Genomic DNA, 144,179 nt, shown 5'->3' with positions numbered 1-144,179 from the left:
CATGTGCCAGACATGAGACTCCCAAAGCGTGCCAGACATGAGACTCTACTCGGAACTCCTTCATGGCAAACGAGCCAAAGGTGGACAGAGGAAACGTTACAAGGACACCCTCAAAGCCTCCCTGATAAAGTGCAACATCCCCACTGACACCTGGGAGTCCCTGGCCAAAGCCCTAAGTGGATGAAGTGCATCCGGGAGGGCATTGAGCGCCTCGAGTCCCATCGCCGACAGCATGCAGAAATCAAGCGCAGGCAGCGGAAAGGATGTGCGGCAAACCTGTCCCACCCACCCTTTCCCTCAACGACTATCTGTCCCACCTGTGACAGGGACTGTGGTTCGCGTATTGGACTGTTCAGCCACCTAAGCACTCATTCTAAGAGTGGAAGCAAGTCTTCCTCGATTCCGAGGGACTGCCTATGATGAAATATTGGCCAGCGCACATGAGCGTAATCAAACAAGATTATACACCGAGCCACATAAGGAGATATTAGGATAGGTGACCAAAAGCTTGGTGAAAAATGTAGGTTTTAACAAGTATCTTGAAGGATGAGAGAGGGTCGGGGAGGTTTAGGGAGGGAATTCCAGAGCTTAGACAAAAGGCTCGGCCGCCAATGAGCGATAGTAGATATCCTGCACGTTATATACCTCGCCCAATGTTTGGTTCCACTGAGGTCAATTAAATTAAAATAGGGACGGGATTCTATTGTAAGGGGAATAAATAGATGTTTCTGCGTCCGCAATCGAGACTCCAGGATGGTGCAACGGTCAAGGATGTCTTGGAGCGGCTTAAGGACATTTTGGAGGGGTATGGTGAACAGCCAGTTGTCGTGGTGCATATAGGTACCAACAATATAGGTAAAAAATGGGATGAGGTTTAGGGAGCTAGGAGTGAAATTAAAAAGTAGGACCTCAAAGGTAGTAATCTCAGGATTGCTACCAGTGCCAAGTGCTAGTCAGAGTAGGAATCACAGGATAGCTAAGATGAATACGTGGCTTGAGGAGTGGTGCAGAAGGGAGGGATGCAAATTCCTGGGGCATTGGAACCGGTTCTGGGGGAGGTGGGACCAGTACAAACCGGACGGTCTGCACCTGGGCAGGACCGGAACCAATGTCCTGGGGGAGTGTTTGCCAGTGCTGTTGGGGAAGGGATAAACTAATATAGCAGGGGGAATGGGAACCTATGCAGGGAGACAGAGGGAAGTAGAATGGGGGCAGAAGCAAAAGATAGAAAGAAGAAAAGTAAAAGTGGAGGGCAGAGAAACACAAGGCACAAATCAAAAAGGGCCACATTACAGCAAAATTCTAAAGGGACAAAGTATGTTAAAAAGACAAACCTGAAGGTTCTGTGCCTCACTGTGAGGAGTATTCGTAATAAGGTGGACGAATTAACTGCGCAGGCAGCAATTAACGAATATGATATAATTGGCATCACGGAGACATGGCTCCAGGGTGACCAAGGCTGGGAACTCAACATCCAGGGCTATTCAACATTCAGGAAGGATAGACAGAAAGGAAAAGGAGATGGAGTAGCGTTGCTGGTTAAAGAGAAAATTAATGCAATAGTAAGGAAGGACATTAGCTTGGATGATGTGGAATCTATATGGGTGGAGCTGCGGAATACCAAAGGGCAGAAAACGCAAGTGGGAATTGTGTACAGACCACCAAACAGTAGTAGTGAGGTTGGGGACAGCATCAAACAAGAAATTAGGGATGCGTGCAATAAAGGTACAGCAGTTATCATGGGCGACTTTAATTGGCCAGAGGAAGTGCATCAGGGAGGGCGCTGAGCACCTCGTGTCTCATCGCCGAGAGCATGCAGAAATCAAGCACAGGCAACAGAAAGAGTGTGCGGCAAACCAGTCCCACCCACCCTTTCCCTCAATGACTATCTGTCCCACCTGTGACAAGGACTGTGTTTCTGATATTGGACTGTTCAGCCACCTAAGAACGCACTTTTAGAGCGGAAGCAAGTCTCTCTCGATTCCGAGGGACTGCCTATGATGATGATGACACAATGTTACAGAATGTAGCCAAAATAAATGTAACTAAATAAGTAACAATTGTTATTTATTTTCTTTCTTTTAAAGTTATTGCTGTGCAATGTTGCACATAATGCACACAGTTTATTATTTTGCTTAGTTCCTACATTACTACAGTGACTTCAAAAGTAGTTAATTGGCTGTAAAGCCCTTGAGTATGTCCTGAGTTTAGTCACCATGTTGTAAGTTAGGATCTCAAATTACAAAAGCCAACTAGGTCAACTGTGGCTCAGTGGGTAGCACTCTCAGCTCTGAGGCAGAAGGTTATGGGTTCAAGTCCTACTTAAGTACATAAATCTTGGCTGATGTTCTAGTGCAGTGCTGAGGGAGTGCTGCACTGTTTGAGGTTTGGATAAGATGTTAAACTGAGGCTTTGTCTGCTCTCTCAGGTGGATGAAAAAATTCCCATGGCATTATTTCAAAGAAGAGCAGGGGCATTTTCTCCAATGTCCTTGCTGATATTTATTCCTCAATCAACATATTACCACATTGCTATCTGTGGGAGCTTGCTGTGCACAAATTGGCTGCTGTGTTTCCTACATTACAACAGCGACTGCACTTCAAAAAGTACTTCATTGGCTGTGAAGTGCTTTGGGATGTCCTGAGGTTGTGAAAGGTGCTATATAAATGCAAGTCTTTCCTTTCTTTTAAAGCACTGAGCAGATATGTGGAAACTTTTATATTTCAGCTTCACCAGCGATTCCAACAGCTTGAAATGATTATGGTGTGGAAGGGCTGTACATTTTTAACAATTCCAAACTTCCCCTAACTGATGCCGCATACTGTTCCTCGCATTAAATTCAGATTTGATTCTGAAGGAGCATACCGTGGGTTAATATCAGTTTTGTTTTGCTGATACGGCGATATGTCACGTATAGAAACATTGCCACCACCGTTAAACCCACTGATATACTGTTATATATCGAGTGCGTTTATTTGCGATGCATTTCTCCGGAAAAACTTAGGCCAGTCGCGCTAAATTATTTCTAGATGTTGTTAATCATTTTTACTGGAATGCATTCCTGACGTCACGGTTTATCTCCCAGGCATTAAGGATGAGGCTGCAGGGGAACATTTCAGGATGAGCAGTTTTTTCTTGTTTCTCGGTTTTTTAGGGCTGTATTCAGTGCGAACATTAAAGGGGATATATCAATGTAAGTTGTTGTTGCAGCACTGGACTAGGCAACAGCAAGAAAGGGACTGCTCATGATATTAAGTGGCGTACCATCAAGTCCTGCAGCTTGACTAAATACGGAGTCTCCTGTGTCAGGATCAGCTACCTGGTAATGACAGTAGAGATGTGCCTAAGGCAGCTGAAGGCACGGCTGCCAATGGTGGAGCGATGGAAATCGGGGATGCGTAAGAGGCCAGAATTAGAGGAGCCAGATATCTCGGAGGGCTCTAAGCCTGGAGGAGGCCCTACTAAACTTCTGCCTCCTTAGGCACATCTCTACTGCAATACCAGCCAGTTTACTGCCCAAGGGATTTATCAAGAGATCACAGGCACATTATTCCGCAGGGCCAAAGATTGTGCGGCTGTACTGCTCAGGCTAGGACAACAACAACAACTTGTATTTATATAGCGCCTTTAACGTAGTGAAACGTCCCAAGGTGCTTCACAGGAGCATTATGGGATAAAAATTTTGACACCGTGCCCATAATTAGAAATTAGGGCAGGTGACCAAAAGCTTGGTCAAAGAGGTAGGTTTTAAGGAGAGTCTTGAAAAAGGAATGAGAGGTAGAGAGGCAGAGAGGTTTAGGCAGGGAGTTCCAGAGCTTGGGGCCTAGGCAACAGAAGGCACAGCCTCCGAACGCTGAGCGATTATAATCAGGAATGCTCAAGAGGGCAGAATTAAAGGAGCGCAGACATCTCAGGGGGTTGTGGGGCTGGAGGAGATTACAGAGATAGGGAGGGACGAGGCCATGGAGGGATTTGAAAATAAGGATGAGAATTTTGAAATCGAGGTGTTGCTTAACTGGGAGCCAATGTCGGTCAGCGAGCACAGAGGTGATGGGTGAGTGGGACATGGTGTGCTTTAGGACATGGGCAGCCGAGCTTTGGATCACCTCTAGTTTACGTAGGGTAGAATGTAGGAGGCCAGCCAGGAGTGCGTTAGAATAGTCAAGTCTAGAGGTAACAAAAGCATGGATGAGGGTTTCAGCAGCAGATGAGCTGAGGCAAGGGCGGAGACGGGCGATGTTACTGAGGTGTAAATAGCCGGTCTTAGTTATGCTGTGGATATGTGGTCGGAAGCTCATTTCAGGGTCAAATATGACACCAAGGTTGAGAACAGTCTGGTTCAGCCTCAGACAGAAGTTGGGGAAAGGGATGGAGTCAGTGGCTAGGGAACGGAGTTTGTGGCGGGGACCGAAAACTTTGACTTCGGTCTTCCCAATAATCAGGTAAAGTCCAGCTAGTCAATCAAACCAGTCCCATAGTGTTATGGGACATCATGACCCCCTATCGGCCCCCACCCACCAGCAGCCACAAGATCACCTGGGAGAGGCAAAAAAACTCATAAAAACCCCAAAGGCAATCCAGGGAAAACAATCCAGGAAATTCCTCTCCGACCCCCAGAAGGTGATCAAAACAAATTCCAGGAGAACCAGCGACCATGACATACACCAGCCAATGTCCCACCTACCTTTTGTAAGCTGTAATATCGGCCATACTTAGGGTATATTACAATTCCTTTTTAAACTCTCGCAACAAATCTATACTCACTGCACTATCTTTATAGAAAAACTTAGAAAATAGGTGCAGGAGTAGGCCATTCGGCCCTTCAAGCCTGCACCACCATTCAATAAGATCATGGCTGATCATGCAACTTCAGTACCCCATTCCTGCTTTCTCTCCATATCCCTTGATCCCTTTAGCCATAAGGGCCACATCCATCTCCCTTTTGAATATATCTAATGAACTGGCATCAACAACTCTCTGCGGTAGGGAATTCCACAGGTTAACAACTCTCTGAGTGAAGAAGTTTCTCCTCATCTCAGTCCTAAATGGCTTACCCCTTATCATAGAAACATAGAAACATAGAAAATAGGTGCAGGAGTAGGCCATTCGGCCCTTCTAGCCTGCACCGCCATTCAATGAGTTCATGGCTGAACATTCAACTTCAGTACCCCATTCCTGCTTTCTCGCCATACCCCTTGATCCCCCTAGTAGTAAGGACCTCATCTAACTCCTTTTTGAATATATTTAGTGAATTGGCCTCAACAACTTTCTGTGGTAGAGAATTCCACAGGTTCACCACTCTCTGGGTGAAGAAGTTCCTCCGCATCTCGGTCCTAAATGGCTTACCCCTTATCCTTAGACTGTGACCTCTGGTTCTGGACTTCCCCAACATTGGGAACATTCTTCCTGCATCTAACCTGTCTAACCCCGTCAGAATTTTAAATGTTTCTATGCGGTCCCCTCTCATTCTTCTGAACTCCAGTGAATACAAGCCCAGTTGATCCAGTCTTTCTTGATAGGTCAGTCCCGCCATCCCGGGAATCAGTCTGGTGAACCTTCGCTGCACTCCCTCAATAGCAAGAATGTCCTTAGACTATGTCCCCTGGTTCTGGACTTCCCCAACATAGGGAACATTCTTCCTGCATCTAACCTGTTCAGTCCCGTAAGAATTTTATATGTTTCTGTGAGATCCCCTCTGGGACTGTGTATGATGTCAAGCAGGTTTCCTATGTCCATCAACTTAGTAACTTCCGCAAAAATTCCACCAGGTTCGTAAGACATTACCTTTGTTTTCAAAAGCCGCGGTGTGAATCTCTAATAACACCTTCTCTGTACAGGTGGTCGTACAGAGTATCAGAGTATCACTAATGAACCCTTCTAAAGAAAGAAAAACTTGCATTTATATAGCACCTTTCATGACCATCAGACTTCTCAAAGCGCTTTACAGCCAATGAAGTACTTTTGGAGTGTAGTCACTGTTGTAATGTGGGAAACGCGGCAGCCAATACATGCACAGCAAGTTCCCAAAAACAGCAATGTGATAATGTCCAGATAATCTGTTTTTTTGATTGAGGTATAAGCACTGGCCAGGGCACCAGGGATAACTTCCTTGCTCTTCTTTGAAATGGTGCCATGATATTTTTAATATCTGCCTGAGAGAACCATGGTTTAACGTCTCATTTGAAAGATGGCACCTCCGACAGTGCAGCACTCCCTCAGTACTGCACTGGAGTGTCAGCCTAGATTTTTGTGCTAAAATTCCTAGAGCGGTACTTGAACCCACAACCTTCTCACTCAGAGACAAGAGTGCTACCCACTGAGCCATGGCTGATAAGTTCCCTATAACCAACATCAAGCTAGTGGGCCTGTAATTTCCTGCTGTTTTGCCATTTTGAATATTGAATATTGACAGCATATAGTCCTCGATCCCAGACTCCAACTATAATAAAAATAGCAAATGACAGAAATACTCAGCAGGTCAGGCAGCATCTGTGGAGAGAGAAACAGAGTTAATGTTTCAGGTCGGTGACGCTTCGTCAGAACTGTGCTAAGAATTTCTCCAGACTAACTGTTGAGTGTATGAGCAAAGCTCGCATATCTTTGGATACCCTCAGACAGGAACGGATTAACCACGGGGCAGATTAACCACGGGGCAGATGGGGCTGCAGCCCCAGGCGCACCAAATAAATGTAGGAAAAAAATATAAGGCCACCCAAATAGGCTGAATAGAATAGATAATAAGAGAGGAAAAACAAGACCTAGGAAAATAGATTCACTTGTTTATACCTATATACAGATGTACCTGTATACAAAAATGAACCTATATACAGAACAGAATATGTACTAGCTTGTTTTATTTCACATGTTATTGCGGGAAATTCGCATATATGTATAAGAATCTAGTATTGCAATGTTACCAGAACCAGAATATATACCTACTTGATATAGAATATATGAACATAAGAACATAAGAAATAGGAGCAGGAGTAGGCCATACGGCCTCTCGAGCCAGCTCCGCCATTTAGTACGATCATGGCTGATCCAATCATGGACTCAGGTCCACTTCCCTGCCCGTTCCCCTTAAGCCCTTATTCCCTTCTTGGTTAAGAAGCTGTCTATTTCTGTTTTAAATTTATTCAATGTCCCAGCTTCCACAGCTCTCTGAGGCAGCAAATTCCACAGATTTACAACCCTCTGAGAGAAGAAATTTCTCCTCATCTCAGTTTTAAATGGGCGGCCCCTTATTATAAGATTATGCCCCCTAGTTCTAGTCTCCCCTATCAGTGGAAACATCCTCTCTGCTTCCACCTTGTCAAGCCTCCTCATAATCTTATACGTTTCAATAAGATCATCTCTCATTCTTCTGAATTCCAATGAGTAGAGGCCCAACCTACTCAACCTTTCCTCATAAGTCAACCCCCTCATCTCCGCAATCAACCTAGTCATCTCTGGAATCAACTCCGGAATATACCGGCCAATGTTTTCATACTCAGAATCAGAATCATACACGTAATGTAATGAACATGAACAAAGCTAACTATTGACCCATTGGGATCAGTTTGCCCCCGGCCCATCAGGCCCTTAATCCCGCCCTGCCCTTAGATGCATGTCATCAGGATCAGCATCATCCCGACCCCCCTCTCCTGCCCTCCAGCCACCTGCTGCTTTCCATCTTGTTCATGTGTGCAGGCAGCGGACTGGCAGCATGTAAATGAGACCCCGTGGTTAGAATCACCAACGATCTCCTGCTGATAGCCGGTGGGAAATTAATTCCCACCAGAAACCCGCTCCAAGTTAAATTCCCACCGGGCGGAAGGGACAAGTACAGCTGGAGAAATCCTTAGCTCACCATCCCCCTCCCTGGTTCAATGAGATGGCAGGGGAGCGGAATACAGAGTTGTGCCTCTGGTTATTCCTATAGAATATCTCAATAATCTTCCAGTACAATAATTACAATTTCTGTCAGTCTTTATCACTCCCATTACTTCATTGCTCTGGCCTTTAATACATTACTGACAAATCCAATTAAACACTCTTATTCACAGATTATCAGGCTAATTGGTTTTTCAAATCTCTTCCTACCAGGCATTTTTGTACCTCACTTTATTTTTACATGTTCCAATCTTTCTATCTTTCTGTAAGGTTTTTAATATTTATTGTCCACACAATTATCTTTCAATAAATAGCACTTTTATTTGATTGGGGAAAAGAAGCAAATATAATTTTTATTAGTTATTCATGCCATGAGCTACAGACTGCGAGGGAAAAGTCCCATCAAAAATAAAGGTCACCTTCAAACTGTGCACAACAGAATAACAATGTTCAGAGACGGTTCACGCGGTTGATTCCTGAGATGAAGGGGTTGTCTTATAAAGAAAGGTTGAGCAAGTTGGGCCTATACTCATTGGAGTTTAGAAGAATGAGAGGTAATCTTATTGAAATGTATAAGATTCTGAGGAGGCTGGACAGGGTAGATGCAGAGAGGATGTTTCCCCCCGTGAGGGAATCTAGAACTAGGAGGCATAGTTTCAGAATAAGGGGTTGCCCATTTAAAACGGAAATAAGGAGGAATTTCTTCTCTCAGAGGGTCGTGAATCTTTGGAATTCGCTACCCCAGAGAGCTATGGAGGCTGGGTCATTGAATATATTTCAGGTGGAGATAGACAGATTTTTGAACGATAAGAGAGTCAGGGGTTTTGGGGAGTGGGCAGGGAAGTGGAGTTGAGGCCAAGATCAAATCAGCCATGAACTTATTGAATGGCGGAGCAGGCTCGAGGGGTCAAATGGCCTACTCCTGCTCCTAATTCTTATGTTCTTATGTAAGATGACACCCGTCAAACAATTGAGACAAGATTGAGACAATGAACAGTAATATCACTAGATTATTACATAGAATCACACAGAATTTATAACACAGGAACAGGCCATTCGGCTCAACAAGTCCATGCCGGTGTTTATGCTCCTCACGAGTCCCCTCCCACCTACTTCATCCCATCAACATATACTTCTATTCCTTTCCCCCTCATGTCCCCCAATGGCAGTAGAAAAATGTGACGCAACTATCAGCAAGACAAAAATAGAATCCATATGGATAGAGATAAAAGATAATAAATGATCAATCACACTAACAGGTGTAGTCTACAGACCACGTAATAGTGGAAGGGAGGTGGAGGAAGAAATATGCAGAGTAAAAAACATAGAATAATAATCATGAGGGATTCCAACTTCTCTGATATTAATTGGACAGAAGAGATAGGTAAAGGGAATAAGGGAATGGAGTTCATACAATGTGTACAGGACTCCTTTCTAACTTGTAAAAATTGCAACAAGGGAGGATTCACTATTGGATCTAGTAATGGGGAATGAACCAGAGCAGATAAGAAAAGTAAAAGTAGGGGAACATCTAGGCAATAGTGACCATAATATAATATGCTTTAAGATGATTATTGACAAGGACATAGGTATGACGAAAACCAGGGTAAGAGATTGGAGAAAAACTGATTTTGAGGGGCTGAGAATAGAACTTGGGAAAATAAAATGGGCAACAATATTGGCAAAAACCAATGTAGAACAGCAAAGGTAAACATTTAAAATGGTGTTCAACAGAGTGCAGGAATAATATATTCCACTAAAAGTAAAGAGCAACCTAAACACTAATGAGGTTCTATGGATGAATAAAGCCATAAGGGAATAATTGAGGGTAAAGAAAGAGGCATACATTAAGTACATAGACAGCAGGGGAGTACATGATAAGGGAGAATACAAAAAGATTAGGAGAGAAGTCAAAAAATAATTAGGAAGGCAAAGAGTATCTATGAAATTAAATTATCAAGGAACATAAAACAAATAGTCAAATAGTTTACATGCACCTCAATAAAAAAAGGAAGATTAGGATGGGAATAGGGCCATTAAGGGATAGACGGGATAATACCACAGGTAGCGACAGAGATGGCAGAAATATTTTTTAAATTATTTTGCTTCAGTGATTACCAGGGAGACAGAACAGGTGAACATGACACTGAATGATGAGATTAGTAATGAGATAAGTACATTTAAAATTAAAATAAACTAATCAAACTCAAAGACGATAAAACCCCTGGATGGATTATGTGAATCTAGGGAAGAGATAGCAGAGGCCTTACTGCACATATTTAATAATTCATTAGAAAAAGTAGTGCCAGAGGACTGGCGGATAGTTAATATAATACTTAGATTTACGAAGGTGGATAGAACATATCCAGGAAATTATAGACCAGTTAGCTTAACATCAGTGGTAGGAAAATAATGAAATCCTTAATAAAGGAGAAAATAGAAGAACATCTAGAAACCAAAAATAAAATTATGCATAGTCAGCATGGAATTCAAAAGGGAAAATCTTGCTTGACCAACCTAATTGACTTTTTTGAAAAGTTAACAGAGAGAGTAGACAATGGTAATACAGTAGATGTAATTTATCCAGATTTTCGAAAGACCTTCATAAGGTACCCCATCATCATCATCATAGGCAGTCCCTCGGAATCGAGGAAGACTTGCTTCCACTGTAAAAATGAGTCCTTAGGTGACTGAACAGTCCAATACGAGAACCACAGTCCTTGTCACAGGTGGGACAGATAGTCGTTGAGGGAAGGGGTGGGTGGGACAGATTTGCCACATGCTCTTTCTGTTGCCTGCACTTGATTTCTGCATGCTCTTAGCATTGAGACTCGAGGTGCTCAGCGCCCTCCCGGATGCACTTCTTCCATGGTGTCAGTGGGGATGTTGCACTTTGTCAGGGAGGCTTTGAGGGTGACCTTGTAACTTTTTCTCTGCCCACCTTAGGCTCGTTTGCTGTGAAGGAGTTCCGAGTAGAGCGCTTGCTTTGGGAGTCTCATGTCAGGCATGCGAATAATGTGGCCTGCCCAGCGGAGCTGATCAAGTGTGGTCAGTCCTTCAATGCTGGGGATGTTGGCCTGGTCGAGGACGCTAACATTGGTGCGTCTGTCCTCCCAGGGGATCTGCAGGATCTTGCGGAGACATCGTTGGTGGTATGTCTCCAGCGACTTGAGGTGTCTACTGTACATGCTCCATATCTCTGAGCCGTACAGGAGGGCAGATATTGCTACAGCCCTGTAGACCATGAGCTTGGTGGCAGATTTGAGGGCCTGGTCTTTGAACACTCTTTTCCTCAGGTAGCCGAAGGCTGCACTGATGCACTGGAGGCGGTGTTGAATCTCATTGTCAATGTCTGCTCTTTTTGATAAGAGGCTCCCGAGGCAAGGGAAATGGTCCACGTTGTCCAGGGCAGCGCCGTGGATCTTGATGACTGGGGGCAGTGCTGTGTGGCGGGGATAGGCTGGTGGAGGACCTTTGTCTTACGGATGTTTAGTGTAAGGCCTATGCTTTCGTACGCCTCAGTGAATACGTTGACTATGACCCCATAATAGACTGATGAACAAGGTCAGAGAATGCGGAGTCAGGGGAAAAGTAGCAGAATGGATAGCTAGCTGGCTTCAAGACAGAAAGCAGAGAATAGGGGAAAAAGGTAGCTAATCACAATGGCAGAAGGTGAGTAGTGGTGTTCCACAAGGATCAGCTAGGATCACTGTTGTTCACAATTTATATTAACGATTTAGACTTTGGAATCAAAAACACAATTTCTAAATTTGCGGATGACACCAAATTGATGGGGGAAGGGGGGTGGTGGGGGTGCGTAGTCAGTACTGAGGAGGACTATAACAAATTGCAGGAGAACATTAATAAAGTTGCAGAATGGGCATATCATTGTCAAATGAACACCTATAAATGTGAGATAGTACATTTTGGTAGGAAGAATAGGGAGGTCACTTATTACTTGGAGGGTGCGAGTCTGGGTGAGGTAGAGGAACAAAGGAGAGTACAAATACACAAATCACTAAAAGTTACGACACAAGTTAGCAAGACTGTAAAAAAAAAAGCAAACCGAGCACTAGGGTTTATTTCTAAAAGTACAGAATTGTAAAGTAGGAAAGTTATGCTAAACCTGTATCGTACTGCGTGCCGTTCTGGTCGCCATATTATAAAAAGGATAGAGAGGCACAAGAGAGGTTGCAGAGAAGATTTACAAAGCTCATACCAGAAAGGTGAGGGTATACATATCAGGAAAGGATGAACAGGCTGGGTCTCTTTTCTCTTGAAAAAAGGCAGCTGAGGAGTGACCGAATTGAGGTCTTTAAAATTATGAGAGGTTTTGATAGAGAGGATACAGAGAGAATGTTTCCACTTGTGGGGAAGCGCACAACTAGAGGCCAACAATATAGGATAGTCACCAAGAAATCAAATAGGGAATTCAGAAGAAACTTCTCTATCTAAAGAGTGGTGAGAATGTGGACCTCACTACCATAGGGAGTGGGAGGAAAGTGGAAAACAGAAACAAGGCATCCAGAGCTGGTAATGTTGAAGAAGATTGAGTTTGGTGCACTTGTGTTTGAAGAGTAATGATTTACTTCACTGCATGCAACAAGAATGTTAACAATACCAGAATGCAAAATCAAAATGACATCCTGAAGGCATTCTTGTCCCATGAATACAAAATACCTACCAAGATAAACCGCATTTCAATAAAAGTGATTTACTTCTGTGTACTGATTGCTGTTGCAATTTTGTGAAGGTTATTTTGCATTGTCCTTTTTAGAGAGTGCATTCAACTGATTAAAGTTCAGGAATGTGGAAAAGTTACCCACAAGAGATATTACAAACTATAGGTTGCAGTGCTTTAATCTCTAAACAACTATTCACAGGGGACTAAATGGTTTGATTGGTGAAGCTGCTGCCCAGTGTAGAATGGAGGAAGATTCCTTGGTTTGATCCTGGACCTTGCTGATCTGAGCTGGTTGATGATAGCTTGACCTCAGTTGACCTCGGACCCAAGCAAAGGCAGAGGGAAGCAGTAATAACCAGGGTTCCCATTGCTGATCTATGTCCAATTACTCCCTTCTGGAAACCATCTATGTGGACATTGGGGAAGGACAGGACAAGGCTAGGCCCTCATGCCCATCCCCCCACCCCCACTGTTTGACAGTCTGTTCAACAGGCAACCAAGCCACCAATGCTGGTTTACCGACCAGCAGTGAAAGTTAAAACCTATCTAGTTGTCTAGGCTTACAGATTAAAAAAAGGGCCACTTAGGCAAGGTAACAGAGGGCAACTGTGAACCATACAACAGCACAAAAAGAGGAATGGAAAATATATAGCAGTCAGAGCACTTTTGCAGTGATAACTGTCATGTACGTACTTTTGGAATCACTAGCCACTAGCTGGCGTCACTGTTGGAGGCCATTGGCTGTACGCACATGTGTGCAGCCCAAGTATAAAAGGCTAGCCATTTTGTATATTAGTCACTTTGGGCCTTAATAAAGCAGAGCAAAGATTATACCTCTTGGAGTTAAACAGTACTCAGTCTAACAGTTATTGCATACACAACAATAACAATGTGGAGTTCCTCATTACTCAGCGAGCCAAGTGTTCACCATGTGATTACTATGCACAGGTTATTATCTGCAAGGGTATGAACTCTCATTTCTCAACAGAAGCAATCAAATGTCAAAGCCAAAATTAGTCGTTAGACCAGTTACAAATCTGGATTGACAAGAAAATTAGTCAAGCTAATTACAACTGTGCTGTACAAATGTTTAAACATTTTAATTTTGGACTTTTAACCAGACTCTTGCACTTCATTTTTTAATGCTGCACTAATAAATATTACAGGATAACCAGACTCAACCTTGCAACCTATTGGTTTAAATAATACAGGGTGTATCTAATACTAAGGCATTCATGGAACCTGCCTTGTTCTGAGTTGCTGATACATGCACCATGGTCCTTCGTTGCATGTATCAGTGACCCCCACCCAGTCTGGATCCATGAACAACTTATTGTCCACCTTTAAAACATAAGATTTGTGGTGGGATTTTTATTTTTATTCAATGTAATGTTCCACCTTTATTAGAGATCACTGCTGCTTCACCAAGAGCCTGGAGTGTCTTGCACTGTGTGTGCAGACCTTCGGCCTGGGCTAGCAGCAGGCTGTGTGGGTGGAGGACCTTCGGCCTGGGCTAGCAGCTGCATTAGATGTTGAGGAGAATGAGAAGGCTGCATTGGATGCCAGAAGATGACTTCGATTGGTATGCTGATGTTTCATTATTGGATGCTTCAAAAAGGTCTGTGTTCTCACTGTCCTAAATAGTGCATCGATTGGAAATAGGTAAAGATTTTGTTTTTTGCCAGCATTCATTTTTCATTGTAGGAGCATCAGTATGGGTAAGTTTATTTATTTTTAATTTTATACCTGCATATAGTTAGTATTTGGTTTTTGAATTACCTTAAAGTTTATATAAGAGAGAGTCCCTTCGGCCAGGGATAGAAGCGGGCCAGTACAGATTCTCCAACTGCAGGCAAGGGTTTTTCCCTATAGTGCTTCTAGGGTCTGTGCGCTGATTGAAAAAATTTTGTTGATGGCAAAAGTTGGGCTTATGCCCAGAAATGACATGCAACCTTCTTTTACAAGTTCACCAGCACCCGAATGTATGGCACCAAACATTCTGGCACTAGTAGTAGACGCTGGCACCCCAGCACTAGGGAATCTTTGGACTTCACTTCGGTGCCAAAAATACACCCAGCGATGGGCAAAATTGGGGCTGTGAAAACACGATTTATTTTGTAAGTAACTTGCATCTAAAATTCCACAATCTTTTGCGCTGGTTCGGCCAAATTTCAGACGGTGTGTGAAATGGTGCAATCGGTGTGGGTAACCGGGTCTGGTTAATGATGGGTTAAGAGACTGACTTGCTGTCACGTGTGGTGGTGGTGTGGTGGTAGGTTAGTGCACTGTCTCAAGTATTCAATTAACTAGGGGTATGGCGAGAAAGCAGGAATGGGGTACTGAAGTTGAATGTTCAGCCATGAACTCATTGAATGGCGGTGCAGGCTAGAAGGGCCGAATGGCCTACTCCTGCACCTATTTTCTATGTTTCTATTTTCTAACTAGTGGGGCAGAAATTACTCAAACAAATTGACAAGCCACATCAGAAACATTACACATCTATTATTTGCAATTAGTCACATGCACATTAATTTTAAATGAATGTAACTGAAGTGCAATGGCAAAATTAAAGACCAATACAGGTTTTAGTAATCAATGTTGGGGAGTGATGAGAGCAATTTCACATCTTAACTGTAGGACAGAACTATGTGTGAATAAATTCTGTGTGGAAACTAAAACAGACATTGGGCATGCAACTTCCAACCACAAAGCAAATCCTGAAATGCCTTGGAACCAATGTTTTTTTTTTGGGGTGCGCAGGCCCTTTAACTGGCTGCGCAGCCCACACATCTTCACGCATGTGGTTATGCCCATTGAAAAGTCTGAGATAGGCCTGCACGGCACCTCCAGACCACTGCGCAGCCACAGCCTACTGCATTAAAGGCGCTATAATTTTTTTTTTTTTTAAATATTAGTTCACAGGATATGGGTATTGCTGGCATTTGTTGCCCATCCCTAATTGTCCGAGAAGGTGGTGGTGGGGAGCTGCTTTCTTGAATAAAGTGGCTTGCTAGGCCATTTCAGAGGGCAGTTAAGAGTCAACCACCCATCTGCCCCATGTTGCCTACCATCCTGCTGCATTGCAGACCCCAGACTTCAAAAGATATATATTGTGTGACTGGTGGTCTCAATTTATGTGGGAAAGCTGCACAGATTGGGAGACGAGAGGAGAGTGCAAAGACAAAGTTGGAGATGCTAACACAGGATGAATTAGAGAATGAAGAAGAAGAAGACCAATATTTCCAGGGTGGAAGATTTATTTTTCTCTGGGAGCAACATTACAAAGGATTAACTAGTATATATACTAGATCTAAGGAATAACCAACTTCTGACATGTGCAATACAATATGAACAAGATCATAGGTAACAAACTTGCAGAATGAAACTAGAGTGGTTAACAATATCACTCAAAACAGGTTTCAACTTTTATATAGTGTTCTCAAACATAATGTTATATATGATAATTAGTTTTTGCTTGCCTTTTGAAATATTTCCTGCTAATGTTTTACTCAGTTTACATCTCCCATTACCATTGTTAATCCCACTACAACAACTTCCAAATTGGTCCATCATGACATTCTGCATTGTGACAAGAGGGTGTCCAACTTTGTGACCAGGGCTCAGTTGACAAAAGGTACAACACTCCTGTATACAGTATAATAAATATTTCAAGTTGGTTATTGTGCATGCAAAAATAAAGTCTACTTTTGTATGTTTCTCTAAAAAGTGTACAGATTATGGAATGAGACCCCCCTCCCGATGTAATTAATGCACTGGGCAGGAAACCCACGAGATCAGGTGGAATGCCAATTTTAGACTGCGCCTGTTGGAGGTCAATGGGCAGTAAAGCTGGGTGGGTGTAAAACCAGTGATGTACCTAATCCCTGTCAATGTGTTTCCTGGCAGGTGGGTTAGGTCAAAATTGCCTCCTTCCATCTCTAGAAAGCTGCAGACAATTCAGAGATTGAGGTCCCTTGACATTCCACACATATTGGGCAATGAAATTGCTTCACATGGGCAGTCTCTTTGGGGGAAATCTATAATAGAATCCTTTTTTTTTAAATAAATGTTAGGGCTTGGGCTTTCCTGAAGGGTCGTCTTCATAGTTTGGAAGATTAAGAAAATAAAACTCCTCCACAACATCAGTTTTGAGTTTTTAGATATTTGGAAAACAAGGCAGCTAGAACATTGTGGAAGCCAAGGGAGCACACAGAGAAAAGGTTTCGAACCTCAGCAGAATTTGTTTTGCACTTTGATCGCACCACCTACAACTCTCGTCTATATTTAAAATAGGCAATAGGTGAATAACTAATTCAATCTTAAGGGCACTGTGTCAAAAGGTTAATTATACCAGTTAGTTCAGGCAATATGAATTACAAAGCAAAATTCTACCAAAACAAATAATGGTATCATGAGGGTGGAGATTATCTGAACTTTAACGAACAAATATGGTTTGATTAAGCGTTTTCTAAAATTTAGCACAAATGTATGAGTGCATCCTCAATATTGAGTGTACTGTAGTTGAGTCACTGTCAATCCATTTATTGCAAATTTCTAAAGCATTATAGTAACAGAACAGGATTGTATGACTGCCAGTATTTAAGCTATATAGAAAGATGTGAACATAACATTGGATATTCAAAACACATCATGGTCCATTCCCAGGTCTGTGAGGAAACCCTCAATCATCACCAGCACAAATCTTCACTAGAGCATCTTTATAATCTCCACCTGTATCTCCCTGTAGGTAGAAATAATCAATTGTTAAGAATGTACTTGAGCAAGTTCACCTTCCACACTACCTTTGTTTTCTATTCCATTCAGTTGGATTCCCTTACTTTTGCATCAAGAAGAGTGGAGTCCACACATGATCTACACTCATAGGAGAGATTGATCATTTCTCCTGTGACTTAGTTGAATTCAATAAATCACACTTCAAGAGCTCATTTTGCACACATTATCTGTAGTGTATGAACATTGAAACTACCAGCAGTTATGCACAATAAAATTACAACACAGATTTGGAGGGGGCTGGACAAGGTAGATGCAGAGGATTTTCCCCTCCTGGGGGAAATCTAGAACTAGGTATAGTGTCAGAACAATGGAAGTGGAGGAATTTCTTCACGGTTGTGAATCTTTGGAATTCTCTACCCTAGAGCGCTGTGGAGGTTGGGTCATTAAATATATTTAAAAAAGGTGTAGACAGATTTTTGAACGATGAAAGAGGCGACACGATAGGTCCAAGTCAGCATAGATTTGTGAAAGGGAAATCATGCTTGACAAATCTTCTGGAATTATTTGAGGATATTTCCAGTAGAGTGGACAAGGGAGAACCAGTTGATGTGATGTATTTGGACTTTCAGAAAGCTTTCGACAAGGTCCCATACAAGAGATTAATGTGCAAAGTTAAAGCACATGGGATTGGGGGAGTAGTGTGCTGACATGAATTGAGAACTGGTTGGCAGACAGGAAGCAAAGAGTAGGAGTAAATGGGTACTTTTCAGAATGGCAGGCGGTGACTAGTGGGGTACTGCAAGGTTCTGTGCTGGGACCCCAGCTGTTTACATTGCACATTAATGATTTAGACGAGGGGATTAAATATAGGATCGCCAAATTTGCAGATGACACTAAGTTGGGTGGCAGTGTGAGCTGCGAGGAGGATGCTATGAGGCTGCAGAGTGACTTGGATAGGTTAGGAGTGGGCAAATGCATGGCAGATGCAGTATAATGTGGATAAATGTGAGGTTATCCACTTGTGGTAAAAACAGAGACAGACTATTATCTGAATGGTGACAGATTAGGAAAAGGGGAGGTGCAACGAGACCTGGGTGTCACAGTACATCAGTCATTGAAGGTTAGCATGCAGGTACAGCAGGCAGTTAAGAAAGCAAATGGCATGTTGGCTTTCATAGCAAGAGGATTGGAGTACAGGGGCAGGGAGGTGTTACTACAGTTGTACAGGGCCTTGGTGAGGCCACACCTGGAGTATCGTGTACAGTTTTGGTCTCCTAACTTGAGGAAGGACATTCTTGCTATTGAGGGAGTGCAGCGAAACTTCACCAGACTGATTCCTGGGATGGCGGGACTGACATATCAAGACAGACTGGATCAACTGGGCTTGTATTCACTGGAGTGAAGAATGAGGAGATCTCAAACATTTAAAATTCTGATGGTTTAGATAGGTTGGATGCAGGAAGAATGTTCCCAATGTTGGGAAAGTCCAGAACCAGGGATCACAGTCCAAGGATAAGGGGCAAGCCATTTAGGACTGAGATAAGGAGAAACTTCTTCACCGAGAGTGGTAAACCTGTGGAATTCTCTACCACAAAGTTGTAGAGGCCAATTCACTAAATATATTCAAAAAAGGAGTTAGATATAATCCTTACTACTAGGGGGATCAAGGGGTATGGTGAGAAAGCAGGAATGGGGTACTGAAGTTGCATGTTCAGCCATGAACTCATTGAATGGCGGTGCAGGCTCGAATGGCCTATTCCTGCACCTATTTTCTATGTTTCTAAGGGTTAGGTGGAGCAGGGAGGGAAGTGGAGTTGAGGCCAAGATCAGATCAGCCATGATCTTATTGAGTGGCAGAGCAGATGCAAGGGACCAAATGTCCTACTCCCATTTCTTATGTTAGTGTCCTTAACACAATAACTGGTACACTACTGGAAACAGAACAATTAAAAACATTTGTCAATGCAAAGGGTTCTGGCTTTGCATCAATGCAGATGGCAGAGTATAAAAAGGAGTGCCATCAGTCACAGGATTCTGGTAGGGGTGTGAAGCCATTGCTGGGAGGCCACCTTCATATCAGCGAATCAAACTTTAAAATCTCAGGGCCAATAAGTTGGAACTTTTTTTTTTTAATATTGTAATTTTTAAAGTTGTTTCAAGCTAGAAAAAAAGCTAGAGTTGTATTAAAGCTACATCAACCTTCAAGATTTGTGCTATGTCTACAACAGACAACATTAGTAGGTGCTAAAATCCAGTGTTTGTCCAAAATTTCCTCAGTTCAATCCAAGTGAACAAACTTGTGGAAATGAAGTAATTTCTTAATTGACAATTATAACAAACTACAACTGTACAAGACACAGCAGCCAAGGAGCACAATTGGATTGGTGACTGATCAGACTCTGCATTGATGCAAATTAACAAAATCCAAAGAAATGGTCACGGGAAATATAAATTTCCCATTTTTTAAAACATTTTTGAAAGGTGCCATCTTTGATCAGAGATTTTAGCTAAAGTCTCAAGTTATACTGGACCACATCGTCCCAACATTTTACACAATCACAGATGAAAAGAAATCACATTTCTGATCTTTGCCTCACAAATGAAAAATAAAGTCAGGCAAGTCAAGAACATTTTCAAAAAGGCAGTGCTCCTTTAGGTTTTGGTATTTTAATGTATTATCGATCAAGGTGATCGATGTCTGTGCTAGGAAACATGACCTTTCCACTTTGCACACCAAGTCATAGCATTGAGACTCAGGTCAGACAGACAGATGCAGAACAAAGCACCCTCTACCGTAATGCAACAATGTGCTTTAACCCTGCACCCCTTTCCTGAATCCCTCTGCGCGCGCGCGCACCCCCCCCCCCCCATTTCAGAGGAGTACCCCCACTGCACCTTCCAAGCTTCCCCACACTAGTCATTGCATACTGCTCAAAATATCTGTTCTACAAATATTGCAAGGGGCAGCTTTCTTCTAGAAGTTACATTTGTTCAGAAAGTGAAGACGACTTAATTGAAGCAACATAACCTTCCCCTCCCCCCCCCCCTCCCCCCCAAAAAATCAGAAGCAAGAGAAAATGTTAATCAATGACGTACCACAATTGAAGAATGGAGTGTCTCATCATATTTTGCCTTATAAAAAGCTTTGATCTCCACCAGGTCAACTTCGGATCGAGAGACCATGATTCTTATCAGAGTGTGGTCATCTGTGCCAGCACCCTGATTAAAAAAGAAAAGACAATTTAGAACACAATAACTAGGAGCAGCAGTGGGCCATATATGACCCCTCGAGCCTGCTCAGTCATTCAATATCATGGCTGATTTTCCACATCAACTCCATAATCCTGCAAGTCCAAAAATCAATTCCACTTTCCTGCCTGATCTCCATAGATTCCCCTAGGGTCTAAAAATTTACATCTCATTCTTCAATAAAGAGCCACCTACTCCAAATCCACAACCCTTTGCAGGTAGAGAATGCCAAATATTCACAACTCTCCAGTCAGGTCAGTCTTAAGTGGCCAACCCTTTATCCGAGACTATGCCCCTAGTTCTAGATGCTCCAGCCAGGGTAAAACCACCTCATCTACCTTGTCTATCCCCTTCAGAATCATGTGTTTCAATCACATCACCTCCCATTCTTCTAAACTCCCAAGTACAAAGCCCAATCTCAGGACAGCCCCCTCATCCCAGGGATCAATGTTATGTATGTAACTATGTAATATTTACCACCAGAGGGGTTGACTGTTGGAGTCCCAATGGTCACCTACACACATGCAGGACCATTATAAAATGTTGGCTGCCATGTTGTTTAGGCACTCTAGTTGTAATAAAGACTAAGGTCACACTAAGTTTAGCTCACAGTACTCAGCCTCGTGGAGTTCTTCCATACACAACACAATCTAGTGAACCTTTGTTGCTCTGCCTCGCAGACATGTTAAGGAGACCAAACTGTGCACAGTACTCCAGAAGTGGTCTCAAAGCCCTGCACAATTGTAGCAAGACTTCCTTATGTACTCCAACCCCCTTGCAATAAAGAACATGTCATTTGCCTTCCCAATTGCTTGCTGTACCTGCATACTAGCTTTGTTTCTTGCAAGAGGACCTCAATCTCTAAAATTTAGGTCAATGCACGATTGAAATGATGTTCCTGTTGATTCAGCCAAGGTTCTTGCTACCGGCACTGACCTACCTCAGTTTCAAAGTCATGGCAGCAGCATGTTTGGGGGGTGGGGGAAGGAGGAGAGACGGAAAGTCCTGTACAGTTTGGTGCCTGACAGCAGAACCACAGTAGGAGTCGGCGTCAACTGGCCAGAAGAGGCCAGGGTAACTTAAAAATTGTTAGAACTCCTTGGGCCTTCTCTTTCTCCTTCCTTCCTTCCCCCCCCCCCCCCACCCCTCCCCAACTGACAGTTCAAGGGCCCCTGCTGCAACCTCCTGCCACCAAAATCCCACTTCCGCCCACCACCCTGATTCAGTCTCAACTCTGGGAGCATTTATGTAATTGAGCCCAGGCTGTTAAGATCAGCAAGGCCACTCGCTTTGGGGTTCCCAACACCTTTCCTGCCCCCACCCTCAAAATAAACCCAAAAGCCAAAGAAACATTCAGGCAGGTGACTAAAAGCTTGGTCAAAGAGGTAGGTACACAGAGACACACACACACACGCAAATGATGAAAATTGGGGATGCACAAGAGACCAGAGATCCTGGAGTGGGTTACAGAGATGGGATGCAGACAGCGATTTGAAATCAAGGATGACAGTTTTAAAATCAAGACATGTAGGTCAGCGAGCACAGGGTTGATGGGCGAATGAGACTTGTGTGTTCAGACCCAAAATACCAGAGCGCAATATCCAGAGGAGCAATTAGTGGAGAAAGATAGAAGAGAATACCCATCAGATTTCAAGCTTCAAAAAGGAGAGAGATAGTAGAGTTGGAGGAAAATCCAATGAGAAAACAAATATGCTGCAAACATACCTTCATAGCATTATAAAGCTTCTCTGCAAAATAGGCTGGTTTATTCTTCACACATTTAACTGAGGAAAAAGAAAGATTTATGAACTACTTCTTGTAACAATACTTGAAATATCAAAATATTGTCCTTAATTCATTCGAACCCTCAATATCCAATACAATTTAAGCAGTACTATAAAAATAGATCCAAACATTACAGGATCTATTTTGTGCAAGATTACATTTCTGCAAAATTACTTGTAATCCAGCAAGTCTCCATATAATTAAAAATAGGTTGAAATATACCTGGTCTAATTTCACAGTAAGATAATGGGACTAAAGGCAGATAAATCCCCTGGACCTGATGGCTTGCATCCTAGGATCTTAAGTAGCAGCAGCAGGGATTGTGCATGCGTTAGTTATAATTTACCAAAATACCCTGGATTCTGGGGAGGTCCAAGCACTTTGGAAAACTGCAAATGTAATGCCCCTATTCAAAAAAAAAGGAGGCAGACAAAAAAGTAGGAAACTATAGACCAGTTAGCCTAACGTCTGTGATTGGGAAAATGTTGGAGTCCGTTATTAAAGAAGCAGTAGCAGGACATGTGGAAAATAAAAATTTAGTCAGGCAGAGTCAGCATGGATTTATGAAGGGGAAGTCATGTTTGACAAATTTGCTAGAGTTCTTTGAGGATGTAATGAACAGGGTGGATAAAGGGGAACTAGTGGATGGTGTATTCGGACATCCAGAAGGCATTTGACACGGTGCCACATAAAAGGTTACTGCACAAGATAAAAGTTCATGTGGTTGGGGGTAATATATTAGCAAGAAGAGAGGATTGGCTAACTGTCAGGGTAAATGGTTCATTCTCTGGTTGGCAGCTAGTAACTTTGGGGTGCTACAGGGATTAGTGCTGGGACCCCAACTATTTACAATCTATATTAACGACTTGGAAGAAGGGACGGAGTATAATGTAGCCAAGTTTGCTGACGATACAAAGATGAGAAAAAGCAATGTGTGAGGAGGACACAAAATCTGCAAAAGGACATACAGGCTAAGCAAGTGGGCAAAAATTTGGCAGATTGAGTATAATATTGGAAAAAGTGTGAAGTCATGCACTTTGGTAGAGAAAAAAAAAATCAAAGAGCAAGTTATTATTTAAAAATGGAGAAAGATTGCAAAGTGCCACAGTACAGGGGGACCTGGGGGTACTTGTGCATGAAATGCAGAAGGATAGTATGCAGGTACAGCAAGTGATCAGGAAGGCCAATGGAATCTTGGCCTTTATTGCAAAGGGGATGGAGTATAAAAGCAGGAAAGTCTTGCTACAGCTATAGAGTATTGGTGAGGCCACACCTGGAATACTGCATGCTGTTTTGGTTTTCATATTACAAAAGGATATACTTGCTTTGGAGGCAGTTCAGAGAAGGTTCACTAGGTTGATTCCAGGGATGAGGGGTTGACTTATGAGGAAAGGTCAGAGTAGGTTGGGTCTCTACTCATTGGAATTCAGATGAATGAGAGGTGACCTTATCGAAACGTATAAGATTGAGGGGGCTTGACAAGGTGGATGCAGAGAGGATTTTTCCACTGATGGGGGAAGACTAGAACTAGAGGGCATGATCTTAGAATAAGGGACTGCCCATTTAAAATAGGAGGAGGAGGAATTTCTGCTGAGGGTTGTAAATCTGTGGAATTTGCTGCTTCAGAGCTGTGGAAGCTGGGACATTGAATAAATTTAAGACAGAAATAGACGGTTTCTTAAAAGATAAGTGGATAAGGGGTTATGGGGAGCAGGCGGGGAAGTGGAGCAGAGTCCATGATCAGATCAGCCATGATCTTATTGAATGGCAGAGCAGAGTCGAGGGGCCAAATGACCAATCTTGTTCCTATTTATTTTATAATGCAAGTCACGCATCCAATTGGGGGGGGGGGGGGGGGATTTTTTTTTTTTAAACTTCAGATCATATTGGATTGCTGTTCTTCCCCTCTTCCTTTCATTCTCCGCCCTCCCTGCCCCCATCCCCATTTAAGGAAAAAAAAAAAGAAGAGAACACAGTGGGAAAAATATCAAGTGTCAGCTTGACTTCTCAGCATACTGAATTTTAGGAAAGCTAAGCGATAGAAATCATGAGTACCAAGGAACACAAGTGTGTGAGCTACATGGAAGGAGAGGAGGCAGAGATTAAAAACAGAGAGAAATGGAGTCAGGGACAGAGATAGACACCACAATCGGAATCATACAAGAGGAAGTACAGAAAGCAAAAAGTTAGAATTAAGGGAATAGGGGGAAAAAAAAACAAGGTGTTGCAAGAGATGACACTAATGGACAAGTAAACAGTTCAGCAGATAGGCAAGGAATACTTAGAATCTTTCCTCAGAGGGGCGAGGAATATTTTCTCACTTTTCACGACCTCTGGACGTCAAGGTGCTTTGCAGCCAATTAATTACTTTTGACATGCAGTCACTGTTGTAATGTAGGAAATGTGGCAGGCAATTAATTCACAGCAAGGTCCCATAAACAGCCAAGATATATATATATGTTTTTTTTTCCTCTTTAAAATGATATCAAATATTGGGCAGGACACCAGGGAGAATCTGCTCTTCCTTTCAAAATAGTGCCAATGGTAGCTTTTATATCCACTTGAGACGGGGCCTTGGTTTGAACTCAACCTGACGCGAGGAGAGCACACTACCACTGAGCCATGGTTGGTGGAAGGAGATGGTTTGTTGCTTACTGCTTTCTAGAGTTCCCTATTGAATCAGGAATCTATCCATTCAAAATATTACAGAATTCAGCTACACAACTGGCAGACTCTAACATCCAATCACAGCACTCCGACCATACAGAAAGAGTGGTTGCCTTACCAATGGCCAACATGGCACACTGCAGACTGCCAGAACATTCACCACTGATGCTATCTTCAAGGTCAATCTCATTTATCTTCTGGTACTCATCAAATACTGTATGTGTGAAATAAAAGGTTAGTGATTATAAACTGACAAATTAAAAAGGTTGGGCATACTGGTAACAATAATTTTTTATTTCTACCAAAAACTGGATTTGTATTATTGGAAACACAACAAGTTAGAACATGAATTCAAGGGGTCACCCATTTAAGACATAGATGAGGAGGAATTTCTCCTGAAGGTCATGAATCTTTGGAATTCTCCCCCAGAGGCTGGGTCATTGAATATATTAGTTAAGGACGAGAGAGAGATTCTTTAATAGGCGAGTCAAGGGTTACAAGGAACAGGTAGGAAAGTAGAATGGAGGCCAAGATCAGATATGATCTTATTAGATGGCAGAGCAGGCTCGACAGGCCATGTGGCTGACTCCTGCTCCATGTCATGTTTTGCAAACCATCTAATTTGTGGATATGCACAATATTCATTTGAAATTAAGTAAAATTGGAAGCTTCAATAAAATTGTGCTGCTCCTCAATAATTACTGGCTGTGACCCCATTAATTACATTTGCCAATAAGGCATAAAGTGTCATCAGTGCAGTCACTGGTAAAATTAGTTGTGCGCAATATCCAACAGCTCTGCTGCTCACTCCAATTGTTTCTACATCAGCAATTCTCATAGGTCAGATTATAGAATAGCAATCTATTCAACATTGGGAGATACACAGTTTGTCATTACCTGCCAACAAGTGAGGGACACTCCTGGAACAGAGGATGGAAATGAATTTCTCTTCATCTGTGCCCCAGGCATTTTCACCGGCTTCATAAAGAGCCTGTTTTTTTTCAAAAATGCAACATTTTAATCCTTCATATTAAACAGTTATTGGTCACATTCATATGCAAGCATTAGCTTTATAAAAAGTAGTTATAGTTCAGTGTTTATGACAAGTTAAATATATGGATTATGACAAGTTAAATATGGTGCTGCTGCTGCACACATTCCACCATGTACAATCCCACTCTCTGGCTAAGAATCAGACAAGATGTCACCTTTCACCAAGGCATCCAATTAAACAACCCACTACAAACTATAGAAAATGGGGGGAGGGTTTACATTGTAAATGTGGAATTCTCAGTCCACTATTCTAGTTTGTTCCCTGCTCACCTCTGCAGGTTTCTTGTGCAGTGCAAGAGCAGGCAGTACCCATGCAGATAATTGCAATGCCTACATCTGTGTCCCAATTGTTATGTCTTGAAGAGTCAGACTAGGTACTACAAGCTCAAAAAGAGAGTGACCGTAGTCCTTTATTGCAGATCTCAGAGTGTCTCTCCAGCCTGTGAGGCCTCCTTATATACAGGTGCACCTTGGGATCCTTGGGACTCCAGGGGATCAGCCCTCTGGTGGTTAGACATGGTAATTACAGGTTTCCATACATAACACTAATTATATAGACTTGGTAATAAGGGTGTATATCCCTATGGGGAGCAATCGACTGGGTAAACAGAAATGCCACAGGTGTAAATTTCTCAGTTGCATGATCTGGGGACTCCTAGCACAGACACTCAGCTGACCAAAAAAGGACAAAAGGGACTGTGGCAGGTACATTAATGTTTACAGCTGGGAGAAAAACTGGTGATTCAGCACCCATGGTCTATTTCCCTCATGGTTTTGATGGGGTGTCCACTGCTGGCAGACTTGCCCTGTTGACCATGTACTCAATGCTGTTTCAATTTGAGTCGATCTGGCCCATTGATTTATCCCCCCGGTGATGGGGTAGATCCAAGCCGGATCCTAATTTTACCAGTCAGATTCCTGCAATGCATGCTTCCTAATTTTACCAGTCAGATTCCTGCAATGCATCCTGGAAGCACACGACTTCCTGCTTGCTGGGTCATGCATGATTTGCAGCAATAGCAGCCAGTCAACCTGATCCCAGGCCTCTGCAGTTCAGAGCTGCTAACCATGCAAGAGTAGATTAGGAACATCCACACAACCCTGTGCTGCCACGGCCCCACCCAACTTCTCCCCAGAGGGGTGTGGCCTCTGCTGGCTGCCACCTTGTAGCACTCAAGCTATGATCAGAACCTCCACATCAACAGCAATTAAACAAAGGGTTCCCTCTCCCTCCGCTATCATTTACATTGTTGTTTCATAAATGTGAAAGGCCTGTAGTACAAGCAAGTCACATTTACAACCTTGGGTCTAGTCTTCACAAATTAAACATTGCAGAGTCATCCAATGCATATTGAATTTAACTTGATACAAGTTTAACTTGGTCAAAGATATCAGGATCCATAGTTCAAGGCTAGCCAACTCATTCAATACCTCATTAATATCAGGCCACATTATTGCAAACAAGTTAACCAATTGTACTTGTATTATAATTGTGCACAAGGCCTCATTAAGGCAACAACAGATCACTATAATGGCAATTATAAAACAGGATGCAGCCAGAACCAGTCAAAATTTACAGTTTATAGATCATAGGAACTAATCTGTAGGACAGGACATTTTGACTTCCCATCAAACTTATGATTATAAACACACTACAATACATCATAATCATACATGACACCAAAGTCAAGAAGTAAATTCTATGAATGTGCAGACAGTTGCAGGAGTGTACATCAGGATTCCACCCACAATTTTAATGAATGAAAGAACAAGACCTGTAGTGCAGGACACCACCAAGGTTGAAAAGGGCAAGGGAGAATCAAGATCAGAATAGAAAGAAAGAAAGAGTCTGGATTTCAACAGGGAGAGTGTGCAGGGAGGAGGAGGAATAGAATGCAAGGGTTGAATTTCACGTGACTGCTTCAGTCAGTGGGAGCAGAGGAGCGTGAGCAACACTCACCCGATGGGTGGTCCAAGGCCCAGCCCATGGTCAAGTCTCATCATTCCACTGGCAAGCTGCTTGCACATTGGAACAACTTGTTGGTTGGCAGGGCTGATCCTAGAGGAAAATGGGGCTATCACCCTCCTTCCTGTGGAAGGAGGAGGAACTTTCTAAAATGGCCTGCAGTTGTCTGTAAAGGATCCTTGGTTAGGCTGCTCAATGCACCCTTGGCCCACTGATACCCCAAAGTTGCATCATGGTCCAATTTGCATCAGAGGGCCCCAATTTGCAAGATAGCAAGATTCTTCCCCTCCTGTCCCTTTCCAGCAGGTATCTGGACTACCCATGCAAGGCACCATTGTGCCTGCACACCCCCCCACCCTAAAATAGCACAGGCCTCTAGTGTAGTGTGGCTATATGGATCGTCCCAACAGCATGTTCCTGCCAGTGGAGGGGATGAAAATCAACCCCCTCTTATTTGGATTTTAGAAGAGAAAGACGAGAAGTGGTACTGATAAAGGATGAGACGAAAGATTGCAGGAGGAACGGAGAAGACAGTTGTCTCCCCGTACTGGTCACACATCTCACCTTTGCATCTTCTACAGCTAGGTCTGGATCAGCATCGGTTTGATCTCTGTTGCCCTAAAAAAAAAAGGAACAAAATGTAATGAGATACAAACACTCTTGCTTATTTTTTGTTTTTAAATGGCTGGTGGCAGGAATGAGAAGATACAGCCTGAAGCAATTACCCCATAAATTTAGCCCAGTGACACTGGGAATGTTAGAAGCATATTGGGATATGAACAAGCAACTTCCCCCTTGGAGAGTGTGACACTGGGAGTCACTGGCTGGCCTGGCATCAGTGCCACCAGAGCTCCTGTCCCACATCAGCACACTGATGTTCCATGGTGGGAAGACGAGGCTTCCAGCACTCATTAATATGTAAATAAATATTTATTGCTTCAATGTGTCAAATTGCCAACAGTCTGTAAAAGCTGTGCTCGGTTTCGATAACCCACCACATCAAGTGACAAACATTCAAGTCGACAAAAAAAAAAAAAAAAAAAAAAATCAGTGTAGATGGCAACTGGGGTCATGGTTAGCTCTTATCCTTCCCTTCAGCTATGCTCTTATTGAATGGCGGAGCAGGCGCGAGGGGCTAAATAGCCTGCTCCTTATGTTATGTTCCAAGAAGTACAGCATCCCAATTGTACTGCACAAGATCCAATCACTGGAATTCCTTGAAACCATGGACAGAAAATACTAATTTTAAAAAACCCCCAACACCTAGTTCCCCTAACATTACTGGAGTGTGTCAATTATCAACTTTCGCATACAAGGGACCAAGCTCCAGGCAACACCAGTGATGGTGATGTTCTGTGCAAGGAGTTTGCCGGTCTAGGACAGCTCATACACAATCTGCAGGGATTCCAACACTACAAAAGGTCAACCAGCCAATTACTCAGTTCCCAATGCACAATTCTGCTTCATCAATGCAAGTGCGCTGGAGCGAGCTCTTGCTCAAAGTCAGAGACCCCTCATCTCACATTACGATGTGTGGATTTGCATAACTTGGGAAGGCTTCTGCCCTTACAAGGGTGGATTAGCCAGGGCAGTTTGCCACAGACCCAAAGAATAATAATTCTTCAACTCCCACTGGAACTATTCCAACTAGAGAAGGACATCATATCCAACTTCAGTAGATCAATTCCCTTATTCTAGTAAGGATTGGGAGCTTTTAAAAGACCTCAAAAAGGACTTGCCAGCTCTCAACTGGCAAGACTTCCACTAAGGCATTTCAAATCATAAAAAAGGGAGGAAATTTCCATGGAGCCCCTCTTGATGTGGAGGGAACAACCAGAATTTAAAGGCCAGATCAATCGCAGTAGACCTGAAATCCAAGATACAGCCCGTAAATTGTATTTATTCAGTCGAGCAGGAACAGAAGAGATTCCAAGTACATCGTTCAGTGTGCAACTATAGGGCACGGTCAAGGAAGGGGCCACAATTTTGATCACTGGTTGAGGTGAAGCTAACTGATCTCAAAGGGTGGTGCTAGATTTAAAAAAAAACACAGCAGGGAGTTAAGAAAATAAACCCATGACATAAAATTCTCAAAAAAAAGACAACCTAAACTCGAGGGAGCAGAGCCACATTCATGTTTCATTACAGCCATCAGCATTGAAACTTTGGATTTAAAAGACATGTGATTAACATTTTTCATCTTGGTTTTCAAATCCCTCCATGGCTGTGCCCCTCCCAATTCCCAACCCTACAAGGTCTCAGCACTCCTCCAATTCTGGCTTCTTGAGCATCCTGGATTTACCACCACCACCACTGGTGGTGGCCATGCCTTCAATGGTCCAGGCCCCAAACTCTTGCATTCCATCCCTAACCCTCTATCCTCCTTTAAGATACCCCTTAAAATGTCCCTCTTTGACCAAGCTTTGTCACATGTCCAATATCTCCTTTTGTGACATTGACATTTTATTTGATAACACTCCTGTGAAATGCCTTGTGATTTTGACTGTTATAGGGGGCTATATAAATGCAAGTAGTTATTGATGACACCTGATATGCAGATTAAAATCAGAGCCTCACACTTTAGACTCCATCTCATTTTCATGAAGTACTTGATACAAATTGCAGCTTGTCCAACAGAGAAGTTCTCTTAACGAGAGGGTCTAAAGAATCGGAAATATTTTCTTCAAACATCTTTACACTTAGTGCTGCCAACTGTCTAGTACAAAACAGATTGGAAGTTTGTATAAAGGCAGTCACCAAGATTTTTTAAATGTATACTTAATGTAGTACAAAGTAAAATAAAAAAATACCTGAACTAGGGAAACCAGAACACGTTCAAAGTAGCCTGATGTGTCCGAGGTGAGATCATCCTCCAAATTTGAATCAAATTCTGAAAAGACCAAATAAAACTTGTGAATCAGGAGGTAGATTTAAAAAAAAGCAGAAAAGCTGGTGAGGGTACAGAACTAGTGAAGGACCATTTCAAAACAAGAGACTTCTTATTCTGGGAAGCCAATAGGCTGCTCTGCCACCTATTGGTCAAGAAAGGTGATAACAAAGCCTGTAGCCACTGGCCCATTAGTTCTACACTGGTAACTGACTAAATAATGAAATGGATCAGGAACACCTATCTATATAAAAAAGGTAACTGTGGGCTGGGAGCTCATCCCTCATGTTAAAAGGACCACTTAGGACAGCGATGAGGAGAAACTTCATCTGGGGGGGGGGGGAAAGAAAGGAAGAATCTCTGGAATTCTCTAACTCAGGGCTGTGGAGGCTCAGTCTAGAGTATATTCAAGACAGAACTATAGATGTTTGAATATTAAGGGGATCATGGGATAAGGGGACAGTGCAGAAGAGTGGAGTTGAAGTAGATCAGCCGTGATCTTATTGAATGATGGAGCAGCCTACTCCTAATTCTTATGTTAATGTTACTTAGCCTTCTCCTGTTGCAATAGGGTTCCATGGATGCCTCTTGGCCCTATATTCAGGAGTCAGGACAGCAAGTGGTAGCAAGCTATCGGACCAAGAGGGGAAAGCATGGTCACACACACATCCAATAGGGAGTCGCTGGGTAGTCATCAGGAGCAGGAATCTGGGGTAATGATCTCAGACTAGCCAGTGGACTTTGAGCCCAATTGTAGTGCCTCAATGCCTTCTGGGGGAGATCAACTAGCTCACAGCAGAAGCAGGAATCAAGCCTGGGATCTTACTTTGGCTCATTATTACATCACATGGCACAGATGTATTAGAGTTTATTTTGAACACATGCACAAAACACCAAAAACTTAATATTGAACCTTTGCCAGACATTTTAAAATTGGCCTCCTCCTGAACTCCAGTCAGATTCAACCCACACAAGTTTGCTGGAAAAAATGATGAGGGTTGGTGATCATTCTCACACTTCAATGACACAGCTTTCAATAATAATCATCATGTTTGTCAGTAAATGGCAGCATACCTTCTTTATAAGCTTCCACAATCTGATGGATTTGTGCATTACTGCGAGAAGCTAGAATTTCAGCCAGGACATCCTCTGATGTTCCAGCACCCTGTTGAGGGGAGAAAAAAAGTGAATGCAGGAAATGCTGTAGTTTGAGACATGACATTAGTGTACAGCTACATGCTGGAATCTGAAAATTTACATTGGATGGTCCTGTATCACTCAGAGGTAATGCCCCAAGAGAAAAAGGATTTAAAAAAATTAAGTTAACAGTTATATATGAACAAAGAATCTGACTGGATATTGTGAGCTCAAAGTAAAGTGTGACCTTAGTCTTTTATTGCTGGTCTCCAGAGTGCCTCCCCAGCCTGTGAGGCCTCCTTAAGTATAGGTGCTCCCAAGTGATTATGGGATCCTTGGGACTACAGGAGATGAGCCCTCGTGGCGACACAAGGTATATACAGATTTACATATATAACATGGTCAATAGTTTTGAAAGGTTGACAAACACAATGAGGTTCAAGTTAGGCTCAGGTATTGGTCTGAATCCCTTTGGACTTGTAGTAATCACAATTCAGCAAGCATCATCCATTTCACGACACAGCGGTAATTATTCATTGCTAGAAAGGCAAATTAGGAGTGTCCCTTAACAGAATAACACTCCCAGGTGAGCCACAGATCAAGAAGGTCTCAGGATCAACCATCAGGATGGGATGAATCAGCAAAAAAATAAAAGGCTGGGACTCTTTAGCAAGAAAGTAGATGAAGGGATGTGACCTGATTGAGGTCTTCAAATGAAGGAGCTTGTAGGGTAGATGCAGAAGAAATGTTTTCACTTGTGGTAGAGTCCAAAACTAGTGGCCATAAATACAAGATAGTCACTAATAAATCTAACATGCATACACCTAGAACTGAGATTCATTTCATTTAACTGAACTAATTTGAATTAACAAAAAAAAGATTAAAAGCAAGGATCCCCAGTGTAGTCAATTTCCTGAGCACTATTTTTCTGTTGCAATTAGTATTCCGTCATAAGATAAGACCTTGCTGCCATCTGCTGGGCTTGGTTATACCAGCCCAAGCATAGTCCCGAGAGAGTTTGTGGAGACAGGAGGTCTGATACACAACATCCAATTCCATAGAGTGGCTTGGGATTGCAAGATGTACAGGGAGGGTATAATCATCTGCATGTTCCTCATTTGATGTCAGCAGGTGAGATTATCAGCTTTATGGTTGAAGCAGTTCTACTCTGCCTGCCATTGCAAGGTGTTGAGGAATTTTCCACTTTATCCCACACTTGTAGTTTTCTGCAATTTTCAAGAGCACCCCCTGCACACCCCCCCCCCCCACCCCCCTTTTTGGAGCAAGGCCATTCTGACAAGTGCACCCTGTGTTGGGACTCATCAGCTGTGGCTCAGTGGACAGCACTTGTCCAAGGTCAGAAGGTTGTGGGTTCAAGTCCAGGGACTTTAAGCACAAAAAGAAATCCAGTCAGACACTAGTGCAGTGCTGAGGGAGTGCTGCACTGTCAGAGATGCTGTCTTTCAGAGGAGACGTTAAACTGAGGTCCCATCTGCCCTCAGCTGGACAAGAGATCCCATGGCACTATTTAAGAGCATGGGAGTTCTCCCTGGTATCCTGGCCAATATTTATCCCTCAAAATCAACATAACAAAAACAGGTTCTCTGGTCATTATTGAATTGCTGTTTGTAGGAGCTTGCTGCGTGAATATTGCTACCGTGTTTATGACATTACAACAGTGACTACACTTCAAATGTACTTAGTTGGCTGTAAAGCACTTTTGAGATGACTGGTGGACGAGAGAGGAGATGCAGAAATGCAAGCCTTCACGCCGCCCATACCCCACCACAAATCAACAAACCAGCTCCCCTCTCAAAGCATGCAACATTATTCCAGTAAATACAACCATGCCAAGATGAAATACTGATGCATGCTGCTGTGAATACCCATGAACAACTTGGATGAGGTCTTCAGCTCCATTAAAAAAAAAGGAAAAAATGACTATCAGTTACTGAAATCATGCAGTTACCTACCTTGTTGCTTACTGAGACCAGACCTGCACTGGAGTGTCAGCAAATGGCCACAACACCATCAAGATGTAAAACAGGAGAGAAAGCAGGGAGAGAAGCCAAGAAGGAGTGGTTAGGCGACACCAAGCTTGGGTTAGAAAAGCCTGCAGATTTTAGGAGAAAGGGAAGAGTGAGGGAGGTCAGGGGTTGCACAGTTTTAGGTCCTGGAAGAGCAAGCTGGAGCAGGAGGGAGATGGACTGAGTCCCAACAAGAATGAACTTGTAGAAATCAATAAATACTGACTGCAGAGACAGCACTTTGTAGGTTTCCAGTAAAATCCCAGTTACCTTCACAGCATCATACAATTCCTTGGCATCATAGCGAGCTGGAGGATACAGCAGGGCAACAATCAATGACTCAAACGTTCCAGAGATCTCAGACTTCAGATCATCAATCAGGTCCTGTGGAAAAAAGATTCAATAAATTAGCAATGTGACATTGCAGAGCAACAGTACTGTGATACAATTGTAAATGCATCAATATTGTACTCCAGACATTTTATCCAAGTATACATTTGTTTTACCTTCAACATATTTGAGAGAAGGAAGACAGACTTGCATTTATATTGTGCCTTTCACAACCACTGGGCATCTCAAAGCACTATACAGCCAATTAAGTACTTTGGGGGGTGTAGCCACTTTTGTAATGTGGGAAACGCAGCAGCCAATTTGTGCACAGCAAGCTCCCACAAACAGCAATGTGATAATGACTGGAGTCTGTTTTTTGTTGATTGAGGGATAAATAAATATTGGCCAGGACACCAGGGATAACTCCTCTGCTCTTTGAAATAGTCCCATGGGATATTTTACATCCATTTGAGAGCAGACGGGGCCTCAGTTTAATGCATCTCTGAAAGGCGGCACCACCGACCAGTGTAGTGCTGCACTGGAGTGTTGACCTAGATTTGTGCTAGAGTCCCTGGCGTGGGACTTGAACCCACAACCTTCTGACTCAGGCAAGCATGCTGCCCACTGAGCCACAACTGAAACAAAAAAGGGAAACATTAGGGTTATTAACTCAGGGGCTTAGCAGAAAGAAATAATTTAGATTAATAAATGTATATTTATTACAAATGTAGTAACTAGGGAACTCCAGGCAGAGCTAAGCCACTGCTTTGGGACAATACTTCATCCCATCTACAAATGTGAATATTTACTAAAATCTTCCATCAGAAGTTAAATGCAGTCAGTTCTGGTTCAATTCACTAATCATTTCCCACTGAGCCTTTCTCCCACTAATTGCCTCTTTCAGACTGGAACAGTAACATCTGCTTTGTAAATGATCAGAGCAAAGTTATGCAAAAACTTGGAAAATTGCATTCAAATCATCTATTTTATACAAGGCCACATAGTCTTTAAAAAACAGCACATGTTTGCTTATCTCCTGGCTCAGAATGAACAGCTCCATTTGACCTTCACTCCTTGTCCAATTGTACCGGGTCAAACACCAAGCCCCAATTTGATAAAGTCAGCAGATGCTTTCCAAGTTCGTTATTCAGACTCAGCTCTGCATAAACCCCCAAGGCATTACAGTCAATAATGACACAGGATTAAGGATCTATTGTAGGCCTTTGTGGAGATTGAAATTAGTGCAATGTGCAACCCAGACTATAGAACAAATATTAAAAAAGAAGCAGAGTTCTGGCTCAAACATTTATAACATTCACCCCTTCCTCGCCAATGGTCTGCCCTCTACACCAACTCATACCGAGGCAAGCTTCCATGGAGGTGGAGAAGATGATGACAATCTCCATTTATATAGTACCTTTAGTTTAGTTTTAAAAGTCCCAAGGCCCATCACAGGACTGTAAACAGACAAAAAAAAATTGACATCGAGCCAAAGAAGGAGACATTAGGGCAGGTGACCAAACATTTGGCTAAAGAGGCTGGTTTTAAGCAACATCGAGGGAGAGAGAGGATGAAATGCCAGAGTTTACGCCAATGATGAGGTGAAGGTAGTTTTGGGGAGAAAGAATGCACAAGAATCTAGACTTGAAGGAATGTAGCATTCAGAGGATTGTAGGAGGTTATAAGAGATGGGGATGGTGGTAATTTGAACACCAAGATGAGAATTTATATTGGCCCAGGGCCAATGTAGGTCAGTGAGCACAGGGATCATGGCAAATGGGACTTGGTGCGAGTTAGGATATGAGCAACAGAGTTTTGGATGAGCTCAAGTTTATGGAGAGTGGCCAGCCAGGAGAGCATTGGGATAGTTGAGTCAGAAAACAAAAGCATGAATGAGGGCCTACAAACCATGTGCAGACAATTTGACTGTCGGGGTGTTGCAGTTAAGCCCAATCCTGCCCGCACCAACACCCATAAATGAACATTCTAGCCAGCTCAGTGGATGGTGATCAGGAGTGGGAATCCTGATGGATGAGTTTGCTTTTCTTTTGCCCAGCCTAGGAATGCAGAGACCAAGTGCAGCATCTGTTCAGTCAACACACCGAAGGACAGCTGACTCAACAGGGACCAAACTGAAAGGCAACTTTAGTGCAGAGGCTCAAAGGATGGCAAATTCATTTTGGTGGCTTCAGTATATACAGACAGAGTTTGGGGTAAGCAGGACCAAGGGTTGGTTAGGGCTTACCTTTCCAACAACAGTTTTATAGCCAATAATGATCTGTTGGCGTTGGGCGTTACTTCTCTGCGTCAATAGATCCAATATGATATCTTCGTCAGTCCCTGTAAACAACAATCAAGGTCTTGTAACCATTTATTTGCAAGTGTATTTATTGCAATACAGCAACACTCAAAGGCAGCGCTCCTATATGCTCAGTCTCAACAGGCAAAATGTTCTTATGGGATTTTGTAAACTCAGTCACCCTCAATCAAATGGCACAAAGCAGGACAACGTCAACATAACCAGTCAGTCCTGGAGGGGGGTCTGCTCGTGACACCAACGGTAAAACAAAATCCAGTTTGCCAAGGGTAGCTTTATTAGATTAACCCTAGACAAGTGAAATAAATGCTCAATTAAACTTGAAATTACTTATTCCTCTTCATACCAGTGTCCCAAGCTCTTTAAATTCATCCCTGGGATGTAGGCATCGCCGGCAAGACCAGCATTTACTGCCCATCGCCAATTGTCCTCAAGAAGGTGGTAGTAGTGAGTCATCATTTGAGTGAAGTTAAGAGTCAACCACATTGCTTTGGGCCTGGAATCACATAGGCCAGACCGGGGAAGGACAGTAGATTCCTTACCGAAAGGACATCAGTGAACCTGATGGGTTTTTAAATAATAATCCAGAACATGGTCACTTATGTTCAGAACAACGCCACAAGACTGTATATTTGCAAGCTCAAACTGTTGTGACCTTGGTCCCTTTAAAATGTAACTCCAGAGTGATGAATCAGCATGGTAGACTGCCTTTTATACCTGCTTGCCCGGGGTGTGCAAGTGACCCTTGGGTCACCCACAGGTGCACCCTCTGGTGGCAAGTTTTACACACTAGTAATGTTTACATACATACATACGTCACAATTACTGATACTAGCTTTTTACTTGAGACTTTAAAAAAAAAAAATTTTATAACTATTTAAATTCCCAGCTGCCATGGTGGGATTTGAACTCAGTCTCTGGATTACTAGTCCAGTAACAATTATGCTACCATACTCTACCCCATTCTCCTTATTTATAATTCTAAAGTCCAAAAATATTCTACACTTATACAACTCCATTTTAATACAAGACATGCAAACACTATTTACTGATTTTCAGTGCATCCAGGGCCTCACTGTTTTTGGGGTGGGAAAGGGATTGTGAAATTTGGCATCCCATTGACTGAAAGCTGGCTACTAAGATTTTACAGCCAATTGAGAGCTCATTTCTGTAAAGATTGGGGTGTGGGAGCCAACCTTTGCAGCGCTGAAATGGAGAAGAAAATGTTTGAAATCAGCTCAGACAAACCCCAGCAAGGTAGCTCTACAGAGATTAAAGTTTCTCCAAAACAAACATTTACCAGTCAATCCACCTTTGGGGACCATCAGTTATCTTCAGATTAGAAACACTGGTCCCAAATTGGAACATTTGTTTGCCACAGTCTTGTTTTTGTTTCCACCCATCCCCTCTACATAACAAGTTACTAGCTAATGAGGATGTAAAAATCACTGGAGGAACAGTTAGTTAGTATGTTGAGCAGCTCTGGACTCATGGGCTGGAAACCCTCGCTCTATACGGATCGAAAGTAATGCACGAGATGCAGGGCGAGTTGGCAAAGACTGATGCAGTAACCGCTATCGTTCAGATGTTGAGGTTGAAGCAAATGATTAGAACAGAAGGAGGAGCTTTACACAGCACCTGGTCTAGGCTGCACCTGGACAACCAGGTGCTGCAGCGTTCTATCCCCCAGCACCAATCTCTCCTGGACGAGTATGTTCACCAAAAGCTATGCAAACTTAATAGGTAAGCAAGTCAATGTGTGGTGTCCTTGGAGACATTATACAGCCCAGGTTGGGGCACTGAAGTAATAAAATAGTTACTTTGCTTGGTTAAACCAATATAGAATGCAGTTATCGAACAAGGTTCTCATTTGGAGTCAAAGTGGAGATGTCAAAGATGGGCCTCAGACATTTGATTTAAAATACAAATGACTCAATGAAATGTATTTTCATGGATCCCAACTTTCCCCCCTCCATCTTTGGAATCCAACAGTAATTTCCAATTACTATGCAGTGAGGCACTGAGCCACACAGAGCAGGCAGGATCCCAGTCCAATTCCTGCCCCTGGACAAACTAGCTGATCTCATCCAAGGCAGCAGCAAGGGCTACAATTGGTCTTGGCCCATCTAGACCAGGGAGGGATGAGACTTCCATTGTCGGCACCCCCTCTGTCATTAGCTTGCCGACACTCATTATATGGGCGGACTCCAGCATGAATAGTCACTTGGGTGTGATTCTGTGTCAGTCTGGAACCCGGCAAGTATTAATGTTGAGGAGAATAATTTACAGGGAAAAAAAAAATTCAGAAACCATTGACAGAGGTCTTATGAAAAGGTTCGCTAGGGTAAATGTAGAGAGGGTGTTTCCACTTGTGGGGTCTCCAAAATACAAGATAATAAATCCAATAAGGAATTCGGGAGAAACCTCTTTACCTAGAGTGTAGCAAGTAGTACAACTCAACTCTGGTGTAGTTGGGTCAAAGAGCATAGATGCATTTATGGGGAAGCTATACAAATACGAGGGAGAATAGAAAAGGACAGGCCGAGATGAAGTAATGTGGGAGGAGGCTCGTGCAGGATGAACACTGGCATAGACCTCGTGGGCTGAATGTTTTAAGCACAGTAACCAGCCAAAGCTTTTCTGGTCTCTTACCAAATCCCTTCATGGCCTTGTGAAGCGTCTCAGCATCTTTATTGGCATCAAAATCTGGAAAATCATGGATTGTGCCTCTGGTTCTTGCCTAAAAGAGAAAGTATTATTTTAATGCTTTATATGTCTTTGCAATTCATTAATATGCATGCTTAAGAAAAAAAAAGGGATGAACTTTTCAACATGCAGATGAAAGCATGAAGGGGCTCCGATACCACCTCTAGTAACTTTACCCATTGAGTAAACAGAGCCATAGGCTCTCCAATGCCATCCCTAGTTTTCATGGCATAATCCGATCTCAGTTGGGGGTAGTGCTGAAGGAATTACAATTAGCCTCAGCATCCACAAGGAAAAGAAAGTCAGACAGATTTCTTGCTCTCAATTACTAGCCAGTGTACGGATATTGAGAGGGTAGCAGCAAGCTCAGTCGGTACACATCATGCAACCCGCAGCCCCCGCCCCCCCCCGCGCACACAATTTTGGATAACCTGCTAGCACAGTGAACCCACCTAAATAATGGCCACTTGTGTAAAGAGGCAACCTTGATACCTGCACCCCAGCAAGAAACGAATGCCTTCAGAGGCAAGATGTGTTGAGGGTACTGGCGAAGCAGATTAAATAATTCTGGGGTCACTGGGCACCAAGAATATCCATAACCACCCAAAGCACCACCCTCTCCCGATCAATTAAAACAGAAATGGTGTAGTAAAATGCATGAAGAAATAGGCTTGTAGAATGTTTCCAAACTGCATTAATAAGTCGCAATGTACGACCATCAAAATGAAACATTTATATGGGCCCCCGGCTGATGCATGTAAATCGGCCCCCAGCAGTGGGTCAGGCAATGGCCCTTCATTTGTGAAACACCAACTGCTTGCAGTTATATAGCACTTTGAATGTTGTAAAACACCCAAGGCACTTCAGAGTTACCAAAACAGAATTTTACACCAAGTCAATATTAGGACAGGTGACCAAGAGCTAGAGAGTGAATTAGGGAGACAATTCCAGAGCATAGGGCCCAGAGAGCTGATGGCATGGCCACCAGTGTTGGAGCGATTTTTAAAAAAAAAAATCAAGAATGCACAAGATGCCAGAATTGGAGGAGTTCAGGTTGCAAGGCTGGAGAAGGTTGCAGAGATAGGGAGGGCAAGGCCATAGAGGGATGGACCTGGATTAAAATCCAACCCAACTTGGTGGAATACAAGATCCTCTGCCTGCAAGGATCATGTATGAAATGAGTTTGGGCAAAGTTATCCCTAAATTGGCACCAAGTGTTGCTAAATTTGTCAATCTTAAGAGGCCACAGGATGGCTAGCTTGGAAATGGAAAAATCATCAAGTAGGAGCCCCCTTTATCAGTATTATCTAATACATCAGTCACCTATGGCCAATAGGAATCCAGATGTGGCCAAGTTCATTTCAGATGAGTTTTTTTAAAAAAAGAGCAAGAGACAGTCATTAGGCCTGTGATCCCAATACTCTGTTGGCAAAATGGCAAGACCAAAAGCAGAATGGGAGTGTTTTTTGATTAAGTGTTTTACTTCCTTGGTTACTGAATGGTGGTACGTTGATCAAGTACATTTACCCAGATCATGTGATTGCACTGCCGTGTACTACTAAAATTAGTTCTGTAGTCATCAAGACAGTCTGGCTGCATTTTAAAATGCTCATCCCAGTTTTCAAATCCTGCCACAGCCTCGCCCCTCCCCATCTCTAAATCTCCTCCAGCCCCACAACCACCAGATATCTGTGCTCTGGATTCCAGCCTCAAGCATCTGATTTTAAATCACTCCACTTTTGGCAGCCTTGCCTTCAGCTGCCTAGGCCCCAAGCTCTGAAATACCCTCCCCAAACCTCTCTCCTCCTTTAAGGTGCTGCTTAAAACCTACCTCTGACCAAATATCTCCATGTGATAAGGTGTCAAATTTTGTTTTATAGCATTCCTGATATTTTACTACATTAAAATAGGCGCCATATAAATGCAGGTTATATCCACACCTGTGACTAGTCAACGATGTCTATGGGACAATACTGCCCCACACAAGAATGGCAAACCACTCCGGTCGATATAATGGCCTCGGAATAAGATTGCAATTTAGCAGCATTTGAGTTAGGTGGAGAGAGATTGCCACATACTATCTGGTAATTTATTAAGTGATTATGAATATTCATTCACTATTCTCCTTCCCCCATCACCCCCCTATCCCGGCAAGGTCAAGTATGTGGAAAATGCTGGGGGCGGGTGGTGTAAGGGCTATCCAAAAATCCGTTGCAGGAATGAAAGTTCCGCTTTAAAGCTGCTCGCTCACTACACTTCCTGCCACACCTTCAGCGGGATATAGCACAGCATTCGCCCAATGAGTCGAGCACCAGTGTGAAGCAGACAGCGGGGCTCTGCGTCTAGTGGCTTTGCAGCCGATGAGAAATCAGATGATGGGTCAGTTTCAATCGGGGGGTTAGTTTCGGGGTGGGGGAGCGCAAACGCAGCTTGCGCCACTGTCAGACCGGCGTAAAACGAGGAACCAGCGGCGGTCAAACTGAAGGAAAGGTTTTAATGTTGAGCAGGTGCAGAGTTTACTACATACACATACATATAAACCCTGTCCATATTGACACAGTCAGAGCGGGGGAGACTCTGCAGCCGGATCAGACAACATTGAGATTATAAACTGCTCCTTTGTTAGTTCCTGCCACACCCATGCGGAGAGCGGATGGGTTTTTCCTGATTCACGGTCATATGCTGCAGCGGAACCTGCGCTGGATCACAAGACACTAGCTCAAAGCAGGCGGGCTGCCAGAAAAATCCAATGTGCTACTTATTGTTAAACACTGACAGGATAGTTCAGCCGAGTCTCATGCTGTCTTGTATTTTTGGCACCAATGCTCGAGCCAGCACCACAAGTGTAGTCCGATGCCGGATGGTGCCAATCCTATCTTGACAGCAAGACTGAGTAATTTCAACGCTTTTTCCTTCCGGCCAATTGCTACAGCCAACACAGGCTCTAGTTTAAAAAGTCTGTTAGTTACAGTTCATCACATTGCTGTTTGTGGAGAGCATGCTGTGTACAAATTTATTGCTAATTTCCTACCATTAGTGACTACGCTTCAAAAAGTAAAGCACTCTGGGACATCCCGAGGTTGTCAAAGGTGCTTTACAACTGCTAGTCATTATTTTCTTCCCATTCATTACTGTCACACTGCTTGTCCCACACTCGAGTAGAAATGTCCTCCAATTAAATATTGGGAAGACCAAAGCCATTGTCTTCTGTCCCATTCCTCAGCCACTGACTCCATCCTTCTCCCTAGTTGCTGTGGAAGGCTGAACCATACGGTTTTGCAACCTTGCTGTTCTATTTGACCGGCAGATGCACTTCCGAACCCATAAATTCCCTCCATCACCAAGACCACCTATTTCCACCTCCACATCACCCCATCTCCACCCCAACCTCCGTTCATCTGTTGCAGAAAACCTTTATCCAAGCCTTGGCTGCCTCTAGACTTGACTATGCCAAAGCTCTCCTGGCCGACCTCCCATCTTTCAGCCTCCGTAACTTGAGCACATCCAAACTCTGCTGTCCATATCCTAACTCGCCCCAAAGTCTCGTTCACCATCACCCCTTTGCTCACTGACCTACATGAATGCTTAGATTTAAAATCCTCCACCCCTACAACTCTCCAAGATCTCTGCACTCCTCCCAATTCTGAACTCTTGCAAAGCAGATTTCAAATTGCTCTGCCATTGGCTGCCTAGGATCAAAGCTCCATTAATCCCTCCCTAAACCTACCTCTTTGGTCAAGCTTTTGGTCACCTGTCCAAATATCTTGTGGCTCAGTGTCAAATAATTTTTGATACACACCTGTGAAGTGCCTTGGGACATTTTACTATTTTAAAAAGGCACTATATAAACACAAGTTGTTGGCCCAATTACTCATCTGAAATTAAACCTTTCAACCTCAGCTCTACAGTGCAAATCAGATTTTAATTTTATTTTCTGTAACTGTCACCAGTGCTACAAATATTTGAGTCGCCACTGCATTTAGAGTGTGCCTTTCACATCCAGAAGGCATCCCAAAATACTTTACAGCCAACAAATTACACACTGCTAGGTCCCATAAATAGCAAGGGGATAATGACCATTTTGTTTTGTTGGTAGTATTGGTTGAGGGATGACTTAGCAGGAATACCCAGAGCACAGGAAGTTTGTGTTAGGAGCATCTGCAAAACAGATCAAGCAAGCTGAAAACAATATACTTTTCAAAACTGGTCTGTGGCTGTTACTAGGCAATCAGCTGCAAGCGAGCACCTGCCTAGCTGTTAATTGACTAACAAGGGAGTTTCTATTTTTTTTTAAAATTAAAAATGTACATAAATGCAAGCTCTCTAGTCTAGGGTAGATGCCATTTAATTTGGACAAGTCAGTAGAAACCAATTTCTCTCACCAAACAATATCCCAGTTGCTTGCACACCTTCCCAACTGAGCAATTTCCCCAGTTATGAAACTCAGTTGTTCTGCTAGTGAGACAATGGAACCTAGTGACTGCACAGTTCCCAGTTCAGATTGCCTGTATTTCAGCAAGATCCAATAGCTGTCACCTGGACAACTGGAAGGACTAAACTGGATGGCGTGCAAAACCAGTGGGTTGGCCCACAGAAAAACCAGCTCTAAAAAAGGACATTCCACTTAAGTGGTTTCTACAATGAGGTTTACAGTTTGCCAATTAATAATTGGCAGTTTATCAAATACATCAGAAATAGGTAGTTTGCCTATACCCTTAACTAATGAGTATACAGCCCAGTGTCAGACATAGCACATTTATGGACCTTGTCCTATACAAGGGTAACCCGATTCCAATTAATACTGCTCCCTGCAGCAGCTCATCAACATGCAAATGTTTTCCATTCAGTAGTTAAAGAGGCTACATCTTCATAAAAACCAGTTTTGAAAACTTTTAATTAACCAGCACAAAATAAAAAGCTAATAGTTTCCTGTGAGAAACATTGCCATTTTTCCCCCTGAAAATTAGGTGTGGTATTTCATGATTCTCTACACATTTTCTAGAGTGCAGAAAGAGGCCAACACACATAACTGCTTTGCCTGCCAACAGTAACTGAACCACTGCAGACTATTAGTACTACACATATACACTGCTGTCTCTGACAGCTGAAATTCAGATTCCACTTACCACGCCTTTGGCTGCCATGGTTCAGTCAGAATTCTCTGTTTTAAACAAAAACACATACACAATTCATTTAATGCAGCTTTTCCACATTTTCCTGAAGTACTTCAATAATTTATTTTTAGAAAAGAAAAGACCAAAGAAGACAGTGAATCATTTTATAGGACAGACAAACCTGCTACAAACGTGGTTGTGAAAAATTTTCCAGTGTGTGGCTCACAGGAACTCAAGAAATAAGGCCTGCCTTTTCTCTTGGGAAACCTTCGAAGGCTGCTTATGGATTGGTGGAGAGCTTGGAGATATATTTAAATGAATTAGTCATAGAAACAGGTTAGCCTATGAGGAGCTACTAATCCAAAACCATTGTGGGTGCACATAAAACCAGCACTGAACCTTCCTGTTATTGCCAAGTAAATCCAGTTACTCAGTCGGAATAGTTTCCCTAGCAACGGCTTTCGCTGGCATGGAACCTAAAATGACATCCGCTAGTTCTGAAACGTGTACAATTTTCTACGTTTAGGGTATTGGAAGAGCAGAGAGGGAAAGAAGGGAAATATTTATCCTCACGAGGATTAATGTCGCTCATCCCTCAATATGTTTACCAACCTCTGAAGTACATTTCCGCCCCTGCCTGAAATCATCATTAGAATTTTAATATAATTTTCTTAATTTAACCCATGACCTTTTCTTCTCTGAATGCATTTATATTTACAAAGTTACAACGCATTTACAACACACAGTAATAAGCCATTCAGCCCAACAGATCTATGCCATTGTTTATGTTCCACATGAACAGCCTCAAACCCTTCCTAATAAGAATATAGGAACTCGGAGCAGGAATAGGCCATACAGCCTCTCGAGCCTGCTCTGCCATTCAGTAAGATCATGGCTGAACTTTTACGTCAACCCCACTTTCCCACCCAATCCCCATTATCCTTGATTCCATTAGTGGCCAAAAATCTATTGATCCCAGTCTTAAATATACTCATCCGCAGTCCTCTGGGATTGCCCCTCTTTCTGACCCCTATTTCCCTCCTCCTGACCCCCATTTCACCCCCTCTCTGACCCCATTTCCCTCCTCCTGACACCATTCCCCCTCTCTCTGACCCATCACTGTCTCCCTGACCCCTATTTCCCCCCTTTCTCTGACTCCCATTCCCCCAATCTCTCCCTGACCCCTCCCATTCCCCAGTCTCCCCATCCATCGCCCCACCACCCCATCAACATATCCTTCTATTCCTTTCTCCCTCATGATCTTATCTAACTTCCCCTTAAATGCATCCATGCTATTAGCCTCAACCACTTCCTGTGATAGTGAGTGTCAAATTCTAACCATTCTCTGGGTAAAGAAGTTTCTCCTGAATATCCTGTCACATCTATTAGTGACTATTTTATTACACTCGTGGAATGGAATGTTCCATTGTGAGTGCCTTTTTCGAGTCTTTATGTAGCTTGTCCATGAGGCAAAGTCCAGTGATTCGTCACAGGTCAAGGGAGGGCTGCTGGTACTCAGGTGTTCGGGAGGACTGGGTAGATCTTTCATTTTGTGGTACAGATGGCCTTCCGAATTTCACCAAATGGACAGATGCAGCTGAGTCATTGTGTTGTATGATTAGTGGACAGTCCAGCCATAAGCCCCAGTGTCAGCCAATGGCTCAGTGGGCAGCACCCTTACCTCTAACTCATGAAGGTTGTGGGTTCAAGTCCCACTCTAGAGAATTGAGCACAAAAATCCAGGCTGACTCTCCAGTGCAGTATTGAGAGAGCACAGCACTGCCAGAGGGGCCGTCTTTCAGATGAGATGTTAACCCGAGGCCCTGTTTGCTCTCTCAGATGGACAGAATAGATCCCATGGCACTATTTCAAAGAAGAGCAGCAGAGTTCTCCTCAGTGTCCTGGCCAATATTTTTCACTCAATCAACATAACGAAAACAAGATGATCTGGTAATTATCACATTGGTGGTTCTGGTGGAATTGATCTACGCAGATCGTTTCGAGGGACTGCCTATGATGATGGTGTTTATGGGAGCTTGCTGAGCACAAGTTGGCTGCTGCATTTCCTACATTACAACAGTGACTACATTTCAAAAAGTATTTTATTGGCTGTAATGCTCTTTGAGACGTCTTGAGGTCATGAGATGAGCCATATAAGTGCAAGTATTTCTTTTCTTTCTATATGTTTTTGCTTTATTACTATGAAACATGCTTAATTAATGATTAAAAGCACACACAGTAACTACAATTTTATTTCTCACAATTACATGTGGAGTATACGCATTGGTTTCCATACCTCAAATCTGGGGCTCTGGTGTTATAATATCGGACGGACTATTGTCAGATAGTATTGCCTCGTAGATTGTTTCCTTAGCAGTGCTTCTTCATGTCCTCTTTGTCATCACCAACACAGAAACCTCTTCGCGGCTCCTGGTTTCGCATTTGGCGGGACCTCGCATCCAAACCTGGGTTACCCGATTAGGTCGACTGCCGGCCACTTGTTAGTTGTTCCCTGAGTTATTGCCTTGTACCGATCGAGTTGGTCGAGTTCTTCTTCCCAGCCTTGCAGGCTTGGGTCTGGAAATACGGGCCTTATACCGGTTTAATGACCTAATTTGGAAATTAAAAAAAAACATTTTTCTTTGTTGCCCCCTACCTGTGGGGAATTGATCTATTGCAGATCACCCTTCTTTGGGTTCCCTGAACAGTCGCTTTAGCCAACGTTGTTGTTATGTTGTTGCCTGACGGGACCACATGGAGAAGCACTCACTGTGACTTAGAACACGAAAGATAGTCACAGTTACAGTAACTAGCTCTCTTATGCCAGACGAGGGCTAGGTGATTTATGATTTAATGGCTCCCACTAGCCATAACCACCCTGACTAAATCCAACGAGGGGCGGATCCAAGACTCACATGCTAATATATTACCCCCAACCCCGTGAACTTTTATCTTGTGAAGTAACCTTTTATGAGGCACCTTATCAAATACCTTCTGGAAATCCAAATACACCATATCCACTGGTTCCCCCTTATCCACCCTGCTCATTACATCCTCAAAGAACTCCAGCAAATTTGTCAAACATGATTTCCCTTTCATAAAACCATGCTGGCTCTGCTTGATTGAATTATGCTTTTCCAACTGTCCCGATACTGCTTCCTTAATAATGGACTCCAGCATTTTCCCAGCGACAGATGTTGGGCTAACAGGTCTATAGTTTCCTGCTTTTTGTCTGCCTCCTTTTTTAAATAGGGACGTTACATTTGCGGTTTTCCAATCCACTGGTATTTCCCCAGAACCCAGGGAATTTTGACAGATTACAATCAATGCATCCACTATCTCTGCAGCCACTTCTTTTAAGACCCTAGGATGTAAGCCATCAGGTCCAGGGGACTTGTCCGCTTTTACTCCCATTATTTTACCGAGTACTACTTCATTAGTGATAGTGATTGTATTAAGTTCCTTCCTCTTTATAGCCCCTTGATTATCCACTATTGGGATGTTTTTAGGTCTTCGACTGTGAAGACCGATACAAAATATTTGTTCAACGTCTCTGCCAATTCCCTGTTCTCCATTATTAATTCCCCAGTCTCATCCTCTCGGGGACCAACATTTACTTTAGCCACACTTTTCATTTTTATGTACCTGTAGAAACTCTTAATATCTGCTTTTACATTTTGTGCTAGTTTACTCTCATAATCTATCTTCCCTCTCTATATCATTTTTTAGTCATTCTTTGCTGGCTTTTGAAAGTTTCCCAATCCTCTGGCCTCCCATTAGTCTTGGCCACATCATATGCCCTTGTTTTCAATTTGATACCATACCTTATTTCTTTAGTTAGCCATGAATGGCTATCCCTTCTCTTACAGTCTGTCCTTCTCATTGGGATATATTTATGTTGCGAGTTATGGAATATCTCCTTAAATTTCTGCCACTGCTCATCAACCGTCTTATACTTTAATCTATTTTCCCAGTCCACTTTAGCCACCTCTGCCCTCATACCTTTATAGTCTCCTTTATTTAAACTTAGGACCCTGGTTTGGGAACCAACTTGCTTACCCTCCAACTTGTTCACCATTCAACCATGTTATGGTCACTCATTCCTAGAGGATCCTTTACTACAAGATCATTTATTAATCCTGTCTCATTACACATGGTCAAGGCTCTACTGGGCTCCTGCCAATGCCAGTCTTCTGCCAGTTGCCACCAAGTGTACAGTAAGTGCTCGCAAATGACTCTTCAATTTTTCTCTCACTCTGCAAACTAGCTCAGGAACTCAGTGGAAAGGAAGAGGAGAGGAAAGGGAGGAAATCAAACCTTGTGACCCTCCAGTTCACAGTGCTGAATGGTGCTGCGTGGTGTGCTGAATGAGAATCACATGGACATTTTAAAAGCCTAGAAATTCGTGTTCTTTAAGAACGTTGCTGACCGGCAACTGGAGTTAACGGCTGCTGAAAATGGCTGCAACGCTAACGAGGCTAAATTCGTCTGGGTGTCTGGAGATTGCTGTCGCAATGCTTAACTTCCATGCAACACCCTCCTGTTGGCATTGGTGGAGACCTCCGGGGCGAAGGTCCCATCTTGAGGTGACATTTGAGCTTCGTACTGCCTCTGGGAGCCAGGATGTGGAGCTCGCAAGGAATTGTGGGCAATGAAAAGGCCTGTGAATTAAAAGGGCCACGCACTCAGAACTCATACAAATTAAAATGCAGTGAAACAATGCAGTTTTCAACCCTTTCTGCCTTTCAAATAAAAATGTTAACATTTAAAAAAAACTCCCAAATGTGAATGATCAGCTATTAAAGCTGAAGTATCTTCCTAAGCTCCAAAAATGGGGAGACTCCCTCAGGACTAACACAAATGGCTCAGTAAGCCAGGGAAGGGCCACCCAGGATCTCACACGCTGCACTCCAGCTTTGTGCAGGGGGTCAACACTGCAAGAGCGGCTCCCTACCCACAGGGGCCAGGAGGCCCTCCAGAAAGACGATGTGGGACCACGTCACCGAGGCCATCACTGCCAGCAGTGTCACCCCCACTGAGCTCCAGTATCCAAAGAAGTTTCATGACCTCAGACCAGTGGACAAGGTCAGAGAATGCATCTTCAAAAGCTGTCTCCAACCAACTGCACCACTAGCCTCACACACTGCTCGATGCACAAACCCCACCCCCAATCACTCACCTACCAAAAATCTGCACCAATCACGAGGCACACCTCCCATTCCTAGCCTCACCTCACCTCCTTGGAGGAGACGGTGTGGGCCATTCTTGGCAGGGGCATGGCTGGGCCCTTGGCCAATGGCGGGGCTGAACGGATATAAGATGCTGGTATCCTCATTCATTATCCTCCTTCTGGCATGCACCTTTTGCTTTCCAGCCCTTGCGTCACCACAACTCCACCGTTGTACCTTCCTCATTTCACACACCCACGAACTGCAGCCTGCCCAGCCAGTGGGTCACCAAGAAGAGGGAGAGGAGAGTGAAGAAGAACAAGAAGAAGAAGACAGATTTGATATACCCTGCCACCAGCTCCTTAAGGTCAATCAGCAAGGCCATTTGCACTGAAAGTCAGCAGCCTTCCACCAGCCATGCTGCAGCCACTGGGATAGCACTATGTGACATCAGTAGGATAGGCAAAGGCACAGTCACTAAGAGAATATATACAGGTGATGAGTTGATTTCATGATTTCATATTGGATGGATAGATGTATAACGTTGGATGGAAAGTTTGCTTTGTGGTGGCTTTTATTTCAGCATCGTGGCCAAGAGGACGTTGTGATGGTCAGTAACAGATGGTAAGGTATTGGATTAATGTTGAAAGGGGAATTGGAGTTGTGGGCACTGGGACCTCAGTGGTAGAAAGGGTGAGGAGAGGAAATATAAACTAAAGGGAACAATCCTAAAGTGGGTGCATGAACAAAGAGATCTAGCAGTATATGTGCACAAATAGTTGAAGATGGCAGGGCAGGTTGAGAAAGTGGTATAAAAAGCTTACGGGATGCTGGGCTTCATGACTAGAGATATAGAGTACAAAAGCGCAGAAGTTATGATGAACCTGTATAAGATACTTGTTCGGCCTCGACTGGAGTATTGTGTCCAATTCTGGGCACCACACTTTAGGAAGGATGTGAAGGCCTTGGAGAGAGTGCAGAAAAGATTTACGAGAATGATTCCAGGGATGAGGGACTTCAGTTATATGGATAGACTGGAGAAGCTAGGGTTGTCTCCTTAGAGCAGACAAGAGTGAGAGGAGATTTGATCAAGGTGTTCAAAATCATGAGGGGTCTGAACAGAGTAGATAGAGAGAAACTGTTCCCACTGCTGGAAGGGCTGAGAAACAGAGGACACAGATTTAAGATGATTGGCAGAAGAACCAAAGGCAAGATAAGAAAAAACTTTTTTACGCAGCGAGTGGTTCGATTCTGGAATGCACTGACTGACAGGGTGTTGGAGGCAGACTCAATCGTGGCTTTCAAAAGGGAGTTGGATAAGTACCTCAAGGAAAAAAATTGCAGGGCTACGGGGAAAGGGCAGGGGAGTGGGACTAGCTGAAGTGCTCTTGCAGAGAGCCGGCACGGGCTCGACGGGCCGAATGGCCTTCTTCCGTGCTGTAACCATTCTATGATTCTATGATCTGTGCTGAGATAGCTGATCAAAGTCAGTCATGTTACAATTCACCTCAGTATCTCTTGGTTAGGAATAGAGAAAGAAAAATCAGCTTGTGGTCTCCCTCCTACTATCTATTCTGTGACTCTGCTGGAAAGTGCATGTGCAGGAATATCAGGTAACAAGAGATTCATGCTCTGTCATGATGACCTCCATCAGAATATAAGAAATAGGAGCAGGAGTAGGCCATACAGCCCCTCGAACCTGCTCCGCCATTCAATAAGATCATGGCTGATCTTCGACATCAATTCCACTTTCCTGCCCCATCTCCGTGTCCCTTGATTCCCTTCGAGTCCAAAAATCCATCGATCTCTGTCTTTGAGTTCACTGCCCTCCTTTGCTTAATCTCTCCCTTCATGTCACCTACCCCACCCATATATACGGCTATCCCCTCGATCATATCATCTCACGTAGTATCGCTGTGCCCTCCGTAAACATCACCAATAAGACAATCTCCGACCATTTCCTTATATCATTTTCTACCCATATTCCCCTTTCCCCCTCCTAAACCCACTTATTTTGTATCCATCCCTGGAAAAAACTCTCGCTCAAGTCCCTTACTAATTTTTAACTTACTTATTAATTTTCTAATTCCCAATGACCTAGCCTTTGGCCTACAATTCTCATTACATCTCTGCCATTGTCTTTGTTCCCTGCCACAAACTCTGTTCCCTAGCCACTCCATCAGTCTCCTTAGCTTCTGTCTGAGGCTGAACCAGACTGTTCAGAACCTTGGTGTCATATTTGACCCTGAAATGAGCTACCGACCACATATCCGCGCCTTAACTAAAGTCGCCTTTATCCACCTTTGTAACATCACCCCTGCCTCAGCTCTTCCTCTGCTGAAACATGCCTTTGTTACATCTAGACTTGACTGTTCCACGCACTCCCAACTCAATCTAGTGAACCTTGAATAGCCTGTTAGAACCCATTGTCAAGGCTCACAAAGGAAGAATGGACTGTTTATTTGGTTGAGTTAATGAACGGCAATGTGGATCCATGGAATCCTGTGCCAGGATGAGTCAGTGCTTTCAGGCCAGGAGGGGTTGAAAGGAAGAAGCAAAGACCAATCAGCAAATTGGAAGCTCGAAGAATAGTACCTCATTTTTCGTTTAGATCGAGTTCAACAATTTCAGAGCATAACCGCTGCCAATCTTTGCCTCCCTTTCCCCCCACCCGAGCCTGTTTCTTTTTTTCTCCTTATCTTTAATGGCAACTGGTCATTATTCTGCCATTCACATCCTATTTTGCCGAATGTTTTTCCAAATCCTGGTATTACCATTTCAATTCAGCCCATCATCCCTTTTGTCTCTCTAATCTCTCCTGCCTTCTACCCTATCACAGACCTTCCCTTTTGTTCTTTTATCCCCTCCCCCTTTCAGTGCTTGTTAAGAATCCATTCTTTCCGAAAACTCTCCAGTTCTGACAAAGTGTAATCGACCCGAAACATTAACTCTGCTTTCTCTCCACAGATGCTGCCTGACCTACTGAGATTTCCAGCATTTTCTGTTTTTATTCCAGCAATTAGGTAGGTCTGGTAATGAAAGCATTAAATCCAGGTTACTGGAAGAGCCTTTTGAAAGAGCCGAAGAATTGGCAATCTTTGTTATTCATACATATCAAACATCTCAGATCTAATAAAAGTGTGAGAAGTGTAAATAAATGCAACAATGTCCTGTTCAAAGCTGGTTCTTCAAGTTACAGAAACCAGCAGCACCAAGAACCTTTTTAAACAGAATAGGTGGTTGGAGAATTTATTCTCTGGGGAAAGAAAATCACGAAAGCACATGCTGAAAGTAGCAAACAGGTCTTTGAAAAATAACGCTGCTGAATAATAAACTTGGAGAAAGAAAATATAATTACAGTTTCTATCATGGTACCACATTAACTCATAGTATGTGGCCTGAGGTTCATTCCAGCATAGCTTGAATACTTTACATTACAAGATTACCTTCAGCAATCATTATAAGTTAAACAATGATATGGAAACGGCATGAGAACTACATTGGTGTGAACTTGTAATTAAATATATCAAGCTAAAAAATAGATTTGTGCCACTTTACATAGCATCATTGTATATACCATGTGGCCCAATCCAACTCAATATTTCCCTGACTTCAAAACAGTACAACTCCACACCTCCCTACACACACGTTAGATCTTTGATCCACGCTCTTAATTACTGATCATTATAGAGACAGGAACAGTAGTGTCTTTAATAATTTCATGCAAATTGTATCTACAGAATGAAGAAAAGCCAAAGTAAAGATCACAGATTGGCAACGGTGTGTTTAGTGCGTTATGAAATGGCGAACCTAATCAGGGTAATTGCCTCTGTTTGTGTGTAATGACCCGAAGTGGCAATGTGTAGTGTAAATCAGAAGATCCAGGGACAGGGAACAAGACCAGTGCAGCTGGACAGAAACTACAGTCCGTGTTTTGCTTTTCACAGCAGACTGATGTCATGTTTGATTCTGTGCCAAACTGCAAAAATGTATCTGCCTCGCTACACTGGAGTACTACGGGCCGAGAATTTCAACAGGGCTTCTCCCATTCCATCTCTGTAACTTCGGCAGAAGAGCGGAAGAAACCTCGTTTGCCCATCTAAACAGGTTTTCCACCAAAGTTACAGAGGGGGTGTGACAGAAGATCTGAGGAAGTTATAACCTTTAACCGAATGAAAATTATTGCAGGATAATCCACAATATTAAAATTAGTGTCACTGTATTCTGTAAAAACAGTGACATTTACAACAACTTACCTTTACATAGTTCCTTTAATGTAGTAAAAGACCTTTCAGAGTAGCGTTACGAAACAAAACTTGACACCGAGCTACGTAAGGAGATATTAGGACAGGATGACGAAAAACTTGGTCAAGGAGTTAGGTTTTAAAGGAGGAGAGTTAGAGAGGCAGTGAGGTTTAGAGAGGGAATTCCAAAGCTTAGGGCCCAGGCAGCTGAAGGCACGAACACCAATAATGGAATGATGAAAATCAAGGGTGCTCAAGAGGCCAGAATTGGAGGAGCGCAGAGATCTCAGCGGGTTGTAGGGCTGGAGGAGGTTGCAGAGATAGGGAGGGGCATGGAGGAATTGAAGGCCAAAGAGGGATTTGAAAATATGGATGAGCATTTTTAAATCTACTATTCTTTTCCAAACCATTATGTGATTTAAAATAAAATGCTTTAGGGCTGCCACACAGCAGTGTGATTTGTAAAAGTTATAATTCCTTAGGAGGTGTCTCCAAAGAATTATCTCAGCAATAATTACAAGTAAGCTTTGAGTTACTAAACCCAGAATCTTATTTCAGGACCGAGAACCGTTTCCCAATAGGAATGAACGCATTCACCTACTTTTAGTGCTCACCTAAGCGTGAAACCTCAGTGCTGGGGCTGGAACATTTTCCACCTTGGGAATCTGCTGTCAGCTTTGAGCACTCCTCAAAACAGAAGTGTTTTATGCTTCCACTGACAAACTAGTGCTTTGAACAGTACATGAACATGTGGACAAATGTAATATTTTTACAGTCGTTGGTAAACTCATTGCCTAGTAGAATATAATAGTTCACAACTAATTATACTTGCTTTAGGTTGTTCAGAGAAGGTTCACTAGGTTCATTCCGGAGATGAGGGGGTTGACTTATGAGGAAAGATTGAGTAGGTTGGGTCTCTACTCATTGGAATTCAGAAGAGAAGTGATTTTATCGAAATGTATAAGATTATGAGGAGGCTCGACAAGGTGGATGCAGAGAGGATGTTTCCACTGGAGGGGAGACTAGAACTAGGGGGCATAATCTTAGAATATGGGGCCGCCCATTTAAAACTGAGATGAGGAAGAATTTCTTCTCTCAGAGGGTGATAAATCTGTGGAATTTGCTGCCTCAGAGAGCTGTGGAAGCTGGGACATTGAATAAATTTAAGACAGAGATAGACAGTTTCTTAACCGATAAGGGAAAATAAAGGGTCATGGGAAGCGGGCAGGGAAGTGGACCTGAGTCCATGATTGGATCAGCCATGATCGTATTAAATGACGGAGCAGGCTCGAGGGGCCGAATGGCCTACTCTTGCTTCTATTTCTTATCTTCTTATGTTCTTAATTGCCATTAATCTCATGTTGTGAATCATTTCCCATTGCTCATCAACTACAGGAGCTATCTACCTTAACTAACACTCTTTGGAAGTTCCAGATAGACTGTCTATGAAGGCTGCAGTCAAACGTGTTGATTTAAGCCTTCCAGAATAATAAATATTCCTAAAACATTTACTGGGGATTCATTGAATTTTTAAAAAGCCAGAAGTTCCTTTTGAATTTAACAATCGCACTCAAATTTGGACAAATCACCAGGGAATTTTGAGTTTGATTTTTGTGGCATGGCTCCTCCTTCGATCAAACTCTCTAATTATTCAAGACATTATGTCAAGTTAAGCTGGGACATGATTTCTGTGAGGAAAGCTGGATTTTTACATCACCATAGCAGAATTAAAATGCTTCATGATGTACAGATGGGGGAAAAAACTGAGGGAAAACCAGTCTGTGACAGTCTCATTTACCATCCAGTAGTCTCTTAAAAAATGTTTTATTGGCTTTAAGAAAGTCTTGCCTATTCGTTCAAGTGATATGGGTGTCGCTGGCAAGGCCAGCATTTATTGCCCATCCCTAATTGCCCTTCGGAAGGTGGTGGTGAGCCGCCTTCTTGAACCACTGCAGTCCGTGGGAAGGTACACCCACAGTACTGTTAGGGAGGGAGCTCCAGGATTTTGACCCAGCAATGATGAAGGAACGGCAATAGATTTCCAAGTCAGGATGCTGTGTAACTTGGAGGGGAACTTGCAGGTGATGGTGTTCCCATGCGCCCGCTGCCCTTGTCCGTCTATGTGGCAGAAGTCGCAGGTCTGGGAGTTGCTGCAGTGCATCCTGTAGATGGTACACACTGCAGCCATGGTGTGCTGGTGGTGAAGGGAATGAATGCTTAAGGTAGTGGATGAGGTGACAATCATGTGGGCTGCTTTGTCCTGGATGGTGTCAAGGTTCTTGAGTGTTGTTGAAAGTGCACTCATCCAGGCAAGCGAAGAGTATTCCATCACACTCCTGACTTGTGCCTTGTAGGTGGTGGAAAGGCATTGGGGAGTCAGGAGTGACACTCACCACAGAGTACCCAGCCTCGGACCAGCTCCTATAGCCACAGTATTTATGTGGCTGATCCAGTTAAGTTTCTGGTCAATGATTACCCCCAGGATGTTGATGGTGGGGGATTCGGCGATGGTAATACCATTGAATGTCAAGGAACAGTGGTTGGACTCTCTTTTGTTACAGATAGTCATTGCCCAGCACTTGTAACATGAATGTTACTTGCCACTTATCAGCCCAAGCCTGAATGTCATCCAGGTCTTCATTATCTGATGAGTTGCGAATGGAACTGAACACTGTGCAATCATCAGTGAACATCCCCACTTCTGATCTTAGATGGAGAGGTTATTGATGAAGCAACTGAAGATGGTTTGGCCTAGGACACTGTCCTGAGGAACTCCTACAACGATGTCCTAGGGTGGAGATGATTGACCTCCAACAACTACAACCACCTTCCTTTGTGCTAGGTAAGACACCAGCCAGTGGAGAGTTTTCCCCCTGATTCCCATTGACTTCAGTTTTACTTGGGCTCCTTAATGCCACACTTAGTCAAATGCTGTAAGGGCAGTCACTCTCACCTCACCTCACCTCTGGAATTCAGCTCTTTTGTCCATGTTTGGACCAAAGCTGTAATGAAGTCTGGAGCAGAGTGGTCATGGCGGAACCCAATTGATTTTTTAATTAAGAAATTATGTGAAGCAGGATTAGACCTAAAGACGTTGAGAAAATTAAGTGAGATAGGGATTGGGTGACACAGTGCTTTAATACTGTCCTGTCACCTTTAGGTTCAAACCCAGCCTTTGAGTGATGTGATGAAATTTCCTTTTTGTCACAGTTCAGGGTCCCCCCCCAACACTTTTAAAGGCTAACGGCATTTTCCAAGCATGATTAAGTCTCCTAATAATTGAAACCCATGCATCTGTACATGCCATGCATTGTACGAGTGCAAAAGTTCAACATTAACCCCCTAATGACAGTGTGCAGATCACTGGAAGATACATAGGATGCCCACTATGTTCTCCAGTTCCTTTTGAAAGGTGGAACAGAACACGACATTAGATCCATGCACGCTAAATCTACATGGTCAGTTTATTTACAACTTGTGTAATACATAGGAGTAAGTTTAAAAGTTCAGCCAATAGTCAGTTTTGTTTTCTTGCAGTAAGAAAACAAGAGTGAGATTGCAACTTGTTTGCTGCAGTTGTCCGTCACTTTGCGGGGTGAAGGGAATAATAGGACAGCTTTGGGGGAATATTTTTCACCTGGCATGATCCCCTTCCTCAATATAACTCCCCTTCAGCAGCCTATTGTATTTATCCTACTTAGAGAAAGAGGAGAAAGATGATCAGGAACTGCAGGATTTCCAGGAAGTCCAGCAGCAACAGAGGATAAGGCCCTGTACCTGTCGGTACCCAGACAACTCCCATGGGGCACAAGGAAAATGGCCTGTTAATCAGCAAGACTCCAAACTAGCGCTCTGATGCCTTCCACTGTCCTCCATGGCCCGCTATCTCCCCCCCTCCCCCCCCCCCTCAACAAAGTCCTCCACGATCTTTTCCCCTCCTCCCCCGCTCTCTCCTGCCCCTTCGGCAATCTTCTACCCCCCACCCCCACGATATCTCTGGCCCTCCTCTACGCTCCATGGCTGTGGCCTGGAACTAGATTTCAAAAATGGTAACCAAGTTCTGCATTAAATTAGTCAGGACCCGAGGGAAACCCATTCTGCCGGTTTTCCCAATCGCAAAACTAGCTCCCCATAAATAGCGGGGCCTGTGTGTTACAACAACTTTTATTAATATAGTGCCTTTAATGTAATAAAATGTCCCAAGTCGCTTCACAGCGGTGTTATAAGACAAAACAGATAAATTTGACACCAAGCCACAAAAGATGAAATTATGGCAGATGACTCTTGGTCACAGAGGTAGGTTTTAAGGAGCGTCTTAAAGGAGGAAAGAGAGGTAGCAAGGTGGAGAGGTTTGGGGAGGGAGTTCCAGAGCTTAGGGCCCAAGCAGCTGAAGGCACGGCCACCAATGGTTGAGCAGTTATAATCAGGGATGCTCAAGAGGACAGAATTTGAGGAGCGCAGATATCTTGTGAGGTCGTGAGGTTGAAAGAGATTACAGAGATAGGGAGGGGCGAGGCCAGGGAGGGATTTGTAAACAAGTACAGGTCTGTGAATCTCACAGAAAAAGTAATAATCACACAAGCTGCACCCAATTAATTGGCAAACGTCCTATGTGGAATTTCAATTTCTGTTAATCAAACACACGTAGTGGCACTTCATTGTTCTCCCACTACATCTTTTGTTCATTGACTATTATTCCACCCAATTTTCATTTTTCATTGTCGAATTTTAATAGCTATTCATTGCCTCATTCACAATTTCCTGGTTATGAGGACATAACTGAAGGCCTCTTGCAGGTTTCTGCAGCAGCACTCTGTTTGCTTTGAGCCTTCCTCACTCCCTCCCTGTGGGGGTGGGAGGAAAGGAAAAGAAAAGGGAAGGTTTGTTTTCACACAGTATCTTACATAAGAACATAAGAATTAGGAACAGGAGTAGGCCATCTAGCCCCTCGAGCCTGCTCCGCCATTCAACAAGATCATGGCTGATCTGGCCGTGGACTCAGCTCCACTTACCCGCCCGCTCCCCATAACCCTTAATTCCCTTATTGGTTAAAAATCTATCTATCTGTGATTTGAATACATTCAATGAGCTAACCTCAATTGCTTCCTTGGGCAGAGAATTCCACAGATTCACAACCCTCTGGGAGAAGAAATTCCTTCTCAACTCGGTTTTAAATTGGCTCCCCCGTATTTTGAGGTTGTGTCCCCTAGTTCTAGTCTCCCCGACCAGTGGAAACAACCTCTCTGCCTCTATCTTGTCTATCCCTTGTCTATCTTGTCCCAGCTGGGATCAAGAACTCCATGCTGAGGAATGAGGGAATCAAATCCAAATCCTAACACTTGGAGCTGTGTCACTTAAAAAAAATAAAAGACCTGTCCCTTCCTTTCTCACGCACACACACACTAACTCTCATTGCAAAGCTACACACAGACCTTCCTATAGCCAACAAGCAACAGCCTGGCTTTGAGTCACTCTCTGAGTTGGGTGAGGAAATTCTTAACTTGAATCCCGTGGCCACAAGAATCATCCTGCATCCATTTTATTGCGAAACACAAATTGGCTGAGTAGTTAGTCGGGTTTGAGAGAATCTGACTCACTTGCCCTCCTCCTTACTGAGAGCGGCAGAGAAGGACAGGAAGAGGCGGAGATAGAAATTGAAAAATGTGCACTTGCCCATTTTAGTTGATTGGATAGTTTAAGTGCCTATACGGCATAATTTGCTTCTGCAAAAAGATCGAATTACAGCAACACCAACAAAATACAATGATCATCGTCATAGGCAGTCCCTCGAATCAAGGATGACCTACTTCCTCGCCAAAAAGGGATGAGTTCACAGATGTTTTAATGAAGGACCTAATATTCCAGGTCCCGAACTACATGTTGAAGGCTGGAAGATGCCTGTGCGTGGGTATTTTTAACATGTGGTGGCCGTTGCACACCAGCCACCACACGGGCTTGACAGAGCCATGTCTTGGTCCAGTGGCAAGGGTTTACCAAGACGACTGGACAAAATACAATGAACACTGCACTTCTTGGCAAAGCAATCACTATTACTGGTGAACTATTAAATCCTTCACATCTTTGGAGATTCCAAATTCTAGGTATTGCGTGCACATTAAAAATGAATGGTAGCATTCTGGTGTGTGATTTCAGGAAGAATTCAGCTGTAGCTGATTTGTATTATAAATGAGGAAAACATGACAAATGTATAACCTTCTATACTTTAGAAGAAGGCTTAGCGGTATAAGACAGAGCAGCATCATTTATGTAGAATTATTTTAAGATTCCTTATAAGGCTAAATCTGGCCCCAAACAATCATATACATAAACCTGTGCATTTAAATATATAGCGCAAAGTTCAAGGAAGTTTTAGCAATGAATATTACAACCAAAAAAAGCTGCCGTTAAAAGCCAGTTAAGCAGATTGAAATACCAATGCATGGTGCCACTGGTCAGCGGAAGATGGTTTAACATCCACAGTCCCTTTGAATGGTTCCTCTGCTTGGCTGTGTTGCTCTGGGCAACCACCCAGCTGAAGATAGGCATATCTCTATTGGAGAGAAGGGGAAAGAGGGAAAGACATACAACAACAACTTGTATTTATATGGCAACTTTATCATAGTAAAGCATCCCAAGGCGCTTTAAAGGAAAGGAGCGTTATAAAACAACATTTGACATTGAGCCACATAAAGAGATATTACGGCAGGAAGAGGTAGGTTTTAAGGAGTGTCTTAAAGGAGGAAAGAGAGAGAGAAAGAGAGGGGTTTTGGGAGGGAATTCCAGAACTTCGGGCATAGGCTGTTGAAGGCACGGCCGCCAATGGTGGCATGATTAAAATGAGGGACGCTCAAGTGGAGTACAGATATATCGGGGGGTTGTGGGACTGGAGGAGATAACAGAGATAGGAAGGGAGCGAGCCCATTGAGGGATTTGAAAACAAGGATGAGAATTTTAAAATTGAGGCGTTGCTTAACCGGGAATCATCTCTGACTACTCTCACACACAGAGGGTGGGCTTTCAGACCAGCAACTGGAGTCTATCTTTGGCTTGGAATATGCACTGGAGAAAAGGGAAGGAAATAACTCACTGAGAAGGAAAGTTGCCCAAAAAGGTATACAAGAAAAACAAGGGACACAGTAAAACCAGTTTAAAGGAGTCAGGAATTTTATTTTTTTAAATATAGGCCAAGACCTTCAAGCCACTATAACATTCATAGTAATTAATACAGTAGATGTCAAACAAACCCTTACCTTATCCAAACATAAAATACCAACATGCAGAACACTCCCCCAAAAAATAGGATTGCAAGTTCCAGCAAATATGAAATGCCAATTTAGAAATGAACGTGTTCCATTATTACAGCTTTCAATTCTCAGTATATTAAATACAGTCCAACTATTGCCAAATAGGTTTAGTCCACTAATCCCCTGTATAAAGTAGATTTTTGTTTAGACGGAGTTGTTAATACAATGGCTAATGGGAAGTAGTTCAAAAGGAACAAAAATGTACTGTTTATCTGGAGTTTATGGAAACACTGATTCAAACATGAAATTTGTTAGCAAACTAGTTATGGATTTCAGGATCCAACTGTATGTCAAAACTGTCGAATTTACTGTAAATTAGAAACTGCAGTAATGCCTCAAGTATAGAATACAAATAAATGGTGAACAGGACTGTGTAGATAATACATTTCATATCCAAAGTCTCAAAGCTGTGTTCTTTATCTAAAACAGTAAATGCGCTTCATTCGTCCTCATTCATCCCACAGAGGCACAGCAAGATCTTCTGAAAATCTCCTCCTACATCATCCTATATGGAGATGAAAAGAAGCCATATTACTATCAGTCATTTCAGTTAGCCATTTCATCTGCACTTGCCACCAATGTTCCCATTAAGCTGTGTGGACGCGCGGTGCTTGAGGTCCCATGCAACCTGTGAGACGGCTTTTAAACAGGAAAACCGTGCATGCACGGAAATGTAAATGACCCCGCGGGCCAAAAAGAAATTAGGGGGAACATTCCTTGCCACATAATCAAATGTAGTACATTAGCCAATTAAGCTATTAAAACCAAATCAGAAGTGCTGGGAACCATTACTTCTAATTTGGGTTTAAAAGCTTAATTGGCTAATTGTACAGTTTTTCAACTCCCAAATCAAGGTGTTTTTTTATTGTTTTCTGTTCTTGCTTATTGAATGAGGTAAGCTGGATGACAAAAGCAAGATCTAAAAATCTATCACGTTGACACTATGCTAAACCTACTTTCTACCCGTCTCAACAGCGAGAAAGCCCAGAATTTAGGCAGCAGTGGTATTTTGCTAGGAAAAAGATTCATTATCCCATGCCTCAACATTGAGCTGCTCTACCATGAATGGTCAACACTCAAATGAAATGGGGAGAGGGGTGGGTGCAATGGAGAAGGGAGATAGACAGCCCTTGGATCTAAACTCCCAAATTCCAGCTGAGGAGTCAAGTGCTTACTATCCTGAGCTATTGCAGCAGGCTACTGGGCAAATAACAACAGGCGCCCCAGAAAACTGGCTGTGGAAGCCTACAGTGTGCTGTAGGCACCCAACACGCACCGCTGTGGGTGATAAGCACAAAGAGAGGTGCACACCAGCAATATTCCAAGCTTATTAGGCCCTCAACCTTAATATAAAAAATCAGTTTTGCCAGTGAATGGATAGATCCTAAATCCTGTGTATGCTCGCACTTAGAATCATAGAAATTTACATAATGGATGGAGGCCATTTGGCCCATCGTGTCCGTGCCGGCCGACAGCGTCAATGTCTGCTCTTGGAGTTCAGCCTCTGTACGTGCGCACCGCGTCGTCCGCGTACTGTAGCTCGACGACAGAGGTTGGGGTGGTCTTGGACCTGGCCTGGAGACAACGAAGGTTGAACAGGTTCCCACTGGTTCTGTAGTTTAGTTCCACTCCAGCGGAGAGCTTATTGGCTGTGAGGTGAAGCATGGCGGCGAGAAAGATTGAGCAAGAGGGTGTGCTAGACCGCCAATTGAAGGCCCAGCCAAAGCCGGGGGTATATTTGTCAGGCTGACCTGGCAGCCGGCCGGTACAAAAAATATGATGGCCGCAGCAGTGCACCCTCCCCTCTTCTGCAACGAGCCAGGGGCCTTAACGAAAGGGGCATTTTCAGCCCCATGATATTGCAATAGGGATAAAACACTGCTAAAATTCAATATATGTCCCCAGAATCTGTACAGTCTCAATGATCTTGGTCACAGGATACTAGAACTAACACGCAGGATTGGTCTGTAGGTTTTAAGTACATACCAATTTGGAACATACCTGAATGAATGAAAACAATGTCTTTCCATACAGCCTCAGGAATTGAATTTTGATGTCCATCATATCTATTTCACTCCGAGAGATTATGATTCGAATAAGGCTTCTGTCATCTGTACCAGCACCCTAGCAGAAACAGAATGTTTAAGACTGGTGACTTTGAGTATACTGAATGGTCAGAATGAAACACAAACACATATACAGCCAACTAAACTGGAACTTTTGTGTCATTTGTAAGATTTTGTGCTTATGGTGATGGATGTCAGTGCGGTGGAATTGCTTACCATTTCAGATATAAAAGGCTGGATTTTTACCACCCAAAAAAAACAGGTGGGGTGAGGTCGGGTCAGAAGTTAAAATTTAAAAAATCTCAAACCTGACCCCAACCCGCCTCCAACCTGCCCACTTCCAGGTTTAACAGAGGCGGGACAAGGGGTGGGCAGCCAACCCACTCCCAGGAGGCAGGTTGGAAATTTAAATATTTTAATGAGGCTGGCAGCCTCTGATGTAACCTGTTTTATATGTTTAACTGTAGCCTGCTGGGTTTTCCAGGCCTCTGGAAACTAGTCAGCTGAAGGGTGGCGAAGACAGCTGCGGGGAGAAGATAAGTGCCTTTACGGAACTGCTTGTGGGCCAGGAGGAGAAAGAGCACTTCTCTCCGGCCCCCTCACAAGCCACATTCCCCCTTACAAAGGACCCCAGGGTTGGGGAAGCTATTGTCTTTGGCCACAAACTCTGTTTCCAGTGACTGATTCCATCCCTCCCCCTGGCCACTGTCTAAGGTTGAACCAGACTGTTTGTAGCCTCGGCATCCTATTCGACCCCAAGCTGGGCCTCCGACCTCATATCCCCTCTATCAGCAAGACTGCCTACTTCCACCTTCATAACATCACCATCTGCTGCTGAAAACCACATTCCATGCTTTTGCTACCTCCAGCCTCGACTATTCCAATGCCTGGTCAAACTCCCTCCATAAACTTCAGCTCATCCAAAACTCTGCTGCCCGTACCTTCACCAGATGGACAGAAATGGTTCAAGGTGGCGGCTCCCAACCACCTTTTCAAGGGCTATTAGGGATGGGCAATAAATGCTGGCTTTGCCAGTGACACCCACATTCCATGAATGAATAAAAAATTCTGCATTCCTCCAATTCTGGCCTCGTGTGTATCCACCAATTTATTTCGCCTCACCTTTGGTGGCCGTGCCTGCAGCCGTCTAGGCCCTAAGCTCTGGAATTCCCTGCCTAAAACTCTCTGCCTCTCTACCTCTCTCTCCTGCTTTAAGGCACTCCTTATAACCTACTTTTTTAACCAAGCTTTTAGTCAAGCTTTGGTTTCAAAACAGCAGTTAGTTGGTTCAGAGTCCAAAAAGGTCTCCATTGTTCTCAGAGCAGGTGGGATCACTGATTGTAAAGTGGTCATGTTTGCATCCCTGCTCTAATTTCCTGTGTTCTGCTAAAACTGGCTCGGTTTGCTATTATGAAACTCTTATTATACCAGCTAATAATATGGGCTGTCAGAGTCGGCATGGTGAGCATTTCGTACAGACACCAACATGTGGATTAAGTGAATTGCCACAATTGGATCTGTATTATTTAAATTGTTGAATGTACTGTTTTGCATTGATGAATTTCAATCTGTTCACATTTGACTAGAAGCCCAAGTCACAGGAAACAAGGCAGAGAAGAACAGAGGGGCTGAAATTGCCCCTTTTTTGCACCCTGTGAATGCGCAATTGCCCCTGAGATTTTGGGTGTGATTTTCCAGTAGCACCGTACCCCGCGATTTATGCCCCGGGCCGGCGTGCACCCGGTGATGACATCATCGTCGTGCACGCCGACCCCTTCGTGCCCCATAGGACGCGAGGGTGGCGCCGGCCGATGCGGCACCCCATAAAGGGGAGACCGTGTGCGCCCCGGGCCGCCATTGTTCTTTTGTAGGCCGACTCATCGGCTCCCTCGTCTCAACCAGACCGCCATCATGCAGCCCGGCACTCCTACTTGCGTGCCGGGCCACTGGCCTGGTCGAGATTGTCCCTGGTGGCACAGTGGTGGCCATAAAGGGTCATGCAAAGTCCTCAGCGGCCCTCCCCTTTAAATGAATGGGAGGGGCGTTGTGGCGCATCAGCACTAGGGCTGACCTGTTCAGCACAGCGCTGACCACAGTGCCATGCTGTCCCCTCGGAAGCGGCCCTCCAACGAGGTGGAGCGCCTGAGAAAGCTGCTCTGCCTCGTTTGAGGGACGGAAAGTGGAATTCCACACCGGGCCCGGAAGGTTACCGCACCCGGACGGGCCGCTGGGCAGTTTCGGCCCTAGACACTTTCTGAAGATCTGAGATATGGTCAGAAGGAGTGGACTCCATAGCAATAGACTTGTATTACTAAATGACAAATCATTTCCATTCAACACCAATATTGAAAGAGAATGAAAGGATAACAGGTAAAGTTTGTCAACTCCAAGATTCGATCACTAACTCTTTTTTTAATGTTTGCAAACTGTATTGGTTTGCAGTTAGAAAATCCATTTATGCTTTGTTTTCTCCACTTGTAAATCAGGCATTATTTTAGCTTATACTAACTTATACTAACTAGTCAACCAACTTGAATGTAGAATGTTAGCACAGCATGAGATTTATAGTAACTCCAGCATGGATTATTGCAAATAGTGCAATTATTAATCCTATGGGTCACACAATTCTACAGGGGCAGATACTGAAAAGATTCAACTTCCAATTGTTAAGAGCAAGGTCTGCTTACGGGAACTCTGAAATTGTAGAGAAAATGGTTTCACAAAAACTCAAAATTGTTACAATTGTGCATAATGGATGCAAGTTAATTAAAAAAGAACACACAACCCTTTTTGATGCTTACCGCCATTGATTCGTAAAGCTTCTTTGCGAAAAAGCCAGCTGGGTTCTTTACATATTGAACTACAGTGAGTAAAAGCAAACACCACAATATAAACAAGTTAGGATCACAATATTGAAAAAGTCCAAGGCAAAGCAATAGGCAGAATGTGCCTTCCGTGCAAAGCTTGGTGAATATAACAAAATCTGTACATATATAACTTTCATACGAACATAAGAGATAAGAACATAAGAATTAGGAGCAAGAGTAGGCCATACAGGACCTTGAGCCTCCTCCGTCATTTAATAAGCTCATGACTGATCTTTGACCTCAACTCCACTTTCCCGCCCTATTCCCTAGAGTTCAAAAATCTATCGCTCTCAGCCTTGAATATACTCAACGACTGAACATCCACAGCCCTTTCTGGTAGAGAATTCCAAAGATTCACAAGCCTTAGAGTTAGGATTGGGGATAAAAAGAGAATGATCAGAAACTTCAGTTTACAAACATGTTCAAATGCCTCGTTATTTACAACATAAGTAACATGTTTTTATAGAACTGGCATAAAGAAGATGGAATGGGACAGGGGAATATTTTCAGTAAATGATATAGAAAATTTTAAATAGTCCTTTGCTTGTCAGGGTCACATTGTCAGTCTCTTCAGGTATTGCATTACTCAATGGATCTGCACAAATGTAGATTCGAAAATGCTGGGCCTGATCACGTAAAGCAGTCGCTAGTAACGTGAATTATTTTTGAAGTACAGGAACCGTTATGTAGGCAAACTTGGAGCGACTCTATAGACAAACCACCCCCCACAAAAAAAAAAACACTTTTGGACTGCCTTAATGCCAATCCAAAGTCACTTGAACCAAGAAAGATTTTCTTACAAGACAAGCGATTGTCTGCAAAGCTCTTTAGAAATGCAATGAATTACTTTTGAACATCCTGAGAATGTGAAAAGCATGATATTAATGTGAGTCCTTTCGTTCTATCACTTTGATCTCTGCTGCTCATTCAGTTCCATTAACTTTTCCCAGCTAAGGTGCCTCTGAATCGACTCCAGGGCCAGCTTTCCCCCTGCCATTTTCTGCTCACTGCCATACATCCTGCCTGCAGGCCTGTAACTCTTGGTTTAACCAAAGGTTGGGAATTCAGACCAGAGTTTTCATCTAGAGAAATAGCTGCCTTTATACACCAATCATCCCTTTTAAATAAACATTTGAAGTTTATTCTGGAAGTTTACATTGGTCTTCATTGATACCACTGCTACTACAATATTATAACACCTTTAATGTAAGTCATCCCAACGTGCTTCACAGGAGCATTATCAAACAAAATTTGACACTGAGCCACATAAGGAGATATTAGGGGAGATGACCAAAAGCTTGGTCAAAGTTATTGTGTTCCGAACACAGATGAGGCTGCACACAGGGAGGTTTCAAGTAACAGTGACCTCAGTCTTTAATAAGACACTCCAGAGTGAGGAACAGGCCTTAGGGGCCGGCTTATATACAGTGCTCCCAAGGGATGCTGGGATTCCTTGGGACTACAGGGGATGAGCTCCCTGGAGACGGAACATGGGAGTGCATGCTTTACAGATACACATCACTCCCCCCCGCAAAGTCAAAGTGAAAACTATTTACAAGGTGAGGCGGTCGGGAGCCTTTCTTTCCTTGGTGGACCGCCTCGGTACAAATGTTTGTTCTGGTGTGTTGGCTGTGCCCTCGCTGGGCTGGTGTGTTGTTGGCTCTGCAGGGCTGTTAGGTGAGCCTGGCCTTGCTGGGTTGTTGGGTGTGATGGGTTCGATTTCCTGGTCCGGCATGGTGTCGTTGATCCTTTGGGTGTGTGTTGTGGGCTCGAAAAAGGTGGTGTCTGCTGTGGGTTGTTCAGGGCAGTCTGTGAACCACAGCCTCGTTTGGTCCAGGTGCTTTCTGCAAATTTGTCCATTGTCTAGTTTGACTACAAACACCCTATTCACTTCTTTAGCTATCACTGTGCCCGCGATCCACTTGGGACCATGTCCATAGTTTAGCAGGGTCATTCAGATCAATTTCCCGTGACACAGTGGCGCGACCATCGTTTACATTTTGTTGCTGCCGCCTGCTCTCTACCTGATCATATAGGTTGGGGTGAACCAGCGAGAGTCTGCTTTTAAGTGTCCTTTTCATGAGTAGCTCAGCCGGGGGCACCCCTGTGAGCGAGTGGGGTCTCGTGTGGTAGCTGAGCAGTGTAAAGTCCTGTCACCTCAGTACAGATTCACACGAGGCATCTAGTGAAGTCAAGGTCACTCTGGACCTGCCTCTTTATTTTACAGTTCTGGAATGCTGCACTTGCCTGAGACCTGTCCTTATACACCTGTCTCTTGCAAGTGCACCCCTGGTGGTAAGGTATGCTGGTGGTTACAGGTCATATCTTATTACAGTCATGTATAGCATGTTTGGATACAGTTATATATAATAATGTAAGATACATGACATCACCCTCCCCCAAGGTCTTATTGTCTTTATAGGTTCAGTCTCTCAGGTGGTCTACGCTCTCGCGTGGAGCGTCTGAGTTGTGGTTCAGTTGTTTGCCTTGGTGTCTGTTTTTCTTTGGGTGTGGTTGCTGGTATCTCGCCTGGACTGTCTGTTTCGATTGGTGTGATTGTTGTTGACTTGCCTGGGCTGTCTGTTGGGATTGCCCTTTCCTCAGGTTGTTCCCTTTGTCTGTCCACCAGGTGTGGTGCGAGTTTCACATTGTAGTCTGCCTCTGGTTCCGCAGTGTTGTTGGTAAATCTGCTTTTGACTTGGTCTACATGCCTCCGGCAGGTTTTGCCATTGTCCATTTGTACTACCAGTAGCCTGTTTCCTTCCTTGCCCGTTACTGTCCCTGCAAGCCATTTGGGACCCCTGCCATAGTTTAGTACAAACACTTTGTCCCCTATCTCATTCCATCTCCTCCTCGAATTTCTGTCATGGTACTCAGTCAGCTTACGGCGCTTTGCCTCAATGATTTCGTACATGTCTGGGAGGATTAATGAGAGCCTGGTTTTTAAAGTCCTTTTCATCAACAGTTGCGTGGGGGGGATCCCAGTCAATGAGTGCGGACGAGATCTGTATGCCAGCAGCAGTCGCGACAGGCGAACCTGCAGCATGGGACCTTGGATTTTAAGCATGCCTTGTTTAATGATTTGCACTGCTCTCTCTGCCTGGCCGTTGGAGGCCGGCTTGGACGGTGCCATCTTGACGTGATTTATGCCGTGGTCAATTATAAAATCTTGGAATTCTGTGCTGGTGAAGCACGGACCATTGTCACTGACCAATATGTCAGAGATTCTGTGTGTTGCAAACATGGTTGCGAGGCTCTCCACAGTGGTGGAGGTTGTGCTCGAGTTTAAAATGGTGCATTTGATCCACTTTGAAAATGCATCTACAACTACGAGGAACATTTTGCCCATGAATGGGCCCGCATAGTCTACGTGCACCCGCGACCATGGTTAGGTAGGCCAGGGGCTCAGGGGAGCCTCCCTGGGGGCATTGCTGAGTTGGGCACAAATAGTGCACCTTCGGACGCAGAGCTCCAAGTCCGCGTCAATACCAGGCCACCAGACGTGGGATCTGGCTATGGCCTTCATGAGAACGATCCCCGGGTGCTCGCGGTGGAGCTCCCGGACAAATGCCTCTCTGCCTCGCAGAGGCATGACTACTCGGCTGCCCCATATCAGGCAGTCTGCTTGTAGTGATAGCTCATGCATGCGCCTGAGAAAGGGTTTTAATTCCTCGGGGCAGGCATCGCGAGCCTCTGCCCAGTCACCGGTTACGAAGGATAACGTGGGGTCGCTGGCCATCCAGGCTCTGATTTGGCGAGCCGTCATGGGCGAACCTGTGGACTCAAAGGCATTGATTGCCATGACTATCTCACAGTCCTGTTCGTCAGACCCTTCCGTGATCGCCAGGGGTAGCCTGCTGAGCGCGTCGGCACAGTTGTCTGTGCCTGGTCTGTGCCTTATGGTATAGTCGTAGGTCGCCAGTATGAGTGCCCAACGTTGAATTCGCGCCGAGGCGTTGGCGTTTATTGCCTTGCTCTCGGATAGGAGGGACGTGAGGGGCTTGTGGTTTGTTTCCAATGCGAACTTGGCCCCGAAAAGGTATTGGTGCATCTTATTGACACCGTACACGCACGCGAGCTCCTCCTTCTCTACCATTCTGTACCCGCGCTCCGCCCGCGAAAGTGACCTAGAGGCGTAAGTTATGGGTTGTAATTTGCCCATCCTATTGACATGTTGCAAAACGCACCCGATCACATACGATGACGCATCGCATGTGAGAACTAGCTTTTTGCCTGGATCAAAGAAAGTCAAAACACTGTTGGAACACAGAAGGATTTATTGAAGGCATGTTCCTGGGCGTCCCCCCAAAACCAATCACATCCCTTCCTGAGTAGCACGTGGAGAGGCTCCAGCAGCGTACTTAAGTTCTGCATAAAGTTCCCAAAGTAACTGAGTAGCCCGAGAAAGGCGCGCAGTTCTGAGACATTCCGGGGCCTGGGTGCCAGGCGAATTGCCTCTGTTTTGGACTCTGTTGGGCGGATTCCATCAGCGGCAATCCTTCCGCCCAAAAATTCAACCTCGGGTGCGAGAAACAGGCACTTGGATTTCTTGACTCGTCGGCCTACCCGATCCAACCGCTTTAATACTTCCTCCAAATTACGGAGATGGGAGTCGGTGTCCCTGCCCGTGATAAGTATGTAGTCTTGAAATACAACCGTCCCCGGGATGGACTTGAGCAGACTCTCCACGTTGCGCTGGAATATGGCAGCTGCCGACCTGATGCCGAATAGGCATCGATTGTACATGAAAAGGCCTCGATGTGTGTTGATGGTGGTGAGTAGCTTGGATTCCTCGGTCAATTCTTGCGTCATATACGCAGATGTGAGGTCTAGTTTTGAGAAAAGTTTACCTCCAGCCAATGTGGCAAATAAGTCCTCTGCTCTGGGCAGCGGGTACTGGTCCTGTAGGGAGGCTCTGTTTATGGTAGATTTGTAGTCCCCACAGATTCGTACAGATCCATCAGGCTTCATGACTGGGACGATGGGACTTGCCCAGTCGCTAAATTCCACAGGTGATATAATGCCTTCCCGCAGAAGCCTGTCTAGTTCATGTTCAATCTTTTCCCTCATCACATAGGGTACAGCTCTGGCCTTGTGATGGACCGGCCGAGCATCCTGTGTGATGTAGATTTTGACTTTGGCCACTTTGAAAGTGCCCACACCAGGCTGAAAGAGATGTTCAAATCACTTTGTAACTGTTGAGCAGGAGGTCCGTTCCTCTAATGACATGGCATGGACATCATCCCATTTCCAGTTTAGTTTTGCCAGCCAGCTTCTCCCCAGCAGTGCTGGGAGGTCTCCGGGGACAATCCACAGGGGAAGTCGGTTCACTGTCCCTTTGTGTATGACAGAGAGTATGGCGCTGCCGAGGACTGGTACGATTTCTTTGGTATAGGTCCTTAGTTTGGTGTCGGCCCTTGTGAGTTTTGGTTTGTCTCTTTTATGCGGCCACAGTTGTTCAAATTGTTGAGTGCCCATGAGAGAGTGACTTGCTCCCGTATCCAGCTCCATGTTGACAGGTATCCTGTTGAGTAGGACCCTCATCATTATAGGAGGCGTCCTGTTGTAGGAGCAGCGGCCAGTGATTGTGTTGACCCGCTGTACATCGGTGTCCCGGGTACTGTCCCCACCGTCTTCTGGTCTGCTTTCCGACCCATCTGATTCGTATACCAGCCGAGCTGCCATTTTTTTGCACATGCGGGCCAAATGCCCTGTATTTTCACAGTTCCTGCAAACAGCCTGCTGAAGTCGACATCCCCTTGATGAGTGCCCATCCCCACACCTCTAGCACAGATTGCTTGCAAAGAATGAGCTGCGTCTGGCTGATCTCTCTTGAGCTTCTCTCAGTTTGTAGTTGATTGCTCGCATTGTGGGTTGATGAGGTGTGAACGGCCGTTCCTGTGGCCCTTGATGGCTTCTGGCGCAACTGCCTGCTGTCGAGAGCCTGTTCTCCCGGTTTTGTCTGTGTGTGGGGGTAGCAGCTTGTTTAATGCTGTGAACTTCTTGTTCCGATATTTCGTTAGTTGTCATACCTGCATTGTAAATCAACCTCGTTTCTTATTCCCGACCAAGAATGTCTGTGCAACCAGTGCAGCTGCCTCTAAGGTCAGGTTCTTGGTCTCTATGAGCTTTCAGAATATGCCTGCGTGGCCTATTCCTTCAATGAAAAAGTCTCTCAGCATTGTACTTTTCATCTGATCCGTTGTTCGCCATTCTGTGGATTCTGTAATCCCGTAACTCGTCGCCACTGTAAAGTCTTGGCCCCTTAGTACAGATTTACACGAGACATGTACTGAAATCAAGGTCACTCTGGACCTGCCCCTTTATTTCACAGCTCTGGAATGCTGCACTTGCCTGAGACCTGTCCTTATATACCTGTCTCTTGCAAGTGCACCCCTGGTGGTAAGCTATGCTGGTGATTACAGGTCATATCTTATTACAATCATGTATAGCATGTTAGGATACAGTTATATATAATAATGTAAGATATATGATAAGCAGTACTCGGGACAGGCAGGTTTGGAGTGAGCCTACTGTGACTCGTTTAAGGCTCAGTTTGATGGTTTGTACTGCCCACTCTGCCTGCCCATTGCAGGCTGGTTTAAATGGGGCCGAGGTGACATGTTTGATACCATTGCGGGTCATGAATTCTTTAAATTCGGCACTGGTGAAACATGGCCCGTTGTCACTGACCTGTATGTCAGACAGGTCGTGGGTGGCAAACATGGCCCTCAGGCTTTCAATAGTGGCGGTGGTGGTGCTTCCTGACATTATTTCACATTCAATCTATTTTGAAAAAGCATCCACCACCACCAGGAACATTTTACCGAGAAATGGGCCCGCATAGTCGACATGGATCCTCAACCATGATCTGGAGGGCCAGGACCACAAACTTAGTGGTGCCTCTTTGGGCACGTTGCTCAACTGAGCACATACGCTGCATTGCCGCACACAGGACTCTAAGTCAAAGTCGATACCGGGCCAGCACACGTGGGATCTGGCTATCACTTTCATCATTACTATACCCGGGTGTGTGCTGTGGAGATTTGAGATGAATGTCTCCCTGCCCTTTTTTGGTAGCACTACGTGGTTACCCCACAACAGGCAGTCTGCCTGAATGGACAGCTCATCTGTCGCCGCTGGAATGGCTTGATTGGCTCTTGCATTTCAACGGGGATGCTGGCCCAGCTCCCGTGCAGTACACAGTTTTATTACTAGGGACAGCAGAGGATCTTGGCTGGTCCAAGTCCTAATCTGGCGGGCCATGACAGGTGATTTATCATTTTCAAATGCTTCCATGACCATCAACATGTCTGCCGGCTGCGCCACCATCAACAAGTTTGCAGGCTGCGCCATTTCCACCCCCGTGGTGGGCAATAGTAGCCGACTGTGAGCATCCGCACAGTTCTCAGTGCCTGGCCTGTGGCGGATGGTATAGTTATACGCTGATAGCGCGAGTGCCCACCTTTGTATTTGGGCTGAGGCATGAGTATTTATCCCCTTGTTTTCAGCGAACAGGGATGTGAGGGGCTTGTGATCGGTTTCCAGCTCAAATTTGAGGCCAAACAGGTACTGATGCATTTTCTTTACCCCGAACACACACTCAAATGCCTCTTTCTCAATCCTCTCGGCCTTAGACAAGCTCCTGGAAGCATAGGCGACAGGTTGCAACTTCCCCGCAACGTTAGCTTGTTGTAATGCACACCCAACTCCGTACGACAATGCGTCACTTGTTAGCACAAATCTTTTACACGGGTTATACAATACAAGCAGCTTGTTGGAGCATAAAATGTTCTGGCTTATTTTTTTCCCCATACCCAGTTCTCACCTTTGTGCAATAACACATATAGGGGCTCTAAAAGGGTGCTTAACCCCGGTAGGAAGTTACCAAAATAGTTGAGGAGTCCCAGGAACGACCGCAGCTCTTTGACGTTCTGTGGCCTGGGCGCGTTCCTGATAGCCTCTGTCTTGGCGTCTGTGGGCCGAATGCCGTCCGCCGTGATCTTTCTCCCTAAAAACTCCACTTCTGTTGCCATGAAGACCCATTTCAACCTCTTCAGCCGCAGCCCTACACGATCCAGTCGCTGGAGGATCTCCTCCGGGCTTTGTAGGTGCTCAGTGGTGTCCCAACCCGTGATCAATATGTCGTCGTGAAAGACCACCGTGTGTGGTACCGACTTGAGTAGGCTCTCCATGTTTCTCTGGAAGATCGCTGCAGCCGACCGAATTCCAAACGGGCATCTGTTGTGGATGAACAGTCCCTTGTGCGTGTTGATGCAGGTGAGGCCCTTCGAAGACTCCTCCAGCTCCTGCGTCATGTAGGCCGAAGTCAGGTCAAGCTTGGTGAACGTCTTGCCTCCTGCCAGCGTCGCAAATAGGTCGTCTGCCTTAGGTAGCGGGTATTGGTCCTGTAGCGAGAAACGATTAATAGTTACTTTATAATCGCCGCAAATCCTGACCGTGCTATCACTTTTGAGTACTGGAACAATTGGGCTGGCCCACTCGTTGAACTCCACTGGGAAGATGATGCCCTCGCATTGCAGCCTGTCCAGCTCGATTTTCACTCTCTCCCTCATCATGTTAGGTAGCGTTCGCGCCTTGTGATGAATGGGTCATGCCTCTGAGACCAAGTGGATCCGCACCTTTGCCCCGGAAAGTTTCCAATGCCTGGCTCAAAAAGGGAAGGAAATTTGTTAACAACCTGGGTACATGAGGCCTCATCGACATGTGATAGCGCTCAATTGTCATCCCAGTTCCAGAGGATTTTGCCCAGCCAGCTCCTTCCAAGCAGTGTGGGGCCATCGCCCGGGACAATCCAGAGTGGCAGTTCGTGCACCGTGCCCTTGTAGGTGACCTTGACCATGGCGCTGCCCAGGAAAGTGATAAGCTCTTTGGTGTACATTCTCAGTTTCGTGTGGATTGGGCTCAGGGCTGGTCTGAATGCCTTGTTGCACCACAGTCTCGCAAACATCTTTTTACTCATGATGGATTGGCTAGCGCCAGTGTCCAGTTCCATGGCTACGGGTAAGCCATTCAATTTTACGTTTAGCATTATAGGTGGACATTTTGTCGAAAATGCGTGCACCCCATGTACTTCAGCATCTGCCTCCTCTCTCTGAGGCTCGAAATTGCTTTGATCCACCATGGACCAATCTTCCTCTGCCACGTGGTATTTAGCAGGTTTTGCAGAGCTTGCAGCTTGTTTGCAAGCTCGTTGGAGGTGCCCCATTGTTCCACAGCTCTTGCAAACAGACCCTTTGAAGCGGCATAAATAGGCTGAATGGAAGCCTCCACAACGCCAACAAGGTGTGAATTGCCTTGCATTCATCCTTTGTTGGGGACTCTGAGTCATCTGGGTCACCTGAGGCCTGCTGGCAGTTGCAGACTCGTGGGTTCTGCCCTGTACATTTCTGCTCGCAAACACAGTTCCAGTTAATTTATGAACATTGCTAGCACTTGCGTGCTGAGAGATTTGTTTGGTGTTATCACTGGTGGACATAAACGCCTGTGCTATCGCAATGGCCTTACTGAGGGTCGGTGTCTCTACAGTCAAAAGTTTTCGTAGGATGGTCTCGTGGCCAATGCCCAGCATTTGTTCCAGGTAGCCATCAAACTCACATTGTCCTGCAAGTTGCCTTAGCTCGGCGAAGTAGCTCACCACTTCCTGACCTTCAGATCGCTGGCACATGTAGAACCGATACCTCGCCATCAGCACGCTCTCCCTCGGGTTAAGATGCTCCGAACCATTGTACACAGCTCCTCAGATGACTTATCTGTGGGTTTCACTGGAGCGAGAAGATTCTTCATGAGGCTGTAGGTCGGTGCCCTGCAGACTGTGAGGAGGACCGCTCTCCTTTTTGCAGCGCTTCCTTCTCCGTCCAGCTCGTTGGCTGCAAAGTACTGGCCTAGCCGTTCGACATAGGCTTCCCAGGCCTCACCCTCCGAGAACTTCTCCAGGATGCCCACAGTTTGCTGCATCTTTGCGTTGGATTTGTATTCTCGTTGCCAGTTATTGTGTTCCTAACACAGATGAGGCTGCACACAGGGAGGTTAAAGTAACAGTGACCTCAGTCTTTAATAAGACACTCCAGAGTGAGGAACAGGCCTTAGGGGCTGGCTTATATACAGTGTTCCCAAGGGATGCTGGGATCCCTTGGGACTTCAGGGGATGAGCTCCCTGGTGGCGGAACATGGGAGTGCATGCTTTACAGATACACAACAGTAGGTTCTAAGAAGAGCCTTAAAAGGAGGAGAAAGAGGTAGAGATGTTTAGGGAGGAAATTCCAGTGCTTAGGGTCTTGGCAGCTGAAGGCACAGCTGCTAATGGGAGAGTGATTAAAATTGGGGTGCGCAAGAGGCCAGAATTGGAGGAGCGCAGATAACGCGGAGGGTTGCAGGACTGGAGGTGCTTACAGAGATAGGAAGGGGCGAGGCCATGAAGGGATTTGAAAACAAGGAGGAGAGTTTTAAAATCCAGGTATTGTTCAACCAAAGGGCAATATAGGTCAGCAAGCACAGGGGTGATGGGTGAATGGGTTTGAGTTCGGATATGGCAGCAGAGTTTTGAATAAATTCAAGTTTATCGAGGGCGGAAGATGGGAGGCCGGCCAAGAGTGCATTGGAATAGTCAAGTCTAGAAGCAACAAAGGCATGGATGAGGGCTTCAGCAACAGATGAACTGAGGCAGGGGTGATGTTGGGTGCAGAGGAGGAAATAGATGTCCTTAGTGATGGCCCCGATATGTGATCAGAAGCTCATCTTCAGGTCAAATACGACATGAATGTTACAAACAGTGTGATTCATCCTCAGACAGTTGCCAGGTAGAGGGATGGAGTCAGGGGCTAGGGAACAGAGTTTGTGATGGGGAACGAACGTAATGGATTCGGTCTTCCAAATATTTAGTTGGAGAAAATGTCAGATACCTACCTTCCTCAAAGACTGAGGCTTACAAGTCACAATTTTTATTTGGAAGTTGCACATTTTACAATTACAGATCTGGGATGAAAAGGTAAATAAATCCTTACCTATAGCAAGCATTCCCATTTGCAATGTGCCAGACATCTCATCTTTAATGCTGTCTTCAATATCTTTGTTGGTTAGTTGATAGTATTCTTCAAACACTACAAGCAAAAAGAAATAGGGGCCTATATTTAGAAAATTGGAGATAATAGCAACAGCCCTTACTCTCACATTATGGGGCCAAGTTTCGGCCTGAGTTGCTCCTGTTTTTTTGGAGCAACTGGTTTAGAATGGAATATCTTAGAAATTTGAATTCTCGGCATTTAGTTTGCTCCAGTTCTCGTCAGTTTGAACAGTTTCACTTTGGAACAGAATTTTTTTTTCAAAAGGGGGCGTGTCCGGCCACTTATGCCTGTTTTCAAAGTTTAGGCAGTGAAAACTTACTCCAAACTAACTGAGAATGGAGTAAGTGAAGATTTTTGTACATTCGAAAAAACCTTGTCTATACTTTAGAAAATCAGGCATAGGTTACAAATTAGGCGTAGGGAATGGCGGCGGGGGGGGGGGGGGGGTGGTTTAAAGGGAAGTTTACAAACATTAAACACTTCAGTTTTACAAATAAAGAGCCATCATCAATAATAAATGATAACTACATCAATAAATCAACCAATAAATCAATCAAAAAAATTAATAAAAAATTTTAAAAAATTAAAAAATCAATAAATAAAACATTTTCTACTTACCAACTGCAGCACCGGGAATCCTCCAACAGCGTGCTGGGATGGCTCCCCCAGTGTGTCTCTGTCAGTGTCTCTCACTCTCTGTCTGTCAGTGTCTGTGTTTCTGACAGCGAGGGGAGGGGGAGAAGGGGGGGTGAGAAGGGGGGGGGAGGAAGGAGGAGGGAGGGGGTAGAGGGAGGTGGGGGTAGAGAGGGGTGGGGGTAGAGGGGGGTGGGGTGGGAGTAGAGGGGTGTGGGTGAGGAGGTAGGGTGGGGTGGAGGAAGAGGTGGGGGGAGGAGGAGGAGGAGGAGGAGGAGGAGGGGGGGGTTGGGAGGAGGAGAGGAGTCGCGAGGAGAAGGGGGGGAGGAGGAGAGAGGGGGAGAAGGGGGGAGAGGGGGAGAAGAGGGGGAGAGAGGGAGAGGAGGGAGGGAGGGAAGGAGAGAGGAGGGAGGGAGGGAAGGAGAGAGGAGGGAGGGATGGAGGGAGGGAAGGAGAGGGGGGAGGGAAGGAGAGGGGGGGAGGGAAGGAGAGAGTGTGGGGGAAGGGGGGGAGAAGGGAGAGAGGAGGGAGGGAGGGAGGGAAGGAGAGAGGAGGGAGGGAGGGAAGGAAGGAGGGAAGGAGAGAGGAGGGAGGGAGGGAAGGAGAGAGGAGGGAGGGAGGGAAGGAGAGAGGAGGGAGGGAGGGAAGGAGAGAAGGAGAGAGGAGGGAGGTAGGGAGGGAAGGAGAGAGGGGGGAAGGGAAGGAGAGAGGGGGAGGGAAGGAGAGAGGGGGGGAAGGGAGAGAAGGAGGCTGAACGGCCGTACGCAAGACTTCGGGCTGGATTTACAGGTAGGTGGTGTCGGGTCTCGGGGGGGTGGTCGCGGAGGTCCGGGGTGGGGAGGATACACGGAGGTCCGGGGGTGGGGGGAGAGTCACGGAGGTCCGGGGGGGGGGGGCGCGGGGAGTTGCGGAGGTCAGGGGTGGGGGATACGCGGTGGTCCGGGGGGGGCGGGGGAGAGTCGCGGAGGTCCGGGGGGGGAGCATGGGTCGGGTCGCCGGGGAGGGCGGGGGGCGGAGCAGAGATCGAGTCGCGGGGGGGGGGCGGTAGCAGGGGTCGGGTCGGGTGGGAGGAGCCTTATTAACGCAGCCCCAGTGAGGCCATTCGGCCTGGGCTAGGGGCTGCGTGCTTCGGGCCCCTCCCACAGTTTTGGGCGCCTGGGGCTACTGCACATGCGCGCCCACTGTAGCGCGCATGTGCAGAGGTCCCGGCACTATTTTCAGTGCAGGGACCTGGCTCCGCCCTCCACAGCTCGTGCTGCGCTGCGCCTGGCTCCAGAGGACCTTCAGGGAGCCGGAGAATAGGTAAGTTTGTTTTAGGCGCACTTTCTGGCGCGAAAAACGGGCATCCAGATCCGTGCTGCGCCGTTTAAGGCGCGGCCCAAAACTTGGGCCCAAAGAAACAATTCTAAATTGCTACAGGAGCAATAGTTGATTAAACATCAAAGAGCCTTTCAAGTTTTATAAAATTGAAGTTATCAAAGGATGCACGGATATAAAGAGGATCAATCGGGCAAATGTTACTAATCTGCACTCCCAGCAAGGAGCCTTGTTTGACAAGAGTGTAGAAAGAGGAATCAGGCCCAAGGTTAGCATACCTGAATCACAGCACTCCCAATTTCTTGATCATTTATCAATCACCACAAATCTCCACTCCTCATAACTCAATTCCAGGATTGCAGCCTCACAAAATATAACTTTGTATTGCTTGCAATTATCATACTCCCTAACAGACAGCCTGAAAATAGGCATTTTGGGCAGTATTCCTCTGCGGGGATATAATGAAATCTTTTCTAGTGAGATCATACAAGGCTTTGGGCACCGCCTTCAATTCAGCAGCTTACTGGAATGAAAGTTTGAATTCTCAGTGCAGGGGATGCTTCAGAATAAAATGCCAGATTGCTGTCGAGCTAGATCTGACCAGCAGCTTTCAAGAACTCAGCAATTTGGGAAGGTGGAGAGGAGGTTAAGAGCATACACTGAAGCATTAACAAAGAGTGTCAAAATTTGAGAGTACTAGAACATAAGAACTAGGAGCAGGAATAGGCCATATGGCACCTTGAGCCTGCTCTGTCATTCAGTAAGATCATGGCTGATCTTCGACTTCAATTCCTCTTTCCCACCCGATCCCCATATCCCTTGATTCCCCTAGAGTCCAAAAATCTATATATCTCAGCCTTGAATATACTCAACAACTGAGCATCCACAGCCCTCTGGGGCAGAGAATCCTAAAAATTCACAACCCTCCGAGTGAAGAAATTCCTCCTCAGCTCAGTCTTAAAAGGCCGACCCTTTATCCTGAGACTATGCCCCCTAGTTCTAGACTCTCCAGCCAGGGGAAACAACCTCTCAACATTTAATTTCCAGCTTGATTCAACTCAAGCTCCTGCATGGTCTTATTTAGCAGTCTCCCAGTCAGGACATGAACACAAGTTCAATCCAGAAAAAGTTGGCGTACACGAGTAACTGCTCGATTGACCAAGGGTTTGTGTCTATGCGTTCGTCTTCGTGTGTGTGTAACATGGAGCTTTGGGGGCGTTACGTATAAAATTTAAATTCATGTTCCCATTAAATTGCAATCATCTCCAATTGCTGATACTGTCGGAACTTGGAGTTTTGATTTAGTGTTTTTCCACCAATGCAGCAACACTAAAAACTTCTCGGCCCATAAAATGCAAACACGACAAACCAGTGAATAATACAAGTGAGAAATGGGCCCCAACAACAACTTGCATTTATATAGTGCCTTTAAAGTTGTAAAACGAACCAAGGCACTTCACAGGAGCATTACCAAGCCACATAAAGTAAAATTAGAACAGGTGGGAGATAGGCTTTAAGGAGCATCTTAAAGGAGGAGAGATAGGTAGAGTGGCAGGGAGGCTTAGGGAGGGAATTCCAGACCTTAGGGCCATGGCAGCTGAAAGCACGGCTGCCAATGGTGGAGCGATTAAATCTGAAGATGCGCAAATGGCCAGAATTGAAGGAGCCGTGGAGATTTCGGAGGATTGTAGAGTTGGAGGAGGTCTCAGAGATAGGGAGGGGAGAAGCCATGGAAGGATTTGAAAACATTGATGAGAATTATAAATAAATCATTGAGGTTTTGATGGACTGGGAGCCAATGCAGGTCAGTCAGCACAAGCGTGATGGGTGAAGGGGGCTTGCTGCAAGTTACACGGGCAGCAGAGATTTGGATGAGCTCCAGCTTACGGCCAGATTGTCAGTGGCCAGGGTGTGCAAGTGGTCCTGGAAATGCTGGTTGGACCCTCTGCTCTACAATAACTCCCACTAACTTGCATTTGCTGTTGGCCAGGAACACAAAGTATAACCACTACACTTCCCAAATACCCAAAAGCAAACATTGGAACCGCTTCTGGGGTAGGTGGGACCAGTACAAACCAGACGGTCTGCACCTGGGCAGGACCGGAACCAATGTCCTAGGTGGAGTGTTTGCTAGTGCTGTTCGGGAGGAGTTAAACTAATATGGCAGGGGGATGGGAACCTATGCAGGGAGACAGAGGGAAGTAGAATGGGGGCAGAAGCAAAGGATAGAAAGATGAAAAGTAAAAGTGGAGGGCAGAGAAACCTAAGGCAAAAAGCAAAAAGGGCCACATTACAGCAAAATTCTAAAGGGGCAAACTGTGTTAGAAAGACAATCCTGAAGGTTCTGTGCCTCAATGCGAGGAATATTCGGAATAAGGTGGACGAATTAACTGCACAGATAGCAGTTAACGGGTATGCTGTAATTGGCATCACAGAGACATGGTTCCAGGGTGACCAAGGCTGGGAACTCAACATCCAGGGGTATTCAACATTTATGAAGGATAGACAGAAAGGAAAAGGAGGCGGGGTGGCATTGCTGGTTAAAGAGGAAATTAATGCAATAATAAGAAAGGACATTAGCTTGGATGATGTGGAATGGTATGGGTGGAGCTGCGAAATACCAAAGGGCAGAAAACGCTGGTGGGAGTTGTGTACAGACCACCAAACAGTAGTAGTGAGATTGGGGACAGCATCAAACAAGAAATAAGGGATGTGTGCAATAAAGGTACAGCAGTTATCATGGGCGACTTTAATTTACATCTAGATTGGACTAACCAAACTGGTAGCAATGTGGTGGAGGAGGATTTCCTGGAGTGTATTAGGGATGGTTTTCTTGACCAATATGTCGAGGAACCAACTAGAGAGCTGGCCATCCTAGACTGGGTGATGTGTAATGAGAAGGGACTAATTAGCAATCTTGTTGTGCGAGGCCCCTTGGGGAAAAGTGACCATAATATGGTAGAATTCTTTATTAAGATGGAGAGTGATACAGTTAATTCAGAAACTAGGATCCTGAACTTAAGGAAAGCTAACTTCGATGGTATGAGGCATGAATTGGCTAGAATAGACTGGCAAATGATACTTAAAGGTTGATGGTGGTTAGGCAGTGGCAAACATTTAAAGATCACATGGATGAACTTCAGCAATTGTACATTCCTGTCTGGAATAAAAATAAAACGGGGAAGGTGGCTCAAATTAAGGATAGTGTTAAATCCAAGGAAGAGGCATATAAATTGGCCTGAAAAAGCAGCAAACCTGAGGACTGGGAGAAATTTAGAATTCAGCAAAGGAGGACAAAGCATTTAATTAAGAGGGGAAAATAGAGTACGAGAAGAAGCTTGCTGGGAACATAAAAACTAACTGTAAAAGCTTCTACAGATATGTGAAGAGAAAAAGATTAGTGAAGACAAACGTAAGTCCCTTGCAGTCAGATTCAGGTGAGTTTATAATGGGGAACAAAGAAATGGCAGACCAATTGAACAAATACTTTGGTTCTGTCTTCACGAAGAAATACACAAATAACCTGCGGGAAGTACTAAGGCACCGAGGGTCTAGTGAGAAGGAGGAACTGAAGGATATCCTTATTAGGTGGGAAATTGTGTTAGGGAAATTGATGGGGTTGAAGACCGATAAATCCCCAGGGCCTGATAGTCTGCATCCCAGAGTACTTAAGGAAGTGGCCCTAGAAATAGTGGATGCATTGGTGATCATTTTCCAACAATCTATCGACTCGAGTTCAGTTCCTGTCGACTGGAGGGTAGCTAATGTAACACCACTTTTTAAAAAGGGAGGGAGAGAGAAAGACCAGTTAGCCTGACATCAGTGGTGGGGAAAATGTTGGAATCAATTATTAAGGATGAAATAGCAGCGCATTTGGAAAGCAGTGACAGGATCGGTCCAAGTCAGCATGGATTTATGAAGGGGAAATCATGCTTGACAAATCTTCTGGAATTTTTTGAGGATGTAACTAGTAGAGTGGACAAGGGAGAACCAGTGGATGTGGTGTATTTGGACTTTCAAAAGGCTTTTGATAAGGTCCCACACAAGAGATTGGTGTGCAAAATCAAAGCACATGGTATTGGGGGTAATATACTGACATGGATAGAGAACTGGTTGGTAGACAGGAAGCAGAGAGTCTGGATAAATTGGTCCTTTTCAGAATGGCAGGCAGTGACTAGTGGAGTGCCGCAGGGCTCAGTGCTGGGACCCCAGCTATTTACAATATACATCAATGATTTGGATGAAGGAATTGAGTGTAATATCTCCAAGTTTGCAGATGACACTAAACTGGGTGTGAGCTGTGAGGGGGACAATAAGAGGCTGCAGGGTGACTTACACAGGTTAGGTGAGTGGGCAAATGCATATAATGTGGATAAATGTGAGGTTATCCACTTCGGGGGGAAAAACGCGAAGACAGAATATTATTTGAATGGTGGCAGATTAGGAAAAGGGGAGGTGCAACGAGACCTGGGTGTCATGGTTCATCAGTCATTGAAAGTTGGCATACAGGTACAGCAGGTGGTGAAGAAGGCAAATAGTATGTTGGCCTTCATAGCTAGGGGATTTGAGTATAGGAGCAGGGAGGTCTTACTGCAGTTGTACAGGGCCTTGGTGAGGCCTCACCTGGAATATTGTGTTCAGTTTTAATCTCCTAATCTGAGGAAGAACGTTCTTGCTATTGAGGGAGTGTAGCGAAAGTTCACCAGACTGATTCCCGGGATGGCTGGACTGACATATGACGAGAGACTGGATCAACTGGGCCTTTATACAGTGGAGTTTAGAAGGATGAGAGGGGGTCTCATAGAAACATACAAATTTCTGATGGGACGGGACAGGTTAGATGCAGGTAGATTGTTCCCAATGTTGGGGAAGTCCAGAACCAGGGGACACAGTCTTAGGATAAGGGGCAGGCCATTTAGGACTGAGATGAGGAGAAACTTTTTCACTCAGAGAGTTGTTAATCTATGGAATTCCCTGCCGCAGAGAGTTGTTGATGCCAGTTCATTGGATATATTCAAGAGGGAGTTAGATATGGCCCTTACGACTAAAGGGATCAAGGGGTATGGAGAGAAAGCAGGAAAGGGGTACTGAGGGAATGATCAGCAATTATTTTATCGAATGGTGGTGCAGGCTCGAAGGGCCGAATGGCCTACTCCTGCACCTATTTTATATGTTTCTATGTAACACCAGAGCGAGTAAGAACTGAAAATCACTAACATATGAACATATTGAACACATATGGTCACCTCAGAGAAGTACAACTCCTCTTTAGGAAATTATAACCGATAGTACAGAATTTATATTTCTGGTGATGCCAGAAATTACTATCAGGACACAGATAACACATTTAAATCAGAAACCAAATGCAGCTTTCTACATTCATTTTTTAATTAAATCAACCTACATTAGATTTTATTAGCATTTTATGAATGGCTTTAAACAATTTAAACTGTCATTCAATCTGATCACTTCTGGAAGTGAATCGACTCCCAGAGATTAATAAGATTGTGGTGCATGACCTTTTGATCTGCAATATCAGAATTGTATGCTAAATATTCAATGGGTATAAACATCCTGTTTAAGTAAAAAGTAAAATATAATATATTGTGCATCATTCTTTGTGGTTTCAGGCTGGTTAATTGACCTTGATATTCATTAGTTCCTTCTTTTGTTTCCAGTGAATCTAGGAAAAACTGGTGTAGCACAATAGCAGGGCTGTACAGGCCCCAGAGCTTTTCAACACAATGAGTAAACATCAATTTTATAGGGAGTGCCCGCTAGCAGTAAGCAAGACTCAACGCTGCAATTACTATTCTCAGTTAACTGCCACGTCATTTTAGCAGCTATAGCCAACATGGAAACACTTAGCTGCAGTACATTTATGCAGTCATTTTAATAAATCTAAAATGATAGTTCATGTTTCACAACAGAACTCATGCTCTGTACAAAGTTGTTAACCATTAGATTGCCAGCAGAGATGCAGATTCTCGGGACCAGGTCGATCTATGCTGTCGAACGCGCATGCCAACTTGCCAAAGACTGATACTGCAACCTAACAGCAGTCAGACAAGTAAACTATTTTAAAGCACTTGATGGATTAAATCTCTGCTATTTCTTAAGCCACACACAGCACTTGATCTTGTGTATCATAGCATTTAAATTAAAAATGTAAATTTACAACTGAATTGATAAAAGTCGATCAACTAACTCCAACTAGCACTGGTTTCCAAAAAATATGACTTTGTATGGAAACAATTCAAATTTATTTTAGAAAAAAAATCAGAATGGTATCTTTATTGCAAGAGATGGGGAAGTTTATAAGCCAGCAGAATAGAAACAGCTGAATTTGTGACTGTATTATCGAGGGCTCAATTTTGCCCAAGCCTGTTTTCTGGCATATTACCAGAGTTACGTGTTTCTCGGCCAGAAATGCATCAGAAATATTTTTCCAAAGTTTCCCCGATGTATAATTCAAATTTGGTGCCGTGCAGTGTGCCCAGTTGCCTTGGGGGATGGAGCCTGCTGTTTGTGCCAAAAAAAATGATGCTGCATCTTCTGCGCATGAGCGGAAAAAAGTGAAGTTTTTGACGTTATTTCAATGGGTGCGCATGTGCAGTACAGCTCCGGGTTGGCAATCAGCCATTTTTAAAGAGTCAGTTGTCTGTGTGACAACGTTGAGTGCTATGTGACAGCATTGGAAAAATCGGAGCTGTAGCAATACAAGTTGCAACGCGGCGCAAGGACCAATAATTTCTTACAGGATGAAGTGGCACTAGTTACTGTGATTGAGACCAGATGGCAGGAGCTGGACACCAGCAGACGTCACATAAAAGTTCCACCCAAAGAAATGAAGAAACGCTGGAACCAAGTTGCAGAAGATTACTGCGCAATGGTGACCACCATGAGATCTGGAGGCCATTGTAAAAAGAAGTGGTAGGACCTTGGTCAAGTAGTTAGTGTAAGTAATATTTTCATTTATTCAATGGAATTGCAATTGTAAATATGACCAGCTGTATATGTCTCACCCAGCAGAAAGACACCCTCTCTAAAAAGTTGCATTTTCATCTTTGTAGAGGAAGATGGCACATAATAAAAGGGAAAGAACACGAACAGGAGGAGGCCTGGCAAATCTGCAGCCACTGACGCCCTTGGAAGAGAGGGTCGCTACTTTGATGGGTCCTGCCTGGAGAAAAGCAACCACCACTGCACAAGCTGGGCCCACACTCGAGGGAGAGGGTAAGTCCTGCAAATTCCACAGTCTGGCTTTGCTAAATATTAAGTACTGCGCGGGCTAGCCATGCTTCGGTTCATGAGGATGTTTCCATCAGCTACACTTCGGTTGATGCAATGTGCTATCATTCGTTGTGGTCCTTCAAATCAGCCTGCTGCCTGCGCTGTGTGAACCTAATCATACCCCCCTGCCCCCTCTTCTGCTGCTAATCATTTGTCTGTTCTGTTATATTTTGCAGAACTTGAGACCAACCTTGACGATGCAGAAGAAGATTCAGATGAGGACGAGCCTGAAGAGGAAAACATCTTTTAATCTCACCTTCTAGACGAAGAGCATGGGGGTGAGGGGGAGGGGAGGTGGAGGGGATGGATGAAGCCCCATCTCTTGTACTCACTTTGGAGGAGGTACAGGTGCCGCTCATTGAGTTGCTAGCCTCTTCCCTGACTAGTGGTTTGAGTGTTGGTAGGACATTCCATGGTTTCCCACCTTCGGAGACTGGGGATTCCAGTGGGGTGCAGCGAGGTACACCCAGGGCCCCATGATCCGAGGCTGCGGGTTCCAGTGGTGTGGTGCAGTGAGGCACACCCAGGGCCCCACCTTCTGAGGCTGCAGGTTCCAGTGGTGGGGTGCGAGCCATCATGATAGCATGAGGAGGGGAAGGAGAGCTCAACCACACTCTCCTGAGGTGCAGGATCTAGATTTGCTTCAAATGATGGCAATGAGTGGGGAGAGCATTGACCTAACGCGATCACTCCTGGACACTATCAGTGGGGTGGGTGATGAGGTAGCAGGACTGTCAGGAGAAGTAACAGCAATCTCACGAGAAATGGGAACAATATCCGGGACCATGAGTGAGGGAATGTCACAGGTAGCTGATGCGCTGTCAGTGAACATCAGGGAGGGAATGTCAGAGATGGTGCAAACACTATCAGTGAACATGAGGGAGGGAATGTCACAGGTAGTTGAAACAGTTTTGCTCAACACGAGGGAGGGAATGTTGCAGGTAGTTGAGAAACTGTCAGGGCGATTGAGGGAGGGAATGTCGGAGTTAGCTGCTGCAATAAGGGAACACGCCCAGACCCTGTGCCCATTGACAGAATCAACTGCCATTCCCACTCCAATCCCCACACCAGCCTCTGAAGAGCCCCAAGCCGGGCCCTCCACATTGCCACCTGGGCCCTCCCCCACCCCCTCAACAGGTGCGCATTACCCAAGATCTTAGAAAGAATAAGCTTGGTACCAACTCCAGAAACACTGCGCCACCGCCTGCGGGCAGGGGTGGTGGAGTCACCAAGAACAAGCACGGCGGGTGGTCTTAGAATACGGTGGAGGAGAGATGGGTGCAGCCTTTTTTTGCTGCTGCTGTTGTTGTTATTATTTTTGTTACTGTTGTAACTGTTGTTCTATGATGTCAAAAAAAAACCTAACCTCGAAAAATCGTAACTAAAGCAGTTACACCGGTGCAGAATCCAGGGGGAAACTTTGAATTAAATACTTACGCCAGAAAAAACATCACGTGCCAAAAAAACGGCGCAAATGACCCAGGAAAATTGAGCCCAATTACTCGACAGCACAGAAACATGTATTTCGATCCAACCACTCTACGCTGGGATTTATACATCTCATGGGCAATGTTCCCTGGAATATTTTTGGGCTGCGCGGCCCATTTAACGGGCTGTGTGGCCCAGTCAAAATTTCGCACATGCATGGCCCATTTAGAATTCCGCGTATACGTGGTTTTTTTCAATTTAAAAGCCAGCTCACTGGTTGCGCGGGACCTCAAGAGCATTGCATGCCCAGGAACGTTGATCATTAGTCTCCTTTACTCTAATTACCTCTTCCCATCCTGCCCCCATATTCCTCTATTCCATTCTCCCTCATGTATCCATTAAGCCTCCCCCTGAATGTGTCAACGTTATATGTTTCAATCACTCCATGCGGCAGCGGGTTCCACACTCTCGCCACGCTTTGTGCATGATCTTTCATCTTAATGAAATGCCTGAGTTTACAGACCACAGTGAAATGTCTTGCTATAAAAAGGCACCATCCTTGAATTTTGTTTCTACAATCATTTTCAATTGCTTCCATACAGGTATGTAATTTTGGGAAATTGGTGCAAGCAGCTGAGTGTGTTGGTACATTTAGGTTTCTTGGGGCAAAACTGCGTCTGCTGTAAAAGAAGTGTGTATCTGAAGTAATTCGTATGATGGAAGGTGCAAAGTCCAACAGATATTCTGGAGTTTTGACCAATTTACATTGGGGATGGAACAGCTAGACACTGGTAGAACCTGTTCTACGCTGATGAAATGAATTGGGTAGAGCCACTGATAGATTGGATTTGACACGGTCTATAGAAGAATGGTCTCATGAGCTGAATGATCGTCGTCATGTTTAATTAGTGTTAGGGTGAGGGGCAACAACAGCATCTGGCTAACGATCGTGCCAGTTAGATGGTAGATGGTGGGGTGAGAGTGTAATGTATGCACCTGAGAGTATGCTCACAAGTTTGTAGAGCTGTTGATTTCTGCGGTCGAGAGGAGTCTGTGCTCCATGTATATGTTGAATGTGCGAGGTTGCAGCCCCTCTTCCAATATTTGAAGGGGCTGCTCCTCAAATTCCGGTTGCACTTCAGTCCCACACTCCTGATCTTTGAGCACCCGGTGCGGAGGGAAGCGAGCAGGTCGGAAGGTCACCTCGTAGGACTGCTCCTGGACACGGCCAAGGGGGCCATCAGCCGGTCCAGGCAACGGGCGGTCGAGAGGGTCGTTCAGCCTGACTGTCTGCCTCTCTTCTGCGGTTACATCTGAGCCAGGGTGTCCCTGGAGATGGAGCACGCAGTGTCCACCGGTACGCCTGCGGCCTTCCGTGAGAGGTGGGCGCCGGAGGGACTAGAGTGCATCATCACCCCTGGCAACCAAATTTTAATTTGAACTACACGTCCAAAGTTTAATTTGTTTAAGTTTGTCAGTTTTAGTGCTCCCGTTTTAGCCAGGGGGCACTTGTATAATTTGTGTTTTGGTGCCCTCAAGAAAAAACAAAAAAAACAACAAAAAAAACCAAGAGGGCACTTGAAAAGTTTTTTGGAGTGTGCCCCCCGCCCCCCACCAGGGGGCACTTAATTAATGTGTCTACAAAATAGTTGTAGAGTTGTTGAGTTGTGAGTGGCTTAGCCAGTCATGTGATGTTCACAAGACTCAATAAAACCCCAGGTGGTTGGGTTCAGGGGATCCACGATGAGGCAGGTGGTTGTGAGCCTGGTGGATGAACTGTATGCTATAGTGTGATTGTTAAACGGTTACTAATAAACCAACAAGTTCTTAATAGCAATGTGTTGCTATGAATTCTCAAGCAAAGAACCCATAAAGCAAATACATTACAGGGGGGGAAGGAGAGTGGGGTGTGGGTGCAGTCCTTACTTGAATAAGAGCTAATCACTGTTGATGGCCATTGCCCCTTCCAAAGAGGTGGTTTTAATGATACACAGGGGCCTGTGCGGACATGGTATTTCCCCATTCCAGATGGAAGCCGAATATCACTCATTCCGATTGTGATATGTCCTCTTTCTAACAGATTATTAGAATTGCTTTTCAGCATGTTTCTTCTGCAAGTGATTTGATACTTTTCTTGGAAGCCAAATAAAATATTGCCATTTCTCTTCTTAGCACAGCTGCCAGTGAGAATGAGGAGGATGTGACACCCTCCCTCCAGTGAGCTCTCAGCAATTTTGTTTTTCAATTGTTATCAATTTACAATTCTAGATTTGTGCCTTACTTTGTATCAGATATTTATACAATTGCCTGCAGCCACCCACTGGGTTGTTCAAGTTTATAATAGTTCTGTGAAAATATATTTTGTGCCATACAACCTGATTATTCTTAAATATACATTGTTTCATCGGGCCTTGCTATGTCAAAACATCGCAAAAGCACTTGATATAATTCATTCGGTGGGTAGCATTCTCGCCTCAGAAGGTTGTGGGTTCAAGTCCCACACCGGGGACTTGAGCACAAAAAAAATTTAGGCTGACACTCCAGTAACATAAAAGATCCCGTGGCACTATCTCGAAGAAGAGCAGGGGAGTTATCCCAGGTGTCCTGGCCAATATTTATCCCTCAATCAACATAACAAAAACAGATTATCTGGTCATTATCACATTGCTGTTTGTGCATAAATTAGCTGCTGTTTCCTACATCACAGCAGTGACTACACTCCAAAACTACTTCATGGGCTGTAAAGTACTTTGAGATGTCCGGTGGTCGTGAAAGGCACTATATAAATTAAAGTCTTTCAGTCCTTTCGAAGAGCAGTGACTTATGTAGGCAGTCAGCAGCTTCCCACAACAAGCAAGCAATGTGGATACATTTCTTTTGTGCATGTGTGATATTGATTGAGGAAATGTTGGGCAGGACAGCGGGAGAACTTGCTGCTTTTCTTTAAATAGTATCATGTGAACTTTAATATTCACCGGAACAGACTGTAATTATATATTGGATTGAGCATGAGAATTTAGAGGTTGTCCGTAAAGAATCAATGTTTGAATTAAACAACCAATTTATTTCAAACTGGATAAAGAGTCAGTCTGCAAGACAGCGATTGTAAGCTACTGAAAACCGCTGTATGTGAAGTTAAATAAAATATCATAAATATAAATTATTCCTTTAGCATTCAATACTGGCCCATTTGGAATCCCTCAGCACTGCAGTGGAGCATCGATTTAGATATAACCTCAAAGCCAGCATCAGGCTTGAATCTAGAACTCTCTTAGCCAAGGACCAGAGTAACACTAACTGAGCCTAGCTCAGTTTTACAATCAGAACATTTCCCTATGGGTGAAACAACCTTAAAGCTACAACTTCAGGAAGTCCAAACATAATGAACATGTCTGGAAAACTCATACCATATTAAAGCACATTGCTATACAAACATCTTTGATTTTAGGTCCTTATCATTTGCAACCATCAAGTCCTTAAAGAGCCATTCAACACTAAACCATTTAAATCAATGGGGGAGAAATTGGAGTCGTTCACAACTTCCATTTTTGCCCAGGCACAGCGCCGCCAACAACTCCCGTTAAATTCCATGGGAGTTTAGTGCTGCCGGTAACCGGTAGCACCCCACTCCGCTGCGCCAGTACTGACGTCATCACCATGCGAAGTGACCCGTTTTCGCCCCGGATAAAAATTTGCTATCGTCCCCTGAATCTGTGTCGGGTGAAGGCAGCGGCAGCTTCAAAGGGCACATACATGGCAACCAGCCACTCGCAGGGCGCTGGTTTAAGGGGCGGTGGCATCTGCATGAATTTAAAAAAAAATTGTCCCACTTCCTTATTGACTTACTTGCCCATTGCCTCTTGAACTGGCAACCCGGCAATCTGGTCCAGGTAGGGTCCTGCAGAGTCTGCAGCTTGGCCCTCCCCAGTAGCGCTGCGTGGCTCAGTGGGTAGTGCTGCATCCCGCTTACTTCACTCCCGCCCCGTTAGCATCCCAGAGAGGAATTGGAGTGCATTTCTTTGTACTCCACATCTTCTCGGGGGGTGGTAACCCCAATTTTGTGAGGGGGGGGCGGGACTTCCGGAGTCCCGCATCGCGGATGTTACCATCCCTAAACGGGGCGCTACGCAATTTCCCAGCCAACATTTTGTAATGACCTGAAGTTATTTCTTGAACCTAGTTTTAAATCCTTTAAATCTGGTTAACATTTAGCACTACAAGATAACACCACATCATGCAGTACTATCTATTAATTCTCAGTTGCCAAGGTTCAGTAATCTCATGACAGGAACATAAGAAAGCATAAAACAAGGAGGAAAGAAATGAGCTCAGAAAACTTGGTCCTTCACCACAGCGTGGATAATCCACATATTGTGGACTCAAGCCAACCCATTTCATCTCCTGAGGAAACGTCCTGTAAAGCTTGCACCTCATCTCCAACAGAAAACCAAGCAAAAGTCGACATATCCTATTCTTACAGCCTACATTATGGGACATATAAACAGTGGCAACACTTTCCAGGTGCTGCGTGCGCCTGTGTATAAAATGTGCTGACCCCAGCTTATTTGCACACATTTCTGGTTTTCTGGGCACATCACTCATGAAATGTTCGGATGGGTGGATGGCCTATTTGTCAGTCAGTGGAGGGAAGCTCATTCAATGAAAAATATTAAAATAGGCAACATTATGAAAGTGGAGCATTTTAATACATTCTAGAATGTTGCACGTTTTCACTCTACCTCTTCGTAGATGAGTAAAGTTCCGTCTGCAGAAGATCTTAATGAATTTTGTCTCATCAGTTCCCCACTTGTCTTCTCCTGCAGCGAACAACTCCTGAAATGAAAGCACATTGATCATTTAAAAAGAGCATGAGTGGATACCAGAATTGTAAATGAATGCACAAGTGATCAAATCTCATTATCACAAAATCAGAATAGGAAGAACAATTTGTTTTTAAATAGAGATTCTCTGTTGAAACCCTAAGCTGTCTGTATGGCTCAATTAGAAGTACCTTCTGAGTCAAACACTACTTCAGGACTTGTGCACATACTCTAAACTGATATTTTCATGCAGTGCAGTACTAAAGGAGTGCTGCATTGTTGGAGGTTCCATCTTTTAATCTCGGTTTTAGCACATTTTCCAAAGAACCTAAAACATTTCAGGACATTATTTTTAAAAATTCTACCGGTGTTCTGGCCAACATTCCTCCCTCAAACAGCAGCACCATTCCTTTTGCTGTTTGTATGATCTCACTGCACGAATTGGTTGCTGCATCTGGCCCCACAACAGTGATTACATTTCAAAAAGCAACTTATTGGTTGTGAAGTGCTTTGGGATATCCTAAGCAAATGATAAGGTGCAATATAAATGTAATGTCTCTCTTTGTTCCCTTTGACAAGACACAATGTACATTTTCTGGGGCTTGCACAGTAATGCAACATATTGGATCACCAATATAATCTGACAGATTCGATCCTACCAAGGTCTCAGTTGCAGTTGTGTCGGTGCAAGAAGACAGTGAGTGGACACTGGGCAATTCCTTTTGGGGCAAGACGACAAATATCAGTGAAAGAACATAACAGTTGAAACAGATTCACAGCCTTGGTGGTGATATGGGAGAAGGGTACCCAGTTGTCCTCCAGGCAACCGATAGCTCATGACTTTTGAAAGACAGGTAGAAACTTAGAGGGATAAATGAAAATTTACCTAGATAATAAAAAAGGAAAAACACAAAGTTTCCCACTATCAATAGGTTAAACTTTAGGATTTCAGATGGGTTAGTTGCAAACTTGGGTAGAAAGTAGTAAATAAACAAAACAAGTGTACAAATTAGGATATTTTATTGAGAATAATGGATGTCTGGGAGTGATGAGCATGTATTATCATTCAGGGCTACCAATGTCATTTTATGCAGTTTCTAACTGAAGGCATATCTGAAGGCAGAGATCAGATTAAATTACACCTCTAAAAGTATCCCAGTTTTAATAATATATTCAATGATATTCAAGGTAGGCGTATCCCTGATTGTCAGCAGCAGGTAGGCAGCATGATGATGCCAACACTGAAGAACTGGTTGTGACTCTTCACTGCAAGTTTCTTAAGTAGATTCGTTATCTATCCACAAGTAATAATTTGGTTGTGATTTATCAAAATTACAAAAGAGTTTTTTTGCTGACACATCCTTAGACATTTAATCTAGACACCAGTCTTAGGACTAATCTTGGAATAAAGGGATCTCCCAATATTTCACCACCCAGAATTCCAACATTGCTTGGTAATTATAAACAGGACTCTATAATGTGCCAAATAATTTTATGAATAGTTCATCGTGGCCATTAGATTTTGTGGCCTTCCATTCCCTCAAAAATCAAAAATAGAATTTGGTGGCTGAGGACGGCATTTGCCGTGAATGGTGCTGGTTCTTGAATCCTCATCCAACACCCATAATCAATCTGAATAAAAGCACAGTACTTACCTGAGCATCTACCTTTACTTGGCTTTGATCCACATTGTAACCTTCATCTCGCTTTCCCTAAAAAAGAAAGCACACCTCGGTTTGAGTAGAACCTCACTACATAAAAATCACAGCACAATTTTGCAAGAATCTAATCAATGTTCAAAATACACAGTTAATGAAATCTGTTCTTGCTCAAAATGTATTTATTGAACTTTGTTCCCCCCTCCATTTTTTTCCCTCTTCTCTCTTCATGGCACTGATTCATGCCAGCCCTCCAAAATACCTCACCCAAATAGCCATTGTTCACATGGGCGGGGGGGTTTGATACCGAATATCAATAGCCTATTGAACTGTGAATGGCATCACAACCAAGCCCATGTCTGTGCTTTCTGACATCCATACGCTTACATTATTCAGCAGGGGTCACCCGACTGATCTTTTTCTCCCCAAGACAGAAGCATGGAAGCCAATTATAGAGCCTTGCTATTGCCTTGGTGTGATTGGCTAACCCACTACAAACCGGGTGTTGAGCCAAGGACCTACTGATCTCCATAACCGGGTATTACATCAGATGATGTGAGGAGGAACTCAAGTCTTCAATTATTTTTATGATTGAAAAAAGGCCTCATAATACTCCTGAAACTCAGATACCAGTTTTCCTTTTGTCATAATATGAGGTGTCAAAATATAAAATAAATATACTGTTCAATGGAATGGAATGGATACAAAGCACACTGACCTTTAGCAGGGCCAGCAAAAGATTTTCAAATTCACCACTATTCTCTGACTCGAGAGCATCCTTTAAACTCATTGCATTATCTACAGGACAGAAACACAAATATTGCTAATTCACTCACTCATAGAACTTTTCTTTTTATACCTTTGGCATTTTAAAAAATAACCTTATATCTGTAAATATAAAATGTGCATTTGGGATTATTTCATTTCAGAAATGTATCTCACAGAAACAGCTTCACGTATAAACCAAATTTGCACAAACACAATACACACAGCACATATTAAAAATTCATGCAACATACATTCTTCCTTCCCACAGGAACAGGCTCTTACATCTGCATCTGATACTTGGCAGCGGTGTAATGGAATGCTCACATTCTAGTTTCGTTAAGGCCTTAAGAAATCGGCACAGGTTAGTGCATTTAAAGCACCAAGACTTATAAAGCACTAAACAAAGCACAAAAATAAGCATTCAATAACAAATAAAAAATAGAAGTCCTACCTTTATGCCAGAATCAAGTTTTTTTTTTTAAAGTTCCCACCCACCACATCAAAATACTCTTTCTACCCCCCAAAACACTCTTTCTCCCCCCCCCCCCCCACAAAACTTCCCTCCTCCCTTGCCCCCCCCCCCCCAATCAAAACTTTCAAGCACAACCATCAATGAATAAAAAATAAAACTGAAGTCCTACCTCGGCCCGGGAATTCAGCGGGCCGGCCGGCCGGTGCGGGAGGCCACTTGGCAGGGGATTTGGTGTGGCGAGATCGGGGCATCCCTTCGGCCGGGAATAGAGGCTGCGACATCGGGTCCTGCTCACAGCTCGCAGGACATGCTGGGAGGGTGAGGAGCATGTGCGCAGACTTCACTGCGCATGCGCGCAGGTGCCGGCACTGTTTTCAGCGCTGGCCTGTTGCTCCGCTCCCCACTTCACAATGCACACCATGCTGGGACTCCGGGGACTCGGAAGAATGGCCAGGATGGGGCGACTTTTTACCGGCACCAGTTCCAGCGCGCAAAGTCGGCGCACTTAAGATACGTGCGCCGAAAAAAGGGGTTGGGCAAAATTGAGCCCAATGCTACTATATCTGGATATACAACTTCATCAATGGACTCATTATACTGATGTATACTCCTGAAAATGCCTCATACCCAAAATGTACCACTCCATCAATATCTATGTCTATGTGAAATTCTGGAAAAAATATTTTTTTTAAATCAAAAACAAACTTCTTGTAGAATATCTGCAAATTAATTTTCTGTACAACAACCCAATAACTTTTGAAATGTACAGGCCATCAAACAATAAATTAGAGTATTCTTGCAATATGTTTAATGGTATACAGAAATATTTCTGTGGTCCCCAAGGCATTAAAAGTGGTCAGTTTGTTCTATACGGATTCAATGTTAACATTGTTGAGATTCTTCCTGCAGAGAACACAGTGGTAGGAAAGAATCACATATTCTCCACTCATCCTTCTCATTCTCATTTTCTGGAATCAAACAAATACCTCCCCTTTCCTCCTAATCACATACTGGGCTTTGGACCAACTTTCACATTTCTTTCTGAAGGAATACAGCACCAGGAAAACCTGCCAGCTTCCTCTAAACCCATAATTGTGTGCCATAATTAGTACTGGGAGTGGCCTTGTAGGAATATGGGATATGACATCAACAGGAAAAAATGCGCTGCAATGACACTCTTAAAACGTGTCTGTACACCAACTTACGATGCATACGATCTAATAGCAGCGCCATTTTTTCCATTCCTATACAATCAATCCTTGTAACCGCTCTGAACTGGTTTATCAAATTAGTACAGCTGATTCATATTAGGAGGAACTGAATTGAGAACTTAATGACCAAATTCATTTCACCAATAACCTTAATAATAGAAAGGAGACTTATTCTAATGGATTCATATGCAAGTCCCAAATAACAAAAGGCAAGTTAACTCATGCACCTTCTGAGCATGGTAGTGTAATTGACTCCTGCTGACAAAAATTAAATAATGGGACTGTGTATGGGAAGACCTAAAAAAGGGTGACAAAAAAACAGACAAACATACAGCAACTGGCTATAGAGCATTGTGTGGAGGTGGGGGAAGAGAGCAGGAGTAGGCCATTTGGCCCCTCAAGCCTGCTCTGCCATTCAATGAGATCATGGTTGATCTTCTACCTCAATTCCACTTGCCCGTATCCCTTGATTCCTTTAATATCCAAAAATCTAGCAATCTCTGAGGTGTGCAGTTTCCATACCTACAGCCAGCCCTGTTATGAGGACGGATCCCTTCAACACTTTAGAGATTAGAAAGTAAATATATTACCTGATTGGTAGGCTTCAGCAAGTTCCCAAAGTTGTCTGTTAGTCCGCGAAACAAGAATTTCTACTAGGATGTGTTCATCAGTTCCAGGGCCCTATTAAACCATACAGAATTCAAACTATGATCTTAATCAAACTTAAAAACAGATATGATGATTCCATCATGAAATGATTACACAAGAGAGTGTAAGTACTTTTGACTTTTCATCTTTGCTAAATATTATGATACTTTTGGCCAAAAGAAATCCAGTTATACTCTTGTGATACTCAGGCAACCACACTGTTAGCCCTTCAATAAGGCTCATTATTTACAGTCCATGATCTTCTGCAGTTAATAAAAGAATTGCATGAATTATTTTAGCACCTCTTGATCCATAGGCCAGGATAGGGGTCTACTCACACAGCAACTCTCTACTAACTCAACCAAGCGGCCACTCTGCAAAGATAGAAACATAGAAACATAGAAAGTAGGTGCAGGAGCAGGCCATTCGGCCCTTCGTGCCTGAACCGCTATTCAATATGATTATGGCTGATCATGCAACTTCAGTACCCCACTCCCGCCTTCTCTCCATACCCGCTGATCCCCTTAGCCGTAAGGGCCACATCTAACTCCCTTTTGAATATATCCAACGAACTGGACTCAACAACTTTCTGTGGTAGAGAATTCCACAGGTTCACCACTCTCTGGGTGAAAAAGTTTCTCCTCATCTCGGTCCTATATAGCTTACCCCTTATCCTGAGACTGTGACCCCTGGTTCTGGACTTCCCCAATATCAGGAACATTCTTTCTGCATCTAACCTGTCCAGTCCCGTCATAATTTTATATGTTTCTATGAGATCCCCTGTCATTCTTCTAAATTCCAGTGAGTATAAGCCTAGCCGAGCCAATCTTTCTTCATATGTCAGTCCTGCCATCCCGGGAATTAGTCTGGTGAACCTTCGCTGCACTCCCTCAACAGCAAGCACGTCCTTCCTCAGATTAGGAGACAAAAACTGCACACAATACTCAAGGTGTGGCCTCACGAAGGCCCTGTACAACTGCAATAAGACCTCCCTGCTCCTGTACTCAAATCCTCTCGCTATGACGGCCAGCATGCCATTTGATGAACCTAGTCAGCAAGTGCAAGCAGACTATTTGACCATAAGATGTCTATTATTTTCTTTATCCGATGCCCACACACATGCACTTTCATTGGACAACAATCAAGAGCAGGAAGATTTTTTTCTCCTGCTGATCGTACAAATTTAGTGAAAGTAGCGGGCCTGAAGAGCCCAATGGATTTTCTCATTCCATGCTTTTTGTTCTTATATACTTACTTAGATTAACTATATGGGCCTAGTAATTTGGAAGCACCCTTTGTGGGCACTTCCCCCTCAAGCAGGGTATTTACCCTGCAAACGAATGGATATTGGACCTCGGATATCATTCGAATTGGAACGGCGCTGCAGGAGGAGGTGATTGGAGGAAGATCGGGCTGCTGCTGGCACCACACCAGCTCACAGGTAAGTGATGTCCTTAATGGGTGGGGGGGTTGGGGGAGAAAATGTTCGGTGACTGAGAGTGGGGCCCGCAGCAGCCCGCTGGATCGGGGCCTGGGTTGGATGTCAGGGATTTCGAGCCAATGGTGGGGGGAATGTGACGGGTGGTTAGGAGAAGTGCCAATTGGGGAGGGGTAGGTGGCTGGCTTAATGCAGGTCGGGGAGGAGCAGGATGTTACGTACCTCTACATTCAGAGGTAAGTAACTTACCTTTTTTGCTGTTGGTGTTCTGTAGGGTTGGTTTCCCGGATGGCGTTGGCTGCTTCAGGGCAAACAGATCTTGCACCGGGGATCTCAAGCAGGCGTTTGGTTCTTTATTTGAATACACAAAGGACCTGACACCTGCTTCAGCCATTGATAAAGGATGCCTCTTGATTGATCTTTCCCAATATGGTGGGTGGTGCACTTCTGGTCAGAATCCCTGCCATTTTGGGGACTGAAGAGATGCTATGCAGCCCAATTTCTAGGCCCATATAGAATCTTATTTATAAAAACAAGCCCAAAACAAAAACGGATAGCTGTGACTTACCGCCATTGCATCATTTAGTTCTTTTGCATCAAATTTTCCAGGAGTCAGCATTAGCCCTTCAACCACAGATTCAAAATGCCCTCCAAGTTCGGACTTCAGCTCCTCAATTAGGCTCTGTCGCATTTTAGGAACACATTATTCAACAGAACAGTTTTATGTTTAAAATTCAGTAAAAGAGGTGGTTCAATAAAAGGAGGAAATGTTCTACCAAGGTTTGCTTTGTGCTGTTTCTGACTCAGTCATAAAGCATGAAATGGTTGAGCAGAGCATCGTTGCCTCAAAATTTATGAAGTATTTTCAATAATTTTGATGATAATATGGCATATCTAGTGACGACTACAATCAGCATCCTGACCTTACAGTCCTGGGGATATGAGCCCCATTGCCTTATTCTCCCTTCAACTTGCCCCATGTTTAAAACTATGATCTGTTGTTCAGGAACTATTAACATTTATCCAACATTGGTATGAATGAATCTGTGAACAATTTTTAATAATAAGGTGGCAATCCATAAAGGCAGCGCTGCAATCCTTACTGCAGATCAACAAACACTGCCTAATGAAAGAATCACAGCCACCAACTCTGGTACATGTTACCAATAACAATCGTGGTCTTTCATTTTCACATGATAAACATGATAACATATTATCTTAACTACAGGGATTGTTCCTACCCAACAGCACACAAGCCTTCAGCTGCCTTTGCACAGAGCGATGCAAGTAGGTTAAAAGTCTTTTTATGCTGCCTTTACAATGAAGTACAATAACTGTTTGTTTAATTTACAAAGAGGCCCTTATGCTGAAGATGGCAAGAAATAAATGGTGCACTGTACTATTTAAACTCATGTCTATTACTGTTCCTGCTCAGATAGCTGGGTAGCAATTCCAAAAATTTGACTACGCAAAGAAGGGAGTGATTTCAAACACCCATATTTCCAATTACAACTCTGCATTGTTCAAATAATTTGTAAGTATCAAGAGTTACAAGGCCCATGACTATGACCAAAGAGGCATACCGCTGGTCTCTGCATGGTTTACAGATTCGACTGCAACTCGTGACATATCAAGGTTAGCAGCGATGTGCCCATCTCGCTGGTGTTGAAGGAGAAGAGGATTGTAGGCCCCTACCAGCCAGAAACAAACTGCTATAGGTATTTGTGGGTATAGTAACAGATTTTCTGCCAACAATAGTTTCCAAATCTGAAGTATTTCATTCATAGTACATAAGAACATAAGAAATAGGAGTAGGCCATTTGGCTCCTCGAGCCTGCTCCGCATTCAATAAGATCATGACTGATCTGATCTTGGCCTCAACTCCACTTCCCTGCCCGCTTCCCATAACCCTCAACTCCCTTATCATTCAAAAGTCTGTCTATCTCTATCTTAAATATATTCAATGACCCAGCCTCCACAGCTCTCTGAGGTAGAGAATTCCAAAGATTCACGACTCTCTGAGAGAAGAAATTTCTCCTCATCTCCGTTTTAAATGGGTGACCCCTTATTCTGAAACTATGCCCCCTAGTTCTAGATGCTCCCACGAGGGGAGACATCCTCTTTGCATCTACCCTGTCAGCCCCCTCAGAATCTTATAAGCTTCAATAAGATCACCTTTAATTCTTCTAAACTTCAATGAGTATAGGCCCAACCTGCTCAACCTTTCTTCATCTCAGGAATCAACCTAGTGAATCTTCTCTGAAATGTCTCTAATGCAAGTATATCCCTCCTTAAATAAGAAGACCACTGTATGCGGTACTCCAGGTGTGGTCTCACCAACGCCCTTTACAGTTGTAGCAAGACTTCCCTACTCCATCCCTCTTGCAATAAAGGCCAACATTCCATTTGCCTTCCTAATTACTTGCTGTATCTGCATGCAAACTTTTTGTGTATCATATACAAGGACCTCCAGATCCTTCTGTGCAGCAGCATTTTGTAGTCTCTCTCCAGTTAAATAATAATTTGCTTTTTTATTTTTCCTACCAAAGTGGATAACCGCACATTATTCTCCAGCTGCCAAATGTTTGCCCACTCACTTAAGCTATCTATATCCCTTTGCAGATTATTTGTGTCCTCTTCAGAACTTGCTTTCCCACCTATCTTTGTATCATCAGCAAATTTGGCTACATTACACTCGGTCCCTTCATCCAAGTCATTAATATAGATTGTAAATAGTTGAGGCCCCAACACTGATCCCTGTGGCACCCTGCTAGTTACAGTTTTCCAACTTGAATCATCCCAACCATTCATCTATTAGGTAATGCTATCGTTACATTTATTTTCAGTTTATGTTTGAGGTGAAAAAGGATAAATTGAGTTTAACTACTATTTAAGGACGGAAAAATTCACACATGTATGACAAGTATGTAGCACATTAAAAGATAAGCTAAATATTAAGACATGTTCACTACCTGATCATAAGATGATTTGAATGATTGAATGATGTACTGTCGTTGAAAATTGGCTCGACTTGTCAAAAGATCGATAATGGTATCTTCATTAGTTCCTAATGAATTAAGAACAAGGAAGTTAGTATTTCATTAAAAATACTAATTTGATAACTAACTTACAAATACAAAACTACACCAATAGACTTGGAATTGGAGACCTGAATTTGACTCCCAACTTTCACCATTATATACACTTAGGACTAGATTTTCAGGAGGAGGGCCTGATTTGCATGCGAGGCCCAGATTTCCCACCCGCAGCCAGCCAGATTGAGAGGCATCTGGATGTGGGCATGTAGGCCTGCGGCACTAGGCCACAGAGAGGGAGGCAGGGACCACGTGGGGGCCTGGGGCACGGGGTTTGGATCTTCAGAAGATCATGGGCCGGGAGGAACTGGGGATGGGGGAGGGGAATCTACAGAAGATTGCAGGCTGAGAGGAGCTGGAGGAAGGCCGGAAGAGCATGGTTTGGAAGTCTCATGGAGGCATCAGAGGTCTGTGGGGGGAGGGAGGGGGGGTGTGGAGAAGTGTGATTGGCGGCCTCGTGGAGAGATCTTAGGTCTGAGGGGGGGGGGAGGGCGGTCTCCGCTCACAGGGGGTTTGGGAGGGTTAAGCAGGGACCCTGGATGCAGGAGGTAGGTTTAAAGACACTTACCTCCTGGATGCATCAGTCACCACCTTGTTGTAACTGTCGGGTTTCACAAATTGTGCAGTTAAAAACAAAATGGAGGGTAAAAAAACAAAGAGGCTTCCGACCTCATTATAATACTTAAATTGACGTCCCCCTTCATGTGAGTGGGTTGGTCGCCCCCATCCCCTCCCCCGCCCCCCCGCCGCCACCACCACACCTCAATTCCCGCCTCCGTTAAAAGCGAAAGTGGGAGGGCAGGAGGCAGGATCAAGTCAGGAATTCCATCTTTACCAATTTAACTACCCCCACTCGATAAACCCACTCTTTTTATTAATGTTAAAATTCCCCCCTTGGCCTTTCTGAGAAGGTTATGTTTGCCAGTGTCATGTATGTATGCTTGGGGTTACTAGCCACTGTCAGAGGTCATTGGGCTGTACGCAGCTCAGGTATAAAAGGCAAGCCATCATGTAATGTAATCATGTTGGGCCCTAATAAAGCAGAGCCAGGTTTGCATCTGTGTTAGTTTACAGTATTCAGTCTATCGAGTTATTATATACATAACATTTGGCGATGAAGTAACTTAAGAATCTTCGCATGCAAAAATGAGCACAATTGGAATTCTGGAGAGATTCGTGGATGGAGAGGACTAGGCAGATTTTGTAGCTCGCTTGGACCAGTACTTCGTGGCCAACAAAATGGAGGAACCCACTGACGCAGTTAGGCGCTGGGCGGTCTACCTCATGGTTTGCGGTCCGAAAATCTATGGATTCATAAAGAATTTTCTCTCGCCTGCAAGTCCAACGGACAAGGACTATGTGTGCTCTGGTACGTGATCAGCTCAAACCAGAAGAAGGCATCATCATCTCACGATATCGATTCTACAAGAACGTTCGTTCTGAGGGCCAGGATGTGTCAGAATTGGTTGCCGACCTAAGACGTCTAGCTGGACTGTGTAAGTTCGAAAACTCATTGGGGGACATGCTGCGAGACTTCTTTGTAATCGGCATCAACCACGAGGTGATCCTATGTAAGCTACTGGCAGCGGAGATGCTGGATTTGAACAAGGCCATGATTGTCAGACCGTTTCACAGACTGATGGATGAACTCTCCATCCAAGCCGACTGCCTACTATGGGGCAGCCAGGTAGTCATGCCCCAGAAGGGAAGGGAAGCATTCATCATGGAACTCCACAGCAAGCACCCAGGCATTGTGCTAATGAAGGCCATTGCCCGGTCACATGTATGGTGGCCGGGAATTGATGCAGACCTGGAACACTGTGTTCGCAGGTGCACGACGTGTGCCCAGCTGGGCAATGCCCCCAGGAAGGCCCCACTCAGCCAGTGGCCCTGGTCCACCAAGCCATGGTCACGTATTCACGTAGACTACGCAGGCCCGTTCATGGGGAAAATGTTCCTCATTGTTGTTGATGCGCACTCGAAATGGATCGAGTGCATCATATTGAATTCGTGCACGACATCCACCACAGTGGCGAGTCTGCGTGCGGTCTTTGTCGGACATCCTGGTTAGCGACAACGGCCCGTGCTTCACTAGCTATGAATTCCGGGAATTCATGTTGGGTAATGGCATCAAACATGTCAGGACAGCACCGTTCAAGCCGGCTTCCAATGGCCAGGCGGAACGTGCGGTCCAAATCATAAAACAAGGCATGCTCCGGATTCAAGGACCCGCCCTTCAATGCCGCCTATCGCGCCACCTGCTGGCCTACAGGTCCCGACCGCATTCGTTCACGGGAGTCCCGCCAGCAGAAATACTCATGAAACGCACACTTAAAACTCGGCTGTCCCTCATTCACCCAGTCCTGTCAGACATTGTTGAGGGCAAGCGCCAGTCCCAAAATGAGTGCCATGACCGTAACTCAAAGGGGAGATGTATAGAAATCGATGACCCTGTATTTGTTCTTAATCACGGTTTGGGGCCCAAGTGGCTTGAGGGTACTGTAATTGGTAAAGAGGGGAATAGGGTCATAGTGGTCAGACTTAACAATGGACAGATATGCTGCAAGCATCTGGACCATGTAAAAAAAAGGTTCAGCATGGACACTGTGGAACCTGAGGAAAATCATGAGATGCCGCCCACACCACTGCCAGTGAACGAGCAACAAGAACCTTCAGCAGCATGCACAGTCCCTGCGACCAGTCCGGACGAGCCGGAATCACCACAAGTGACAAAGACACATACCAAAGCTCAAGAACCAGAGCCCCAACTGCAGCGCTCCACGAGAGAGCGTCGACCGCCTGAAAGACTCAATCTTTGACCCAAAGACGTTGGGGGGGGGAGGTGATGTCATGTATGTAACCTTCATGTAACTGTAACCTTCATGTAACAACATTGTACACTGTATACAACTAAGTAATGCACACCTTGACCACAGGGGATGAACTTGTGGGAGACACTCCTCACCTGGTCATCCAGGTATATAAAGGGAGGTTCCACGTTGGGTCAGCACTCCTTGGTCCTGTGAATAAAGGTACAGGTCACAGAGTGACCTTGTCTCCAGTATGTGCCTCGTGTTGATTTATAGTAGAGTGTAAGGACACAATAAGTGCAGTAGTCAAGGTGTCGTATGATGGTGCGGTTCATGATTTACCGTTATGGATTGTTCCAGGCAATGGTTCAACGCTGTTGTTCGGCAGGAATTGGCTAGAAAAAAATCAAATGGAATTGGAACGATATCAAAGCGTTGTCTTCGGAGGATGATACTCCATGTGTTCAAGTGCTGAGCAAGTTCCCCTCGCTGTTTGAACCAGGCATCGGCAATTTCACAGGAGCCAAGGTGCAGATCCACGTGGACTCGGATGCAAGACCCGTCCATCATAAAGCTCGGGCGGTTCTGTACATGATGAGGGAGAAGGTTGAAATCGAACTGGACAGACTCCAGTGTGAAGGGGTCATATCACCGGTCGAATTTAACGAATGCCAGCCCCATTATCCCTGTGTTGAAGAGTGATGGCACTGTCAGGATATAGTCAGAGACTACAAGGTTCCGATCAATCGATTTTCGAAACAGGATCAATACCCGTTACCGAAAACTAATAACCTTTTTTCAATGCTAGCCGGGGGGAAGTCGTTCACTAAACTGGATCTGACGTTGGCCTACATGACACAGGAGCTAGTCGAGACGTCGAAGAAACTTACGTGCATCAACACTCATAAAGGACTATTTATCTACAACAGGTGTCCTTTCGTAATTCACTTGGCTGCAGCCATATTTCAGAGGAACATGGAGAGTCTACTGAAGTCCGTCCCTAGAACTGTCATGTTCCAAGATGATATCCTGGTCACAGGTCGTGACACCGCTGAACATCTGAACAACCTGGAAGAGGTTCTACATCGTCTGGACAAAGTGGGACTCAGACTGGAACGTTTGAAGTGCATCTTCATGGCACCGGAAGACGAATTCCTGGGGAGGAAAATTGCTGCTGACGGCATCAGGACTACGGACTTGAAAACCAAGGCCATCAAAAATGCACCCATGCCTCAGAATGTGACGGAGCTGCATCCATTCCTTGGTCTACTCAACTACTTTGTTAATTTCCTACCTAGATTAAGCACTTCAGTAGAGCCACTACACAGGCTGCTAAGAAAAGGCGACAACTGGGTTTGGGGTGCGTCTCAAGATAGAGCTTTTCAGAAAGCTAATAATCTGCTTTGCTCTAACAAGCTGCTGGTACATTATGATCCATGAAATGTCTAGTATTGGCCTGTGATGCATTGTCATATGGAGTTGGTTGCATGCTCCAACAAGCTAATGAATCAGGTAAACTACAATCTGTTGCGTATGCTCCTAAAAGTTTGTTAAAGGCGGAAAGAGCCTACAGCATGGTAGAAAAAGAAGCATTAGCCTGTATGTATGGGGTTAAAAAGATGCATCATTACCTGTTTGGTCTTCGGTTTGAACTGGAAACAGATCACAAGCCACTCATTTAATTTTTTTCGGAAAACAAAGGTATAAATACCAATGCATCGTCCCGCATCCAGAGGTGGGTGCTGACATTATCTGCCTACGATTATGTCATTCGCATAGACCTGGCACCAAGAATTGTGCTGATGCACTGAGCTGTCTGCCGTTGTCCACACCGGAGGTGGAGATGCCACAACCTGCAGACTTACTGTTAGTTATGGATGCTTTTGAAAGTGAAGGAACCGCTGTTAAAACCTGGACCAGGCAGGACCCAATATTATCGGTTGTGAAACATTGTGTCCTTAGTGGTGGTTAGTCTGCCATACCCAAGCAAATGGGTGATGAGCCAAAGCTGTATGGTGGCCTGGAATTGACTCTGATCTGGAATCAGGTGTGCATGCAGCTAAGTAAAGCACCAGTGGAATCGCCGCTCAGTCTGTGGTTATGGCTATTGTGTTCCCAACACAGATGAGGCTGCACACAGGGAGGTTAAAGTAACAGTGACCCCAGAGTGAGGAACAGGCCTATGGGGCCGGCTTATATACAGTGCTCCCAAGGGATGCTGGGATCCCTTGGGACTTCAGGGGATGAGCACCCTGGTGGCGGAACATAGGAGTGCATGCTTTACAGATACACAACAGTGGCCAGCTAAACCACATCGACTTTGCAGGTCCCTTCCTGTGAAAGATGTTTTTAGTTGTGATGGATGCATATTCCAAGTGGATAGAGTGTATAATCATGTCATCCAGTACATCCACAGCTATCATTGAGAGCCTTCGTGTCATGTTTGCCACTCATGGTCTGCCCGACATCGTTGTAAGCGACAACGGACCTTGCTTCATTAGTCTGGAGTTTCAAGAGTTCATGAAACTCAATGGTATCAAACATGTGAGGTCAGCACCATTCAAATCCACATCTAATGGTCAAGCAGAGAGTGCTGTCCAAACCATCAAGCAGAGTATGAAACGTGTAACTCAAGGTTCACTGAAGACGTGCTTGTCATGAATATTGCTTAGTTACAGGACAAGAACCCACTCACTTACTGGGCTCCCCACTGCTGAACTATTGATGAAGAGGTCTCAAGACCAAGTTCTCTCTTGTCCACCCTGACTTGAACAATCATGTTGAATACAGACGACAAAGTCAGCAGTGGTATCATGATCGAGCTGCTGTGTCACGCAACATTTCTGTTAACAATCCTCTGTATGTACTAAATTATGGTCAAGGTCCCAAGTGGATCGCCAGTATTGTTACGGCCAAGGAGGGTAACAGAGTGTTTATCGTCAAGCTCAAGAATGGGCAAACATGCAGGATACATGTTGATCAGATAAAGCTGCGGCACATGGATGAACCGGAACAGTCTGAGGAAGACACAACCAGTGACCAACCAACCTACCCTCAGTCATCAGAGGACTCCGCTGTCATCAATGAATTTGGACTTTCAATCCCTGACATGGTCATTGCCACTCCCATCAGATCGGCTACCCAGCCCCCAGTCATAACAGACTCCGAATGCTCTCCCAAGGCTGGAGTTGAACTGAGATGATCAACTCGGGAGCAGAAAGCCACGGACCGTCTCAATTTGTAAAAGGACTATTACTAATATCTTAAAGGGGGATATTGTCACGTATGTCGTTACTATCCACAAGTATTTTTTGATTATGGTTCTCTTGAATTCTGCACTGAAGGTTTGCTGAATACTTTGTGATTTGAATTCACTGAGAGACATCAATAATTTGTAATGCCTCATCATTCAGTCTTCTCAGTCCTGAGCCTCTCAGCACTCATATAGCCAAATTTCCTGAATTGGAAAAATCACTTCATTTGTAACCATCAACAAATCTTGGAAATGATATAAGTTTGACATTTGAAGTTCAACATTTGAAGTTCACCGTCTCAAACTTTATTTAGGTTACTTCATTGCTTTCTGAGGCAATGAAAATAAGGCAGCCTACATGCTAGCGAGGCTGGGAGCTTGGCCTAACAAGGCAATTTTCTTTGCCCATGTCCAGGTGCAATAGGGCTGTCGTAATACCCGTCCTCCTATATGGTTCAGAGACATGGACCATGTACAGTAGACACTTCAAGTCGCTGGAAAAATACCACCAACGATGTCCCCGCAAGATTCTACAAATCCAGAAACCAACATTAGTGTCCTCGACCAGACCAACATCCCCAGCATTGAAGCACTGACCACACTTGATCAGCTCCGCTGGGCAGGCCACATTGTCCGCATTCCAGACATTAGACTCCCAAAGCAAGCGCTCTACTCGGAACTCCTTCACAACAAACGAGCCAAAGGTGGGCAGAGGAAACTTTACAAGGACACCCTCAAAGCCTCTCTGATAACGTGCAACATCCGTACTGGCTCGCGGGAGTCCCTGGCCAAAGACCGCCCTATGTGGAGGAAGTGCATCCTGGAGGGCACTGAGCACATCAAGTCTCATCGCCGAGAGCATGCAGAAAACAAGCACAGGCAGCGGAAAGAGCATTCGGCAAATCTGCCCCACCCTCGTTTACCCTCAACGACTATCTGTCCTATCTGTGACAGGGACTGTGGCTCTCGTATTGGACTGTTCAGCCACCTAAGGTCTCATTTTAAGAGCGGAAGCAAGTCTTTCTCGATTCCAAGGGATTGCCTATGATGATGAGTTGTCCCTGCCTGCCATTCGGCTTGCCATTTTTTTCTGACCATCAATGCACAGAGCTTTCAATAAGACATCAGGGGAGCTCAGTGCCCAGAATAGTGATGAATAGTAATTTGTGAACCTGCAGATGTTCTGGTTATTAAATTAACCCCACAGTATAAACAAGGCAAATTCAGCAAATTCAGCACAATTGATTTCACAAGTATGTACTGAGAGAGAGTGTAATGTATTTTCTTCATGGGATCTTGCTTAAGAATTCATAGCAACACATTACTATTAAGATCTAGTTAGTTTAACAAAGGTTTAACAATCACACTACACATTACCAGTTCATCCACTAGGCTCACAACCTCATTCCTCATCGTGGATGACCTAGACCCAACTGGCTGGGGTTTTATTGAGTCTTGTGAATATCACGTGAGTGGCTATGCCATTCATAATCCAACAGCTCTACAAACCTGTGAGGATACTCACAGGTGCATACATTTCAGTAGGGAGCTTGCTCATGTTAAGCTGTACATGTTTGGAAATTTTGATTTCTCAATCTTTGAGGCCAGCAAGCAAAGCTCGTAGCTGACAGAACACGAATGTGTCTGTTCTGTAATGTAAATGGAGTATAAAGTGAATCCAAGAATATAGCTTCTTGTGTCAGAAATATACCAGTACGGGTTAAACTGGAGAAGCTTAATCGTCATAGCGACCAACTGTTCACCTAGAGTAGTAAAACCAGTTTTGGAGCAGAAATAAAAGGTACATTACAGGGATTCTTGCAAAGGTCCGCAAACAAAACATAGTACTTTTATGAGTTTATTCTGGATGAAATCCACAAATGAGATTATTTGTTTGATTTTCAGGCTGGGAAACTTGAGTAAATCATCTGCTAACATCATCGTTTTATAGCAGAAGCAGTAACATGAAAGTAGTATTTGTATTTGCACACCTTAGAGCCACAGGATTAATGAGGGAGTTATGATTTATGAATAATTGTATCAGAGGTCATGGTAAAGCAGGATGTCGGATGATGCTTCAATTTACAACCAATGGAAGACAGGAATATATACCGTACAACTAAAGTTAACTTAAAAACAACAGAATTTTTGAATTGGTTTACACACGGTCAACAAGTGTATCTGTGCCAGGTATAGCATTATAAATTAAACTGCAGGTAGAGGCATTTAGTTTGCACATCTATAAACTCCATTGTAATTCAAATCTTGCAAAGTACCACAAACAAACTATCGTGCTTAGTGCAGGTGTTGACTAAAATGTTGTACTTCTCGGTCTTCTCTGGCTAAGAAGTGTTACATTATATATGCCAACCTAGAAAACTAAAAAGGAACTGACCCACAGTTTCAAAAAACTAAACGGCCCCAATAACAGTCCTGAATATAGCCCCGGTATGTTTGCAATACTGAAAGTGCAGTGGGGCAAGGGTTTGTCAGCCAAGCTGCAAGAATATCCAACAGTCACTCTACTTTTATTGGAGAGGAGAATACCCAAACAAAAGTGGAGATTGCAGTAATAGCGGATTTAGAAACTACCTAAGGAGGATGTGAAAACTGCAGCCAGGAGATTTGTTTCTAGAAGACAGTCAGAACCCCAGAACCTTTTTATTCTTGACACTTTAGCAGATGCATTTTCTGGAATTTTCGAAGCCTATTCATTCAGTCATTCAAGCCCACGTGATGGCAGCCCATCCACTACCTTCAACATTCACTCCCTCCACCACTGGCGCACCGTGACTGCAGTGTGTATTATCTACAAGATGCACTGCAGCAACTTGCCAAGGCTTCTTCAGCAGCACCTCCAAAACCCGCGACCTCTACTACCTAGAAGGACAAGGGCAGCAGGCACAAGGGAACACCATCACCTCCACGTTCCCCTCCAAGTCACACACCATCCTGACTTGGAAATATATCGCCGTTCCTTCATTGTCGCGGAATCAAAATCCTGGAACTCCCTCCCTAACATCACTATGGGAGTACCTTCATCACACGGACTGTAGAGGTTCAAGAAGGCGGTTCACCATCACCTTCTCAAGGAAATTAGGGATGGACAATAAATGCTGGCCTTGTCAGCGACCCCCACATCCCAGGAACAATTTTTTTTTAATTGTCTGTTAAGCAAAGAATAATTTCTCCTGAAGGGGTTACAGATATTGTAAAAATTAAATAATGGCAGTTGCATTGGTTTCAATACAATTTTAAAGTGTCCAGTCCCTTTCATTGAGAATCTAACGCCAGATACATCATACAAAAGAAAAATACTGTGGATGCTGGAACTGATGCAGGATCATCGACCTGAAACGCTAACTCGGTTTCTCGCTCCACAGATGCTGCCTGACCCGCTGAGATTTCCAGATGCATCATGCTTATTTGGGAGCTGTAACTTTGGATAAGATACACCTATAATTATTAACCCAACTGGCAATGCATTCTACATTCACAAGAAATATCAACCCCTCATTGCATTTCTGTTCTGAACTTCATGGCAACCCAGAGGCAGATAGCAATGTCCTAGGTTGAGAGTATTCTGATTTGACTATGTTAAATAAAGAATTATTTTAAGTAGCTTCAAGATTCAATATCTTTGAAACAAATGTTAGGATCACACTGAAACATTAACATGTCTTTGTCTTTTTTAGATGCTAATCAACTTGATGTGTATTTCAACAACAATTTGCATTTATATAGCACCTTTAATGTAATAAGACATCCCAAGGCGCTGTGCAGGAGCGTTATCAGACAAAATTTGACGTCAATCCATTAGGGCAGGTGACCAGTGTCAGCCGTGACTCAGTGTAACACTCTCGCCTCTGAGTCAGAAGGTTGTGGGTTCAAGTCCTACTGCAGGACTTGAGCACATAAATCTAGGCTGACCCTCCAGTGCAGTACTAAGTGCTGTACTGTCGGAGGTGCCGTCTTTTGGATGAGACATTAAACCAAGGCCCTGTTTGCGCTCTCAGGTGAATGTAAAAGATCCCAGGGCACTATTTCAAAGAAGAGCAGGGGAGTTATACCCAGTGTCCTGGCCAATAATTGTCCCTCAATCAACATAACAAAGACAGATTATCTGGTCATTATCACATTGCACTTTGTGGGAGCTGGCTGTGCGCAAATTGTCTGCCATGTTTCCCACATTACAACAGTGACTACAGTCCAAAAGTAATTCATTGGCTGTAAAGCGCTTTGAGACATCCGGTGGTCGTGAAAGGCGCTATATAAATGCAAGTCTTTCTTAATTTCAAAAGCTTGGTCAAAGAGGTAGGTTTTAAGGAGCATCAAGCATTCATTTGTTATTAACAGTAAAAGTAATTTCTAGCCTTTTTTTATTTTCATGTGCTGGAAGTAAAATTCATTATTTACTGCAATCATTAAAAAGCTAAAAGTGCATGAAAGCGTGATTTACAGAAACAAGCATTCGAAGCTGGATTTTGTGCTCTCGTGTATCAAACTGACAGCCTCCAGTCGAATACCACTCCTCAAATCTGTTCTAATATGGATGGTGCAGCCAACTGCACCAATTACTACGTAGGATTATATAGGATGTACAGCACAAAAACAGGCCATTCGGCCCAACCAGTCCATGCCGATGTTTATGCTCCATGTGAGCCTCCTCCTATCTTTTGTCATCTAACTCCATCAGTATAACCCTCTATTCCCTTCTCCCTCATATGCTTGTCTAGCCTCCCCTTAAATGCATCGAAACTACTTGCCTCAACCACACCCTGTGGTAGCAAGTTCCACATTCTCACCATTCTTTGGGTAAAGAATTTTCACCAAATTACTGTACAATAACTCTTCCATAACCATGTAACCAAATGGAAAACAGTTTTAAAAATTACAGAATATAAGCTATTGCTGTATTCATATGCAAACAGACTAAGGATCTGCATCACACTGTAGTAGAATCCAAAAAATGAAAATATCAGTATAATTTTAAAAATTAAATAGAACTGATCCTCACCTGAGTATCTTTTAGTTCTAAACTCTGGGAATTCCACACCTGCAGTGACAGGAGTGCTTTTTCTAAAGCCTGTTTTTGAATTTAAAACCAGGGAATAGCCTCTTTTTCAAAAAAGCAGCTGCAACTAGTTTTGAAGTAAACAGACTTTCATATAAGACACCTGTTGGACAGGCTCCAGAAAGTTACTTTAAGAAAAACAAAAAGATTTTATTTGCACATTTTAATAGCGAGTTATATTTAACTTCTTGGGAACAAACACTAAATAAACGCACTCCCTTCACGCCCGGCACACTGTGGCTGCTGTGTCTACAAGATGCAGCAACTTGCCAAGGCTTCTTCGACAGCACCTCCCAAACCAGCGACATTTACCACCGAGAGGGACACGGGCAGAGGCATGGGAACATCATCACCTCCAAGTTCCTCTCCCAGTTACACACATCCTGACTTGGAAGTATATTGCCGTTCCTTCATAGACGCTGAGTCAAAATCCTAGAACTCCCTCCCTAACAGGACTGTGGGAGTATCTTCACCACACGGCACTGCAGCAGTTCAAGAAGGTGACTCACCACCAGTTTCTCAAGGGCAATTAGGGATGGGCAATAAATGCTGACCTTGGCAGCGACGCCCACATCTCATGAATGAATTCTTAAAAACACACATGTAACCATGACTCTCAAAAGCAATCATCTAATTTTAAAGCTTTTCTTCCTCAAGTTTATGTGCAACCAATTCGTGGGAGAAGGCAACATTTGGTTGATTGGCTCAGACGGGCTCTAGTCTTGCCCTCCAACCAATCTGGTTTGTTGGTAACAACAAATTTCAATCCTAGTGGAATTTCTTTTTTTGAAATATGTACAAGCTGACCGAATGAAAAGGGTGGGTTGGGGTCATGGGGGTAGTTAAATTGTTAAAAATTGGAATCACAGCCTGAACCCGCCTCCAACCCGCCCACCTCCGATTTTAATGAGGCGGGACGGGCGGGAAGCCAACCTGCTCCCAGGAGGCGGAATGTAAATTAAAATATTATAATGAGACTGGAAGCCTCTTTTTTTAACCTCCATTTTGTTTTTAACTGCACAAGAACGGGTTTTACACAATTTATAAAACATGGCAGTTATAGTAAGGTGGGGACTGCTCGATTCAAGAGGTAGCCTTTATACCTACCTCCTGGATCCAGGATCCCTGGCTAACCGTCCCCCATCCCCCCAAGAATTGGAGACCCCCTCACGAGGCCGCCAATCACCATCTGCCTTCCCACAAACCCTCCCCTCCCCGCCAGGTCTCCTGGCCCCCCCCCCCCGCCCCCCCACCGATGATGCTGAGGCCGGCCATGATCCTCCAGTGCCTGGCCATGATCTTCTCTTCACCACCCTGATCAACCGGCCCCGATTCTCTCTCTCCCCCACCGCCCCCCTATCATCTTCCTGACCCCTCCCCTGCCAATCCTTTCCCCGATCCCCGATTCCTTCTCCCGCCGCTACCCGCCCACAGACAGACAGACAGCCTCGAAAGTCGGCAGGGCCTGCGGAAATCCTGGCCTCCTGAGTTCCCCGACCACCTCGGAGACCCCCTACCCCACCCTCCTCCTTAAAATCCAGCCCAAGAGTTGAGACCCTGAAAGTTGGTATATATGCTGAGTGTGGTTCATCTCCTTTCATATTAGCCACATAAAACATTTAATTAACCCACTTTCACTAATCTCTAAGGATTATCCAATTTTGTTTTAAAAACTAGCCACAATTTTAACTTTTTTACTCTGGAGTTAAAGATCACCTATAGAAGGGGATTTTCTATACCACATTCTACACAGCAGCATAATCCAGATAGTACCTGTCTGGATCATGAACAGGAAAATTCATGGACCTTCAAGTAAAATAGTCCCAACTGGAAGCTAACAAGATGTGTCTATGCCTTTGTAATGTGTTCTGCCAATTTAAAAGCTGCGTTTCTAATGATAGAAACGTTTTCACTTTCAGCAGTATTATCTCCCCCTCATTCACTGAAGAGGGTTGAAAATACAGAACTTCTCCAGTCTGGTGCCATCCAACGCTGATCCTGGCAGAATTTGCAGATCAGCGGAAGGGCACCACGTTTGCATGGGGCCAGTGGGCATCAGTAATGTCCAATCTGCCCTATGCTGCCAGAAACTTGGGCACCTGACTGCCATGGAGGACGGTGCTAGGAAGAAGTCCAGGCATCTTCCCCACCCACCCATTCCCAGAGACACCATGCAGTTCTCCCTCCTCCGTCATGCACTAGTCACAGGAATATTCATTAAAAACTTTAGTTACCAAGTCCTTTCATAGAATTGCGAAGATTTTCTGCATCGTGATGAGGATTAAAGCTGGGATATGGTTGGACAGTGCCTCTTGACTACACAAAAGGGGAAAAGAACATAGTTAGAAGATTATCAATCATTTAATCTTCAGAAATTTTAAATGCATTGGAAGCTTTTTGCATGACTGAGGTTAAATTGAATGACAAATTATTTTGCACAGATTGCACATTTGTATAATAATTAAAAGTCACATTTTTCTAGGGATTGTGTTTCACAGATTAAAATTAAAGTTCAGGATTTTTATCCCCAACAATTTGTTCCTGTATTTACATGACAGTATCCACAAACAGACCAAGCCCCTTAAGAACTGAAATTTGTCTCTTTATTTACCATTATACATCAGTTAGCATGCCCGGGTTTAATGATTCACTCCCAAACCTGAGTATGCCACTCAGCAGAGAGTATGTGGGAAACTTACCAAGCTCTTTTGCCACCTCTGATGACAGAAGATAACAATGCCAGCCTGATGTGTACCAACAAAAACTATTTAGTCCAATTTACTTACAGGTGAAATAATATACAAAAAAAGACACTAATACTAATGCTAACGATGCATGCCGTTATTAATGTACAAAACAACCAACAACTTGTGGCACAGAGATATTCCCTGTGAATTGCAAAACGCCACAACTTGTAGACAATTTGCACCACTCCAATATTAGCATCGCACAAACAGCATCTCGCACTTAACCTTCCCGTGAGTTTCCTGAAGTTGCTGCATTTGCACATTAATTGTCCATTGAATTCGCCAGTTAAGTCTAGTATTTAATAACGCAAGTATCCTTTTAACGAAGTGATAATTGTTAATGATTACCAATCAACCTCTCTGGCCCAGAAAGTGAACAATTAAAACTTAGGCCTTGAATTGTTGTTGGGAGATTATAAAAACAGCAGATTTTTAATCTTACTTTTCCTTTATCTCTTTTTAGTCTCTCTCTCTCTCAATCCAATCTTTCTTTCCCTCTCTTTCTGTACCTGATTTGATATTGGGCTAGATTTTGTTGTTGAAATAATGGTGAGGCTAATGGTACTCACCATTATTTATGCAGAAGTGGTACAGCAACTTCAGATGAGGGGCAGATGCATGGTTAAATGCGAATATCCTAAAGTTACTGTCCAAGTTGCACCGTTCCGCCATTAACTTAAGTAAACAACATTTCATTGTCTGCCTCATCATTGCCATGCATGGAATGTCGAAGTTGTTGTATTTGCACGGTAGATACAAACTAAACCTGCCACAGTTATTTAGGGCTAGTAATTACATGTGCCGGTATCCTTTTAGTGACATGATAAGTGTTAATGACTGCGAATCACCATTTTTATGTTCTTACTCGTCCTTTGTCTCTCTCTCTCAATCTTTCATTCCTTCTCTTTATTTGATAAATTTTGGGAACTAAGGGATATGGGGATAGCGCGGGAAGGTGGAGTTGAGGTAGAAGATCAGCCATGATCTTACTGAATAGCAGAGCAGGCTCGAGGGGCCAAATAGTCTACTCCGGCTCCTATTTCTTATGTTCTTATTTGTCTTTCTGAACCCAATTTGACATTGTATACACCCTCCTTCTCAGTCCTTCTCCTGTTCATTTCCCAATCCTTAAATCCTGTTGGTTTCCCTGCCCTCTGAGATTCCAGATACTCTGTTTCCCTCGCTGCACCATTGTCAGCAACTTAGTGGGCAAAAATATTTTGAACTGAAGGTTGCAGGGGCAAGTCTAACTAACGGCATACCATGCTGCAGCAAAACCTGGGCCAAGATGTTTTACAATTGCTATCAGGCATGAACGGAGGCTTTTGGGCTACCCAATGGTCTGCTTTTGATTGTAATTGTAAAATACAACCATGACAGTATGTCTAGAAATAGCCCTTGTCCATCAAAGAACCGATAATTCTTAACTTCGGATCACAGGCTTATTGAGCAGCCAGTGCAGTTTACCAAGGACGCACTTGAACACCATCTCAAGCTAACTACATATAAAATAAAAATCTATGCATCTCATTAACATTAAAAACTTTAAAAATTAGATTATAGTATTTTTTTTAAATGAAAATCTCCATATTGGTAAATATATATATATATATATAATTTCATTTTAAGTGGCCAAAACCCCTGCTACTTGGAGGTGAAAGTCTCCAAAATCAGCTGCCATGGTTTTACATCAACAAAGGATCAGAGCAACTTCTAAATTGGGCTTAAATATTCAAACCAGGTCTTAGCCTCTGCCCAAAATTGATGGTGTTAAATTTACAAAGCAAATTGATTCTTCAATGAGATATTAACAATTCAAATACAGGCAGGCTTTCTCTCACAATAGTGTTCAGATACACTGGCCATGTTTTCAAAAGGTGCAACTCTTCCATTTTCAGGAGTTTATTAGCAGTTGTCTCGAGATTAGAGTTTTGGATTTGGATGGGAGGGGCCTGAAAGTTGACTGATTTCCAGTTCAGCAGCCAGTGTATGAGTAAGACCCATACAGGTAAAAATATAAAAATGTTAGTAATGAATCAGCCCTGGAAGAATTAAATGCTGAATGGCATTATAAGGGATGTGATTTACCATCATCTGGTGAGATCAACAATAGTATGTTGCATTTTGGTTTGAGGATCAGGATATGGCTGAAATGCTAACTGCATACTTTGCATCTGTTTCCATTAATTAAAGATTAGGTTTGGGTGCTAGATAGTGATTCTGCTCAAATTGATTCCAGAAAATTAAGAGAGCTTAGCGAGGATTAAGGCACTCAAGGCTAATTGGGCTTCTAGACCCAATGCCATTTACCCAGCGTGCTGAAGGGAATATGAGGCAGTCTGGGTTTTGGAAATAGAATCCACGCCAACAGTAAGACAATAGAATGTGTGAAATGGATATATGAAAATTATCCTTTATGTATATGTAAATTAGCTTGAAATCAAGCAAGGCGACTTGCTGAAGTGAGATAGCATTGGATGTTCATTATTTTATATCATTATGTTGTGTTGATGGAAATAAAGAAATCCATTTATAAATGTTCTACTGTATGTTCACCTGTTGGAAGTAAATCAGCTTAATGATTCACATGTTTCATCTTTGTCTCACCAAGTATTTACTCAGTCCATCTTCAGAAAGTCATGCGAAAGTCACACATATCCGGTACGCATCGCACGTGGATGCTATTTTACACCCCTGGGTTGTGCTACTGTATAAAGAAAAAGACCATGCATTCGTACAGCAGCTTTCACGATGTTGGTGTGTACCATCTACAAGATGCACTGCAGCAACTCGCCACGGCTACTTCAACTGCACCTCCCAAACCGATGACCTCTACCGCCTAAAAGGACAAAGGCAGCAGGTGCATGGGGACACCATCACCTGCAAGTTCCCCTCCAAGTCACACACCATCCTGACTTGGAAATATATCACCGTTCCTTCATCGTTACTGGGTCAAAATCCTGGAACTCCCTCCCTAACAGCACTGTGGGAGCATCTTTACCACACCGACTGCAGCGGTTCAAGGCGGCGGCTCACCACCACCTTCTCAAGGGCAATTATGGATGGGCAATAAATGCCGGCCTTGCCAGCGACGCCCACACCCCAGGAACAAAATAATAAATGCTCTCTACAATTCACATTTCTCTATTGGGAAATTGGGTGTGTCAAGATTAGCAACTAAACAATAAGGAAGATCTCATGATAAATATTATAAAGTAGGGACACCAGTTTGTTGATAAAATGGTGCCCAAAAAATCATCAACCTGATGTGTTAAGGCACAGCATATGAAAATGTCCTCATTTCTGTAGTAATCACATCTACCTAAAGGTTCATGATTCAGTACCAGGCAAAAACATGAAGTTAAGAGATTGATTAAAGTAATTTTGTAATTTCTTCCCAATTTGTGACCAATTTTATTATTCCCAGGAGCAAGTTTAATTTGCCACACACAGGCATTTCTGAAACTGCAAATGTATAGATCACGCTTATTACAGTAGTGCTGTTCCCCTTGGCCAGGGGATGTTCTTCAAGGGGTTTTAGTGTCATCAGCATTTACCATCACTTAACAACCTGCACAAATTAGGAAACTGCAAATTTAACATGTTAACACTTAAAATCACAAAATGGTTACAGCACAGAAGGAAGCCATTCGGCCCGTCGAGCCCATGCCAGCTCTCCGCAAGAGCACCTCAGCCAGTCCCACTCCCCCGCCCTTTCCCCCCAGCCCTGCAATTTTTTTCCTTCAGGTACTTATTAAATCCCCTTTTGAAAGCCACGATTGAGTCTGCCTCTACCCTGTCAGACACTGCATTCCATAGCATAACCAGTCGCTGCGTAAAAAAGGTTTTCCTCATGTCGCCTTTGGTTCTTTTGCCATTATTGAAATCTTTTTCCAACTTGAGCATGTCGATGATTGCACTTTTTTCATGTCCAGTACAATTCATCTACTGTAGATCGTGAGGCTGAATACTTCCCTTTACAAGATTCCAGTTTGGTTGATCACAGAAATGGAAACTGGGTGAGCTTGAAGAAATTGACAAGCCCCTGGTGTGAAACTCGTTTTACCCGCCGTCCATTCCAGTCATTTGAACAACTTATTCACTCCGTAGAATTTACAAATTACATAACATATTCGTCACACAGTTTACTTACATTGTATATGCACTGAGTAGCCATTCTCTCGAAATCAGAAGAATTTAGATTTTTATAGATGACCTGAACAGACAGCCGAATGCTCGGAGAACCTAGCTTTGTCTGACTAAGAGACACGGTCTCTCAGCTGATTTGAGGATGATGTATATGCATATATATATATATATTCAAATGAAACTGTTGAATGGATATAGGTGTGACCACTTCACTTCATTTTCGAGACAGGTTTTATTCTCAGGGGAGGCGTTCTGAGCGCCACCAGTCCCGTTTGGCAACATCTTTCCATACACCAATGAAAAAACTGATATTATTCGATTTCACCACATGAGCCTCCCGCACCCTGCTCAAGGGAGTTCCTTCTTCACCGGATTTCCAGGTATTATTTCCTACTGTCCGAAAGCCTTGACAAACCGTGTATAAATGCAATCACAAAAGCGCTGAATGAGCACGGTAGCACCAATCTGCGGCAGCAGGAGTAAAGGTTCAATCTCTCATATGCTACTGAGCTACTAATTCCAGAATTTCATTGATAACAAGAGATACAACAGACCTATTGGAAAGTGGGCGTCTTTCCCAGACGAGTGTTGAATGCCTTCTGGTGGTTGTCTCATGATATAACTAACAGAGGTTTGAGAGCAGGTTGCCTGGTCATTCGCTCAGCTGGTGGGAAGTCCTGTATTTCGAGAGAAAATAGAGGGTCCTAGTTTTTTTAAGTACAAACGAAACCTGTCGCTTTTGCTTACTGTCCAGTCATACATGTCAGTTCGTTGCTTGCCACATTACTGAAGTAGGTAGTATAAATGTATACGGGAATATTTTGTGTCAGTGTAAAGGTGATCCAGGTGAATTGTGAATTGTTCCTGCTGACATAAGAAAGACTTGATATTACAAGTCAGGAGTGTGATGGAATACTCTCCACTTGCCTGGATATGTGCAGCTCCAACAACACTCAAGAAGCTCAACACCATCCAGGACAAAGCTGCCCGCTTGATCGGCACCCCATCCACCACCTTAAACATTCACTCCCTCCACCACCGCCCACCATGGCTGCAGTGTGTACCATCTACAAGATGCACTGAAGCAACTCGCCAAGGCTTCTTCGACAGCACCTTCCAAACCCGCGACCTCTACTACCTAGAAGGACAAGGGCAGCAGACGCATGGGAAGACCATCACCTGCAAGATTCCCTCCAAGTTACACACCATCCTGACTTGAAGTATATCGCCGTTCCTTCATCGTCGCTGGGTCAAAATCCTGGAACTTCCTACCAGCACTGTGGTGCACCGTCACCACACGACTGCAGCAGTTAGAAACATAGAAGAAACATAGAAATTTACAGCGCAGAAGGAAGCCATTTTGGCCCATCTTGTCCGCGCTGGCCAACAAAGAGCCTCATGGCCCTAGGTCAGCAGCCCTGATGGTTACATATAATCCTATGAACAATGAACAATGGCAGAAAGGAAAAGAGCACCCAGCCCAACCAATCTGCCCCACACAACTGCGACACCCCTTACACTGAAACATTTTACACTCCACCCCAACCGGAGCCATGTGATCTCCTGGGAGAGGCAAAAATCAGATAATAACCCAGGCCAATTTAGGGAGAAAAAATCTGGGAAAATTCCTCTCCGACCCATCCAGGCGATCGAAACTTGTCCAGGAGATCACCCTGGCTGTATTCGATTCCCTGCAGTAGTTACCATTATATCTGCGCCGGCCAACAAGAGGTTATCTAGTCAAATCCCAATTAGCAGCTCTAGGTCCATAACCCTGCAGGTTATGGCACTTTAAGTGCCCATCCAACCATCTCTTAAAACTGGTGAGGGTTTCTGCATCCACCACTCTTCCAGGCAGTGAGTTCCAGATCCCCACAACCCTCTGCATAAAGAACCCCTCCTCAAATCCCCTCTAAACCTTCCACCAACCACCTTAAAACTATGCCCCCTCGTAATAGACCCCTCCGTCAATTGAAATAGGCCCTTACTATCCACTATGTCCAGGCCCCTCAATATTTTGTACACCTCAATGAGGTCTCCTCTCAACCTTCTCTTTTCCAATGAGAACAAACCCAGTCTATCAAATCTGTCCTCATAACTAAGATTCTCCATTCCAGGCAGCAGGTTCAGAAAGGCAGCTCACCACCATCTTCTCAAGGGCAATTAGTGGGATGTGATTGCACTGGAGAGGGTACAGAGGAGATTTATGAGGATGTTGCCGGGAGTGGAGAATCTTAACTATGAGGACAAATTGGATAGGCTGGGTTTGTTTTCCTTGGAACAGAGGAGGCTGAGGGGAGACCTCATTGAGGTGTATAAAATTATGAGGAGCCTAGATATAGTGGATAGAAAGGGCCTATTTCCCTTAGCAGAGGGGTCAACAACCAGGGGGCATAAATTAAAAGTAATTGGTAGAAGGTTTAGAGGGGAAATGTCTTCACCCAGAGGGTTGTGGGGGTCTGGAACTCACTGAAAGGGTGGTAGAGGCAGAAACCCTCACCACATTTAAAAAGTACTTGAATGTGCACCTAAGTGCTGTAACCTGCAGGGCTACGGACCTAGAGCTGGAAAGTGGGAGTAGGCTGGATAGTCTCTTGTTGGACATCACGGACACGATGGGTTAAAATGGCTTCCTTCCATGCTGTAAATTTCTATGATTCTATGATTCCAGGGAGGGACAATAAATGTTGGTCTTGCCAGCCAAGCCCACATCCCATGAACGAAAAAAATAATTATATATGCCTTTCATGACCTCAAAGAGCTTTACAGCCAATGAAGTATTGTTTGGATTGTAGTCACTGTTGTAATGTAGGAAATATGCACCCTGCCAATTTACACACAACAGGTTCCCACAAACACCAATGTGATAATCACTAGATAATCTGTTTTTGTTATGTTGGCTGAGGGATAGATGTTGGCCAGGGCACCAGGGAAAGCTCCCCTGCAAAATAGTACCATGGGATCTTTTACATCCACCTGGGAGAGCAGACAGGACGTCGGTTCAATGTCTCAGCTTATAGACAGCACCGTGCTCCCTCAGCACTGCACTGGAGTGTCAACCTATATTTCTATGCTCAAGTCCCTGAAGAGTGCTACCCACTGAGCCACAGCTGTCATTACCCTGGTCAACATCTAGGGGAATTATTTTACAAATTTAGGAATTAGGCGTAAATGAGGAAATCTGGTAGCTCTACTTTAAACAAAAGGCAACTGTTACATGGGATACGTTACTAAGGAATAATAGGTTCAAGAGGCAAGTACATGTGTTTCTGGAGAAAGAAGTGGAGGAAATCAGAGAGAGAAAGAGATACAGAAGTTAGAAGGAGGAGGAAAGTTGAGGAACAAGTGAAGCAGTCGAGAGAGAGAGATAAAGAGATGTTTTTCTCAGACTTGTCAGTAGCACAAGAGACTGAAGTTTAGTCAATCTACCCTCTTTCTGTCCAAATATCTGCGCAATCTTGGCAAATGGGGTTGGAAAATGGGTCCAAGGACGTGGTCCACTGAAACACGCTCCAGTTTTGCATCTGTTGGGATTATGCTGTATAAATGGCGGGAGCAATCAGTCATGAAGCTCCAGCCATCATGAATGTGGGGAAGGTGTGATGGACCACCTGCCCGTCAATGTTGTATATTCATGTGTACCACCTACATCATAGCACCTATATTTAAATGAGGCCCGAAAAACATTCTGCCCTCCCCAACACAAGGCTCACTGGTAAAAAGAAATTGGCAGCCACAATCTCTGCAGCAGCAATAAAGACAGAAATAGTGCTGGTGTTCCAAGTTCAAAAAGAATTTCAGCTCTAGGTGCAAATACTTTGCCATTGGTACTGCTATTTTACTCAGGATTGCAGTAGCAATAGAGGGGACGGGTGCAAAAGCTGCTTCCTGCATCTCTTAAATAGGAATTATCCATTGCCACCAGGGCAAAATGTCATTCCTTTCAAGTCTTCCATCATAACCACCTTCCTGAATGAAGCTAAGAAGTAGAAGAGAAACAAGAAGAGAGTCAGATTGCACAATCGATTGAGGAGTGTCAGATAGTATCTAGGCAGCCAGATATCTCGCAGCTCCTTCCTGCAACTTTTGAAGAAGCAATGTGTGTTAAGATTCTGCTTTCCTAGGGAAGTCCTGCATGAGTTGAGCAAAATGCTGGAGCTGGATTTCAGAATCTTCTTGAGCAGACCAACCACACTGCTGGTGGAAGTTAACGTGACAATGTGTTGACTTTCTATACCTCTGGCTCATTCCAGCCAATTACAGGGGATTTCTGCAACTTCTTGCAGGCTCTTGTGCTCTGCTGCATCAGGGCAGCATGTTTCATTTACCAAGGACCCATTGGTTCAATGGCCGGGGCCATTGGAGGGAGAAGCGTGCGGTGGCCCGGCCTGAAAATCGGCACGGTCCAGGCCTGCAAGACCATCAGCAGGCCGGGGCCATTGGAGGGAGCAGCGTGCAGTGGCATACCACTGCAGGGAGCAGCACGTGCTGCTGCAGGAGGGCAACAGCTGCGAAGCCAGGTCGCTGATTGCAGTGCGGGCAGACACAGCAGGAGGGGCGAAGGAGTGGCAAGAGTTTGTAGGTGGAAGTGATCGGGGCCCAGGAGAGGCGTGAGTCTGGGGCCCAGAAGAGGCGAAGGCCCAGAGACAGCACGGGCAACCCACACTGTGATATATGCACACTCGGTCCATGCAGCAGAGCTGGTCTCCAGTTCATCTTAGGTAATCCTTGCCACTGGACCAAGACCTAGCTCTGTCAAGCCCGTGTGGTGGCTGGTGTGCAATGGCCACCACATGTTAAAAAAAATCCAAGCACAGGCATCTTCCACCCTCCAAGATGTAGTTTGGGATCTGGAATATTAGGTCCTTCATTGAAACACCTGTGAACTCATCCCTTTTTGGCGTGGAAGCAAGTCATCCTCGCTTCGAGGGACTGCCTATGATCCTGATGACTGGTTCAATATGAGTGGTCCGTAAGATTTTTCACAGTGGAAAGTGTTAAGTTCAGAATAACTCCACGAGACTATATTGTAAGCTCAAACCATTGTGACCTTGGTCTCTTTAATATAACTCCAAAGTGAGGCAGCAGCATGGTGGACTGCCTTTTATACCTACTTGCTCCAGGGTACACTGGTGACCCATAGGTCTCCCACAGGTGTGCCTCCTAATGGCAAGTCTTACACATAGGTAAGGTTCACATACATAACATCACTTCCCCCCCAAAGTCTTAAGTACAAGTTATTTACAGGTTGAGGCGATCTGACGCTCTGCATTCCCGGGTCAATCGCCTGAGTTGAATTCCTGGCATGGGTGAGTTGGTCAGATCATTGCTGCATGGCAGCGCGGCTAGTCTGATCGGACTGTCAGGCATGGTGGATTCATCCTCATGGTTGACTGTGAGGTCAATTGCTGGTTGGGTGTGTGTTGGTGGATCATAGATGGTAAGGTCTTCTTCAAACTGTTCTTGGTTGTCTGTGAATCGCAGTTTGGCCTGATCCAAGTGCTTTCTGCACATTTGCCCATTCAACAATTTCACAACAAACACTCTATTCCCCTCCTTGGCTAAGACAGTGCCAGCAACCCACTTGGGACCATGACCGTAATTTAACACAAACACTGGATCATTAACCGCAATGTCACACGATACCGCCGCACGATCATGGTACACATTATGCCGGTGCCGCCGGGTTTCGACGTGATCTTTGAGATTGGGTGGACTAAGGAGAGCCTGGTTTTGAGTGCTCTCTTCATGAATAATTCTGCAAGGGGAACCCCGGTGAGCGAGTGGGAGTGCCTCTGGGAGCTGAGCAGGACCCTGGATAACCGGGTCTGCAAGGAGCCGTCCGATACCCGTTTCAAGCTCTGTTTAATGGTTTGAACTGCCCATTCCACTTGACCATTGGATGCGGGCTTAAATGGGGCAGACCTGACATGCTTAATGCCATTGCGATCACGAACTTGTTGAATTCCGAGCTGGTGAAACATGGTCCATTGTCACTGACAAGGATGTCGGGCAAACCATGGGTGGTGAATATGGCCCTGAGGCTTTCAATGGTGACAGTGGACGTACATGATGATATTATTATACATTCAATCCATTTAGAATAAACGTCAACTGCTACTAAAAACATCTTCCTTAGAAAGGGGCCAGCAAAATCTACGTGGACCCTGGACCACAGTTTGGAGGACCATGACCACAGGCTCAGAGGGGCCTCCCTGGGTGCGTTGCTCAACTGTGAGCAAGTGTTGCATTGTTGTACGCATGACTCCAATTTGGAGTCAATGCCGGGCCACCAGACGTGCGACCTGGCGATAGCCTTCATCATGACTATGCCTGGGTGGGTACTGTGTAGGTCACGCATAAACGCTTCCCTGCCTTTTTTGGGCAAAATCACGCGATTCCCCAATAGGAGACAATCTGATTGGATGGACAATTTGTCCTTGCGTCGGTGAAACGGCTTTATTTCATCTTGCTTTCCCCGGGAAATACTGACCAGCTCCCATTGAGGATGCAGCTTTTTACTAGTGATAGCACAGGGTCTTGGCTGGTCCAGGTCCTGATCTGGCGAGCCGTGACGGGTGACCCCTCGCTCTCAAAAGCATCCATTACCAGAAGCAAGTCTGCAGGTTGCGCCATTTCCACCCCGGTGGTGGGCAATGGCAGTCAACTGAGGGCGTCAGCGCAGTTCTCAGTACCTGGTCTGTCGCGGATTACATAGTCATATGCAGACAATGTTAGTGCCCATCTTTGGATGCGGGACAAAGCATTGGTGTTGATACCTTTGCTTTCTGAGAGCAGTGAAGTAAATGGTTTGTGGTCGGATTCGAGCTCGAACCAGAGACCAAATAGATATTGGTGCATTTCCTTAACCCCGTATACACATGCCAACGCTTCTTTCTCAACCATACTGTAGGCTCTTTCATCCTTGGATAAACTTTTGGACGCATATGCAACCGGTTGCAGTTTGCCTGACACATTTGCTTGCTGTAACACACAACCGACCCCGTACGATGACGCATCACATGCTAGTGCTAAGCGTTTACAAGTAACTTGTTAGAGCATAGCAGGTTTCTGGCCTTATTAAAGGCTGTCTCTTGAGATTTATCCCAAACCCAGTCATCACCCTTGCGTAGCAATAAATGCAAGGATTCCAGCAAAGTGCTCAACCCCGATAGAAAGTTACCAAAATAGTTGAGGAGTCTCAGGAACGAAGGCAGCTCCGTCATATTCTGTGGTCTGGGTGCATTCTTGATGGCCTCCATTTGGAGTCCATGGGTCTGATGCCGTCTGCCGCAATCTTTCTCCCCAGAAATTCGACCTCTGGCGCCAGGAAAACTTGGAGCGTTTCAGCCTGAGTCCCACTCTGTCCAGTCGCTTTAGAACTTCTTCCACATTGTGCAAGTGTTTGGTGGTGTTGTGACCAGTGATTAAGATGTCATCTTGGAACACCAAGGTGCACGGAACCTATTTCAGCAGACTCTCCATATTCTTCTGGAAGATGGCCGCAGCCGAGAGAATCCCAAAGGGGCATCTCTGGTACACGAACAGTCCTTTGTGCGTGTTGATGCACATCAACTTCTTTGACAGTTCAGCCAGCTCCTGTGTCATGCAAGCAGAGGCTAGTTCTAGCGTGGTGAACGACTTTCCTCCTGCTAGCATTGCGAATAAGTCCTCCACTTTGGGTAGTGGGTGCTGGTCCTGTAACGAGACTCGGTTGATCGTCACCTTGTAGTCCCCATAGATTCTGACCGTCCCATCGCTCTTTAGCATCGTTTTTTTGGACTGGCCCACTTGTTGAACTTGACTGGTGATATGACTCCCTCTCGTTGAAGTCTATCCAACTCGATCTCGACTTTTTCTCGCATCATATATGGGACTGCTCGGGCCTTGTGATGAACAGGTCATGCCCCAGGAACAAGATGGATATGCACCTTGGTGTCTGTGAAGTTGCCGATGCCTGGCTCGAATAACGCCGGGAATTTGTTTAGCACCTGGGCGCATGGGGCGTCATCCACCGAAGACAGTACTTTGATGGCGTCCCAGCTCCATCGAATCTTGCCTAGCCAGCTCCTGCCAAACAGCGTTGGGTCATCGCCTGGTACAATCCATAGTCGTAAATCATGCACCATTCCGTTGTACGATACTTTCACTGCTGCACTGCCGATAACAGGTATGAGTTCTTTGGTGTAAGTGCACAGTGTTGTGTGAATCGGGCTCAGTTTTGGTCTCAGTGCCTTATTGCCCCACAGTTTCTCAAAAGCCTCTGGCTCATAATTGATTGACTCGCCCCCGTGTCCAATTCCATGGAGACTGGAATGGCATTAAGTTTAACTTTTAACATTATTGGAGGGCTTTTGGTGGTGAAGGTGTGTACCCCATACACTTCCTCTTCATCCTCAGATTGAGTTGCCTCTCCTGCTCGTCCAGTGTGATCCGAACTGGATCGGTCGTCCTCTGCTGACTCTGCCACGTGGTGAGTCAGAGGTCGCTTGTAATTTCGCTGGAGGTACTCCATTGTTCCACAGCCCTTGCACACATAGTGCTTGAATCGACATTGATGGGCTCTATGACTGCCCCCGCAGCGCCAACATGGTGTTAATGGATTCGCATTAGCACTCCACAGCGGCCTCTGAGTCACCCTCGGCCTGGCCTCTGCAGTCATTTGGGCCCTAGCATGTACAGTTCTGCCTGCTGAAGGCATTATTTTATGCACAGTACTTGCCGGTGAGCTACAATGCTGTGAAGATATCTGTTTTATGTTGTCGCTTGTGGATATGAAGGCCTGGGCTATCGTGACGGCCTTGCTCAGATCTAGGGATTCGGCAGACAGCAGTTTGCGAAGAATGGCCTCATGGTCGATTCCAAACACGAAAAAGTCCCACATTTCCCCCAAAGATCCTGCAAATTGGCACTGTCCCACGAGTCGTCTTAGATCGGCGACAAAGCTCGGCACGTTCTGGCCCTCGGACCGATGGTGCGTGTAAAAGCGATACTTGGCCATTAAGATGCTGTCCTTCAGCTTGAGGTGTTCCCGAGCCAGTGCACACAGCTCTGTGTACGACTTGTCCATTGGTTTCTCCGGTGCCAGCAGATTTTTGAGGAGGCCATTTATATCGAAAACCCACATACGGTGAGGAGAATCGCCCTGTGCTTGATCGCCATCTCAGCCGTGTCCAGCTCATTGGCCACAAAGTACTGGTCAAGGTGCTCAACGAAGGCCTCCCAATCATCACCCTCAACAAATCTCTCAAGAATACCAACAGCAGCCATTTCCGCATGAAAGTTCGTGAATTGTCGCCAGTTGTTAAGTTCAGAATAACTCAAGACTGTGTTATAAGCTGAAACCATTGTGACCTTGGTCTCTTTAATATAACTCCAAAGTGAGGCAGCGGCATGGTGGACTGCCTTTTATATCTCTTGCTCCAGGGTACACTGGTGAAACCATAGGTCTCCCACAGGTGTGCCCACTAGTGGCAAGTCTTACACATGGGTGAGGTTCACATACATAACAGAAAGAGCTGTGGATGAGACTCATGTAGCCATATAACAGGAAGAGGCAACATTCCTTGAATGTGGATCTGATTTGTGACCACATGCACAGAATTATGTATCTGGATGCACTTTTTTCTGGGAGCTGCCATGATTCCTTCAGTAGTAACTCTCCTCACAAACCAGAGAGAAGTATCAGGGTGGTCTCTAGGTAATACAGGGTAGCCCATGAACACACTAATGATGATCCTGTTGAAAATCCCCATGATGAAACAGTGGAAAAATATAACTGGGCCCCTTCAATTAAGGAAAACACTAGCCAGATCCTGAAGGCTTCCTTCTGTTACTTGGGCAAATCAAGTTGTGCTCTCAAATATTCTTGTACAAGTACTGCATTCTCTATTATTATGCCCTGGAAAGAGCAGTTCAGGCAAATGATCAGGAGCTGGAAGGAGGCAATGAACATTAGGAGCAGAAGAAGCCTGTGGCAGCATCCAAAAATTTTAGAAATGCCCTCATAAAGGATACATTCTCTTAGAAGTCACAATTCAATGACCCCCATCCCCAGTAGAACCATTTTAGAAAAAAAGACTTGTATTTATATAGTGTTTTTCACAACCTCAGGATGTCCCAAAGCGCTTTACAGCCAAAGAAGTACTTTTGAAGTGTCCACATCTCTGAGCCATATAGGAGGGTGGGTATCGCTACTACCTTGTAAACCATAAGCTTGGTGCCAGATTTGAAGTCCAGATACATAGACACCTCAAAGCGCTGGAGAAATATCACCAGTGCTGCTTCCGCAAGATCCTACAAATCCACTGGGAGGATAGACGCGCCAACATCAGTGTTCTCGCTCAGGCCAACATCCCCAGCATCGAAGCACTGACCACACTCGACCAGCTCCATTGGGCAGGCCACATCGTCCGCATGCCCGACACGAGACTCCCAAAGCAAGAGCTCTACTTGGAACTCCTACACAGCAAGCAAGCCCCAGGTGGGCAGAGGAAACATTTGAAGGACACCCTCAAAGCCTCCTTAAGTGCAACATCCCCACCAGCACCTGGGAGTCCCTGGCCCAAGACCGCCCTAAATGGAGGAAGAGCATCCGGGTGGGCGCTGTGCACCTTGAGTCTCGTCGCCGAGAGCATGCAGAAACCAAGCACAGGCAGCAGGAGCGTGCAGCAAATCTGTCCCACCCACCCTTTCCTTCAACCACTGTCTGTCCCACCTGTGACAGAGACTGTAATTCCCGTATTGGACTGTTCAGTCACCTGAGAACTCACTTTTAGAGTTGAAGCAAGTCTTCCTCAATTTCAAAGGACTGCCTATGATGATGATTTGAAGTGTAGTCACTGTTGTAATGTAGGAAACACGGCAGCCAATTTGCGCACAAATAGCAATGGGATAAGGACCAGATAATGGGTTTTACTGATGTTGATTGAAGGATAAATATTAGCAAGGACACTGGGGATAACTCTCCGGCTCTTTTTCAAAATAACACCATGGGATCTTATACATCTACATGAGAGGACAGATAGGGCCTCAGTTTTAACATCTCATCTAAAAGGTGGCAACTCCAACGTTGCAGCACTCCCTCAGTACTGCACTGGAGTGTCAACCTAGATTTTTGTGCTCAAGTCACTGGAGTGGGACTTAAACTCACAACCTTCTGACTCAATAGGCCAACTGAACCACAGATAAGACATATTACACAGCCTCCCACCCTCCACATACAAACAGTAACCACAAACAGCATCATTTCACTTAAGAACCACACTCAGTCCTTATGTTTCCTCACTGCCTCCCTCGCAGCACCTTCATGAATTTCTCCCAGCATACAAAGGCGCGGTTCAAGGTCAAATACATTTATTGTGCTGTTTATTCCACATGCAGAGAGAATCAGTCGAATAAAAGCAACATACTGCGGAAGCTGGAAAATTGGAAATAAAATCAGAAACTGCTGGAAACACATCAACAGGTCAGGCAGTATCTGTGGACCTGAAAAGTTAACTCTGTTTCTCTTACCACCAATGCTACCTGTTTTCTGTTTTTATTTCCGATTTCAAGCATCCGCAGTATTTTACTTTTGTTTAGCTGATGCATTTGCTGAGTCTAATTTTGAAATGCTATTAGAAAAATAAAAACTGACAGCACGTTATGGTTGGTTCATCATTTTCAGTTGGTATGATCTTGACCATAGTGCTGGTGACTGAGAATGCTGAAAGCAGCATCCTCAGGCAACTGTTATTTAGTGAGCAAACAGCACCTTCTAGAGGCCATCATTTAAAATCTTGACTCAAAAATCAATGCATTCAGTAACAGCCCATTAAAATCACCTAAATCTAATCAAATTCCAATAGTGACAGATTTAGAGTTATACTTAAAGCTTTATTTATAACCTCTAAATTCACATTAACAATTCATTCGGGATACACTACAGTATATTTTTCCTTACATAAATCATGGTTTATTAATTTGAAAGAAAGGACAATATGAAATGTTTTATTATTGTAGCCACACGTTAGGTAAAGTTTGAATAAATACTGAATAAATTGTGTATATTGCCTGATGTGGCTCGGTGTCAATTTTTTGTCTTATAACACTTGGATTCTGGGGAGGTCCCAGTGGATTGGAAAACCACAAATGTAACGCCCTTATTTAAAAAAGGAGGCAGACAGGAAGCAGAAAACTACAGACCAGTTAGCCTAACATCTGTCGTTGGGAAAATGCTAGAGTCCATTATTAAGGAAGCAGTAGCAGGACATTTGGAAAAGCATAATTCAGTCAAGCAGAGTCAGCACGGTTTTATGAAAGGGAAATCACGTTTGACAAATTTGCTGGAGTTCTTTGAGGATGTTATGAGCAGGGCGATAAGGGGGAACCAGTGGATGTGGTGTATTTGGATTTCCAGAAGGCATTCGATAAGGTGCCACATAAAAAGGTTACTGCACAAGATAAAAGTTCATGGAGTTGGGGCTAATATACTAGCATGGATAGAGGATTGGCTAACAAACAGAAAACTTAGAATCGGGATAAATGGGTCATTTTCTGGTTGGCAAACAATGTCTAATCGGGTGCCACAGGGATTAGTGCTGGGGCCTCAACTATTTACAATCTATATTAATGACTTGGATGAAGGGATCGAGTGTAATGCAGCCAAGTTTGCTGATAATACAAAGATGGGTGAGAAAGCAAGTTGTGAGGACACAAAAAATCTGCAAAGGGATATAGACAGGCTAAGTGAGTGGGGAAAAAATTGGCAGATGGAGTATAATGTGGGAAAGTGTGAGGTTATCCACTTTGGCAGAAAAAATAAAAAAGCAAATTATTATTTAAATGGAAAAAAATTACAAAATGCTGCAATACAGAGGGACCTGGGGGTCCTTGTGCATGAAACACAAAAAGTTAGTAATTAGGTAAAGTAAGTAATCAGGAAGGCAAATGGAATGTTGGCCTTTATTGCAAGGGGGATAGAGTATAAAAACAGAGAAGTCCTGCTACATCTGTACAGGGTATTGGTGAGGCCACACCTGGAGTACTGTGTGCAGTTTTGGTCTCCTTATTTAAGAAAGGATATACTTTCTAGAGAAGGTTCACTAGGCTGATTCCGGAGATGAGGGGGTTGACTTATGAAGATAGGTTGAGTAGGTTTGTCCTATACTCATTGGAGCTCAGAAGAATGAGAGATGATCTTATTGAAACATATAAGACAATGAGAGGGCTCGACAAGGTAGATGCAGAGAGGATATTTCCACTCATAGGGGAATCTAGAACTAGGAGGCATAGATTCAGAGGTCGCCCATTCAAAACTGAGATAAGGAGGAATTTCTTCTCTCAGGGGGTTGTAAATCTGTGGAATTCTCAATCCCAGAGCGCTGTGGAGACTGAGTCATTGAATATATTTAAGGTGGAGATAGACAGAGTTTTGAGCAATTCGGGAATAAAGGGTTATGGGGAGCTGGCAGGGAAGTGGAACTGATTCCAAGATCAGATTAGCCATGATCTTATTAAATGATCAAGGGACCAAATGGTCTACTCCTACTCCTATTTCTTATGTTCTTTTGTTCAATGGTAATATCAGTGATTTATTGGCCTAGTTTCAGTTAACGTGGTAATATTGCTCACTTTTTAATATTCTATTCAAGCAAATGTAAAATGAGACCATGTCAGCTTATTATATGAGAATGAGCTGCTTGACCTTTCTTCAGGTGTTATTTATACCAGCAGTAAACCAAAGAAAAAAGCAGGAAAAACTCTTAAGAAATTGGACCTCAGGGTGGCTGAACTTGACATTTCAATCAAAAACTTCATTAATGAAAAAGAGGCCATTATCTTCTTTTCGAAGCCATACACATACATTTATGGGCAACCTGCATTCTGAGTAAAAACTGCTCCAACAGCAAAGTGTTGATAACCAACAGGAGGCTGAGGACTATAGGAAATAAATTGAAAAGAATTACATGCGATAAGAAGTGTATAACAATAGCCTAAGATTAAAAGGCAAAAGGGAAAGATTAGGTCAAAAAACAGTGGCTGACAGTGACACAGAATAAGGAGACCCTATCCTTCCAAAGAATAAGGGGGGAAGAGACCACAGTCCTCAGAATCTGGTAAAGACATTGAACATGAGTATTACATTGAATCTTTTTTAGTTTGGAACATCAAAGAGCAAGTATATTCTACTGAATTGCCCTATAATCTCTAAGGGCCCGAAATTCATCGACATACCGCCCACTACTGCACGCTTACCGCCCGCTTACTGCCCAATAACACAAGTTTCGTCAAAAAACAGGTACATACAGCCGACATACCACCCAGCGGCAGTTTCATGAGTGACATACCTCCGGGCGGTATGCACACTGCCGCCCATGTAGACCGCCTACATACCGCCCAAAAGTGCAAGTTACATGTCATACCACCGACATACCGCTGCAACTGCATACTGTCCTGGGGAAGGTGCTTTTAAGTGGATCATAAGTGGGCAGTATATACACAGAGCTCACAGGTTTGTTTGATATTACACAGATCTTTATAGCTCTCCACAGTTTGATGTATTTTTAAATGGATTGTAGTATTTTCTTACAATAATATAAATGGTTTAGTAAAACCTTATTTACTCCTTTATTAATGAACTATAATTAAAATTGTATTAGTCTCTCTCATCCCCCAGTCTCTTTCACCCCCAGTTTCTCTCACCCCCCAGTCTCTTTCACCCCGTTTCTCTCACCCCCCCAGTTCTCTCACCCCCCCAGTCTCTCTCACACCCCCAGTCTCTCTTCCCCCCCAGTTCTCATCCCCCTGTCTCTTGCCCCCCCGTCTCTCTCACCCCCCCCAGTCTCTCCTAACCCCCAGTCTCTCTCACCACCCCCCCAGTCTCTCCCACCCCCCAGTCTCTTTCATCCCCAGGTCTCTCTCACTCCCTAGTCTCTTCCCCCCCAGTCTCTCTCACCACCAGTCTCTTCCCCCCCCCCAGTCTCTCTCATCCCCCTACAGTGATTCCCCCCCGCCCCCAGCGATCTCTCCCTCTCCACAGCGATTTCTTCCCCCCCCCACAGCAATCTTTCCCCCTCCCCCACAGCAATCTCTCCCACCCCACAGCGATCTCTTCACCCCCCTACAGCGATCTCTCCCCCCCCCCACAGCAATCTCTCCCCTCCCCATAGTGATCTCTTCCCCACCCCCACAGCGATCTCTTCCCACCCCTACAGCGATCTCTCCCCCTCTCCCACAGCAATCTTTCCCCTCCCCCACAGCATTCTCTCCCACCCCACAGCGATCTCTTCCCCCCCCCCACAGCGATGTCTCCACCCCCCCACAGCAATCTCTCCCCCCTCACAGCAATCTCTCCCACCCCACAGCGATCTCTTCCCAACTCTACAGCGATCTCTCCCCCTCCCCCACAGCAATCTCTCCCACCCCAGTGATCTCTCCCCACCCCCCACAACGATCTCTCCCCCCCCCACAGCGATCTCTCCACCCCCCCACAGCAATCTCTCCCCCCCCCCACAGCAATCTCTCCCATCCCAGTGATCTCTCCCCCCTCCACACAGCGATCTCTCCACCCCCCACAGCAATCTCTCCCCCCCCACAGCGATCTCTCCCACCCCACAGCGATCTCTTCCCACCCCACAGCGATCTCTTCTCCCCCCCCCCACAGCGATCTCTTCCCCCCCACAGCAATCTCTCCCTCTCCCCCACAGCAATCTCTCCCCCGCCACAGCGATCTCCACCCCCCCCACAGCGGTCTCTTCCCCCACAGCAATCTCTCCCCCTCCCCCACAGCAATGTCTCCTCCCCCACCGACAGCGATCTCTTCCCCCCGCACAGCGATCTCTTCCCCCCACCACAGCAATCTCTCCCCCTCCCCCAAAGCAATCTCTCCCACTCCACAGCGATCTCTCCCCCCCCCACAGCAATCTCTCCCCCTCTCCCACAGCAATCTCTCCCCCTCCTCCACAGCAATCTCTCCCACCCCACAGCAATTTCTCTCCCCCCCCCCCCACAGCGATCTCTCCCACCCACAGCAATCTCTCCCCTCTCCCGCAGCAATCTCTCCCCCTCCCCCACAGCAATCTCTCCCACCCCAGTGATCTCCCCCTCCCCCCCACAGCAATCTCTCCACCTCTCCCGCAGCAATCTCTCCCCCTCCCCCACAGCAATCTCTCCCACCCCACAGTGATCTCCCCCTCCCCCCCACAGCAATCTCTTCCCCTCTCCCGCAGCAATCTCTCCCCCTCCCCCACAGCAATCTCTCCCACCCCACAGTGATCTCCCCCTCCCCCCCACAGCAATCTCTCCCCCCCACAGCAATCTCTCCCCCTCCCCCACAGCAATCTCTCCCACCCCATAGCAATCTCTCTCCCCCCCTCCCCACAGCGATCTCTCCCCCCCACAGCAATCTCTCCTCCTCTCCCACAGCAATCTCTCCCCCTCCCCCACAGCAATCTCTCCCACCCCAGTGATCTCCCCCTCCCCCCCACAGCAATCTCTCCCCCTCCCCCACAGCAATCTCTCTCCCCCCCCCACAGCGATCTCTCCCCCCCACAGCAATCTCTCCCCCTCTCCCACAGCAATCTCTCCCACCCCACAGTGATCTCCCCCTCCCCCCCACAGCAATCTCTCCCCCTCTCCCACAGCAATCTCTCCCACCCCACAGCGATCTCTCCCCCCCGCTCACAGCGATCTCTCCTCGCCACAGCGATCTCTCCCCCCCTCACAGTGATCCCTCACCCCCACAGCGATCTCTCCTCCCCCTGCCCCCCACTTTAATCTCAGGTCGGTAGTCTCTGGCCTCTCGTCGGTGCTTCTCGGGGGGCGGAGCTTGACAGTCGCGTGCACGTGCACACAACTCATTAACTGAAGATTCCCGAGTTGAAAGGCCTCATCTGCCGGCCACCACCCGCTGCACTCTGCTCCCGCTACCACCGAGAAAAGCGGGAGGAAACTCCTGCCCACTCGGCCCCAGCAGTACCGGGCTGTAAAAAATGGCGCACCGCCCAGGGACCCTCGAAAAACGGATGTAACTCGTGTTTCACCTAAGTGCTATAAAGATAACCATACAGATACTGGTGTCTCTCACGTACATATACAGTTGGCGAGATCGTAGTACAGGACCAGACTTTTACTTGTACGTCAATTTGTTCTGAGTCCTTTTTGAGACTCTTAAAGACCTTTGATCGGAATTCTATAACTGAGGTTATATGGCATTTATGGGTTCTATGTACGCTGGAGTTTTGGCTCACTGTTGCAATGTGAAGGTAAAAGATCCCATGGCACTATTTGGAAGAAGAGCAGGGGAGTTATTCTCCATATCCTGGCTAATATTTATCCCTCAAAACAAAAACAGATTATCTGGTCATTATTACATTGCTGTTTGTAGGAGCTTGCTTGAGCGCAAATTGACTGCCGCATTTCCCACATTCCAATAGCGACTACACTCCAAAAGTACTTCATTGGCTGAGAGATCCGGTGGTCGTCAAAGGCGCTATATAAATGTAAGTTATTCTTTCCTTTCAAACTGTAGAATCCTGTGATTTCATAAACTGGCCAAAGGTTTCTGTGTATATCCAATAGGAGGCCTCTGAGCATAGAGCTATCAAAGCCAGCATTAAAGACATACTAGAGCGCCTCCTTCAGGTCTTGCATACCTAATCAATGCCTTGACAAGGCATAATCAAATTAGGTGGAGATTATTGACTGACTTGCGAAATAAAGTATCAGGCATACGCTCCGCAGCTCTGCATTCATGTTCTAAACAATAGGGACTTCCATCTAATATAGATGGTTGAAGATCATCACTCATTTCATCAAATATAATTAAAGTAATCAGGAAAAACCACAGTCCTGTCAGCAGTGTAGGACTGTGCTTCGAAAAGATACATCATCAGCTGTAGTTGATAGGGATACTGGAGCTTCAAGCCAGATGACCAGGCTGTGCATTCCAAGTTACAAAAACAATAGCTTCAGAGGGAATTGCTGGCTGTAGTCCATTTTTAAACTCCAAAAGCTCCTTGCTGTCAAAAGATTAAAATATATAAGTGTTATGAATTGAAATTGGATGGATCTTAGATCTGTCAACTATCCTACTATTAATGGTCTAAAGAGGAGGACAAAGGATATAAGGATAAGGAAGTGGGGTGGGCAGCATTGACACAATGGACAACAATTTTGTTTAGTCAGAACAAAGTCTGCTGAATGAACTTAGCACTTCAACAAGGCTGTCTTAAAAAGAATGAAGTCTTCTTGGCCTTCACTAATAAAACAGAGAGCAACAAATTATCTACACTGATCAAGAGTTGCCTCCTCAAATTCTCTCAGCGAACTTGAGGTAGGGAGTTCTCAAAACTGAGAACCAGGATGTAGCCCAGAGTTAGAAAGTTTACTGAAGCAAAGATGACACTTTAAGTATATAAGTGCACATGCATGATGTGCACCACTGACTGTTAACACATAAACAGGTATTTGTGCAGATGCACATGCACATCAACATTTATTATTTTGAGACAACTGACACACTTTGTATAAAACACCCAAAAATAAATCACAATTGAACCTTCTTACAAAGAGAGGTAGAAAGCAATCATTAGCCTCTGATTGACCTCAGGAAATATATATTTGCAGGAATTTGACTCTGTGGCCTTAAAAAGGATAGACCAAATGTGTTGCATGGTAAAATGATACTAACTTCTTTAATGTGAGCAATATCATGGGAGATCACAAGCTTCGGTTTCCCTGGGCAACAGCCAAAACAAGTTGGTGGGAAAAAAAACTACTGTGCAGTGATATAAACTAGCTCAGACAAGCAACAGGAGCGATGTTGTCTACTGCCTTGCAAGATTCAGGCAACTCCAAACTCAGGTCCACAGGGCCATTCAATATTATAAAAAAAGTCGATTCAGTAAATAAATGTGAAAAAACAATTCATTTTGCAATAATATCAGTATACCAGCAACAGTACCTTTCTTTCCACCCCATGACATTCATTTACTCTCAGTTGATGCCCTCTCATCCAATTTTAGCCAGAGTCTTTAATGCCTTTTCTCCCAGATGCTGAGCCAGTTACTCACATGTAGTGTTGTGCACTGTCTATGGCACTTATCCAAAATGGATAATTACCACACTCAGTGTATCATCACCTGTGCTAGGAGATCTGCATGTTGATGGTGCGAAGAGGAGAAAAATCAGTTACAGGTCGATCAACTAGAAGTCGTGATCAGATATATTTAGCAGGTTGTTTTGTATCACACTTAACATCCTAGAGACAGCCCTAGAGATATTATTAACTCTTTGCCATTTTGGCATTTTTTAAATAATGCTTTCTTTGTCCTCTAAAAAATGACCTGATCCATTGACTACATTGTGACCTAGAAATTCCACTCATTTTTTAAATATCGTTTTAGCATATAATTGAGGCAAATATCTTGTTTTCATAGCAAAATAAGGTGCTCCTCATGAAGAATGAAGTGTTTTAAACGGGGGTTGCCTCCTTCACGAGGGCATTGAGCCCCATTTTCTCTTGCAAGAAGATTGAGTAAATTATGTGAAGGCGAGCAGTTGAGGACTGTGTGCAAAATGGCATGGGAGCCGTAAAGTAAGAGAGATTGATTATGTGAAGAGGAGGGGAAGACCAGTTACAGGTGGATTAGCTGAAAGTTTACCCTGTTAAAGTAGAGAAAGGGATTTTAGGGTTGTGCATGCAAGTAATGCAAGGGGAGATATGTAGTCACACGAAGAGATCCCGAGTTAGTGCCCCTTCAACCAGGGGTTAATTGTACAGCTCTTACTTTTAAAGGGTGAAGGATGTGCTGGTGTGCAGAGTGTCCAAGGAAGGAAAGAGAGACTGGCCAGTGTGTTTCCTTGACAATCCAGGTCAGGTCATTGAATATTTTCTAAGACTGTTCTGCAGACCTGGAGGTGAGAAAATTGGCACTCAAAGCCAGTGTCACCTCCCTCCACATGGCATGAATGACCATTTTGGTAGCACTGTTTGAATCATAGAAAGATCATGAGACAGAAGGAGGCCATTCGGCCCATCGCGTCTGTGCCAGTCGAAAAAGAGTTACTCAGCCTAATCCCACCTTCCAGCACTCGGTCCGTAGCCCTGTAGATCACGGCTCTTGTAAGTTCACATCCAGGTACTTTTAAAATGTGATGAGGGTTTGAGGGTTTCTGGCTCTACCACCGTTTCTGGCAGTATGTTCCAGACCACCATCGCCTTCAGGGAGAATTTTTTTCCCTCATCTCCCCTTTAATCCGTCTACCATTTACTTTAAATCTATGACCTCTTGTTATTGATCCCTCTGCTAAGCGAAATAGGTCCTTCCTATCCACTCTATCTAGATACATCATAATTTTATATATCTCAATTAAATCTCGCCCCACCTTCCTCTGTTCCAAGGAAAACAACCCCAGCCAATCCAATCTTTCCTCATTGCTAAAGTTTTCCAGTCCTGGCAACTTCCTCATAAATCTCCTCTGCATCCTTTCTAGTGCAATCACATCATTCATGTAATGTAATGACCAGAACTGCACATAGTACTCAAGCTGTGGCCTAACTAGTGTTGTAAACAGTTCTAGCATAACTTCCCTGCTCTTGTATTCTATGCCTTGGCTAATAAAGGAAAGCATTCTGTAAGGTCTGTTCCTCCACACCTCTCAGTATCCTCCCATTTATTGTGTATTCCCTTGCCTTGTTGTCTCTCCCCAAATGCATTATCTCACACTTTTCCAGATTGAATTCCATTTGCCACTTTTCTGTCCAACTGACCAGTTCATCGATATCTTCCTGCAGTTTAGAGCTTTCCTCATCACTGTCAACCACACGGCCAATTTTTTTATAATCTGCAAATTTCTTTATCATGCCCCCTACATTTAAGTCTAAATCATTAATATATATCACAACAAGTAAGGGACTGAGTATTGAGCCCTGTGGAATCCCACTGGAAACAGCCTTCCAGGTCACAAAAACACCCCTCAATCATTACCCATTGCTTCCTGCCACTGAGCCAATTTTGGATCGAATTTGTCACTCTCCCTTGGATTCCATGGACTTCCACTTTTTTGATTAGCCTACCAAGTGGGATCTTGTCAAAAGCCTTGCTAAAATCCATGTAAAGTATATCAAACGCACTGCCCTCATCGACCCTCCTTGTTACCTCCTCAAAGAACTCAATCAAGTTAGTTAGACACGACCTTCCCTTAACAAATCCATGCTGACTGTCCTTGATTAATCTGTGTCTTTCTAAATGAAGGTTTATACTGTCCCTCAGAATTGATTCCAGTAATTTATCCACCACCGAGGTTAAACTAACGGGCATATAATTGCTCAGTTTATCTCTTCCTCCCTTTTTAAACAATGGTACAACATTAGCAGTTCTCCAATCCTCCGGCACAACTCCTGTAGCCAGGGAGGATTGAAAAATAATGGTCAGAGCCTCCGCAATTTCCTCCCTTGATTCTTTTAATAGCCTGTGATATATTTAATCTGGTCCTGGCAATTTATCTACTTTCAAGGATGCTAAACCCCTTAATACTTCCTCTCTTACTATGTTTATCCCATCCAATATTTCACTATCTTCCTCCTGAACTTCAATGTCGGCTTCATCCCCCTATTTTGTGAAGCCAGCCACAAAGTATTCATTTAGTACTTTACTCACATCCTCTGCCTCCACACATAGATCACCATTTTGGTCCCTAATAGGCCCTACTCTTTCCTTAGTTATCCTCTTGCTCTTTGTGTAATTGTAAAACATCTTTGGTTTTTCTTTGATTCCACTTGCCAGTATTTTTTCATGCCTTCTTTTTGCTTTCCTAATTTCCTTCTTAATTTCACCCCTTCACTTTCTGCACTCTTCTAGGCTTTCTGCGATATTGAGCTCACGAGAAAGGCTTCCTTTTTTGCCTTATCTTACCCTGTATGCACCTTAAATCCAGGGGGCTCTATATTGGCAGTTCCAGCCTTTTTCTTTGTGGGAACATGTTTACCCTGAACTCCATGTACCTCCCTCTTGAATGCCTCCCACTGCTCTGGCATTGATTTACCTTCAAGTTACTGTTTCCAGTCGACTTTTGCTGAGTAAAATTTGCCTTCTCTCAATTTAGAATCCTTACTCGTGTTTTTTTTTGTCCTTATCCATAATTATGCAAAAACTAACTGAATTATGATCACTACCATAAAAATACTTTCCCACTGATACTTCTTCCACCTGTTTGATTTATATTTGTTTAATTAAAATGTTAATTTTCTCTGAAACTGGGCAGAGCTGGAGTTAAAATGTAGCAGGTCAATTTCTCACTCTATTCCCACCCTGCGACAATTTCATTGTCATTGTTTGCTTAGGTGGTGCCAGCCTTAATCTTGTGGGAGCTTCAGACATTTACATGCATTGGGATACTATGAGGTACATAGGAGCCCACTGGACAGAGCGAGACTATTCACCAAGAGCTGGAAAGTGGGTTAGGCTGGATAGCTCTTGGTCGGCCAGCGCGGACACGATGGGTCGAAATGGCATCCTTCCATGCTGTCAATTTCTATGATTCTATGACTGCCACTGCGGCCACCCTGATCAGCAGGAAGAAAACATTCTGTAAGGTCAGTATTAAACTTTCCTTTGTGTCAGACAGCTGCCTCTTTCCACCTGTTTTGGGCAGGTAGCTAACAGGCAGGTTAAAATCAGCCAAGCCTCTCGCTGCCACTCACGGGCCCAGCCAGCTTCTTATCCAAGAGTTAAAATTCCCCCTTATGATTTACATACCTTTGCCACTCAGAGTCTTCAGCAAGGTGTGACAGAGTGCTTCTGGGGAAAAACCGGAGACGATCAAAGGGTCTGCCCCAAATTCCAGCCCCACACAAAGACACAAATCCCAATTTATACTCTTCCCCTCCCAACTAAGACATTTCAGGACCAGTGAATCTGTTTGAAAAATATGCTCATCATTTAAAAGAGAATGCTAACAAGAAGTGAAAATAGAAGCTGTTTTGCTTTAAGGTGACGTAAAGCAGTCACATGGAGAACTGTGGCTATATAAACAGCACTATAGACACTACTGTTGTTAATTTAGTTACATCATAGGTTGCATAAAAAGCATTCAATGTCTCAGACATTACCTTAACATAATTAAGAATGATTTTGTATAGGAAGCCAATACCCAGCTCCATTATGCTCACCACCAGCAGCTAGAAAAAACTGTGAGCAACATGGTGGAAAATAGAAACTAGCCGCCCCCTTAATTATTGGTTAAATTGTATCTCAGCTACCTCAATACTTCCCTGATTTAACTTACAGTGCAAAATATGAACAGGTACTAAATTTAGTGACTATTGAATTTCTGCTGCATAGCATTTTATATCAGGCAATATACCATACCAAATGTTACTTTACTTAAAATAACTTGCTTTATTATCATTTAATATGGCTAAAATACAGTGATTTTTTAAAGATATGCTCACTGTTATATATGTAAACCTGTAAATACCTTCTTTAACCACCAGAGGGCTCTTCCCCTGGAGTACCAAGGGATCCCACAATCCCTTGGGAGCACCTGTTCTTAAGGAGGCCTCACAGGCTGGAGAGGCACTCTGAAGACCTGTAATAAAAGACTAAGGTCACACTTTACTTTGAGCTCACAGTATCTGGTCAGACTATTTATTCATACTTAACAACTGGTGACGAGATACAGATGACGAACCCCACCGCAAAGATGCAGAGAACAGTGGGCATCCTGGAGAAATTTTCGGAAGGAGATGATTGGGAAACCTTTGTGGAGCAACTCGGCCAATACTTCGTGACCGTGAGCTGGAAGGAGAAGCCAAACGAAGGGCAATTCTCCTCGCCGTTTGCGGGACACCAACGTATAGCCGCATGAAAAATCTGCTTGCTCCAGTGAAACCCACAGAGAAATCGTATAATGATTTGTACACGCTGGTCTGGGAACATCTTAACCTGAAGGAAAACGTTCTGATGGCGAGGTACCGGTTCTACACGTACAAGAGGTCTGAGGGCCAGGAAGTGGCGAGCTATGTCACTGAGCCAAGACGCCTTGCAGGACATTGTGAATTTGAAGGACATTTGGAGCACATGCTCAGGGACTTCTTTATACTTGGCATTGGCCATGAA

At 44.5% G+C, this 144,179-nt stretch overlaps 2 protein-coding genes across 4 annotated transcripts; both read right to left on the bottom strand.

The window, feature by feature from the left end:
- Positions 1–15,795: 15,795 nt before the first annotated feature.
- Positions 15,796–44,780, bottom strand: LOC139234908 (annexin A5-like). The gene is made up of 13 exons (XM_070865777.1): positions 44,710–44,780; positions 44,541–44,575; positions 39,361–39,448; positions 36,637–36,731; positions 34,332–34,445; positions 31,972–32,062; positions 30,821–30,900; positions 28,575–28,628; positions 25,889–25,982; positions 25,110–25,205; positions 22,265–22,323; positions 20,387–20,509; positions 15,796–17,297 (listed from the first exon to the last, which is right to left on the bottom strand). The coding sequence occupies exons 2-13, from the start codon at positions 44,556–44,558 to the stop codon at positions 17,238–17,240; spliced, it is 972 nt and encodes a 323-aa protein (XP_070721878.1). The 5' UTR covers positions 44,559–44,575; positions 44,710–44,780; the 3' UTR covers positions 15,796–17,237.
- Positions 44,781–61,081: 16,301 nt separating this feature from the next.
- On the bottom strand, positions 61,082–137,011 carry LOC139234717 (annexin A4-like). Of its 3 annotated transcripts, XM_070865399.1 has the most exons (13): positions 136,795–136,851; positions 120,630–120,752; positions 115,414–115,495; positions 101,920–102,014; positions 99,516–99,629; positions 97,452–97,542; positions 95,129–95,208; positions 94,408–94,464; positions 92,672–92,765; positions 77,202–77,297; positions 66,112–66,170; positions 63,246–63,368; positions 61,082–61,749 (listed from the first exon to the last, which is right to left on the bottom strand). In XM_070865399.1, the coding sequence occupies exons 3-13, from the start codon at positions 115,424–115,426 to the stop codon at positions 61,684–61,686; spliced, it is 888 nt and encodes a 295-aa protein (XP_070721500.1). In that variant the 5' UTR covers positions 115,427–115,495; positions 120,630–120,752; positions 136,795–136,851; the 3' UTR covers positions 61,082–61,683. The 3 variants fall into 3 exon arrangements, with proteins under 3 accessions (XP_070721500.1, XP_070721498.1, XP_070721499.1); XM_070865397.1 differs by lacking the exon at positions 120,630–120,752 and having other exon boundaries at positions 136,795–137,011; XM_070865398.1 differs by lacking the exons at positions 120,630–120,752; positions 136,795–136,851 and adding an exon at positions 120,080–120,477.
- Between the last annotated feature and the right edge of the window lie 7,168 nt (positions 137,012–144,179).

Source organism: Pristiophorus japonicus, chromosome 22 (assembly GCF_044704955.1).
Source record: "Pristiophorus japonicus isolate sPriJap1 chromosome 22, sPriJap1.hap1, whole genome shotgun sequence".
NCBI lineage: Eukaryota > Metazoa > Chordata > Chondrichthyes > Pristiophoridae > Pristiophorus > Pristiophorus japonicus.
Note: the sequence above shows the minus strand (reverse complement) of the source record. Positions and strands in the feature narration are given on the sequence as shown.

Coding starts and splice junctions, on each gene's coding strand:
- LOC139234908 (XM_070865777.1), bottom strand. Junction 30,901..31,971: donor TGTGGAAGCTTATAAAGAAG/GTATGCTGCCAT, acceptor TGGTCTTTTCAG/AATTTGATTCAAATTTGGAG. Junction 25,983..28,574: donor TAGCTGTAGAAGATGCAAAG/GTGAGATGTGTG, acceptor GAAAAAAAACAG/GCTCTTTATGAAGCCGGTGA.
- LOC139234717 (XM_070865397.1), bottom strand. CDS start 136,917: ATGAGTTGTGTGCACGTGCACGCGACTGTCAAGCTCCGCCCCCCGAGA. Junction 99,630..101,919: donor TCAAATCATCTTATGATCAG/GTAGTGAACATG, acceptor AAAATGCGACAG/AGCCTAATTGAGGAGCTGAA. Junction 61,750..63,245: donor CATTGTTTTCATTCATTCAG/GTATGTTCCAAA, acceptor ATCTCCATATAG/GATGATGTAGGAGGAGATTT.